The sequence below is a fragment of the Megascapheus bottae genome, chromosome 7, assembly GCF_031878675.1.
Source record: "Megascapheus bottae isolate mThoBot1 chromosome 7, mThoBot2.hap1, whole genome shotgun sequence".
NCBI lineage: Eukaryota > Metazoa > Chordata > Mammalia > Rodentia > Geomyidae > Megascapheus > Megascapheus bottae.
The window spans coordinates 71,567,551-71,711,729 of NC_143515.1; the positions used below are offsets into that span (position 1 = coordinate 71,567,551).

Below are 144,179 nucleotides of genomic sequence, written 5' to 3' on the forward strand. Positions count from 1 at the left end.
TGTTGAAAGGGCAACAGCTAAAGGCATTAACCAGGCCCAGGACCCCAGAATCTGGTTCCTGTGAACACAGAAAGATCAAAGGAAGGAAATCTAAAAGAACTAGATGATAGCCACAAAACCGCCCTTAGAAATGGAGCAAGTATTGCATTCAAAGGCAAATTTGAATACACACAGAACACCACCTTTCCCCATCCTGAATGTCTGGTGTCCTGCAGGACTCACTCACCCCCAAATCACAGCCACTGCCTTAGAGGAGAGGATCTCTCTAGGTGAAAGTACCAGCAGGTAACTGATATTGACAAAGAGGTACAGGCTGGTGACTGAGGGAATGGCAATTGTCAGTGCCCACAACAGGTTTCGCTGCAGGGTTAGAGAGAGGAACATGTGTTAGCCAGTAAGGTCATTCTAGGCCCCAGAAAAATATTGGCATTGTTCTGGGAATGAGGGCTGCCAAGAGCCCTTCAGGTCCCTCCTACGTGAGTTTGTGATTCCCACAGCATGGACATGCATTCAGGGAAATGAGATGGGAAACTTCAGAGCAGCACAGGTATAGAGGATCGAGCCTGGTGAGGAGGAAAGAAGAGTGGCCAACTTCCAGGAGAGGGGGCCAGGAGCGTGGCCTAGTAGTAGAGTGCCTGCTTAGCATGCATGAAGACCCAGATTGAATTCCTTAGTACAATAGACACAGAAAAATCAGAAGTGGTGCTGTGGCTCAAGTGGTAGAGTGCTAGCCTTAAGAAAGCCTAAGGACAGTGCCCAGGACCTGAGTTCAAGCCCCAGGACTGGCAAAAAAAAAACTTCTAGAAGAAGAAGGTGGAACTTCAACTAAGTTCTCCTTGAAGAGTGGGAGGACAGGAATTCCTTGCAAAGGCAACCAAGAGATCAGAGCAGAAGAAGAAACAGAAAAGTTAAGATTTCTTTTGTTTGCTATTCACTAGCTGACTGGCTCTGCCTAGGCCCAGGTTAGATGGGCTGTAAGCCAAGTAGCAAATGTGGTCGCCATCACAGGCCTCCCTGTAGGATGCCCTTAGCAAGTTAAGCACTCAGCATATATATGACCCAGTGCACAGTCATTCAAGGGCAAAGAGTCTGCTATACTTTTGAACCTGACCTCTCTGGGCAGCCCTCCTATCATTAACCATCTATTAAAAAAAACAAAACAAAAAAGGCAGGGAGTTTGGCCTAGTGGTAGAGTGCTTGCCTACCATGCACGAAGACCAGGGTTCAATTCCTTGATACCACATACATAGAAAAAATGCTTGAAGTGGTGCTGTGGCCTTGAGGGGAAAAAAGGGCCAAGGACAGTGTTCAAACCCTGAGTTCAAGCCCCAGGATGAGCAAAAAAAAAAAAAAAAAAAAAAAAGTGGCCAGGAGTTTGGCCTAGCGGTAGAGTGCTTGCTTAGCATGCAAGAAGACCCAGGTTCAATTCCTCAATACCACACACATAGAAAAAAAGCTAGAAATGGTACTGTGGCTCAAATGGTAGAGCTCTAGCCTTGAGAAATCCCAAGGACAGTGCTCTGGCCCTGAGTTCAAGCTCTAGGACTGGCCAAAAAACAAATTAAAGAAAGAAAGAAGTGGCCAGGAGTTTAGCCTAGTGGTAGAATGCTTGCCTAGCATGCACCAAGACCTGGGTTCAATTCCTCTGTACCACATACATAGAAAAAAGCCAGAAGTGGTACTGTGGACCAAGTGGTAGAGCTCTAGCCTTGAGAAAAAAATCTAAGGACAGTGCTCAGGCCCTGAGATCAAGCCCAGGGCTGGCAAAAAAAAAAAAATTAAGAAAGTAAGTAAGTAAGAAAACAAACAAACAAACAAAAGCAAAGCCCAGCAGAGCCCCAAGCTGTACCATGGACTGGAATCTAGCAGAGACACCACAAGAATAGTGAGATTTTCTGATGTCACTCCTAGGGGTATTGGTTCTCCACTTAAAGCCCAGCAAATCTTCCCTAAGCCTGGCCCTGGTTAGTCAGAGATTTAACAGTTTCTTGGAAGGGGAAGTATGAAATGAACAAAAATCCTCCTCATGCGTGCCTCTGAGGACCAAGTTAGTGCAGAATTTCAAATGCTGATTCAGAGAATTATCTTAGGCTATGCTTTTTTTTTTTTTTTTGTGGATCTTGGGGCTTGGACTCTGGGCCTGGGCGTTGTCCCTGAGCTCTTCAGCTCAAGGCTACTGCCCTACCCCTGGAGCCACAGCCCTATTTCCCATTTTCTAGAGGTTAACTGGAGATAAGAATCTCAGGGTCTTTAGTGCCTGCGCTGGCTTTGAATCACAATCTTCAGATCTCAGCCTCTTGAGCAGCTAGGATTACAGGTGTGAGCCACCGTGCCCAGCACAGTCCTGTTTCTCTGAGAATCTGCAAGGGGAAAATCATCATCATCATCATCATCATCCTCAGCAGCAGCAAAGAATAACATCCTAAGCAAATATACTCCTAGCAAATATCCACAGTAAGAAAAAATGCCCAATGGAGTCCCAAGCTGTCCTGGGCATCCCAAAGCTTACAGGTGGGGTAGCTAGGAAGGACTGGCTTATTCCTTTGTTTCAAAGTAGGTTGTGTCCACAAGAAGCTCTCAGGCTTCAGCAACTGGCTTAGATATCTACAGCAATGCTCTGTAGAGAAAATTCCAGAAATCTACAGGGCAAGGAGAAAAGAGTGGAGAATGCTGCTATAAAGTTCATCTGTTTCCTGAAAACAGAGGCTTTATAACACTCACCTCAAAGGTAGTTAGTGGCCGGGCATTCAAGTCCCATGACTATAAGCAGGGAACCTGTGTCTGCAGCCAGCTTGCTCATGATCTTCATCACCCCAAATCTGGATCACGGGTACTCCAGGAACTGGAGATGCTACTGCTCAGAGATCTAGCCCTGGAGCAGTATGCCGGCCTTACCTTCGGGTTCTTCAGTTCCTCTGTCACATAGTTGATGCTACCCCAACCTTCAAAGGACCACAGTCCCTGGTAGAAGGCCATGCTGATGCTCCCTGCCTGTAACGTTGTGTTTTGGAAGGCAGACAGGAAAACTTCGGTTCGGCCATGACCTTGGCCCAGCACCACAGCTCCACCTACCACAATGACTAGCAGCGAGAACGCCTTGGCAGCCGTGCACACATTCATGAGTATGGTGGCCAGCCAAGAGCTCCACAAGTTGACCACCAGCAGCAGCAGGATGCAGGAAGCAGCCACACTCTTGACTGCAACCTGAGGTAGCGAGGGGCAGCCTGGGTAGAAGGGAGCTAGGGCATACTCCCCAAAACTCAGGGAGAGAGCAGCAATGGTAGCTGGTCTGCCCACTAGCACGTAAACATAGACCACCAAGAAGCCCGGCAAAGAGCCGAAGGTTCGTAAGATGTACATATATTCTCCTCCGGATTCAGGAATCAGGGCACCCAGCTCAGCAAAGCACAGGGCACCTAGCATGGCCAAGAGACCGCAGACTGCCCAGACCACCAGACTGCCTCCAGGGCTGCCCATGAGAACTAAGACCCCCTGTGGTGACATAAAGATGCCAGAGCCTATCATGCAGCCAGCACTGAAAGACACGGCACTCCACAGACCCATCTCCCTCCTCATCATCAGTCCTGGTGTCCCATTGTCTGGTTCTTGTGCTGGCACCCCTTTATTGCCACCCCTCTCCTTACTTGTCCTCATCTTGGTACCTCAATGCACACTGTATCTTGTTGGAGGTGAGAAGCAGCAGATCTTACAGCTAGTTATTATCTGTGAGCTATCTGAGGGAGTTAATCATTACAGCTCTAGAGGAATCAGAGTCAGTGGTCAAGGACCTAGGGTGTGGTCTAAAAGGAGCTGATCTAGCTCTTACCTGTCCAGCTCTGACCCTGGCACGGTCTGCAGGAGCTCAGAGAACAGCCAGGAGAGAAAGGTATATAGTACTGTGATTGGATGCAGGCCTAGCATGTGCAAAGCCCTAGGTTTAATCCTGTAGCATCAGGGAAGAAAGAAGGAAATGAAAAATAAAAATCTGGAAATGAAAAATAAAAATCAGCCAATCAGTTCTGCAGCAAGTCTAAGGGGAGGATGGCTAGATGAATGCTAAATAGCTGCACAAATGAGAAGCCTATGAAATCTTTATGGCAGTTTTCCTACCAGAAAACAAAGGTTCAATGCAGGCAGCCTATCATAAAAACTGCATGAACCTTGCCTCAAGGAAGAACCAGGATGATCAAAAGAAGAGGACCCAGCCCAGGCTTAAACCCATAATCCTACCTACTTGAAAGGAAGAGAGCTGAGAATGCTGTGGAAGGAGGGCCAAGAAAAGTTTTCAAGACACCATCTCAACCAAAAAGGGAGCACAATAGTGCATGCCTGACACCCCCAGCAACTTGGGGAAGCACAAATAAGAGCATCTTAGTCCAGCCTAGTCCATAAACCAAGATCTAATACTACATTAAAAACAACCAATGTAAAAGAGGCTTGGAGACATAGCTGAAGTGAAGTGAGCCAGCCTGACAAGTATGAGGATCTGAGTTCATTTGCCAGAACAGAAAGAAGAGGAAGAGGAAGAGGAAGAGGGAGAGGGAGAGGGAGAGGGAGAGGGAGAGGGAGAGGGAGAGGGAGAAGGAGAAGGAGAAGGAGAAGAAGAAGAAGAAGAAGAAGAAGAAGAAGAAGAAGAAGAAGAAGAAGAAGAAGAGGAAGAAGAGGAAGAAGAGGAAGAAGAGGAAGAAGAGGAAGAAGAAGAGGAAGAAGAAGAAGAAGAAGAAGAAGAAGAAGAAGAAGAAGAAGAAGAAGAAGAAGAGGAGGAGGAGGAGGAGGAGGGGGAGGAGGAGGAGGGGGAGGAGGAGGAGGAGGAGGAGGGAGGAGGGGGGGGAAAGAGTTTGTTCTTCAACAAGATAGAAACAGGTGGCTAGGCATACTGACAGGTTATGGCTGGGCATGGTGGTTCAAGTCTGTGATCCCAATGCTTTGAGGCTAAGATAAGAGACTAACCAAAAATAAATACTGAAATAAAACAAACAGGCTGGGAATGTGGCTAGCATGAATAAAGCCCTCAGTACCACAGACACAGAAAAGGCTGGAAGTGATGCTGCTGTAGAGTGGTAGCCTTGAGCAAAAGAAGTTCAGGGACAGTGCCTAAGCCCTAAGTTCAAACTCCAGGACAAGAGAGAGAGAGAGAGAGAGAACAAAAAACCATAGTACAGGTTCTGGGTCCAAATCCAATCTCTAGGTTTTCATAATTGTTATGACCTTGAACAAAGTTGCTGTACTTCCTCTTATTCATCCATCAATTAATAATACTTGCCACAGAAGTATTACATTGTTTGAAGAATTAACTTACTATTCAGAGTAGCTAGAATACTTTAAAATGTGTAGTAAGCCAGGAGCATTGGCTCACGCCTGTAATCCTTACTACTCAGAAGGCTGAGATCTGAGGATCGTGGTTCAAAGCCAATCTGGGCACTAAAATGTCCATGACACTCATCTCCAATTAACCAGCAGAAAACAGGAAGTGGCACTGTGGCTCAAGGGGCAGGGCAATAGCCTTGAGCTGAAGAGTTCAGATAGTGCCCAGGCCCAGAGTTCAAGTCCCGCAACCAACAAAAAAAAATTGTGTAGTAAGCTCATGGGAAACTTACTCTCTGGCTGAGTTTCACTGGTTGAATCTCAGGAAGTGGGGTTGATATATAACACACATACATTATAAAATATATTATGTGATTAATAACAAGTGATACATTTAATTCAACATTGTTTCATTGATTTACAAATAATATTTATTTCAGCATTTAGCATATAAATTATTTTGATCATTCCATTTTTTAAAAAATATTAGGTCACAGAACCTAATATTTTAGGCATTTGAGGTAAAGATTCTGAATCCAGAAGTGGGTATTTCAGTCTCTCAAACAGGCTCACCTAGCTCATGCCAGCCATCTGGGCTACTTGGGCTACGCGGATCTCAAGTACAGCTCTGGACAGGTGGCAGAGGCTTCACTGTTCAAGTTCCTGGTGTGTCCACACTACCTCTTACTCCTGGGCATTGTAGCCTCCTGGGCATAGATCTCTAGGAAACATGAAGACACCTTCTTCCCCAAATCCCTAGCAAGAGAGCTCTCTAAGATTTCTACCCAGCTAGAAGGAAAAGAAGAATGCAGAGAGGCAGAGAGGGGGAAAAATAGAATGGAAGGGAAAGAATTGGGTAAGAAAGGAGAAAACTGTAGAGATTCAGGAAAGATCCCGGCAGTAGTTCCTTGGTCAGATTTCACTTATTATCATATAACAAAAGCCCTGAACTTGCAACCTTCTTCTTGATTTGGACTGTTGCTAAGAGTCCAAAATAAGAGTTTGAAAACAGTCCAACGGCCTACCTCCATCACAAATATCAATTTCAATTTTAGGGGAGCCCATAAGCTGCTAGAAGAACTCACAGAACTTACTGAAAGCTTTTAAACACATGGTTGTGATTTCTCACACCTAAAGGTTATGGATTACAATCAGCCAAAGTTGGAAGTACAGAGCAGTCCAGGGGACCCTAAAGGTATAAGCACAGGTCTTCCGGGGGTCGTCGCCTATGCATCTCATTGATACGTGACATTACACATCTCCTATCATAACAGGCAAGCACACAGGAGCCTTAATATACAGAGTGCTTATTAAGGTTCCATCACACAGATATGCTTTGTTACCCTGTGGCTAATCACAATTTCTAGCCCCTCCAGAGGTCAAGTTGATACTTTATGACCCAAAGCACTCACCAAAACACAGCCCTATTATCGGACTGACCTAAGATTTCCCAGCCAAAGAGAGGCCACCTCCATGAAGCATAGCATTCCAAAGACAGTAGAGATTACCTCCTAGAAGCTGAAAACAAAGGCCAGATGAGATCAAATCTCTTCTGCACAACACGGTGATGTGAAATGAACATTACAAAGTACATAATACATTTTGTTTGACATTGGGGACAGAGACCAGGAGGGCCTTGCTTAAGCTGAGAAAGTGTTCTATCACAGAGCTCTACCTCTCTCCACTCCCTAATATTTTTCTTTTATTATAAATCCTCACTTTATTGTTTTTTACTAATTGTTTACTATTGTTTTTTACTTTATTGTCTTTCTACTAATCTTTAATTAGTAGATAGTAGTAGTATAGACGTGTTTCGTTGTGATGATTCCATAAATGCATGGTGTACTTTGAGCAAGATCATATTCTTATACCTGTTCCCTCTTTTACAGCGTTTGAGGGGTTTTCAGTGCCACTTTTATCTGTTTATGTATCTGTTTGTCTCATACTTGATCCTCTTCAGCATCAGTATTCTTTCTTTACCAATCCTCCCTCTTACTGGCCCTTCAGACCACCCCCTTTATATTCATGCCCAAGTATTATCATTGTCATGATCATGCTCTGTTTTTTTTTTTGGCTTGGGTTATAATGATAATCTTCAATCCCATCATATTCTTGCAAAGATTATGTCTGAGTGATACTGCACGGTATGTGAGTAGTTACACTCATTACACCTTGTATGCATAAAATGCCATGTATCTATATAATATACACTGCATATATATAAATATATATATTTTCAGCTGACATACCCAACAACCAATGAGTGAATAAAACATATAACATTTTGCTTATCTGTTCATTGTCACTGGGCATCTTAGAGTCCTGGAGCTCGAGGAAAAGCATCGTGCTGCGAGTTTGGTCTAGTGGTAAAGTGCTTGCTTCAGACACAATCCTCCTCGGCCTGGTCACCAGCGGCCTTTCCCCTGGGCCGCATGTATCCTGGCAAGCCGCCTAGGGTGAGGGTCCTGGATGAGGCGGGGTGGAGTCCCTGGAGGGCTGGTGCTGGCCTTTAGACATCTGGGACAAAATATGTGGACAAAACATTTCGGAATAACCTGGGCTCAAATGTCCGGGTCCCTGCTTCTTAAAGCTCTGTGGCCCTTGGGCCCTGTGACAGCAGGGAAGGTGCCTGGCTTCTCTGGGACCTTGTGTTCCCAAGTGTCAGGGAGGAAACAACTGGCACATGTGTAGCTCCGTAGTCCTGAACACATTTCCTACCACATGAGACCCTATAAGGACAGGGTGGAAGAGCCCCAGAACTAAAGGTCATCTTCGCCAGACTCCCCAACCACAGAGTAGGCCCAGGCACAGGCGGAGGCCCCGGGGATGCCGCTGGGACGGGAACTGCCGGCTACTGCCCTCTAGTGGGAGCAGAGGGGCAGAAGAAGAGGGGCGGAGAGGAGAAAGGAAAGGGGGAAAGGGGAAGGGAAAGGAGGAAGGGGGCAGAGAGGAGAAGGAAGAGGAGTAGAGGGGAAGGAAAGGAAAAGGGAGGGAGAGAAGAGAGGGGAAGGGAAGGTAGAGGATGAGAGGGTAGGAGAAGATGGAGGTGAAAATGGGGTGGGGAGAAGTCAATTCCAGGTGGAGGGGCTCTCCACCAGCCCTGACCAAGCTCCAGCCAGGCTGGAATTTCCTGATCCCCTTAAGCGTTTGCTCAACTTATCCAGATGCTCCTCTGAGAGGCCCCTTTGGGACCACGTGCCAGATGAGCAGCTCAGATGTCACCTTCTTCTGACTCCAATTGTCCCGATGGATTTCCAGCCTGTATGCCAGTGCTCCACTGGGCAGCCACCTGCATGCTCCTTACACACCCCAACTCAACATGTTCAAAACATAGCTCATCACCTCTCCCAGCAGCATTAAAAACCACTGCACTTTGAGGTAATTTGTTATGCAGCAGAAGCTAATTAATATAGCCTTATTCTATATCTCAGTGGAAATAGAGTCTAGAATTTCTAATATTCTCCATTCCCCTCAGGAAGTTTAAAGTAAGCTTCATCAACCCCATACAACAAGCCATAGAGTAAATGAACAAGAAATCCACTATCTCCAAAACACCCCAAAAAAATAATGCAGGAGAGAAAAATAGAAAATAGAAAAGAGGGAGAAAGGGCTTAGTATATAGATAATGGTATTGCTTGAGGCTGCTCAGTATTTGAGCTCCGTGTCTGTGTGTGTGTGTGTGTGTGTGTGTGTGTGTGTGTGTGTTCTGATATTGGAGCTGATATAAGGATCTGAGCTCTGTCTCTTACCTGGTTCAAAGCCAGCGCAGACACTAAAGAACAAGAGACTCTTATCTTCAATTAACCACTAAAAAACCACAAGTGGCACCGTGTCTCAAGGAGTAGGGCAGTAGCTTTGAGCTGAAAAGCTCACGGATAGCACCCAGGCCCAAAGTTCAAGTCCCACAATCAACAAAAAAAAGGAGAAAACAAATGTAGTACTATATCTGAATACATTTTCTAAAACATCCTGGTCCACCATTGTCCTAGAGTAATAGTTACCATTGACACTATTTCTTGGCACAGCAGACAGTGGGTCTCAGCCACAGAGCTCGACAGGAACATCCTCAGGCCTAAATGTTAGCCAAATACCTCATCTACATATCCTTAAAGTAATAGTTCCATGCATGCATCTTCCCTCCAACTCCATCTTGATTCTCAGGATATTTTAGGTTAATTTCTTGTTTGGTTTTTAGACAAGGCCTCTCACTTCTCAGGAATATCTACAAATGTGAACATACCCTTAGCATAGTCATTAAACCCATATTAAAGTACACTAGAACTTGGCATACCCAGCCATTTGGTTGGGTTGCCTACTTTCATTCTATTTGTAGGCAATACTTTTGCTTTTGTGGTACTAAATTGATTGGTCAAGCTGCCTATGGGGGGAGGGGTACTACTTTAACTTCTGCTTTAATAAATCTTTCTCTGTTAAAACTTCTCTGCTGCCAGCACTGGTGGCTCATACCAGTAATCCTAGCTAGCCAGAAGACTGAGATATGAGGACTGTGGTTCCAAGCAAGCCTACGAGGGTGGGGGGACGGGGGGGCAGGGGGAAACAATCTCAGAGACTCTTATCTCCAATTAACCACCAGAAAGTCTGAAGTAGTACTATGACTTCAAGTAGAGTGCTACCTTTGAGTGAAAAAGCTCAGGGATAGCACCAAAGCCCTGAGTTCAAGCCCCATGACCAACTAAAACAAAACAAAGTCAAAAAATGCTTCTGCTATCAGTACCTGAATTTTCCTTAACAAAATCAATAACTTGCCACTCATATGCATTAATGGAATGACTCAGAGAAAAAGAGACCAATGCAAAATATGGGTGCCAAGCTCTTCTGTTTATAGCTACTAATCCACCAGGCCAAGAGTCAGTGGAGAGTCAGTGGGTTTAGCAAGCACAGCTTTATTCTAGGATGATTAGAAACCCTCACCACTCAAAAGGGTCTCAATACTCTCAGGAAGAAGTTAATTTAAAATGGTGGGAATCATTGGCTGGGAGTTTGGCCTAGTGGTTAAAGTGCTTGCCTAGCATGCATGAAGACCCGGGTTCGATTCCTCGGTACCACATACATAGAAAAAAGCCGGAAGTGGTGCTGAGGCTCAAGTGGTAGAGCTCTACACCCTTGAGAAAGTCCAAGGACAGTGCTCAGGCCCTGAGCTCAAGCCCAGAACTGGCAAAAAAAAAAAAAAAAAAAAAAAAAAATGGTGGGAATCAGAACCTGAAACAATGGCTCCAGCCAGTGTCTAATACAGCATAGGTTTGTTCTCATCAATAAGCACCCCATCTTCTCCTAAAGCGTCAGGATGGACAAAAGGAAAGGCTTTTTTAAAAAAATTAAATCCTTAGGGTTTATAACCTTAGGCAAGGTTAAGGGATTGTATAGATGTAAGTTGTAGGTATTGTTGAACTAGGTCTTGCTATGCAATGTAAGTTGGGATAGAATTCATTAGATAACCCACACTGGCCTCAAACTCTCAATCTTCCTGCCTCAGCCTCCCAGGTATTCACGTTAAAGGTATAGTCGCACCACACCTAGCTATTTCTTTGGGGTGTTTGTTTGTTTGTTTGTTTGTTGTTGGCAGTACTGGGTATTGAAGCTAGGGCCTCTTGCACGCTAGGAAAGTAGAATGTTATTTTTGGCAGTACAGGATGTTGAATTTAGGGCCTGCAATCAGTCTACCTCTTGAACCTCTCCATCAACCCTTTATGCATTGTGTGTGTGTGTGTGTGTGTGTGTGTGTGTGTGTGTGTGTGTGAAAGTGCACGCACATATGCGCACATGCTCAAATGATAGAGTCACAGCTCCAATATCAGCTACAGCTCCACTTCCTTTTTTTTTTTTTTGCCCAGGCTAGCTTCAAACTTCATCCTCCAATCTCAATCACCTGGGGAGCTAGGGTTATAGGCATAAGCCACTGGCACTGAGTTTTTCTATAATCTTTTGTTTCCGTTGAAATCCTGGCTGAAACTTAAAAGACTTTTCTGAAAAGTTTCTGTTGTTACAGGCTTCCTTTCCAATGTGAGAGAGAATTCACAGAGAACATGAAATTATTTACTTTCATTGTATGGGAATGCATTTGATGTTGTTAGTGGTACTTTTAATACATTTTCTGTCTAAGTTCGGGTATGTGCTGTAATAGGGCTATACAAAGCCCTCAGGGAGGACAATCTGCGGAAAGTTTATTTTAAGCTTTTACCTGTTTTTCTGGTTTTCCTTCCTTGTCCTCTCCATTTCTGTATCTCAAAATGAAAAGGCTGAGCCTGCTCTAAGTTGCTGTGGGATGGATGGAATAGCAGCTTTTAGGCTATGCTTAGCTTAGACCCACTTCATTTTGCAAAATAATAAATAAATAAAACCAGTTGATGATCAGTAGAGGATGGGAGGGAAGGGAGAGGTTATGTGTGCAGGAGGGGATTAGGAGGAAGGGAGTGTGTCCAGGGAGAGGATAAAGAAGATTAAATACTGCAACAATGAAAACAAAATAGGAAACATGTTGGGGCTACTACATCTTAGAGGGAAGAGTATAGTGTATGATAGAGAGGCTGAGATTGACTAGAAATGCCGTGTAAACATGAGGAGATATGGCAATGAAATCCTCTCCCCATAACTGATTTAACACAATACAAAATATTGAATTAAAACAAAAAAAAGCTTGTGATACATTGCCTCAGCCCCAGGCCACCCAGTGATCTCAGTAGCAGTTGGCAAATCGCTTGTGAATTTGCTGTTATTCAATGAGTTCGGGCCTTGTAGAAAGATAAACGAGTGTAGAAGTTCAGGCGTTGTAAAATACAAGTGTGTCATCTATGTGTCTGACACTATGTTTATGACATAGCGTGCTAATAAAATCTGAGTTCATATGTCAGAAATAAAATTATACAAAACCAACTATGGTTTTAAAGAATACTATGCCTTAAAGAAAGGCACAGGCTCTGAGGAGCAATTCTTACAACTCCTTTGAGAGCTGATCCAGCTGGGGCTGTGTGTTGGGTCAAGCATGCTGCTTGTGTAACCGGCACTTGTAAGCACGCAGGTTATCACCTTCAGTCCAAGAATTTGTTTTTAAAACAGAAACCATATGCATATGTCAGAGCTCAATCCAGTAACAGGAACCACCATATCAACTTTATTAACAACAGGAGAGAGTTGATAAAGAATTTTCAACTACATAAAACTACAGAAAGGACAAATAATATCAAGGAGGAAAAGAACTAACAACATTTTCAGCCAAACCAGGAGAATCCAAAAGTGCATAAAGGCAGGGGCTGAAAATGTGGCTTAGTGATAGAGTGCTGGCCTAGCATGCATGAAGCCCTGGATTCTATTCCTCAGTATCACATAAATAGAAAAGGCTGGAAGTGGCTCTGTGGCTCAAGTACTAGAGTGCTAGCCTTAAGCAAAAGAAGCTCAGGAACATTGCCCAGGCCCTGAGTTTAAGCCCCAGATTTGGGGGGGGGGTGAGGAGCATAAAAACCTCCAAAAGTTAATTTCATAATTTTTTTGCCAGTCCCAGGGCTTGAACTTAGGGTCTGAGCATTGTCTTTGGGCTTTCTCAAGGCTAGAGCTCTATCACTTGAGCCATAGCACCACTTTGGGCTTTTTAAATATATGCGATACTGAGGACTCAAACTTGTGTCTTTGTGCATACTAGGCAAGCACTCTATTACTAGGTGCCGCACTCCTGGCCCCTAATTTCTAGGCCCTGTCCCTGAGTTCTTCAGCTTAAGACTATCACCTACCCCTGGGCCTGGGTGTTGTCCCTGAGCTCTTCAGCTCCTGGCTACCTACCTATCCAAGAGACAAGCCCCACTTCCCATTTTTTAGAGGTTAATTGGAGATAAGAGTCTCAAGTCCTTTTGTGCCCAGGCTGGCTTTGAACCTTGATCTCCGATCTCAGCCTCCTGAGCAGCTACGATGACAGGCATGATCCACTGTGCCCCGCTGTCCCTGAGTTCTTCAGCTCAAGTGTACCAACCTACCCCTGAGCTACCCCCTCAATATAAGAGTTTCATGACTTTAGTGTCCTGCTGGCTTTGATCCTCAGATCTCAGCCTCCTGAGTAGCTAGGATTATAGGTGTGAGCCACTGTGCCCAGCCTAAGCAAATTTTTAAAAGAAAATAATATATAGATGATGATGATATAAATACACCAATGGAGTCCCCAAAGAACAAAACCAGTACATGAAATTAGACAAACAGTATATGAAATTTTCCTGAAATGGAAGACAATTTGACATACTTTGTGCAAGAGATAACTGATACAGGTGATCACTATCAATATTTATATTGTCAGATTTTTAGGTGTTAAAAATAAGGATATGATCCCTCTTTGTTCGAACTCACTTTTTTCTTTCCCTTCGATTTAGTTCAGTCCAAAAGCCATTCATGCATACAAAGTGGATAGCTTCAGCAGCCCTGAACGTAGCAGTATTGGAGCTTGGGCAGAAGTATGGCCTGTTGTGGGGCATCAGATAGAGTTAGGGGAGTGTCCTTGATAGAGGGCAGTGTGGCATGAAGAGTGGGAGACAGAGTGGGAGAGGAGGATTTCTGCATGTTGGCACAGCTCAGCACAGGGTACTGGAGTCCAATCAGTGTGAGAATGATCCCCACAGTGTGGGAGGTAATCTAGCATCAAATCTTGGAACCTGACCACACAGCCAGGGGCAGCAGGAAACAGCTAGGATACACAGGCGCTTGTGCATATTCCTCAAAGCACTAAGAGATAGCAGCGGAGGCTGGCTGCTTAGGAGGATCAGTGCAAAGGCAAAAGCAAGGAGCCATCCTTACGTAATATAAAAACCAAGGCCACTGCCTCATCCCTAGAGGTGAATCCCTTTGTCTAGCTCAGCATAACAGTGTCCTGCACAGCTGAGAACCACAGGCTTCCCAAATCGCAAAGCTGACCCTTCTGCTATCCATTTGAACCAACACAACTTTGGTATCCAATGTGGCACATGATATGGATGTTGCAAAGCCAATCAGAGACATGATGGATGTTCTGCTGGTCTATTTCCTTCCTCCATAGTCCTGATCACCCAGCTCTTTCTCTGATCCACAAACCATCTCATTCTCCCCACCCCCTCCCCCCAGGTCCTAGGGCTTCAACTCCCAGCCTGGGTACTATTCCTGAGCTCTTCAGCTCAAGGCTAATGCTCTACCACTTGAGCCACAGTGCCACTTCCAGTTTTCTGGTAGATAACTGGAGATAAGATTCTCATGGACTTTTGTGCCTGGGCTGGCTTTGAATTGTGATCCTCAGATCTCAGCCTCCTAACTAGCTAGGATTAAGACACCAGCACCTGGCCATTTCATTCTTTACTTCTGTACTCTGCTCCATCTCAGGACTCCAATAAGAGCTGGCTCTGGTTGAACAGAAGTAAATGTTCTGAGCTCCCTATAAGAGTTCTCAATTACTGCACCCCAAGAAAGTCTGAACTAGACAAGTAGGCCATTCTAAAGACACTAGGAACCATTGACTCATCTAGCACCTTCCTGACTCAGACTGTTGGACCTGTGAGACCTGGTATTCACAGCATAACTCAGCCAACTTCCATTTAATGGAGTTCAGTATAAATTCCTAATACTCACTAAGCTCATTAGTGCAGAGATAATTAAAGAGGATGTCATGCTTAAAAATCTAAATTACGGGGGAGCGTGGTGACTCATGCCCATAATCCTAGATACTCAGGAGGCTGAGATCTGAGGATCTCAGTTCAAAGCCAGCCTGGGCACAAAAGGATCTGAGACTCTTATCTCCAATTAACCACTAGAAAATGGGAAATGGTACTGTGGCTCCAGGGGTAGGGCAGTAGCCTTGAGCTGAAGAGCTCAAGGACAGCGCACAGGCCCAGAGTTTAAGCCCACAACCAACCAAAAAAAAAAATCTAAATTCCAAGCAACTGTACCAATATTCAGTGAAAAACCTACAGGACAGTGCTCAGGCCTTAAGTTCAAGCCAAAGTACTAGCATGTGTGTGTGTGTGTGTGTGTGTGTGTGTGTTTGTGTTTCTGTGCACGCGTGCGCACACGCACACACACACACACACATACACACACATAGTTTTGTTTATTAGCATAAGCTACATGTGACTATTAAGTACTTAAATGAAGTTAGCACAATTGAGGAATCATATTTTTTGTTACTTTTTGTAGAAAATTTTGTTATGACAAAGGTGATATACAGAGTGGTTATAGTTATATAAGTCAGATAAAGAGTACATTTCTTGGGCTGAGAGTTTGACCTCGTGGTAAGAGTGCTTGCCTACCATGCACAAAGACCCTGGTTCGATTCCTAGGTACCACATACATTTTTAAAAAAAAAAAGCCAGAAGATGTGCTGAGAAAGTCCAAGGACAGTGCTCAAGCCCTGAGCACTGTCCTTGGACTATTTCAAGGCTAGAGCTCTACCACTTGAGCCTCAGCACCATTTCTGGCTTTTTTCTATGTATGTGGTACCGAGGAATCGAGCCCGGGTCTTTGTGCAGGCTAGGCAAGCAATCTACCACTAGGCCAAACTCCCGGCCCCAAAGCCAATGATTTCTAAGACTGCTTGGTGATTTCCCTCACACCAAGAGGGAAATCATGGATTTGGATGTCTTCTTCTATGACTTCTATAGGTGTATGAAGATAGACATATGTGCTTGGGAAACACAGGAAGAGAGTAAAGTTGGAAAACTGAGAACCACCACAAAAATAGGTCAGGCTGAGGCTTGCTGGCTATGCCTGTCCTGTGTCAGAACTCTTCCTGATTTTCCCCCAATGTGTCAAACCCAAGTGGGAGATATACCCATGCCCAGAGATTGGATTTCCTGGTTTTCTTCCCACTTCCCTATTCCAGGCTTCAGTGCCCTGTAAGTTACCCTCCTGTGTTGTGGGTATCTCTCCAGAGTAGCTCCTGAGTGCTCACAATCAGTACCCTGTAAGTTATCCTCCCATGGTGTGGGTGGCTCTCCAGGGTATCTCCCAAATGCTCATAATCAGGGTTGTGGAAAAGGCCCCTCATCCCTGCAGCCAGTGGTAATGCCCCTCATGAAAATATCTCTATTTTCCCAGTAGTGTTGTCTCCTGGGTTTCCAAAACTGCTGACCAAAGGCACCAGAGGAGCTGGCCTCCTGGCAGAAATTTTCCTGATTTTGTGAATTATTTTCCTACCTCAGTGCCGGAGCAATCCAGCTTGTGTCAACCAAATGTCCATTCCTCAGCAACCTGTGACTGCCAAATAGGGTCCAGACCCTCCTTCAGACCTAAAGCCTTGATATTTAATAACAGTGACATCTTCTTCCACCTCCTACCTGGCTCTTTTGGAGGTGCAGACCAAGTCAACAGCTCCTCCTTCAGGGATTTTAAAGCCTATGGTTGAGTCATGGCAATCACTGGCTTTCTTGTCAGAACTGGTGCTTAGTCATATCCCTGGCAGCCAGACTGCCAGCTGCTCTGGCTCTTCTCCAAAGTTCCCTGTAGGAACAAGTTCTGAAAAGGGAAGACCCTACCCCCTTACTCAGAGATGCCCAAGTTCTCGTATAGAAATGATTTATTTATTTGAGGGCTGGGAAGTGTGGTCTAGTGCTAGAGTGCTTGCCTTGCATGCACGAAGCCCTGGCTTCTATCCCTTGGGAACACATACACAGAAAAGGCCAGAAGTGATGCTGTGGCTCAAGTGGTAAAGAGCTAGCCCTGAGAAAGCTCAAGGACAGTGCCTAGGCCCTCCGTTCAAGCCCCAGGACTGGAAAAGAAAAGATTTCTTTGAAAGTCCATAGATAGATCAGAGGCAGAAGCACCCTGGAAATGACCTGAAAAAATTGCATCAGCACCTCGTTCAGCCCCATTGGGCTGTCCTAACCAGAACTCAGACTCCATTTGATGAGCAAAGCAGGGAGTGGCCACATTCCATATAGGAGATCACATCAACCTTTGAGTGCTCTTAGCTTTATGTACACTCAAGTGTTTACAAATGACTTCACCCCCTGCAGCCCCCAAGGAGAAGCCAGTCATCACACAAGTCTAGCCATTTCCCAACGTCTATGGGAAGCTTGACCCAGCCCTGTGGCCAGCCTGGTCTACGGTTGATTAGCCCATAAGACTTTAGGGTTTTCTTGCCCTCCTAAAGGCTTGGGTATCTCCACTGCCTTCAGGCCAAGCACCTTTGCGATGCCTGGATTCCAGTTTCATGACGAATTCACATCATGACTGACCCTCCTTCATCTCTACTGGAGACTCACCTGAGCACAGCCCTGGCTGGTAGGCCCAAAATACTTGATTCTACAGAAGTATATCTTGTACTGTTTTCTCCATTTCCATTTAACAGGGTTCTATTGGACATAGCAAGTCCCAAGTCAATCTAGGGGCAGGCTTCAGGGTGTCAGCAGGTGGGGCACAGGGTTCTGGTCACATAGAAACAGCTAGTAGATCATGGCTTGGCCTATCAGGGAGTTAGCAGCAATTGAAGGAGGGGGGCCACAGGCAAGGCTCATGATGACCAGTAGGGATGAGAACCCCCAGAGGCGGTCCAAACCTCCTTGACACATCAGTAACACAGGCAGGAGGAATCAGCAAAGGTGGTGAGGAAGCTCTATTTTGTGCCAGCAGTTGCCTCCTAGGAAGCAAAAGGGAAGACTGGAAACTTGAGGTGGCCAGGCAGCTCTCTTGAGCTGCTCTGCCTCTTTCTGGGGCCTCTTTAAATTGTATCCCAGGAAACCTATCTTCAGGAGCCTTCTGTGGTGCTTGGCACTTAACTACACATTACTCAGTAAACGTTGGGTGAATGAATGAATGGCTTCATGGCAAAACAGGAAGTAGTTTCTATATTCTCTGTGCATGATCAGGAAGGCACCTTGTTCCTGTCACTGCCTAGAGCCCGGGGTGCAAACTTCCTTACTAGGTGGATATAATAAGGGTTTGGAAGCCCTTATGTCTCTACTCTGACCAGAATTCTGGCCTCACTCCAGTCAGACTGGTTTGGATGACTTCATTTCATGGCGCCTGCACACCTGAAACAGGATCCTGAACACCTCACAGCATCATCTCACCCCACAGTTCAGCCTGTTTCCCAGGACAGCTTATAGCTGTAATGATGAAGAGACAGAGGCTGACAACAGGGCATGAGGGGCAAGTCTCCACAGAAGGCCCAAGGAAATGACACTAAAGATTTTCCCCAGGATAAGTGGATACCTTCCTATTACTCCTTTTTTTCCTTCCTTCCCTTTATTGTCTACATAGTGCTATCCAGGTGCTGGGGCCTAGCAAGTCTCTGCTTTCTTGTGGAGCTTATATTTTAGTACAGGAAGAAGCAAACAAATAACCTTTCAGGTGGTAATAGGTGCTAAGAAGAATCAATCAGAGTAAGAGGTCCAGAATGGATGGAAAGGATCTGAACAGGGCTGTGGTATCAGAAGAGTATTTGGAAAAGGTAGTCCTACACAATGAATCTGGGCTATTCCCTGAAGAAGCAGGAAGTGAGTTGCTCATGGATCTGGTGGAAGATGGTTCAAGCAGAGGAAGTAGAACCTCAACAACCCTGAAGCAAGAGCGTCTGGTGTGTTGGAGACACAGTTTATGTCCAGTGTGACTTGAATGAGGATGAGAGGTAAGAGGTAAGGAAGCCAGATGATGAAGATCAGGGTGGAGATTATGAATTTCTTCCAAGTGACATAAAGAGCCATTAGAAGGTTCTGAGCAAGCCAGGCCCTGTGGCTCTCACCCGTAATCCTAGCTAATCAGGAGACTGAGATCTGAGGATTTCGGTTCAAAGCACTAAAGTACATGAGACTCTTATTGCCAATCAACCACTAGAAAACAGGAAATGGCACTGTGGCTCAAGGGGTAGGGCAGTTAGCTTTGAGCTGAAGAGCTCAGGGACAACGCCCAGGCCCAGAGTTCAAGCCCCAGGATTGACACAAGATCAACAAAATAAATAAATAAACAAGGGCTCTGAGCAGAGAAGTGACATGACCCCTGTAAATGTTATAAAAGGAACACACCAGAAACAAGCCAGACACCAAAACAAACACCGCAGTTTCTCAAGTAGAAACTAAAAAGTTGACCCATAGAATTAGAGTAGAATAGTGGTTACTAAAGGCCAGGAAGGGAAGGAGGGTATGTAAACAGTTTGGTCAATAGTTACAACATTGTAGTTAGAAGAGAAAACTAATGTTCTATGGCACAGTGAATGACTATGGTTACAATAATAGATATTTCAAAAGGAATTTGTTCTCATTACAAAGAAATGGCATCGGAGGTGACAGATATAGTAATTACCCTGATTTGATCCTTACATGTTGTATACATGAGTCAAAATATCACACTGTACTCTGCAAATACATATAATTATTGTATGAATTAAAAATAAAATACTACAGACCTATAATCCTAGCCCACAGGAAGCAGAGGCAGGAAAATCAAAGATTCAGTGCCAGCCTATAATACATACTGAGAATATGTCTATAGATAGATAAACAGTCACAAGAAAAAAATCTACACAAAGTTACCATTTTAAGAGGTGTTTGAAAAAAAATGAAAAGTAGTATAGGGGCTGTGAATGTGGCTTAGTGGTAGAGTGCTTGCCTAGAATACATGATTCCCTGAATTCAATTCCTCAGTACCACAGAAACAAAAAATAATAAATTAATTAAATTAAAATAGAATTTTTAAAAGGTAGTAGTAGCTGGTGGCTCACCTCTATAAACATAGTTACTCAAGAGGCTGAGATCTGAGAATTGGGGTTCTAAGACAGCCTGGGAAGAAATGTCTGGGAGACTATTTCGAATTAACCAGCTAATGTCAGACTAAAGATGTGATTTAAGTTTCTATGAACAAGAAAGCTGAGCAAGAGACCAAATCCCTGATTTAAAGCCTAGAATAGGCACACACACACACACACACACACACACACACACACAATGAAAAGCAAATATGTCAATTTACTAATTAAGATGGGAGGGGACGGAACATAGTAGTGAAGCATCAGTGCTTCACACCTGTAACTCTAGCTAGTCAGGAGGCTCAGATCCGAGGATCATGGTTTGAAGCCAGCCAGAGCAGGAAAGTCCGCAAGACTTTAGTCTCCAATAAACTACCAAAAAAAAACCCAGAAGTGGAGCTGTAGCTCAAGTGGTAAAGCACTAGCCTTGAGCAAAATAAAGCTCAGGGACAGTGCCCCAAGACCAGTACATATACACACAAAAGGAACACATAGGCTGGGCACAAACAACTGGACTTGAGCAAGGGTGAGATCAGAGAGACCAAAGGCTTTACAGTCACTCAGCTCAGGGATGGTGGTGGTTCTCAGGTGGTCAAGGTGGAGGTGGTAAGAAACAGATGGAATCTGGATTCATTTCCAAGTCATTTCAAATCATAGCATTTCAAATATAGCAGTCCTTTGGAAGACTCCAGGGATGATACCCATTGAAGCAAATAAGAAGAACAAAGTTACCACAAGGACATGCATTTAACTCTGGGGTCTTGTCCTCCTCTGAGAAGATGATGAAAACTAGGAAAGGACACAATAAGGACCTTGGCCCAGTGATCATAATTCATTGAAGCTGGTTACCTTACAAATGTATTCATAGGTCAGCACAATGCAGACCATAATGCTGATGGTGACACGGACAGTACAATGTGTGTTCTATACAGCCACCCAGAAGAGCCTTGTTAAAACAGCTATCTGAAGAGCAGTTACTAATCCTGCTTTGGACTGATCTATGCACTAGAATTTGGACATGTTTTATTCATTAGGATGACAGTTTGATCTTGGACGCATAACTCCTCACTCAGCCTCTCTCACAAAATGGTTTTTATTTCTGTGGATTTAATGAAGACTTCACCAGTTGAAAAGAACAAAAAAAAAGGAAGAAAGAAAGAAACCGGTGATCATCTAGTATGGCCAAGAGTATAATGATTTCCTCTAAGAATTCAGCCAACTCTATATTGAGATTGTCCCAACACAGTAGAGTTTGTTCTGGAATACAACTTCTTCTTTTTTTTTTTTTGCCAGTCCTGGGCTTGAGCTCAGGGCCTGAGCACTGTCCTTGGACTTTCTCAAGGCTAGAGCTCTACCACTTGAGCCTCAGCACCACTTATGGCTTTTTTTCTATGTATGTGGTACTGAGGAATCAAACCCGGATCTTCATGCGTGTTAGGCAAGCATTCTACCACTAGGCCAAACTCCCAGCCTGGAATACTAGTTCTCGCTTTAAACTATCTGCCTCTATTCATGGTTAATGATTTTTACATCTATGTTTCAAAGAGGATTCTCTCCAAAATGTCCTAAAAATTGCTGAAGATCAGCTCTACTTTCACCCCAAGAAGGCCATGTGATGGGATACATTACTCCCTGTCATGGTGTTTCTTTTGAAAAAGCCTTCTGTGAGCTTCACAAGTGGGAGGGATATCTTCTGCTATGGGTTTGTCTGTCTATCTCTGTCTGCATCTGTGTGCTGGTCCTGAGGCTTGAACTCAGAGCCTGGGTATTGTCTCTGAGTGTTTCATGAACTACAGCTCTATTTCTGGCTTTTTGGTAGGTACTTGGAAATTAGAGTCTCACGGTTTTCCTGCCTAGCTAGCCTGGCTTTCAACCCTGATCCTCACATCTCAGCCTCTGTTGTAGCTAGGATTAAAGGCGTGAATCACCAGTGCCCAGTTCTCTGATGTGGTTTTGATAGCAAAGATTCGTGTGTTGAGATCTTGGTCCCCAAGGGGACCCCTTGGGAAGGGATGGGACTTTTAAGAAGTGAAGCTTAGTTTGAGGTTACTGGAGGTACTGCCCTGGGGCAGTAGGTCTCATGGAGTGAATTTGTACTCATAAGAGTAGATTAAAAAGAATGTCATCCCAAAAGCAATGCTTATGTTCCTCTGATCATGTAGAATAGTATTTATAAAAATGAAAAAAAAAGAACCTCGTTTTATTCTCCGGCTTATTCTCTTGTCATGTGATCTCTCACTCTCAATATACCCAACTATGACACTATCTACTGTGATGTGACACAGGCAAGGAAGCGCTCACCAGCTGTGAGTATTTCATTATAACAATAGAAAGCGGATTATTATGCTTTAAGAAGAGTTATTTTTATACAATGTACACAGGAGACCCTGAATACTGAAGCCAACCCTGTTGAACAACCAGGAATATTGTATGTGTGTGCGTGTGTGTGCCTATCCTAAAGCTTCAACTCGGAGCCTGGCTACTGTCCTTGAGCTTTTTCCCTCAAGGTTAACAGTCTATCCCTTGAACCACAATTCCACTTTCAGCTTCTGGTGATATATTGGAGATAAGAGTCTCACAAACTTTCCTGCCTGGGCTGGCTTTGAATTTCAGTCCTCAGATCTCAGCCTCCTGAGTAGCTAGGATGACAGACAGGCATCAACTATCTGCTCCTTATAGGCAGGAATTTTTAATATTTTGTACTTTCAAAAATGCCTATATTTGACAGTCTATAAACTAGAAGATATCAGTAGATTTTATTTGATACTAGGGACTTAATGGTGAGTTATTTCTTAATTTACAAGCATAATTTGACTCCCTGATTCATCTTCTCCCAAGCTGAGAATCAGAGCAATGGGATGAAGGTCATACTTTGGGAATTAAGAACTGTGTGTGAACTAGTGTAAGATCTCTAAGTTAAGTTTTGGTCTATTTTCTTTCATCAGAGGCATTGAGTAATAAATATCATAGGTTTCCCTGGATACAATACTCATCATTTCTTTTTAAGTCAAGGAAAGCCATGCTCAAGATTTTGCTCCGGAAACAGTATAACAAGTTGAGAAAACCCCACCCTAGCTATTTAAGAAAATGCCTGTCCTGTTCAACCTCTCCATCAGAGATCAACAGAACATGAAAAATAACACTGGCCTCATATCCAGATCCCACTATAGCTTATTTAAGCTAGAGTTGTTCCTAGAGTCAGGAAGCCGAGTCAAGAGGTCAGAAGAATAGTGACTACATAGGAAAAACTGTCTGGAAGAAAGAAAGATGAAAGAAGAAACTAAGGAAAGAAAAGGAGGAGGGAGGAAGGGAGAGAAAGAAAGAAACAAAGAAAGAAAGAAAGAAAGAAAGAAAGAAAGAAAGAAAGAAAGAAAGAAAGAAAGAAAGAGAAAGAAAGAAAGAAAAAGAAAGAAAAAGAGAGGAAGGAAAGAAGGAAGGAAGGAAGGGAGGGAGGGAGGGAGGGAGGAAGGAAGGAAGGGAGGGAGGGAGGGAGGGAGGGAGGGAGGGAAAAGAAACAGCAGGCAGGTGAGGTGGCTGACTCCTATAATCCTCGATACTCAGGAGGCTGAGATCTGAGGATCACAGTCAAAGCCAGGCCTGGCACTAAAGACTGAAAGACTACGATCTCCAAGAAGTTACTAAAAAAGAAAATGGGAAGTGGAGCTGTGGCTCCTGGGGTAGGGTGGTAGTCTTGAGCTGAGGAGCTCAAGGACAACTCCCAGGCCCAGGGGTAAGGTGGTAGCCTTGAGCTGAAGAGCTCAAGGACAACTCCCAGGCTCAGAGTTCAAGCCCCATGACCCACAGGAAGGAAGGAAGGAAAGAAGGAAGGAAGGAAGGAAGGAAGGAAGGAAGGAAGGAAGGAAGGAAGGAAGGAAGGAAAGAAAGAAGGAAAGAAAGAGAGAGGGGGGAGGGAGGGAGAGAAGGAGGGAGGAAGGAAGGAAGGAAAGAAAAAAAGAAAGATAGATCCAGAGCTGCCTAGAACTAAAGGATTAAGGGATAAAGGAGAAACAATAAACTAAATGGTTTCTTTTTGAAGTAGTAAAAATATTCTAAAGATTGTGATAAATCACATATATTTGTAGATACACTAAAAGCCACTAAATTGTATACGATATGTGTAAATTAGATAACAATTATTATTGTTGTTGTTTTTTCCAGTCCTGGGGCCTGAACTCAGGGACTGGGCACTGTCCTTGGACATTTTTTGCTCAAGGCTAGCACTCTGCCACTTGAGCCACAGCGCCACTTCTGGCTTTTTCTATGTATGTGGTTCCAGGGAATCAAACCCAGGGCTTCATGCATGCTAGACGAGCACATTACCACTAGGTCACACTCCAGGACCCATAACAATTATCTTAATAAATATGTTACAAAATAAGAGCTAGCAATGCTGTCTACAATAGACTCATTTAAACAAAACAAAAAATAACTAAAATGTTGAAAATATGCTAATAAAAGCATAGGAAAATATTGTGCCCCCAAACTCGTATTTTCTATGGATGCTTACACTAAAATTAAATAACATGACTTTAAGTTCTAGAAGACAATGTACCAGGTAAGGTCTAACCAGGAAAACAAAAATTACTCCTATTATTATTTTTGTATTGTTTATTGTGGTACTGGAGATGGAACCGATGGCCCTTTCACTAAGCCACATCCCTATACCTTTTGCTTTTATATTTGAGACAGGGCCTCAAATTATGTAGCTTCATCTGGCCTTGAACTTTTGATTTACCTGTCTCAGCCTTCCAACTATCTGGGATTCTAGGAATGTACCGCCACTCCCAGTTTTTACATTAATTATTTTAACAAAGAGAATTTACACAGTAGACAAGAACTTACAGAAGAAAAGGGGTTGATAAAGTAATGGAGTTTGTAATTTTAACCAACAAGTGCTCCTGACGAAATAAAGAAATCAAAGGGAAACAAAGGTAAGAGTGTGTGTTATCTACTCTAAGATACCATCTTACCCCAATTAGAATGGCCAATATTCTGAACTCCGACAATGACAAATGCTGGTGGGGTTGTGGAGAAAGAGGGATCCTACTGCACTGCTGGTGGGAATGTAAACAAGTTCAGCCACTCTGGAAAGCAGTGTGGAGGTTTCTTAAAGAACTGAAAATAGACCTTCCCTACGATCCCGCCATACCACTCCTGGGCATCTGTCCTGAACATAATAATCCAGAATAAGGACACCTCAGCTATGTTCATCTCTGCACTATTTACAATAGCCAAGTGATGGAAACAATCCAGATGCCCGACTGCAGATAAATGGATACAAAAAATGTGATTGATATATATATATATATATATACAATGGAATTCTACATAGCCAACAGACAAGATAAAATAATGGCATTCCTGGGGAAGTAGATGAAGCTAGAGTGAATCATGCTGAGTGAGATAAGTCAAGACCAAAGGAACAAAATGCATATGGTATCCTTAATATGTGGATATTAGATCCAAACAGTACAAGAGGGATGAATCAATATTTGGGTACCCAAGGTTATGGACATGGTCTTGGAGATATAAACATAACTACATAGAAATAAAAATCTATGATGGGCTATATACTCTACAGACATAATGTTTTATTACATAGATTAATATGTATCTATGACATACAAACCTTCAGCATAATTTTAATTATGTGCTAAAACCTAAGTGTCAGTGATTGTATATAGAGATTCTCTTCCTGAATACTTGTTTGTTAAACACGTCATTTGAAATATGATGTAAAAATCAATGTTAATAAATTCTTTAATTAAAAAAAGAGTGTTATCTGACTTTAGAAATTTGGAGGAAGAAGCCAAGCACTTGGCACATGGACCTCTGAGGAAGCACAGGAGTGGAGGATCAGCCCTTAGATCTGGTACTTAGGCTCAGAGGAGCAAAACTGGCCGGTTGTTACTTTGGCTCTGAAGGAGCAGCATGATCTGTGTTCCAGGAGTGTGCAAAGAAGTTAAAAACAGGAACCAGCTGCTGCATTGGGCTGACACGCTGTTTGGGCTGATGCAAAAAGTAAACGGAACAAAAGCTTCTCCTTTCTCCTGCCTTCCAATTTATCTGCAGCTGCCCACTACTGGCAGAGCCTAGAAGCAAGTGAGAGGTCAAGAAGTGTAGTTTGAAGTTGGATACCAGTGGCTCATACCTTTAATCTTCACTACTCAGGAGGCTGAGCTCTAAGGATTGCAATTCAAAGCCAACCCAGGTAGAAAAGTCTGTGAGACTCAGCTCCAATTAGTCACAGAAAAAACTGAAAGTGGCACTGTGGCTCAAGTGGTAAAGTGCTAGCCTTAAGCAAAAAACTCAGGAACAGTGCTCAAGTCCCAGGACTAGCAAAAACAAAAAACAACAACAAAAAATGTAGTTTGCAGAATCCCAACTTCAATATTACAAAGTGTAGAGTTGAGAAATAGTAGATTTTTAATCAACACAAATGACTTGATAAAAATCCTCAAAATGATACCAAAAAGGTGATTGATTGCAGAGCTAAGGAAACACTGACACCAAAACATTGCCATTACATGGCACCACTGCACAATTTGGCTGTGAATTCTTAGTAACTCACAAATTGAATGAATAACCTGAAGGCAAATCTTAATTTAATCATGAAAAATTCAGAAGAAAGAGGTAAAGATACTAAGGCAATTAGCAAGAAGAGAACCCATTTGGAGGAAAAGGTAGTTCAAGCAAGAATAATTGTAGTCTCTGAATAATATTCTGAAATGGTTTTATAAAACCTTACTTTTCAAATGTCATATACCAGGAAAATCTGTTAGAGAATCATTGGCTTTAAGACATGTTGTAGTTAAGATATGAAACTTCAAAAGAAAAGGGGAAAAAGTAGATTAAAAATCAAACTAAATTGGATAGGGAACGGGGGAAAACAACATGAGGTGTGGGGGAAGGGGGAAGGGAAATGGGGACCATGACATGTGAAAGGGTATCAATGTGTGGGAATTAAGGCACCATTTATCTGGCAAATACCATGTAACCCTTCTATTAATTACAATAAAAAATACATTAAAAAAATAAAAAAGTATTCAATACCACGAAAAAAAAAATCAAACTAGACCAAGTGGGTATGAATCATTTGAATGCAGAGTTAGGAGTTCTCTAGGACTCAAAGTACTTTAGAAAAAGCATTATTACCAGATCACGTGCAATGTTATATGTTAAAGCAACTTTTAATTGCATTTAATTGTAGTACAGTAGACATTCAATAATAATTTTATTTTTTTATTTTTATTTTTTTTGCCAGTCCTGGTCTTGAGCTCAGGGCCTGAGCACTGTCCTTGGACTTTCTCAAGGCTAGAGCTCTACCACTTGAGCCTCAGCACCACTTCTGGCTTTTTTCTAGATGTGGTACCCAGGAATCGAACCTGGGTCTTCATGCATGCTAGGCAAGCACTTTAACCACTAGGCCAAACTCCCGGCCTCAGTAATATTTTAGACACATTATGTATCCAGTAATTATTGTACCTGTTAGCAATACCAATATTTGTTCACCAGTGTTGCACCAAATCCTCTGACAAATTTAATTCTACCGAAGAAGACAGTGCAGTGGGAGGAAAATAGATCTCAATTACTCTTTCAACAGAAGATAATTCATGTTCACAAAAATTTTGTAATTTTAGTACGAACCTAGGACTCTCCTAGCAGAGGAATACAATAGTTTAAAACCTAGATACCTAAGGCCATATTATGTTATTTCTCTTCTCTTTTGTTGCCCTTCAGTTAATCTCATATTGTTACAATATCTGACTTTGTTACCTGGTTCATTGTAGATACATTTATTTGTTTATTTGAAATAGGAAAGAGAAGGGGGGAAAACAAGATGATTGGGAGGGGTTGGGGGAGGGCAAGGGGGACAAAAACACGAGAAGGGTATCAATGTGTGAGAAGTAATGTACCTACTATTTGATGAATATAACTGTAACCCCTCTATATATTGCAATAAAAATTAAATTTAAAATAAAATAAAAATCAAACTAGCTTGTGGGCAGGGATGGGAGGAGGAAACTGAAGGAAAGGAAAGCAAGGGGTGACATTGTCAAAAAAAAAAGTATTGTACTCATTACCTGGCTTACAAAATGATAACCACTCTGTACAGTACCCTAATAATAAAAATATATTTTAAATAGCAAAACTAGCCTTATATTTTTTCATAAGAACAATGAAAATCTGAGGTGAAAAAAAGAATTTTGTGTGTGTGGGGTGGGTCATGGGGATTGAGTTTGGCCTGGGCGTTGTCCCTGAGCTCTTCAGCTCAAAGCCACTGCTCCTACTCCTGGGCCTGGGCACTGACCCAGAGCTCTTCAGCTCAAGGCTACCACTCTACCCTTGAGCCAAGTGCCACTTCTCGTTTTCTGAGGTTGGATGGAGCTAAGAGTCTCAGGTCCTTTTGTGCCTGGGCTGGCTTTGAACCTTGATCCTCAGATCTCAGCCTCCTGAGTAGGCAGCAAACATTTTTTTCTTGCCAGTCCTGGGCCTTGAGCTCAGGGCCTGAGCACTGCCATTGAGCTTTCTCAAGACTAGAGCTCTACCACTTGAGCCACAGCACCACTTCCAGCTTTTTTTCTACATGAGTGGTACCAAGGAATCGAACCGCGCTCTTCATGCATGCTAGCCAAGCACTCTACCACTAGGCCAAACTCTCAGTTCATGGCAAAGAATTTTTTTAGAAAAACAAGACAGGACAGCTAATTAAGAGGGTGAATGAGGATGAATATGGCTGAGTAATTTATTTGTATTTATGGAAATAGAAGAATGAAACCAGTTAAAGGGGGAGTGAGATGGGAGAGCAAAACAGACTGAAGTTGATCAAGATACATTGTATACATGTGGACCTGTCCCAAGGAACCTCCTTGTCCCAAGGAACCTCCTTTGCACAAGGAATGAGAGCCAATAAAAAACGAAGAAAGAAAAGAGGAAGGAAGGGAGGGAGGGAGGAAGGGAGGAAAGGAGGAAGGGAGGAAGGGAAGAAAGAAGGAGAGACTACTGTTTTAAAGTAGGAGAGCACCGGCCTAGCAAAAGCCCATGAGTACAAACACAATTACCATTAAACTAAAACAAAAGTACCCCCAAACAACTAAAAACCAAGACCCAAGACTAGCTTTGTTTAATTTTAAAATAGAAAAGCAATCTCAGGCATAAAATAAGTCAAGGAAAATGAGTCTACTGTGAAAGATTACAAATGGACACAAAGTTTTTATAGCTCCTATCAAAAGACACTTGTTTCATTCATTCACTCACTCAATCATAGGTAGGGTCCATATGTAGCCCAGGCTCACAATCCTCCTGCTGCAGTCTTCCAACTGGGATTACAGGTATGGGCCACTGCTTCCAGGTTTGTTTTCTTTATTCTTTGACTGTAATTCTGACAATTAACTGTGGCAGAAGGTACATTTTATGAGTTCCAAACCTAGATGTCAAGAGGTCTTGCACCTTCCATTCTCATTCTGCTCCCTTACAAACAAGTATGAACTAGCCTGCTAAAGGGGCTTAACTCACTTCCAGATGTCAACCATTCAGCCCAGCCAAGCTACTAGCCAAATACTATTGCATAAGTGGACCAGGAAAGATACACACATTCTTCCAGTTAAACCCCAACCAATTTACCAACCCACAGAATTATGACTGCCTAGGTAGAAGGTTACCATAAGCAAAAGCTAATTCATACACAATGAAATCAATACAACCTGATCAGAAGTAAAGGGCAGTGAGCAAGGACTAGAGAGACATGGCTCGATGTACGAGCATCTGCTAACAAGCATACGGACCCAAGTGCAAACCCCAGGTGCTGGTGGCTCACACCTGTAACTCTAGCCACTCAGGAAGCTGAGATCTGAAGATTGTGGTTTGAAGACAGGCTGCATAAGAAAGTCTGTGAGATCCTTATCTATAAATAAGCATTTGAAAACCAGAAGTGGAGCTGTTCCTCCAAGTGGTGGAGTGTCAGCCTTGAACAAAGAAGAGTTTAGGGATGGCATCCAGTCCCGATTTCAAGTTCCATGACTGACAAAAAAGAAATCATGGATAAATGTTATAAAGCATGACAAACTAAAAATATATATAATAAAATAATATGGCCCCCAAATTAGCTACTATCTATAAGAAATGACAGAAAGTGTTGACTTATTTTCCTTAAAAATAAAACAATGTTGCAATACACAGTTTGAAAAGTTACTGTCCTACAAATGGTTTTTATAATTTTGTTTAATCTTGGAGACATCTTTTATGACTCAATCTCTCCCGTGGTGAGGTAACATATTCGAACTGTTGTTTCAATTTTGTTTTTCTTTTGTGTAGTTCAATTAAGTCTGGGAATGTGGCTTAGTGGTAGAGTGTCAGCCTATGAATGAAGCCCTGTGTTCGATTCCTTACTATTATATACACAGAAAAAGCTAGAAGTGGTGCTGTGGCTCAAGTGTTAGAGTGAAAGAAGCTCAGTGACAGTGCTCATGCCCTGAGTTCAAGCCCCAGGACTGATACACAAAAAAAAAAAAACCCTAATAATAAATTCAATATTGTATATGAAACATTATAGTTTTTAGTAGCATACATTAGTTATACTAGCAGAGGGGTTTCATTGTGACATTTTCATGCATGTGTAAAATGTATTCCAAGCCAGGCCCGGTGGCTCATGCCTGTAATCCTAGTTACTCAGGAGGCTGAGATCTGAGGATCAAGGTTCAAAGCCAGCTTGAGCACAAAAGAACTTGAAACTCTTTTTTTTTTTGCCAGTTCTGGGCTTGAGCTCAGGGCCTGAGCACTGTCCTTGGATTTTCTCAAAGCTAGAGCTCTACCACTTGAGCCTCAGCACCACTTCCAGCTTTTTTTCTATGTATGTGGTACCGAGGAATCGAACCCGGGTCTCCATGCATGGTAGGCAAGCACTTTAACCACTAGGCCAAACTCCCGGCCAAGATCTGAAACTCTTATCTCCGGTTAACCTCTAGAAAATGAGAAGTGGGGCTTGGCTCAAGGGCAGAGCAGTAGCCTTGAGCAGAAGAGCTCTGGGACAACACCAAGGCCCAAGGTAGGGTGGCAGCCTTGAGCTGAAGAGCTCAAAAACAGCTTCCAGGCTGAGTTCAAGCTCCATGACCCACCAAAAATTAGAATAAATATATAGATAAAAATGTATTCAAATCAGTTTTACCCCCTTTGTGACTTTCTTTCATCCTTATTTCCTGAAACAATTTCAACAGGCTTCATTGTTCTATTTTCATATAAGCAAACAAACTACTGGGCCATATTCATCTTCATTCATCTTCTTTGATAGCCTAATCCCTCCCCCCCCAACAGAAATGATTTCTTTCTCTGCTCCCGCCCAACCACACTCTAATTAAAATCTACAGATTTCAGATTTCACTCCATTCTGTCCTCTTTCAGCCCAAAGTTACTAGGGAAAAAGACATTATGAGGTAGGCTACAGTAGCCTGGAACGTTGAGTTCCTGTTAACACCCAGAAAAGAGACAGCTTTCTTTCCCCCAAAGTGCTGTGGGCTGGCACTTTTCTGTGCCTCACTGGTTAATGGATTAAATACACACCCATTTCAGAAACACATTTTAGTGAGCCAGCCGGAACTAGTGTGATGGTTTACTGATGCTCCTCAAACTTTGCAGTGTACAGATACTACATAGGAATCTTGTTAAAATGTAGACTCTGATTCAGTGGGTCTGGTAAGAGGCCAAGTTCTGCCATTTCTAACAAGCTCCCAGGTGCTTAATATGTCTGTTAAGGTGTCAATTACAATGTCCATATTAACTGCCAAGCACACAGGATATTTACATTAGCCTAGGAGTACATTCTTTCCTTGTAGGTAAGTCTAAAGAGAAGCCAATTATAATCAGAAGTGCTTAATGAGCACAGCAGATTGCAAAGCATATGGGAAGGCACAGAAGCAAGAAACTGTTTGCTGCACATTGGGAATCACAAGCTAGAGATTGATAGAATCAGATCATTAAGGGTTGAGATTTAATCTGTGTCAATCCATGTCTTGAAGAATACAAAACTGGAAGTCTTTGTGGAAAAGCTTTCTAGAGCCAAATGTGGTTGAGAAACCTTTTATACTAGGATATTTTCAGTGCATATTTTGTTTTATTTGTTTTTATGCTCCTATGGGGCTTGAACTCAGGGCCAGGGTGTGTCCCCTTAGCTTTTGTGCTCAAGGCTGGCACACTACCACTTAAGTCACATTTCCATTTCCCATAATTTGATTTTAAAGATGCTATGAAGTCTACTTGTAGTAAAGAAATCTTTTCTCAAATAGAGATAATGCCTCACAGGCAAGATAGGCTAGAGAATTTGTGGAGCTCAGTACAAAATGAAACTGAGAGATTGTTCTTCCAAAAATCATGATAGGCTTTCTAGATGGTGATAAGAGTATTAAACAAATTGAAGACCCTTCCAAGTGAGGTCATATACAACTGCCCACAAAGCTGGCCTTGCTCATGATACTGGGAGCATTAGATGAGCAATGTATGGAATATGCTTGTATATTGCAAACACTAAATAATAACTATGGCATACATATGGATTTTAGTCAGAACTCTTGATTGTACCAAAAACCCATTTCATTTAGCCTTAAGGAAGAAAAGCAGAATTCATCATGAAGATTTCTCAGGCATGTTTCTCACATTCCAAGGATACACAGAGATAGTCAAATTCATGAATATATGCAAGAAAATCAGCAAGTCTCTTTGTCTCTCAGCTCTACTCCTTTCCATAGGTTCCTTATTGGTAAATCAATCCAAAGGACCGAATTTTCAAGAGATCTCCCAGGAGGAGATAGAGGTCTATGAGTACCAAAACCATATTCTGAGGAACAATCTCTCTCTCTCTGATGGGTTTATGTATTTTCATCCAGACTAAGTAACTGTATACTGCTCTGTGGAGTGGGAGACCAGTGCTCTGACTGCCCATGCCCCAGTTTTTTTTTTTACCTCAGGAGTCCCAATGCTTAGCAAATTCTTGCTTCTGTGTCTTCACACAGGTAAAAATTTATATATTCCAGTCTTTACATATTCAATTAACTGTGGGATATTTTTGGGGGGTCATGGTCTTGCTGTGTTAGTCCAGGCTGGCCTCAAACGTATGATCCTCCTGCCTCAGCCTTCTGAGTACTGAGTTTACAGGACTGTGCCATCACAGGCCTGTGCCACCATACCTTGAAGCTCATTTGTTAAAGGAATATCTGTCTATTGACACCGAAAAGATTACATTTGGGAAATGCTGTTGCAAGAGACAGGCAGTTGGGACGATTGAAATAGATGCCTGATTGCTATGAGTTGGATTTGTGTTTCAAGATGCCTTTGAGCAGAACTGGTTGGCAGGTGTGATAGGAGACTGGAGGGCCAATACTGAGGTGGCTACAGAAATCCAGACCTGGGAAATAAGGCTTGTTAGTAGGATGCTAAGAGACTGTAGAAATATTTGGAAGGTAAAATGCTGAGTCTTTGTAAGTTATCTCTATGGACAGCAGGAGAAGAAAAAACAAACAAACAAGAGGCCAGGGGCATAGTGGCTCATATCCGTAATCCTGAGCTGAAGAGCTCAGGGACAATGCCCCAGGCCCAGAAGTAAGGTGGTAGCTTTGAGCTGAAGAGCTCAGGGTTCAAGCCCCATTACCCACAAAAACGAACAACCCCCCCCAAAAAACAGAAACATGAATGGTTTATAGGAGTAATTTGGGAAAGGAATAGATGGTGATTGTCACCTATGGAGACAAGGGCAAGAGGTGGGGGTAGGGGAGATAGGTATGACTTCAATCCCCCACCCCCACGCCCCAGGCCTCAGTACTAGGGCTTGAACTTTAAGGCATGAACATTGTCTCTCAGCTTGAGCCTCATCTCCACTTCTGGATTTTTTTTTTTTTTTTGGTGGGGGGAGGTGGTCATGGGGCTTGAACTCGGCCTGGGCACTGTCCCTGAGCTCTTCAGCTCAATGCTATCACCCTACCCTGGAGCCAAGCCCCACTTCCCATTTTCTAAGTGGAGATAAGAGTCTCAGGTCCTTTTGTGCCCAGGCTGGCTTTGAACCTTAATCCTCAGATCTCAGCCTCCTGAGTAGCTAGGATTACAGGCGTGAGCCACAGCGCCTGGCTCCACTTCTGGCTTTTTGTGGTGCTTAATAGAAGATAAGAGTTCCGCAGACTTTCAGGCGTGGGCTACCTTGGATCAGAGATCCTCAGAGTGTAGCTTCCCGACTAGTTAGGACTACAGGTGTGTGGTGTGTGTCACCTGCATCAGATTATGACTTCAATTTTTGTTTAGTGACAGGAATAATAGTCAAGTGGAAATATCTAGAAACCTGAAACTTGGGTTGGAAGGCTTGAGATGGTGTTATTTTTTTTTATAATTTTTTATTTCAATGTATAGAGGGGTTACAGTTATATTCGCCAAATGGAGGGTGCATTATTTCTCACGCTATCCCTTCTTATATTTTTGTCCTCATTTCCCTCCCCCCACCCCCTCTGGTGTTATGTTTTGAATGTGCACCGAAGTTCATGGTTCCGAAATTTAACTCCTAATGCAATGATATTGGAATGTGTCAGCACCTTTCCTCTAGGGAGAGGTGACTAAGGTCATAAGGGCCCTGCCCTCAAGAACTGATTAATGTCATTATCAAGGGAGTGGATTGTTATAAAAAAACAAAAAACAAGCTCATCTACTCATTATATTATGGGATTGTGTAGCTCCAGATGCTAGCCCCTCAGAATTTTACTCCCTGGCCTTTAGAATTGTAGGAAGTGAATTTATTTTCTTTAGAAATTATCCAATCTGGTATTAGGTTAAAGCAGCAAAAAAAAAAAAAAAAAAAAAAAAACACCTAAGATGGAGTGAGTGCTCGTGACTCACACCTGTAATTCTAGCTACTCAGGAGGCTGAGATCTGAGGATCATAGTTCAAAGCCAGTCTGGGCAGGAAAATCTGTGAGATTCATCTCCAATTAACCACCAGGAAGCAGAAGCCAAGCTCAAAGCGGTACGAGAGCTAGCCTTCAGCAAGGGAGCTCAGAGACAATGCCCAGGCCTCAACCTAAAGCCCCATAACCAGAAAAAAAGGAAAAGAATACTAAGATGGTTGGGCATCATTTTTCATTTTTGGTAACAATAAAAACACGAAGGGCTCAAGCATTTAACCGACAGCGGAAGATTTTACATACAGCATGCTGCATGGTCCCTTCCTGGTGGAGGTAGTTTGCAGTCGCCTAGGGAGGACATATATTAACAATAATTACAAACCTTGCATACTTATGAAGAACAGAGTTTCAGAAACAGGAGCTGAACAAGTCCCACTCTCCCCGGCTTACAGCTGGGACAAAGCGTGAATGGCCACAGGTTGGGTCCAATCCTGGCATTATCACTTCTCTGAAAACTCCAAGCCAGCAGTGCAGGTGTGGAGTTTTTGCCCAGCCTGTAAACAGGGGGGGGGGGGGGGGTGGAGGATTGCATTTCAGCCTGTGATTCACAGCACAAAGGGCAATCAGCGGCCTAGCTGGCTTCCTTTGTGCTTCTTTGCACTGGGGGCCCCACAACTGCTGAGCTGGCTCGGAGAGCCCAGGGAGCAGCCACCGAGAGTGACAGTCCATCCACGAGGTGCAATGTGCTCCACCTCTGCATCTGTAAAACCCGGGTGGGGAGAGAGGCAAAGGGCGAAAGTGATGAAGACCTGTTTCTACAGGTGCCAGCATCCCGGAAGCAAAGCCTGAGTACTCCCAGGGTGGGATTCCAGGGGCCTGCCCAGGCAGTAGGGAGAGAACAATGAACCATCAAGCAGGAAGCCCAGACCCCCGCCGGAAGACGCGGAAGCGTGACGCAAGGAAACTGCACGCCCGCGGGAAGCTGCCCCGCAGTGGGAGCAGGGTGGGAGCGCGCGCGCGCGCACGCACGCACACAATCAATCGCCTGAACCTAGCCAGAGGTCCGCAAGGCGAGGGCGGGGGAGCGCACGTCGGAGCACGGCCGAGCGCGAGCGCGCGCGTCGGAGGAGGCGGGTGGTGCGCCGAGAGCGTGCGCACGCGCAGAGCCGCCGCTGGCCCTCGCCGCGAGCGCGGGAGAAGGGACGCAGGCCACTGAGAAGAGCCGCACCTCGGTGAGCGCTTCCCCCCCCCTCCCCTTTCTCCCGGAGTGCTTTGCGCGCGGCCGGTGGGCGGGGGGGAGGGGAGGGGAGGCGGCGGTGGCAGCCATGTTGTTGTGAGTCTCTGTGTCTCACCCACGGTACTTCGGTGGTTCGGAGGAGGAGGAGGAGGAGGAGGAGGGGGAGGAGAAGGAGGAGGTGGGGTGGGGGGGAGGGAGGTAGGAGGAGAAAGAAGACACTGCCGCCACCGACGGCGGAGGAGGGGGAGAACGGCCACGAGCGACGCCGCCGGTGCCCAACGGTCGGTGTCCCCCGGCTGAGGCAGCACGGCCGCAGCAGCCCAGTAAGTCTGCGACCGCGCTCACTCCCCGTCCCGTCCCGGGGCGCCGCGGGGATCGGCTCCGGGCTTTTGTGTGGCCGCCGGCGGGAGGGCGGACGGGCCTGCGGGCGCCGGGCGGGCTGCGGCCTGGGCCGGCGCGCACAATGCCGGGGAGGGGTGCCGGAAGGGGGTGTGCGCCGCGCGGGGGCCGGGGCCGCGGCGCTCGCGGCTTTCCCGCGCCGTCCCCCCGCCGCCCCCCCGCGCCCCCGCCGGCCCTCCCCGCGCGGGCCCGGGCCCGATCCGGTTTTCCCTCGGCTCCGGCGCGCTCGGGGTCGGAGCCCGAGCGATCCGCCTGCCCCCCCCCCCCGGCCCTCGGGGGTCGGAGAGTGGGGGGCTGGGAGGGGAGAGGCCCGGGGAGACCCGGAGAAGCGTGTGAGTCGGAAGTGGGTGAGACGGAGGGAACGAGCTTGGGGGGGGGGGGGGGCGGATGCCCGAGGGTGTCCCGGACAGGCCGGCTGCGGTGGACAAACGCGGGGAGAGGGAATGGGGAGTCTTGTTAGGTACCCAGGAACTCACACCCAAAGGTTTAAAAAAAAAGGATGAGAGGCTTCAAAGGTTAAGCAGTCGTTTGTGATCTGAATGGGGCAAGAAAATTCTGCGGTTTCATATGCCCACACACGTGCGTGGAAGTTAGTGCTACTTCCGAGAAAATGCACATTTAACCTTGGGAAGGGAATGGCTTGCCACAGACAGGTGAAGCGCGAACCGTGTCAGGACAGTACCTAAAAAAAAAAATCCCCCCGCTTAAAACCGGTGGTCCAAGTGTTTGGTAAAAGGCTTTCAGGGAAAATGGTTTTAAGAGTTTAAGAAGAACATGTATACTTGAGAAGATACTGAATATGAAAAAAACAACAAGGGGAGCTGCCTTAGCGTGTTAAAAGCTGGTTCACTGTGTAGGTTCGTGTGTGATAAGTGACTCTTTGCCATGTGAGTATTGGAGGATGATTTAAGAAATTCTGGCTCAGAATCCTGTTTTCAAAAAAACGTATATAATGATGAATATTTTCACCTGGTTGATGTTTCTGTTACTCATTCAATATCTTTTAAAGGATCTTTTAACATCATGTGCACAAATCATAATGGGTAGCATTTCTTTTGTTCCAAGAATGTCTTTAAAATTCTAGCTTTTGGTGAAATTGAATTGTATAAAGCTGTGCTTTGCTATTTTTGAGTCTGATCATTACACAGAAAAAGTTACACTGCACAAAGCAACATTACTTCAAAACCCTATCTGTTATGGTAAATGCAGGGATTTGTTTGGTTTGAGTTTTTTTAATATATTTTTTATTGTAATTAATAGAAGGGTTACATGATATTTGCCAGATAATGGTTTGAGTTTTATAGTGGCATTGTGGTTTGAATTCAGGGCCTTGAACTTGGTAGGATGGTGCTTTACCACTTGTCACTTGAGCCTGGCTTCTAGCCCTGCTTTTAAAAAAAAAAAAAAAACAACTGTCTGGGAGCTTGAATTCTGAACATAGACGCTCTTCTTGAGCTTCTTTTGCTCAAGGCAAGCCCTTTACCACTTGATTCACTGGGCCACTTCCAGCTTTTTTGAGTAGTTGATCAGAGATAAGTTCGGCATCACTGCGTGATTACAGAATTGAGCCACTGGTGCCCGACTTTCAGCCCTGCTTATTTAAAAAAAAAAAATTTAAGCTGGTTATTTGGGGTCGGGAGTTTGGCCTAGTGGTAGAGTGCTTCCCTAACATGCACGAAGACCGAGGTTCGATTCCTCGGTACCACATACGTAGGAAAAAGCCGGAAGTGGTGATGAGGTTCAGATGGTAGAGCCTTGAGAAAGTCCAAGGATAGTGCTCAAACCCTGAGCTCAAGTCCGACTGGCAAAAAAAAAAAAAAAAAAAGCTGGTTATTTTGAGATGGAATCTATCATCTGAGCCATGCCTCTGGCTCAGGAAGATGAAATCTGGAGAACTTTTCTCCCTATTCTGGCCTTGAGCTGTAATCTACCAGATTTCAGTCTTCGAGTAGCTAGTATTACAGTCATAAGCCACTCTTTGGAGAGCCTTTTTACCCAGTACAAGTCTAGCTTTTCCCTTGCTTCTTTTGCCAAATAATTTAAACTGTCTTAGCTCACTTTCCTTAGGTGACTTAATATGTAGAAAGACTTTTAACTTGGTCTGGGCACTGTGCTCAAGACTAATACTCTACAGGTACAGCTCCACTTCTGGCTTTTTGGTGGTTAATTGGAGATTAGAGTCTCAAGCACTTTTCTATCTGGATTGGCTTTGAACCCTGATCTGCAGCTCTAAAATTCCTGAGTAGCTGGGATTACAGGAATGAGCCATCAGCACCCAGCTTTAAAATAACTTTTTAAAGAAATATAAGTTAACTAAATTTAACCTTTTAAAGTTTGTAACATTGTTAGGTCAATTTTTCATGTTTTGCAAGTGCATAAAAATCAGGCTTAATGCAAATAGTAATATTTGGATTTAACTTCTTGTGAAGTAAAAACACAGTTGTTTGTAAGTCTCTGACATTGCAATATAATTTGTCTAGTATGTACTTATCCAGGTTAGCAGTAATTATGATTTTGTGATTGCTATGATTTATGCCACTGTCTCATTTGTTAATACTATTACTATTGTTATCCCAGTGCTAGGGGTGGAATCCAGAATCTAGAGCTCTACCACTGAGCATCCCTAATTTTGCCTCCTTTTTGTCAATATAAGATCTTTATAGAGCTGGGAATATGGCTCATTGGTAAAGTGCTTGCCTAGCATGCGTGAAACCTTGGGTTTGATTCCTTAGTATCATATACACAGAAAATGCCAGAAGTGGTGCTGTGGCTTAAGTGGTGGAGTGCTAGCCTTGAGCAAAAGAAACTAAAGGGCAGTTCCCGGGCCCTGAGTACAAGCCAAAATCTTGGGGTCGGGTGGTAGAGTGCTTGCCTAGCCTGCACAGAGACCCAAGTTCAATTCCTCAGTACCACACACATAGGGGGAAAAAAAAGCCGGAAATGGTGCTTGGGCTCAAGTGGTAGAGCTCTAGCCTTGAGAAAGCCCAAGGACAACGCTCAGGTCCTGAATTCAAGCTCTAGGACTAGGGGGGGAAATCTTTATAATTTGAACTGGAGAATAGTTCCTGTCTGCTGGAATCAAGTTCTGCATATTTCATAATTTTAAGACTGAATTTTGTTTCTGAGACATGAAAGTAAATTTCCTTTCTTTTTTGGGGGGGGGTTTGGGTCATAGGGCTTGAACATAGGGCCTGAGCTCAAGGGTACCGCCCAACCCTTGAGCCAAGCCCCACTTCCCATTTTCTAGAGGTTAATTGGAAATAAAAGTCTTAGGTCCTTTTGTGCTCGGGCTGGCTTTGAACCTTGATCCTCAGATTTCAGCCTCCTGAGTAGCTAGGATTACAGACATGAGCTACCACACCTGGCTAAGTAATCTCATTTCTTATTGCTCTTAAAATTATGCATATTTAAGATACAGTATCTGATCTCAAATGGCTTTGACTTCTGTTGATGTTGAGTCCATTTTATAACTTGGAATTAAGATAGAATTTGCACTTAACAGTTTTACTGCTTGTGATGTTAAGTAGATTTCTTGCTTTTTACTCCCTCCTCTATTGAAGATTACACCCTAGTCCTGCTCTGCTGTTTGAGCCATGCTCCAAGCCTGATTTCTTACTGTTTTAAGAAATCATAAAAGCAGCCTGATTTGTACCTGTTGTCCTTTATTCTTCCATGTGGTGAATTTCTCTGGGAGTCTGCTCTCTAGAAAGGTGCTGTGTGTGTGCGTGCGTGCGTGCGTGCGTGCGTGCGTGCGTGCGTGCGTGCGTGCGTGCGTGCGCGCGCGCCAATCCTGGGGCTTGAATTCTAGGCTTGGGCACTGCTCTGAGCTTCTTTGCTTTGCTGAAGGCTGGTGCTCTAACACTTAATTTTTAATAGATAATTATGAGGTCGGGTATTAAGGAGTCTTCTTGGCCTCAGCCTAAATTATGCCTTCCAGTGTAGCTTTATCAGTAGTAAAGGAGATTTCTGCATTACCATCAATTTTACTCATCTTACTAGCTTCTGAATTCTGGTGTGATAGACGTTTCCTCAAACATTGTTATTTAGAAGCTACTTTTGTGTGTGTGTGTGTGTGTATGTGTATGTGTGTGTATGTGTGTGTATGTGTGTATGCCAATGCCAGTCTTGGGCATTTGAACTCAAGGCCTGGGTGCTGTCTCTGAGCCTCTTTGTGCTCAGGCTAGTTAGTGTTCTACCACTAGAGCCGTAGCACCACTTCTGGCTTTCTCATAAGAGATGCACAGTCTTTCCTTCCTTGTCTGGCTTTGAACCACTATCCTCAGATCATAGCCTCCTTAATAGCTAGGATTGATTACGGGTATAAGCCACTGGTATCCAGCAGAAGCTTATATATATACTTATTAATTTGTGGGTCACGGGGCTTGAACTCAGCCTGGGGTGCTGTCCCTGAGCTCTTCTGCTCCAGGCTACCACCCTACCCTGGGCCTTGGTGTTGTCCCAGAGCTCTTCTGCTCAAGGCTACCGCCCTACCCTTGAGCCAAGCCCTACTTCCCATTTTCTAGAAGTTAATTGGAGATGAGTCTCACATTCTTTAGTGCCATGCCTGGCTTTGTACCTTGATCCTCAGATCTCAACCACCTGAGATCTAGGATTATAGGCATGAGCCACCACACCAGGCTCGGAAGCTAATTTTATGTATTTATTTATTTTGCCAGTCCTGGGCTTGAGCTCAGGGCCTGAGCACTCTCCTTGAACTTTCTCAAGGCTAGAGCTCTACCACTTGAGCCTCAGCACCACGTCCACCTTTTTTCTATGTATGTGATACCGAGGAATCAAACCTGGATCTTTGTGCATGTTAGGCAATACCTCTAATACTAGGTCAAACTCCCGGCCAGAAGCTAGTGTTTTTTTTGTTTGTTTTTTTTTTTTTGCCAGTCTTGGACTTAAGCTCAGGGCCTGAGCACTGTCCTTGGGCTTTCTCAAGGCTAGAGCTCTACCACTTGAGCCTCAGCACCACTTCCGGCTTTTTTCTATGTATGTGGTACCATGGAATCGAACCCGGGTCTTTGTGCATGCTAGGCAAGCATTCTAACCACTAGGCCAAACTCCCGGCCCCGAAGCTAGTGTTTTTATAGTGAATTTTATATTTGATATAGACAAGCCCAGTTGTCATTTAAAATTTACCTCTTTTGTAGTTGAAAACAGAACTTGAGAGACCTTTCAAACTTTTCCAGTGAACACTGCAATTATGTAAGTAGATGCCTGATGATTTTTTTTTTGGTAGCACTATGCTTATAGATACAGTTACTGCTCTAGTAACTAAAGATTGAATTTCTTTACAAATGAAGATTGTTTCCCATTTGACAAGCTTTACCTTCCAGAGTTTTAATTTTTTTTGTTGTTGGGGGTGGGTGTCATGAGGCTTGAACTCTGGGCCTGTACTCTGTCCCTGAGCACTTCAGCTCAAGGCTACCACTCTACCTCTGGAGCCACAGCCCCAATTCCCCTTTTTTAGCTGGCTTTGAACCAAGATTTTTCAGATCTCAGCCTCCTGAGTAGCTGGGATTACAGGCTACTTGTCCATGCCCAGCTAAGAGTTTTCATTCTTTTTTTTTTTTATTACCAGTTGTGGGGCTTGAACTCAGGGCCTGAGCACTGTCCTTGGACTCTTCTCAAGGCTAGAGCTCTACCCTTTAGCCACAACACCACTTCCAGCTTTTTCCTATGTTTGTGGTGCCGAGGACTCGAACCCAGGTCTTCATGCATGCTAGGCAAGCACTCTACCACTAGGCCAAACTCCTGGCCCCTACTATGAACTCTTACAGGTAGACTTTCGATAAGTTAATTTCATGAGGAGAGGAATGGATTGCTATTTTGCCAGAAGAATTAATAATGTATCATGAACCTGATAGGGAATAATTGCCTGAAGATAGGACTAAAGTGTCAGTAGTCCACCAGTATAAAGGGTTTCATCTAATATGGATAGTTCTGAAGACTTTGGAAATCTTAATATTATTACCAAGATTTAGGCAGTCTTGTCCATGAAGTACTAATATACTATCAAACTGCTTACCCTGCATATGTTGGAGTTGGGAATATAACATTTACAAGTAATTGAAAATAAAAATTGAAACATTGCATCCATTTGGGATTTCTTTTCTTTACAATAACAATAATTGTGTATACTCTACTGTATTTTCTCCTTATATCTTAGATCATCAAAGGTAGCAAAAAGTATTCATTATCTGCTTTTAATTTTATTTTGTGTATTCCTATAAAGCAGTCTTAAAATTTTCTGTTGAAATTAATTTTAACCTTGTTCCGCCACTGCTGCCTTTTTGAAAATTAAATCTGACTTTCTTAGAATATCAGTTTGGTCATACAAACTGATGAATTCGGGTACTTTTTTTTTTTTTCTCCCTTTTTGCCAGTCATGGGGCTTGAACTCTGGGCCTGGCAGTGTCCCTGAGTGCTCTACCGGTTGAGCCACAGCACCACTTCTGTTTTTGTTTTTTTTTTTTTCTGATGGTTAATTGGAGATAAGAGTCTCAAGGACTTCCATGCCTAGGCTGGCCTCAATCCTCACTCAGATCTTAGCCTCCTGAGTGGCTGAGATTACAGGCAGGACCCACTGCTGCCCAGCTTTTTTTTCTTTCTTTCTTTCTTTCTTTCTTTTTTTTTTTTTAAAATGTGATGACTTATAAACATCACAATTTAGCCTGGTACCCAGTGGCTCAGCAAGGGAGGCTGAGATTTGAAGATTGGAGTTCAAAGCCAGCCTGAGCATGAAAGTATGTACTCCAGCTAACCACAAAAAATGTCCTGGAATACTGTGGCTTTAAGTGCTAGATCACAGCCTCCTGAGTAGCTAGGATTACAGGCATGAGCCACCAGCTCCTTGCTATTTCCTCCCCCCCGCTTTTTTTTTTTTTTTTTTTGCCAGTCATAGGCTTAAGATCAGGACCTGAGCACTGTCCTTGGACTTTCTCAAGGTTAGAGCTGTAGGACTTGAGCCTCAGCACCACTTCTGACTTTTTTCTATGTATGTAGTACTGAGGAATCAGGCTTGGGTCTTGGTGCATGTTAAGCAAGCACTCTACCACTAGGCCAAACTCCCGGCCTATTTCCTCCCTTTTTTTTTCCCCTCCTTTTTTTTTTTTTTTTTTTTGACAAAAGTAGAATCATATGTACATTAGTCAAATTGATATTTTTACTTGATACTGTGCGTGATTATTATACTTGTACATACAACTAATTTTTACAATAGTTTTTTAAGTACATGGCATTTTGCTCAACATTTCTTTAGTAGTTTACATTATACAGAGGAGACTTTCATTGTTAACTTTTCTATATATATTTACAATATATTTCAGTTTAACTCCCTTTATCTTTGAGATTAGATATTTAGAAAGTTTTTTTATTTTTGTTTGTTTGGGTTTTTTGGTTGATTGTGAGGCTTGAATTCTGGGCCTGTGTGTTGTCCCAGAGTGCTTCATCTCAAGGCTACCACCCTATCCCTTGAGCCACAGTGCCATTTCCATAGAAAGCATTTATTTTCAGTGCTTAAATGTAGTCTCATATTAAGTATAACATGAGACTATTGCATTTCAACCTAATATGACTATCGAACTATGGTTAATTTTTTTTAATATAAGTAGTGTATGGGAGGTATTCTAGAAGTAAAAGATTTTTTGAATGACATTTATTTATTTAGACATGTGTTGAGATCTAGGATTTCATGATTGAAAAATTAAAATTATATTTCAATTTTAAATGTTTTGTAAGAATTACTATGTAAAAAGCCAGATGTGATGGCTCATGTCTGTACTCCTGGCTACTCAGGAGGCTGAGATCTGAGGATAGCAATTCAAAGCCAGCCTGGGCACTAAAGCTCGTGAGACTCTCTTCTCCAGTTAACCACTAGAAAACAGGAAATGGCACAGTGGCTCAAGTGGTAGGGCGGTAGACTTGAGCTGAAGAGCTCAGAGACAATGCCCAGGCTCAGAGTTCAAGCCCAGGGACAATTAAAAAAGAATTTTTATGTAAATGACCAGTGCAGAAGCTACTTGTTTAATCAAAGGTGCCACATTCACTTCACAAAAGTCTAGCGAACACAAAATGTGGGATATGCACCATATAGCTAGGAATGGGAAAATAGTTCCAAACATATGGGCTGGTTTAGCTCACAAGATGGTATTGTGAATGTTTAATGTCCAGTTAGGTTGCCATGTCCAGAAAAGTTATACAGTGAAATTAGCCAATACTGGAAAAAGTAGTCCAAGTTATCTTCATAGTGGAACTCTCCTTATCAGATATGCCTTTTCTGTTGTGTTGTCATACTAAGACATCAAAGAGTGGTTCTATGGTTCTGCCACTACATACATCCCTTTATTACAAATTCTAACACACACACACACACACACAGAAACCCTATGCTTTTTTACTATCTGTAAGTATACAAAGGAGTTTCCATTCAGTTAAGCAATTTATGAATTCAGTGCTACTTGATAAACACCATGCTTTTCAACATTCTCACCCATCCCTCATATCTACAAGTGTGCGCGCGCGCGCGTGCGTGCGCGCGCTCACGCGCTGACCCTCAGGGTGCTGTCCCAGAGTTTTTGTGCTCAAGTAGAAGTAAAAGAAAATTTAAAGTAAAATTTGTGTCACTCATTACTTTTTATTAAGTAGATTGATTTTTGTTGTTTTTTGTCGGTTGTGGGGCTTGAACTCAGGGCCTGGGAACTGTTTTGCTCAAGACAAATTTGAGGCAAGCTCTGTGACTGAGCCGCTATGCCACTTCTGGCTTTCTGGATGTTAATTGGAGGTAGAGTTATAGGTAGTTATAGGAATAAGCGTGTGTTTTTTGGAGTCTTTATAGTATTGAATCTTCCTTCAGTTGGTAGCTTTGTCTATTAAGGTAGAGAAATGACCACAATTCTTTTAATTATCAAGTAGGAATATAATACTTCCCTGGGTTGTAGTGAGATTAGATAATAATGTGCTTATTGAAATCTGTGGTATGAGTATACAGTAGGTTGTTCTCTTCAATGAAAATTTGATTTAAAATGAGCTAAAAGAAAGTTCACTTTTTTTTTTTTTTGGCCAGGCCTGGGGCTTGAACTCAGGGCTTGGTCACTGTTCCTGATTTGCTTTTGCTCAAGGTTAGTGCTCTACCTCTTGAGCTACAGTGCCACTTCTGGCGTTTTCTGTTTTTGTGATACTTAGGAATCAAACCCAGGACTTCATGCATGCTAGGCAAGCACTATACCACTAACCCACATTCCCAACCCAGTTTACTTATTTTGAAGTCCATTTTTAGGGGGAAAAAATTCATGTGGTAATCAAAAGTATAATTGAGAAAGTAGTCAGTAAAATTGTTACTACTTCATGTTTTTCTTTCCTTTTTTTTTTTTTTTTTTTTGGCCAGGCCTGGGCCTTGAACTCAGGGCCTAAGCACTGTCCTTGGGTTTTCTCAAGGCTAGAGCTCTACCACTTGAGCCACAGCACCATTTCTGGCTTTTTTTCTATGTATGTGGTACCAAGGAATCAAACCCAGGTCTTCATGGGTGCTGGTAGGCAAGCGCTCTACCACTAGCATAAACTCCAGGCCCTACTTCATGTTTTTCTGTTACATTGTTAATTGTAGTTTTGGTAGGTACATTTTTTGTGTGTTGTTACTTTTCTTTTTTGGTGTCAATCCTGGAACTTGAACTCAAGGCCTGGGCTATGTCCTTAACTTTTATTTCCTCAAAGCTAACACTTATCATTTGAATTTTGGTGTTAAAGTGGAGATAAGAATCTCCTAGACTTTACCTGCCAGGCAGACAGCTGTGATCCTCAAACCTCAGCCTCCTGGGTAGCTACGACTATGGATGTGAATCACTGGCACCTAGCTAAAATGTAGTTTTATTGAACTTTCACTATAGAAAATTTCAAACAGAAGTAGAGGCAATAATAACTTAGAGATCTCATCTATATTCCACATTATGTAAAATTTTGTTTATTTTGTGTATGTATAAAATATGTGCAAATGTGTATCAATACGAGGGCTTAAACTTAGCTTAGGTCCTTGTGTTCTTGCTGGATTTTCTTCCTTACAGCTGGCGTTGTAACACTTGAGCCACACCTCCAGTTTGGAATTTTGTTAGTTACGGAAATTGAGTCTTTTTTTTTTTTTGCCAGTCCTGGGCTTGAGCTCAGGGCCTGAGCACTGTCCTTGGATTTTCTCAAGGCTAGAGCTCTACCACTTGAGCCTCAGCACCACTTCCGGCTTTTTTCTATATGTTGTACCGAGGATTTGAACCCGGGTCTTCATACATGCTAGGCAAGCACTTTAACCACTAGGCCAAACTCCCGGCCCGGAAATTGAGTCTTAGAAGACTTTTCTCCACCTGGATGGCTTTGAGCCACTGGCATTCAGCTAAAGAAATATCTAAAAGCATAGATTCTCATTCAGGTGCTGGTGGCTCACATCTATAAACCTAGCTAGCTATTGAGAGGAAGCTGAAGTCTGATGATCAGTGTCTGAAGCCAGTGGAGCAAGAGTACTTTAGACTCTTATGGCTAATTGAACAACAAACAGCTAGAAGTGGCTCTGTGGCTCAAGTGGTAGAATATTAGCCTTGAGCACAGAGAGGCTTAGGGACAATACTTAGGCCCTGGGTTCAAGCCCCAGGAATGGCAAAAAGTAAAGAAAAAAGTTGAGGAACAGCATAAACCCCAAGACTGGTGCACATTGGCACCCACCATTTATCTTACACATAGATTATCTTACTAGTGAGGACTTGTGTGAATGTATCTTGCTACAATCACAGCTAACAAAATTGATGTCACCTAATTCTATCCCACTTGGCTTGCCCTAATTTTTCTCAAATATTTTTATATTTGATTAGCAAAAATCTAAGGTTTAAGCGAAGTTTATATAATTCACTTGAAATGTAAAGTTTTTTTTTTAATGTTTTTGTTTTTTTTTTGCCAGTCCTGGGGCTTGAACTCAGGGCCTGAGCACTGTCCCTGGGCTTTCCTCAAGGCTGTACTCTACCACTTGAGCCATAGCACCACTTACACAGCTTTTTTCTGTGTATGTGATACCAAGGAATCAAACCCAGGGCTTCTTGCATGCTAGTCAAGCAATCTACCAATAGGCCACGCTCCTGGCCTGAAATGTATATATTTAAGTGTGTATGGAATCAAGTGATCACATAATTTCTCTGACTTCCTCCTTCCAATATTCCAGTTTGTTAATGTATCAGCTTCTGTTGGGTTCCTGTTAGACTGAGTTGGGATTTGTGGCTTTGGAGCGGGGGTGGCATGGTTTTTCATGGGTAGTGGTACTTTCATTGACATTGATTATGTCATGAAGTATCTGGGTTTTTTGTTTGTTTTTATGGGGCCTGGGGTTTGAATTGTTCCTGGACTATTCAAATAGCTCAAGGCTACCACCCCTTGAGCCACAGTGCCACTTCTGGTTTTTTAGTGGTTTAATTGGAGATAAGAGTCTCAGGGTCTTTAGTGTCCAGGCTAGCTTTGAACTGCAATCCTCAGATCTCAACCACATGAGTAGCTAGGATTATAGGCAGGAGCTACCAGGGCTGGCTCTGCTTTTATTTAACTCTGCTTAAATTTTCTATTTTATAAAATGCGCTTTTTTATTTCTCCTTCAACACAGCTGTAATAATTGCTTAATATAATTGTAGGTGTTAATTTATTTTTATTTACTTATCTTGCCATTCCTAGGGCCTAAATTCAGGGTCTGGGCATTGTCCCTGACCAGCTTTTGCTCAAGGCTAATACTCTACCACTTGAGCCACTTCTGGCTTTTTCATTTTTTTTTCCCCCCAGTAGTGGGCTTAGGGCTCAGGGCCTGAGCACAACCTTTGGGTTTTCTCAAGGCTAGAGCTCTACCACTTGAGCCACAGTACCACTTCTGGCCTTTTTCTATGTATGGCTTTTTTCTATGTATATGGTACTGAGGAATTGAACTCAGGTCTTCGTGCATCAAATTCCCCGCCACTTCTTGCATTTTCTATTATGTGGTACAAAAGAATAAAACTCAGGGTCTCATGCATGCTGTAGACAAGCACTCTGCCATTGAATAACATTCCTCGTCTGTTAATTGTTTTGATGAAACTCAGTGTTCTGTTAACTCCAAATTCCTGGCTTTTGTGATGCCTAGCCATAGACATTTCTGTTTAAGTATGCTAACTGTAAATCAGGCTACTTGGGTTCCATATTTCAAGGGTCATGTACAAGTCACTTGATAAAATTGTGATTATGGCCAGGCATTGCTGATCCTAGCATTCTCAAAAAAAAACTGGACTGAGGATATGGCCTTAGTGATAGAGCTTCTGTCCAGCAAACATGAGGCCCTGAGTTCAAACTCCATACTGCCAAAACCAAAAAGCTTTGTGTCACTAGACCTTTAAGTGTAGATTACAAATACCCTCCATCTTTTCTTTTTAGTTGTTCTTTTTTTTTTGCTTGTCCTGGGGCTTGAACTCAGGGCCTGGGCACTGTCCTTGGGCTTTCTCAAAGCTAGAGCTCTACAACTTGAGCCAGATCACTACTTAGAGAGTAATTGCTGCATTTGATCACTACTGTGTCTCCATTTCTGTGCCCTCTCTTTTGTCCTCCCAAAGACAGCCAGACAAGACAAAAAAGAGAAAAACAAAGCTCTTGTTGCCATTTCCTGGAGTTCATTTCAATATGTACTTTATATGACCCAAAACATATAGGCATTGTGCCTTTATGTACCTCCCGTAAGAGTATCTTCCTTTGGCTTCACTGTGTGTGAATAAATTTTGTCCGGATTTTATATTATGATATGAGAACTACTTTTCAACTAGAATTATTATTTTATTGTTCTTTTTGGTCAGTTGTGGAGCTTGAACTCTGGGTCTGGGTGCTGCCCCTGAGCTCTTCAGCTCAAGGCTATTACCCTACCCCTTGAGACACAGCACCACTTTCAGTTTTCTGGTGGTTAATTGGAGAAAAGAGTCTCAGGACTTATGTGCCCCGGACTGGCTTATAAATCCTCAGTTCTCAGCCTCCTGAGTATCTGGTATTATAGGCATGAGCCACTGCACCCTGGTTTTGATGTGAACAACTCATAAAACAAAGTCATTCCATTTTTCTCCTGTCATTTTTATAGAAGTTGAAATTGTTTAGGTTTTATATATTTAGGTACAGTTCCATTTTAAAGTGAATTTTTTTGTATATGTGATATACATTTTGATTTTATTTGGGACAAGTTCTCATTAGGTAGCCCAGGATGCCCTGGAGCTGTCCATTTCTTGTTCTTTCTTCAGCCTCTCATGGTGTTGGATTACAGGCAAGCACCAATTCGGCCCAGCCTATGAGTTCATTTTTTAACAACATTATCATCATCACTATTATTATTTGTTAAAGTACTTGACTTGAACTCAAGGGCTTACTCTTGGCTTTTTGGTGGTTAATTGAGTAGAAAAGTCTAAACAAGACTTTGCTGATGGCTGGCTTGGAAAAAGGATCCTCTGATCTCAGCCTCCCCAGTAGTTAGGATTACAAGCATCAGCCAGCCATAGGTGGTGTGTTGAGGTCCTTACTTGTACTCCTTATGGGGCTTGAAATTATGGCCTGGACAATGACCCTTAGCTCCCCCTCCTCGCCCCCACAAGTTGGCACTCTACTACTTGAGTCACATCTCCATATCTGGCTTTTGGGTGTGAAATAAGGCTGGCTTTGAACCGTGATCCTCAGATCTCAGCCTCCTGAGTAGCTAGTATTATAGCTATGAGCCATCCCACCAGGCTACGAGTTACTTTTCAAGAGTTTATCTTTAAGGAAACATTAAAGTAGGAGTTACATGATCTGAGTACAATTCAGCAAAAAGGTGAATACATTTGAAGATGAGATTGGATGATGGGGAGGTGGGAAGAAAATTGCTGTGTTTTAGTTAAGAAGTAAGGTGTACTAGACAGCTGGAAAATGGATAAATAAGTGGTACATGATAATTTAGTGGTACATTGTAAATGAACTTATGTGTGTAAGGAAGGAAAGAATAAAAGAAAAGTTGACGTTTCTTGTGATATGTTTCTTGTGCTATGTTCAGAAGATGGAAGGAAGAGAGATAATTAGAAACTTGAAGCGCTGAAGTAGGAATCTAAAGAAGCCTAAGAGAAAGTAACTAGAGATCTCTTAAAGTCAAAAGAAACTAGAAAAACAGAGAAGAGCTATAGGATGGGAGCACTACTTTATTTGAAAAATGTAGAGAGAGAATTGACTGCGGAAATTAATTCTTCCCAATTTGAAAGTACTGAACTCAGAGACTCCTGAGCTTCTGCCCTCTCGAGCATGAGCTCATGCATGTTCCCCGTCCCCCCTTCCTGAGGCTTGAACACAGGACCTGGCCACTGTGTCTGAGCCTCTTTATGTCCAAGGCTAGTGTTCTACCACTTGAGCCACAGCCTCATTTCTGGCTTTTTCTGAGGAATTTATTGGAGGACTTTCCTGCCCAGACTGACTTTAACCTGTGATCCTCAGATCTCAGCTTCCTGAGTAGCTACGATTATAGCCATTGAGCCACAGCTGCCCAGACAGACTGTTCATGAGTCGAGCCTGTCCCTGTCCCTTCTCCTCCTTCTCCTTCCTATTCCCTCCCCTCCTTAACTCCCCCCCTCAACCCCTCTTCCTCCATCCTCCCCCCTGCTCTCTATTTCTTTCCTTTTTTTGCCAGTCATGGGGCTTGAACTCTGGGCCTGGGCACTGTCCTTGGACACTTTTTGCTCACGGCTAGCGCTCTGCCACTTGAGCCACAGCACTACTTCCAGCTTCTGCGTGCACTACTTCCAGCTTCTGCGTACACTTCTGTGTATGTAGTCCCCGGGAACCAAACTCAGGGATTTGTGTATGCTAGGCAAGCACTCTACCACTAGGCCACATTCCTGGCCCTCATGAGGATTTTTGCTCAAAGCTAGTACTCTGCCTTTTGCTTCAACCTCACCTCCAGCTTTTTCATTCTTAATTGGAGATAAATGTGTTATAGATTTTCTTGCTTGGGCTGGTTTCAAACCATGATCCTCAGATCTCACCTTCCTGAATAGCTAGGGTTACAGGTGAGAGACAATGATACCTGACTTTTTCTAGCATTCTCATTGCAGAAAGTAAAGGTTTACTGACTGAACCCATTGTCACATAAATGATAGTGACTCAAATTGTTAGGAATCAAAAGATCAAGAAAACTATGCTTTTGTCTTGGGGGAAAAACTAAGAATTACCTCAATACTGTAACTGCTTTCGCTGTAATGTTACATTTATTTTCAAGTGGATCGTTGTTTTATTGCTTTAGGTATTGATACTTAAATCTGTATAAGAGTTACAAGTCAATGAAATGGTGAAATTTTGAAGAATCAAAGGAATAAGTTATTATTTTTTATTGTAATAGAAGGGTTACATTATATTCACCAGATAGAAGGTGCATTACTTAACAATCATTCTCATGTTCTTGTCCCCATTTTCAAAGGAATAAGTTATATGAAACAGTTTTTTTTTTGTTGTTTTGTTTTGTTTGCTTTTTGCCAGTCCTGGGGCTTGAACTCAGGGCCTGGGCACTATCCTTGGGCTTTCTCAAGGTTAGCGCTCTACTACTTGAACCACAGTGCCACTTCTGGCTTTTTCTGTTGATGTAGTACTGAGGAATCAAACCCAGGGCTTTGTGCATGCTAGGCAAGAACTCTACCACTAGGCCATGCTCCCAGTCCTGAAACAGTTTTTTAATAGGAAATATTTTAATGTTTGGACTGGGTGTTTTGTTTACAAACTTTGAAGTTTTACGCCACATGGTTATTCTACAAGTCTTAATGCATATTATTCTTTTGTACCTTTAATTTGTGTACTTTATTCTCTGTTTTCATAGAGAAGTCTGTTCCTGCCTATCTTAGATCTTGCTAATAGTAATAGCAGCAATATGATAGAGCATTCTTGATTTAAAATTTTCTAATTTTTGTTTTTGTTATTCAACAGGTTTGATCTGTGGATGAAATGAATCATGATTTTCAAGCTCTTGCATTAGAATCTCGGGGAATGGGAGAGGTAAATATTTGCCAGTACTAAAAACTTAATACCTCACTTAACTTGACCCTCTCAAACTTATTTTTTTTAAGAATTTATTAATGTTGATTTTTACATCATATTTTAAATAACAAGTTTAACAAACAAGTGTTCAAGGAGGGAATCTCTATCTCAAACTTATTTTTAACTCATAAATCTTTTTGAAAATAGTGGTATGTCTTTCAGTCATATCTATTATTTGTCTCAAATTATATAAGTATAGTTGTGGTTTTGGCTGTTCTTTTTTAGCCCTGTAAGTTTTAGTGTGTTGTTTTTATCTAGGTGATTTGACTTGACTTGATATAATGTCTTCTAATCTGACATGGAGCCATACATAATTAGCTTTTCCAGAAGATAATCCTTAGTTTTGTTCTTCCATTTGATGTATATATGCTACACTTGGTTGTTCGCTATTCTCACAAATCTCTGTTTACCCAACATTATTTGCTTCATTAACTTCTTGTCCTCTACAAAGCTTTATTGAAGACTATGTATTGTCCCATTGCTATCTGCAGTAGAATTACTTTTCATCTGACTTGTCCTTTTGTTTCTTTATGCATACTTTTATACAACTTGCTATAGTTTGTTTTATATTTGTCTCATCCGTAAGTCACTAGCTTTGAATGCCTCACCTAATAGGCACTGCACATTTTTTTAGTAAATTTTGTCATTCCTGTTAATCTATGGTTTTCCTTGGGACATAGAATTTAATCTTACCATTATACATTTTAAGACATCTGAAATACTTAGCCTGTCATATCACTAATGAATTTTTTAGAGAACTTGAATTATGAAAACTCTTGTGATCATGCCTTTATTTCCATCATGTTCCATACCTACACATATGTGAAAGGTGGACTTTGATAATAGAAAATAACAGTAAACAGACCTAAGATGGATAATTAATTGCTTGCTCCTGGAGATTATTTTACTTTGGTAGACTAGAGACCTTCGTGAGACTCACTCCATCCAATGCTGTGCTCTTCAGATGCAGAAAAAGAGTCCAGTCACTCCTTTGAGCCACAAGAGGGCACCTTGCAGCTAGCTAACCCTCCCCTTCTTCAGAACAGCGTTGTCCAAAGAGTTTGTCATTTTCAGAGGACTGATTTAAGGGTGAGTTAAGGTGCTTAAGATTAAAAGTATTGCCAAAATTAACTTCTTAGTCCAGTGTACAAGGTATAATTCTGGGCCCTAAGAGAAATTTGAGAGCGGGAATATTATTTTTTATTTTAAAAAACTGCCCTCACTGCAGGGAAGTAGCTGCTTAAATATTGTTTACACTATGGAAACTAATCCCATAATGGCATTTGAAAAGAGTTTTATTCTTTTCCAGCCACTTATTTTCTTTGGTCTTTAGATAGCAGAATAAGATACCTTAAATTCAGATTTAGAAGCCACATTTGGTGATTTCTATCTTTAATTCCAGCACTCAAGAGGGTGAGGCAGAAGGATGAGTTTCAGGCCAGTCTTGGCTACATAGGGAGTTGCAGTCACGTCACAGGAGGTGGGGAGGAGGAAGATCAAGTTGAACTGTTTCTAGCATTCTAGTCTATGACAAATCTTGAGTTCGTTTTGATATCCCCTCCTATCCCCCCACCAGTGGTAATAGGGATATGAGCTATAAGGCTGAACCAGACCTCGTGTTCTGAACTTGATTCTCTTAATAGTGAGGAGAATCACAGTCATACTAGACTTGTTCACTTACCAGATGTGCATTATGTGTTTAATTACACATATTCCCTATTCTCTTTCTAAATAATATATAATCTTAAAATAGCTTTGTAGCTTAAAAAAAAATGTCCCGGTCAGAAGCCAGGTTGAGGTGGCTTACACCTATAATCCTAGCTACTCAAGAGGCCGAGATCTGAGATTATAGTTCAAAGCCAGCCAGGGATGTAAGGCCATGAGATTCTTATTTCCAGTTAACCACCAGAAAACTGAAAGTGGCACTGTGATTCAAGTGGTAGAGCCCTAGCTTTGAACTGAAGAGCTCAGGGACAGGGCTCAGGCCCAGATTCAAGCTCCACGACTGAGACCTTCCCCCCCCCCCCCTGCAAGGACCAGGGGAGCAGTGGGTCAGGCCTGTAATCCTAGCTATTCAGGAAGCTGAGTTTTGAGGATCTCGGTTCAAAGCCAGCCAGAGCACTAAAGACCAAGCGACTGTTATCTTCAATTAATCACCAGAAAACTGGAAATGGTGCTGTGGTTCAAGGGGGAGAGTGCTAGCTTTGAGCTGAAGAGCTCAGGGACAGTGCCCAGGCCCAGAATTCAAGTCACACAACAACCAAAATACAAACGAAAAACAGTGGTCCAGTTAGTTATTTGGGGATGGAAGAAGATTTTAGGAAGAGGAGCTTGGTTGATAAGTATATTAAAAGAAATAAGATTAAATCTAGATATTAACAGATGTTTCAGATGACCTCATCTAGTTGAAATGTATTTTTGCCTAAGCTGTTATCACTAATTTTATGTATTATTAATATTGTTGCCTCTTAAGAGATAGCTAAGAAACCTACTCAGTTCTGTCTCTGGGTTCTCCCACAAGCCTTTCTATCTTTCCTCATCTCACAGGCAGCAGGGAACCTTCTGGGATTTCCTTCTTTGCCTCTCTCTCTCTTACCAGTCTTCTCCTCCTTTCCTGACAGGTGAGGTGCGTTGTTGTTGTTTTTTAATCCCAGAATTCATTCACTGGAATAGGTTAAAAGCAGCCTTGAGTTTCTGGCTTGTTATTTTTTTTTCTTTTTTTTTTTAATGCTTGATTTTTTTTCTTTATTGTTTTCTTTTTCTAGTTCATATTTTGGGTTTTTCTTTCTTGAAAGTGCATGGTCCTTTTGAAATGGATTGCCTGTTTTTGACTTACTAAAGACAAAAGACAAAGTTTTGCTTATCATGTATTGAGTGTTATAAATCTAATATAGGAATAAACATTTCATTTACATATACGAATCACTTAAATATATTTTTTTTAATTGTGATGGCTTAATGAGCCATTATCCGAAGGATAGTCTCTTGGTTGTTCATTCCCAAACAGGAACAGATTTGTATTTATCTATTTTTAAGTTTGTCCTTTCTATTTTTTCCCTAGTATTGTTTTTTTGTTGTTGTTGTTAAAAAAATTCTACTGATTTTTATTATGCCATATGGCTTACAAAGAGTAAAGCTAATTCATAACATATTTAGCTTTCTTAATATATATATAGTATTTTGACTCAAGTATACTGTTTTCCAGGTTTTAGCTGAGTTCTAGTTTATCTGCAAAATAATGGAAAGCCTGGTCCTGGAATTCTTTTTGGGGGGGATGCGGGGGTGGGATTAGAGCGATAGAGAATCAGTTGTAGGGTGGTCTGGGCTCTGTCCCTGAGCTCTTTCCCTCAAGGCTAACACTACCATTTTGAGCAACAGCACCACTTCTCGTTGCTGGTTGCTAATTGGAGATGAGTCTCATGGAACCCAGGGTGGCTTTGAACCCCTATCCTCAGATCTCTACCTGAGTAGCTAGGATTATGCATATGAGCCAGGTCTGCTTGAATTTCTTTGGGTAACACCCAAATTAATTTTAAATAATCAAGTTAATGTTTTTGGAACAGTTTTATAGTTTAGTGTGTGATAAGTAATTTCTTTCTAGGACAAAAACATATTTAAAGAAAACTAACAATTTATGTCCCACAAATCCCAGATATTGTGGTGAAGTGAAAATACGGAGGTTTTTTCCTGCTTGGTGTTAGGGCTTTAAATAAGAAGTTGTTTTTTTGTTTTTGTTTTTGTTTTTGTTCGTCCTTGGGCTTGAACTCTGCTGGGCCTGCCTACTATCCATGAGCTTTCTCAAGGCTAATGCTCTACTGTTTGAGCCACACAGCCACTTAGGGCTTTTTCTGAGTATGTGGTACAGAGGGAAGAATCAGACCTAGGGCTTCATACATGCTAGGTGAACACTCTACCATTAGGCTACACTCTGGCCCAAGCCTAGTTTCTTTAACAATAGAAATAAAACTGACATGTTCTGTGGTTTATATATAATCTTATAAATGCTCTTTAATCTTAGCCATTGGGGAGAGATAGAATGGAAAAGAGCTATTTCAGATTGTTTCACTATCTACATAATTTCTTTGGGGGTGGGTGGGTAAGGGGCTTACACTCTGCTGGGCGCAGTCCTGAGCTCTTCAGCTCAAGGCTGCCGCCCTACCCTTGAGCCAAGCCCCACTTCCCATTTTCTAGGGGTTTGGAAATAAGAGTCTCAGGTCCTTTTATTCCCTGGGCTGGCTTTGAACCTTGAACCTCAGATCTTAGCTTCCTGAGTAGCAGGATTACAGGCATGAACCACCACCACCACTGCCGCCGCCGCCTTACTCTACATAATTTCTGTCTTGACAAAATTCTAAGGTTTACTGTAATGAGATCATAGGTTCCACTATAATTTTTCATTTTACCAACTAATGATCTGATACTGGCAATTTTTTAGAAATATTGGTGAGTTACACTGACTGAAAAAACTTACTTTCTGTGGTATTCAAAGTTTTTTACAAAGCCCTTCAGATAGAGGTTCAGATCTCAGCAATGTCTGGTGTATTTGTGACTTTGGGCAGTTTAACCTCTGCCTCTGTTTCTTTATGTAGCGTGTGAATATATTAAGACAACTATGCTTCCTAAGTAGCAATGTTTCTTCATCTCCTAATAATACTCAAATTGATATATAAGACAAAGAAGGCAAACATGACAAAATCTTAGTAATGAATGATACGATTCTTTTAGCCAGTTTAAAAGGTTGCTGAAAGTTTTAATTTATATTTTATATTATTAAACCATTCTTGGAGGTATTAAAAGCTCCCAATACTTACATGAGTGCTAGATGATGTATTGAGCAGAATACTTAATGTCTTTTCATTCTAGTCTTAACTTACCTTTACACATGAGAAAGTGAAGTAACTTGAAGTTTGAACTCCTGAATGTCTTGGCTATTTATGATACTACATTTAATGTTTACTGTCTAGTATGAAGGGATATAACAAATTTATAAATATTCCTTTCATTTACAGAAAAGTATCTAGAAACCTATCTTTCTTGGTTTCTGGGAAATGACCTTGTGGGTTTTTTGTTTGTTTGTTTGTTTTGTGGGTCATGATGTCTCTGAGCTCTTCAGCTCAAGGCTACCGCCCTACCCTGGAGCCAAGCCCCACTTCCTATTTTCTAGGGGTTTGGAGTCTCGGGTCCTTTTGTTCCCTGGGCTGGCTTTGAACCTTGAACCTTGATCCTCAGATCTTAGCCTCCTGAGTAGCTAGGATTACTGGCATGAACCACCACTCCATGACTTTGTGTTTTTGTGTTCTGCACACCGCTTGAACTCAGAGCCTCTTGATTTTATTGCTCACAGCTTGCATCCTTTCTACTTGAGCCACATCTCTTGAGGACTTTTCTGCCCAGGTTGGCTTTGTTTATTTTTTGCTTTTTTTCCAATCTGATTATTTTTTGTTTATAAGCAACCCTACATCCTCATTTGCTCAGGATAGTCTCAGTTAATAAATCTGTCATGACATAATTAGAAATACAGTCTCTTAAAAGTTTCTCAATTTGGATAATGAACTACATAAGCACCTTAATTTAAAACATTATAATGTGGAACTTAGCTTTTAAATGCTTTTTTTTTTTAACCAGTCCTGGGCTTGAACTAAGGGACTGAGCACTGTCCTTGGACTTTGTCAAGACTAGAGTTCTACCACTTAAGCCTCAGCACCACTTCCAGCTTTTTTTCTATGTATATAGTACCGAGGAATCAGACTTGGGTCTTCATGCATGCTAGGCAAACACTCTGCCACTAGGCCCCTAGCTTTTAAATACTTTTATATTATGCTAACTTCACTGTTTGGGAAATTTATGTAACAGTTTGTAATTAGGAAAGTCTGAGGTATAAGTGTACTTCTTATAAATTGAGCAGAAGATTCCTCTGGAAATGAAGAGAGCAGGCCATGCTTATTCCCTGAAGGAATGAACATTGTCCACTGAAGCATATCTTGAGGATAAAGGAACTGTTATCAAGAAATACTGATTATCCAGACATAGATTTGGACCTTTTGTAAATGAGGGAACTAATAAGGATTTTGTGAACTAGGGAGCTAATAGGAACTGATTGGTTCATACATAAGGGATTGGAACTAATAGGAATTCATACTAGATAATACCTATTGGATGATACATCCAGATACTTAAGATTTCTTAGTTTTGTTTTCTATAGTGTTGCCTTATTTCTGCTATGTTAAAATAAGTCCCCAGGGGCAAATCTCTTTTTTTCTTCTGTTGCTGAAATCAGTTCATTATATGTTATAAATATGTTCTGCAAGAAACATTGGAGTTATAATAGATGCGAAAATAAATAATTGTCACACCAAGGCATGATTTACAGAAGAGTATACCACAAGCCAAAAATTTGGCAAGCAAGCACTCAGACCAGGCAGGCTGCTGCTCCTTTGTTTATCTCTAATGCAGCAGACCTTGCACCTTTGTTCTGAGTGGTTGAACTCAGGTTGAGCCTGCCCAACTAGTTTAAATAGGGTAAAATGTCCTTACAGTAAGTGACTTTGAATTTTCCTCTTTCACTTTCAGGCCAAAGCAGGAACTTTTAAGCAACACACTTTGATAGAAAAGATAGTTTTTCTCACCTATGTAAGCCTTTAAAAATGTTAACACTTTGTTTTCTGAATTGTCCTATATTTAGTCCATTCTAATTCTTAGTCACAGATCAGTACAAGTTTTTAAATCACTAAATGGTTACAGAAAGTAATTTCTAGAATATTGCTAAAGGCCTTCATAGGTTATTAATTTTGACTACTAAAATTTCTCCTATGTATGGTAGCTTATGCCTGTAATCCTAGCTACTCAGGAGGCTGAAATCTGAGAATCACAATTCTAAGCCAGCCTGGGCACTAAAGTCCTTGAAACTCTTATCTCCAATTAACCACTAGAAAACCAGAAGTGGCACTGTGCCTCCAGGGATAGGGTGGTAGCCTTGAGCTGAAGAGCTCAGGGACAGCACCCAGGCCCAGAGTTCAAGCCCCATGACCAATCCCTGCACCCCCCCTCCCCCCAAAAAAAGTTGGAGAGATGGGGCTTGACAGTTTTCCCATTCTGGAGGCATAGCTTAAGTGGCGGAGTACTTGCTCAGCAAATGTGAAGGTGTCCTTTCAAATCCTAGTTATGGGGATAGAGGGGAGTTAAAATGCTTCAGGTCCTCTCTCTCAAAACAGTATTTGTGATTTAAAGCAGTGACGAATGAAGTCACTCACTGAGCTCCTCCTCCAAAGATGCTGAAGTAGTCTCCTTATAGGAGTCCTATTATTTCTCCTAACTCATTAGATAGCTACCCTTAGCCATTTCTTTGCCTTTGATGCTATTATTTATTGTAACTTTGCTTTACATTTCTTATTTGTTACTCCATTTAATCGAATACATTTTTCTTCATGAAGTATGGATCAAAGCATTTTTAAAGGAATGATTTTTATCTGAAATCCCTTATTTATACAGTATGCTGCGGCATTCATTAACTTGAGATATTTTACTGTGAGTAAATGTTCAGTTTATCAAGTGTCTTAATGTTAGTATTGTTAGCTTTATAATTAGTTCAGTGTTTACATGAATCTTTTATAGTGAAGGTTTAAAACTTGAAAGAATGGAAGTTGTTGAATTTTTGCTAGTTATTGTTTAAAATATCTGTGCTTTATGAATACAGGTCATTGTAACCCAGTAAGAACCTAATATTTAAAACTTTTCTTGGAGAAAAAAAGCACATCTCTGTAAAATTACAGATGCTTAAAAAATAAATGATAGATATTTATTTAGTAAAAGATCTTTAAATTAGAAATCTGTGCCGCAATTAAAATTGTCGCCCTCTGTTCTTCTCTTCAAAAATACTTGTTCTTATTTATTCTCTAACATTGCCACATACCTCATCCCCAACCCCATTTTGGTCAATAATACTGTCAGTAGATCCTTATAGTTATATTGAGGTCCCATTATCTCTAAAAATGCAACTCAGATCCATTGTGGGGTTTTTTTGGGCGGGGCGGGGGGAGGTCTATGGGGCTTGAACGCTAGGCCTGGATGCTGTCCATGAGCTCTTCAGCTCAAGGCTACCACCCTACCCTTGAGCCACAGCCCCACTTCAGTTTTCTAGAGATTTGAACCATGATCCTCTGATCCCAGCCTCCTGGGTAGGTAGGATTACAGATGTAAGCCACTGCACCCAGCTTCCATTGTGTTTTCTCTGTTCTACTAGTACCCTCTTTGAGTTCATACTGTCTTGATTTTAATTTTGTGGTTTTCTAAATTGATCTCTTTACCTCTTCTGTTTTATTATTGTAGTTCATTTTCTGAAACATGTCACCTTTGTATTTTTTTTTTCTGTTGTGTTGTATTTTGCTTTTTGGTACTAGGGTTTGAATTTAGGTCCTCAAAAATTAGCTTGCTTGCTGGGCGTGGTGGCTCACATTTATAATACTAGCTACTTCCCTGACTGGCTTTGACCAGGATCCTCTTGTCTTAGCCTCGTGACTACGTGGGGTCATAAGCATGAGTCACAGGTATCCAGCTTGTATCTGTCTGAATTCCCTGTTGAACTCAGTAAAATATCCAGTTCTAAAGACATAATAGTTGGTCCTGATTAGTTTTACCACCATTACAGTTTCACCTTCTCAATCTATTTCATTTTGAATATACCCTGTTGTATACACTATATTTTCTTAAGTTTGGTCTGTATTCATGCTTTATGTCTTTCCTATCTTGCATTCTCACTTTCAGTCTCTAGCATCTCCTCTTCCTAAAACTGCATTTCTCAGAACCTAATTCAAGTGTTATAAAAGATTATTTTATTATAGACTGCATGTTTGTGGACTTTCCTAAAATGAGGTCACTATGAATTTAAAGAGGCATACACAAGTAGTTTTATGTGATTAATGTAGCAATCAAAGTATACACATGTTTAATTGTGAACACTGGCTGGGCACCCAATCATGGGTGAGAGTGGTAAGTGTCTTATGAACGCCTAAAGTACCAAATGTGTGCCTCAGAAGCCAATATCTATAAATATATTTTGTGGGGGGGGGCGGGGGCAGTCTTGGGCCTTGAACTTAGTGTCCTTGGACTTTCTCAAGGCTAGAGCCCTACCACTTGAGCCACAGCACCACTTGGCTTTTTTCTATACATGTGGTACTGAGGAATCGAACCCAGGTCTTCATGAATGCTAGGCAAGCACTTTACCACTAGGTCAAACTCTCAGCACAGAAACCAGTCTTGTCAAATAAACATATCCCAAGTAGGCTTTCTGTGAGTGTCAGGAATATTAGAAAAGAGGCCTTGATGAGTATTTAAAAAAATAATTTCCCAAGTGTATGTTGTATCAATAGTCTCTATATGCTGTACATATCTCCACATAGGCTAGAGCACAGAGCCATAAGATTATTCTTTAAAACAGATTTGCAGTTTGGTTTTTTTTGCTTCCCCCCCCCCATATATAGCTTTCTGATATGGTATTAACTGGTTGATAAAATTGAGAATCACTTAAGACTTGTAATGTTTGCTTGAATAACAAGCAAAAATGAAAAAAAGAATTCTGTTTTTGAAGGTATATAAAAAATGATTATTAAATCAGTTCTTGGAAGTGAAAGGAAAACTAATTATTTTTAGTCTATTTAAAAATTTAATAAGCCTTTTGAAGATTATATAAAGCACATAAGAAACTAAATGTTGGGGGCTGGGAGTTTGGCCTAGTGTGCCTAGCATGCACAAAGACCCGGGTTCGATTCCTTGGTACCACATACATACAAAAAAGCCAGAAGTGGTGCTGAGGCTCAAGTGGTAGAGCTCTAGCCTTGAGAAAGTCCAAGGACAGTGCTCAGGCCTGAGCTCAAGCCCAGGACTGGCAAAAAGAAAAAAAGAAACTAAATGTTGGAAATTCGGAGGTGGACATTGATTTGTATGTAGGTCTGTATTAGAACCTGTACATCAACATATATAGGGAATTACTTTACTATTAATGAGACAACTTAGAAAATAGATTTATGAGTTTTGATTAGCATCAAAAACTGACATGTTTGTTGTTCCTTCAATATTTTTGTATTTAGAATAAAACTTGAAATGTAAATTTTTTCCTTCCTCAATAGCTTTTGCCTACCAAAAAATTTTGGGAACCTGATGATTCAACAAAAGATGGACAAAAAAGCATATTTCTTGGGGATGATGAATGGAGAGAGACTGCATGGGGAACTTCTCGTAAGTCATTGATATTTGTGAGAATTACAAATGGATTCAATCTTTTTTAAAAGCACAGTCTCTCCCTAGACATCTTGGACAGAAAATTTATAATGTCTTTACTGAGATTTTTGTAGTAAATCACATTTGCGTAGTGTTTCAGTGTTTCGTGGAACGTGTATGTATTGGAGGGGCAGGGAGGGCTGGGGCTTTAACTTGGGGCCTCAAGCTTTTTTACTTCATGTTTTCTTAGAGCAATTAACCCTTATCTGACAGCACAGTTATTTGATTAGTGCATTTAATTTACTAAATGTCTATCTCATTAAGACCCCTTCCTCCCGCCCCATTTTGTTATCTTCAAGTAGCTGTAGAAAGATGTAGCTGTACAAAGAGGGTTCAGTTTAAAATGTGCACGTATGTATATATAGTGCTTTAGCATCACTCCTTCCACTATCTCTCTCCCTTAGCATCCCCACCTTTCTCGTTTCCTAGTTCTATTTTTTATATATTTACATTGAGTAGTGCCTAAATTCACTACCCTTTCTTTGACTGTGGGGCTTGAACTCTGGACCTGGGCATTGTCACAAACTTACTCACTGAAGGCTAGTGCTTCACTATTTAAAACACAGTTTCAACTTACGGCTTTTTTGGTATGAATTAGAGATAGGAGTCTCACAGATTTTTCAGTTTAGGCTGGATTTGAACTAGGATCCTAAGACCTCAGCTTCTTCTGTAAGTAGGATTTTGGCATGATCCACTGGTACTGCCCAGCTATTCCTATTTAAAAACAGAAAACAAAACAAACCAAAAACCCAATTGTGGCCGTCCCAGTAGGTATGAAGTAGTATCTCACTGGTTTTATGTTTTCTTTTGGGTTGGTCATGGGGTTTGAACTCTGGGCCTGGGCACTATCCCTGAGCTCTTCAGCTCAAGGCTATACCCCTTGAGCCACAGTCCCACTTCTGGATTTCTAGTGGTTACTTGGAAATAAGAGTCTCAAGGTCATTTTGTGCCAGGGCTGGCTTTGAACCTTGATCCTCAAATCTTAGCCTTCTGCGTAGCAAGGATTACAGGCATGAGCCAGTATGGTGTTCTCATTTAATTCTTTTATTTCACTTTTATTTTCTTTGTGTAGCTTGCTTTTAGATGACCTGTTTTATCTTATTGGACATACTTAAAAATCCTTTGAGCTGAGCACTGGTGCTGAAATATGAGGATCCCAGTTCAAAGTCATCCTTAGACAAAAAGTTCTGAGACTCTTATTTCCAGTAACCTGGAAGTTGATGGATGGCCTAAGTGTCAGCCTTGTGCAGAAAAAGCCAAATGAGAGCTAAAGGCCCTAAGTTTAAGGCCCTGAGTTCAAGGCCTAATATAGCTACTTTAAAAAAGAAAAGTTTGTATGATATATATATATATATATATTTTTTTTTTTTTTTCCCCTTTACTGTCATTCTGTCTGTGAGATCCTTTTGTTCAGGGCTAGAACTCCCAGGGACAGTGCGCAGGCCCAGAGTTCAAGTCCCACAACTGGCACCCCCCCAAAAAAAATAAAAAAATGAAAAAGAAGTTGAACAGTAAGCAGAGTCTCACAAGATTTAAGTTTTAGGAAGGATTTATTTTAATTTAACAGAATAAAGTAGGAAATAGAAACATTTCCTGCTCTTCCCCATAAAGATAATGGAATTAAAGACCCTAGCCTTTTTTTCTTCTTGTTTGGTCTTGAAGCCAGTCTGGGTAGGAAGTCTGTGAGACTATCTCCAATTGTCTTCCAAAAAGCTAGATGTAAAGCTGTGGCTCAAATGGTAAGATTAAAAACCTTATGGTCAGCACGTGGGCCCTGAGTTTAGGCCCCAGGGCCAATCTCCCCCTCCCCACTAAAAAAAAAAAAAGATGCTAAAAACATCTTTTTAGGGGAGTTACAGTCTAACTTTGAATTGTGGGACATCATTTTAGTATGTGGGATGACCTTAATTTCTTAAGAGTCCTAGATACTGACTAAACACACACACACACACACACACACGCACGCACGCACGCACGCACACGCACACATATCTCTCAATAGAAGGTAAACTTCCTAGATTACATTGTAGCTAAGAACTAACTCCATGGGCCAAATAAAGGCCTTCTTAAAATTAGTACTTCCTGGGCCATTGGGCCAGGTGTTCGGCCTAGTGGTAGAGTGCTTGCCTAGCATGCACATAGACCTGGGTTCAATTCCTCGGTACCACATATATAGAAAAGAGCCAGAAGTGGTGCTGAGGCTCAAGTGGTAGAGCTCTAGCCTTGAGAAAGTCCAAGGCCCTGAGTTCAAGCCTAGGACTGGCAACAACAATAAAAAAATTAGTACTCCCTCTAAAACATCTAAAAATGACTGTTCTGTAGGATTTGGATATCTAGTCTTAACATAATATAACTTTAAAGCCTAGTGCTGCAATCCTACCTACTCAGGAGCCTAAGATCTGGAGGATCACCGCTCAGAGCCAGCCCACAAAGCCCTTGAGAGTCTTACCTACAATTAGCTGCCAGAAAACTGAAAGTAAACTGAAAACTGTGGCTCAGAGTAGTAGAGTGCTATTCCCATGACCGACCAAATTTTAAAAAAAATTTTTCCACAGAAATTAGTTCACAGCTTCAAATGTGTTTGTATTTCATTAGCTCAGACTTCAATATTGCCTTTTTTAAAGTCATAAGTACATAACAAAGATAATTATGTTGAAAGAATTTTGTTTTAAAACTACTAGGAACTAATAACTTAAAAGGATCTAAAATACACTGTATATTTTTCTACCAAGTATTACTGCCTTTTCAAAACAGGTTCCTTTGTGTTTATAGTACTATAACAGTTTGTTCTTAAATTGTCCATAATATAACCTCAGCACTCCCACTTGGGGATTTGTGTATTGTTTTGTTTTTTTGTGTGTGCTGATCCTGGGGCTTGAATTCAGGATCTGGGCTCTGTCCCAAGGCTTCTATGCTCAAGTCTAGTGCTCCCACTTGGGCCACAACTCCACTTCTGGCTTCTTGGTGGTTATTTGGAGATGAGAGTCTCATAGATTTTCCTGCCCAGGCTGTCTTTGATCTCAATCTTCAGACCTCAGCCTCCGAGCGGCTAAGATTGTAGTCTTGAGACACGAGTCTCTGTCTTAGTTTTCAAGTTAATGTTATCTACCTTCTTTTTGGTGTGACCATTTGCATAGCCTTTTACTTACCACCAATGTATTTTTCATCTTGTATTTTCAAAAGAGTTGACAAGTAAAAAATAGATTATAAGATTGGAATAATGTTTTAAGTAAAATGAACTGCTTTTTCTTGAGCATGTTAATTTGTAAAACTTCATATTAGTTCACTTGAAAAGTACAAATAAATAATTATATTCTACTTTTCAAATAGATCATTCAATGTCCCAGCCTATTATGGTACAGAGAAGATCCGGACAGGGTTTTCATGGAAACAGTGAAGTAAATGCAATTTTGTCTCCGCGATCAGAAAGTGGAGGCCTCGGTGTGAGCATGGTAGAATATGTATTAAGTTCTTCTCCTGCTGACAAATTGGATTCTCGATATAGGAAGGGAACTTTTGTAAGTATTTTAAGGAAAGTTTTGATATTTTGATATTTTCATTTTTAAGTTCAATTTACCTCCTTTCTAGACCTCAAGAAATTTTGTAGCTATTTACATTTGCTTTCTTGCTAAATATGTGAAAGACACAAAATAACGAAACTATTGAAAGTAATTTTTGTCCTTAATCATTTTACTAACATAAACCCAGATTAATTTTGAAATATTTCTTACAAAATTAAAATTGAATACTCTTGATATTACTGATCTGGAAGTAATTCTGGATTGAATCTTCTAACCAAGTTTGTGTTATTACTACTTTTCCAGCACTACTTTTCCAGCACCGCTATAGTTAAGGTTGCTTTAGCTCTTCTGTTATAAATCACTAGTTATACTGTTATGTTTATTTGGACTTTACTAAAATTGTGCTCAATTTTTTGCATTGACTAAAAAAATACAAAATTCAGTATATTGATGGTTTACATGCATTACAGTGTAGTTTTAGGTCACCTGATAGTACTTTTTGTGTGTTCTATTATGTATTCAGAATCAAACAGATTCTTTTTCCTCAGGGTACTAGAGATGCTGAAACAGATGGACCTGAGAAAGGAGATCAGAAGGGCAAGGCTTCTCCATTTGAGGAGGACCAAAACAGAGATCTTAAACAAGATGATGATGATTCTAAAATAAATGGCAGAGGTTTGCCAAATGGAATGGATGCCGATTGCAAAGATTTTAAGTAAGATTTTAACTTTCTTAAGAAGAAAAGCATTATTACAACAGTTGATGTGATTGCTTTAGACATTTTTTTCAATATAGGTTTACTTTATTTTCATTCATTGTGCTAATCTGGACAAGTATTTTTATAATGACAATGAGTGATTATGAGCCATGAAACTAAAAATAGTACATTTTGTTAAAGGAATATTGCTGCAAGCTGCTATTTTCAGCTTATGAGGTAGTCTAAATTTGAACTTTTTTCCGCTGCTAAAGTTCAGTTAAAGGTTTAATCTTCGGTTGGGGTTTTTCCCCTCCACTCAGGATTGTGTTTGTGTACGTTTCAGTGGAATTTTTCTCTTCTAACCCTATACTTTCTCTTTTCTTTGCTACCCCCACTTAATTTTTAATCTTAGAATGAGAAGCTAAAACTAGAATCAGTGATTTTCCTGCAATAAATGTATATGCTAATATGTCATATAGTTCTTTAAATACCAAGTATTCCAATCTTTTAGTCTTAAGATTTAGCAGTGACTTTATGTTAGGGAGTTTGACTTCATACTGATTCCTACACTTTGCACTTTTAATAGTTAGCTGCTTTGGAGACTTTATCTGAAAATGAGCAGTTTCTGTGAGATGTTGTGGACTGGGAATCTTAGCTAACAGATTGAGTGCACAGTGGGTGATGTATTATTAAACTTATTGCCTTAATTACCAAAATAATAACAATGCCTTGAAAAAAAAAAAACAGTGCCATTTCATCTGTTCTGAGTGCAAAAAGGCATCCAAAACCAGTAAACCTCTTTTGACAGGAAGCAAATTTAATATTATTTGGTTTATTTTAGACTTTTCCTGATTTTTTTTTGTGCTTATTAATCTAAATTTGAGGAAAGACCATGTATTTAAAACTCAGTTGATTATAAACCTTTCATGTTGCATATTTATAATTGAAGTGTTAATACACCATTAACTATAGCAAGGAAATAGCACCACTGATAATACCGTTTTCTTCCTCTCCCCCTTGCCCTTGTACCTCCCCCCTTGCTGCGCCCGCAACCTCCTCTCTCCCCTCCCCCGCCCCCATTCCTGGAGCTTGAACTCAGGGTTTAGGCACCATCCTTGGACTCTTTTTCCTCGAGGCTAGCGCTCTGCCACTAGAGCCACAGCACTGCTTTTGGCTCTTTCTGAGTATGTGGTGCAGGAAAAATTGAACCCAGGGTTTCATGGATGCTAGTCCAGCACTCTACCACTAGGCTATCCTCCTGGTCCTAATACTGTTTTCTTAAGTGTCCTGTTCTCTTTGATAGGTTGAACTTCATTCTAATTATATTCCTTTCAGTATTATATATATATTTAGAAATTGTTAAACATAACTATTACTTAAATACTTGTCTATAAAATTATTTTCAGAGTAATAACTGACCACATTGTCACTGTCATATCCACAATATGTATGTTAACTGATACACTCAATATAGATTACTGGAGTAGAGCTGAAATAAAGAACTATAATCAAGGCCTTCTTTAAATGTTGGCAGTGGTCAGTAATTGACTATGAAGTAAAATTATGCTCATTTGGTATTGGACAAAAAATTCTTACAATTACAAATTGCTTTTCAAACTGTTCTTTGTTCATATTTATACTCACATGTTGCACCAGAAGTTAAGGCTAGTTAAATGGATGTAACAACTGTATAACATACTGATTGCATTACTTTATGTAATATAATTATGCTTGAATGTACTTTGAATGAGTGGTTCCTCAGAGTAATAAACTATGTTTTTTGTAAGGGAAAGAACCCAAGAGGCTGAGGTCTAAGGACCCTGGTTCAAAGCCAGCCTGGTCAGGAAAATCTGTGAGATCTTTACCTCCAGTTAGCTACCAGAATACTGGAAGTGGCACTGAGGCTCAATGTGGTAGAGTAATAGTCTTGAGCAAAAGAGCTCCGACAACACCTGAATACAATCCACATAACTGACCAGGAAAAGAAAAGGAAAGAAAGTTTAAACCATGAAGATTTTTAGTGGGGAGAAACCAATGTTTAAAATTTAGTTCACTGTTACTACATTTTGGTGGAGGAAACTAAGGAAGCTGTGGTATGATTTTAAGATTTTATTTATTTACTTTTGCCTGGGGCTTGAAGTCAGGATGGGCACTGTCTTTGAGTCTTCTCATCATAGAGCTGACTTTTAAGAAGTAGTTATAGCCTGGTGTTGATATAATTATGCCTTCAATCCTAGCTCCTCAGGTGGCTGAGATTTGAGGATTGGGGTTCAAAGCCAGCCTTTATAGAAAAAGTCCATGAGACTCTTATCTCCAGTTAAACAACAGAAAACCGGAAGCAGAGCTGCCCAAAGTAGCAGAGCTGCCCAAAGTAGCAGAGTGCCAGCCTTGAACAAAAATGCTCAGGGACAGCACCCAGGCCCGAGTTCAATCCCTAATAGTGGACCACCCTCAAAAAAAAAACCTGGCAAAGTAAAATTGTTAGTGACCCAAAAATACTTTATTTTTTCTCAGTATGTTGAATAACTTGTTTTTCATGATTTTTTGTAATTACTCATTTTCTCTTTTGAGTTGCTAATCTTACTAATGATGCTTTTCTATATTCCTTAGTCGTACTCCCGGAAGTCGTCAAGCCTCTCCAACTGAAGTAGTTGAGCGCCTTGGCTCCAATACTAATCCCCCAGAAGGATTGGGTCCCCTTCCTAATCCTGCAGCTAATAAGCCACTTGTTGAAGAATTTTCAAATCCTGAAACTCAGAATCTTGATGCCATGGAACAAGTTGGTCTGGATCCCTTACAGTTTGACTATCCTGGTAACCAGGTACCCATGGATTCTTCAGGATCTACTGTAGGCCTTTTTGACTACAATTCCCAACAGCAGGTAAAGAAGACTGCATTTGAAACAAACTCTGAAATGTAACTGTTACAGTCTGAAGTGCAGTGAGGCAGTGACATAAATGATAGAAGTTCCTGACCAATTAATGATTTATTGACTAAAATGTCCTTATATGTGAGAAAGTTCTTCAATTACATATTTAAAATATTCTGTTCACAACTTTAATTAAAAATGAAATGCTCTAACACTAATCTTTGCCATAAACATTCCTTCTGATAGCTCTTCCAGAGGACTAATGCACTAACAGTTCAGCAGTTAACTGCAGCTCAACAGCAGCAATATGCATTAGCAGCAGCCCAGCAGCCACATATAGGTGAGTCTGTAAATTACCATTTTGACTAAATTGTTAGAAAAATCTTACATTAAAGTGTTTGAAATTATTTTCAGTGACTGATTTGGTGACATTCTCCTTTTGCTACTTTTTGAAGGATCAGATTGAGATCAACAGTAATAAAATTGTAATGTCAAGTTTAAGGAAACTATCTCATAATTTTTATCATTTGTTAAGTAAAAATGTTACTTGGTGAAAGTTGTCTATATCAAAGTTATAATGAGAAGAGTCAAATGGCCTGGAAATTCAGATGGGTTTACTTCCATCCATTAACTAATAAAGAGTGATTATTTTATTTATTTATTTATTTATTGCCAGTCCTGGGGCTTGTACTCAAGGCTTGAGCACTGTCCTTGGGCTTTTTTCTCAAAGCTAGCACTCTTCCACTTGAGCCACAGCACCACTTCTGGCTTTTTGTATTTTTGTACGTGCTAGGCAAAGTACTCTACCACTAGACCAAATTCCCAGCCCCAGGAGTATTTTTTTTTTTTTAAACATTAACAATTATGAATCCCAAAGAAATTTCTTGTATTTTGTTTCTGTTTTGCCAGTCCTGGGACTTCAACTCAGGGCTTGGGCACTGTCTTTGAGCCACAGCACCACTTAAAACCTTTTCTGTGTATGTGCTACCAAGGAATCAAATCCAAGGCTTCATGTATGCTAGGCAAGCACTCTACCACTAGGCCACATTCCTGGCCCCCAAATAAATTGCTTTAAAATGCTTTCTTCCATTAAATTGCTTGATCGTAAGCTGGGCGCCAGTGGCTCATGCCTGTAATCTTAGCTTCTCAGGAGGCTCAAATATTGAGAATTGTGGCTTGAAGTCAGCCAGACTCTTACCACCAATAAGCTACTCAGAAAAAACCTGAAGTGGAGCAGTGTTTCAAGTGATAGAGTTCTATCCTTGAGCAAAGAGAAGCTAAGGAACAGAGCCCACCTGTGTTTACGCCCCAGTATTGGGGTTTGGGAAGGGGGAATGTCTCACAGACTTTGCTGACCTGGATATCTTCAAACCATTATCCTTAGATCTCAACCTCTTGAATAGCTAGGATTACAGGTATGAGCCATCATGCTTGGTGAAAATCAGTATCTTTATGGCATTAATTAGTCTTATCCAGGACATAGTATTTTTTTTCCTGGTCCTTTAACTCTGGGCTTAAGCACTGTCCCTGAGCTTTTTTGCTCAAGGTAGCACTACCACTTGAGCCACAGCTCCATTTCAAGTTTTTCGGTGGTTGATTTGAGATGTGTACCTGATCAGGTTTCAGGTCATGATCCTCAGCTCTCAGCCTCCTGAGTAGGATTACCAATGGCACTCAGCTTATCTTTAGTTTTTACTTTCCACATGTCAGACTTTCCTGAGAAAATAGTTCTGACAACACATTTTCAGAAAATAGTGTAAATTATATATCCTCACCCAGGAATGTCCTAAAAGAGAACACTACTATATATATTTTAAAAATTTAATAAAGATTGGATAAGAACTACTGAAAAGTAGCTCTGAATACTTCTTTTGTGCCTCATATACTAATATAGCCATTTCATATGTAGTATCACATCTAATTCTTCTAGACAGCTGGATAGTTGTTATTACTGTTATGTATAGAAGGATTACATAAGTCTAGAAATGAGTATATTCTTTTTTCTTTATTTTTCCAGTCCTGAGTTTTCTGAAGGCTAGCTTTACCACTTGAGCCACAGCACCACTGTGGCTTTTTCTGTGTATGTGGTACCGAGGAATCAAACCTAGGGCTTCAGCTCTGGGCCTGGGCACTGTCCCTGAGCTCTTCAGCTTAAGGCTTACCCCTTGAGCCACAGCCCCACTTCGGGTTTTCTAGTGGTTAATTGGAGATGAGTTTCAAGGGCTTTAGTGCCCGGGCTGGCCTTCAACTGAGATCATCAGATCTCAGCCCCCAAGTAGCTAAGATTACAAGCATGAGCCACTGTGTCAGCTTGTTTCTTTTTTGGCAGTGAATATATTGTTTCTTAAGAGAGGTGTGGCTTAGTTGGTAGGGCTATAGCCAGTGAGTAAAAGCAGCAGAAGCCAAATTAAGTTCTGGTCTCAGGCTTAAAAAAAGAAAAGTTCAAGTCAGGTAGCATTATATATTCAGGGTTATGAAGTAAAAGTGGGCATATTCTGCTTCCATTGGCATATTCTGCTTCCCAACCTCAGAATAAGAAGAAAAATGTCACTTAATGAAGAAAATAATGCTTTACATTTTTATTCATCATTTCTCCCCTTTTAAATATAGCTGGTGTATTCTCAGCAGGCCTTGCTCCCGCTGCATTTGTGCCAAATCCATACATTATCAGTGCTGCTCCTCCAGGGACTGATCCATATACTGCAGCAGGATTGGCTGCAGCAGCCACATTAGCAGGTAATTTATTTCTCATTCTTAATTTTTATTTGAGCAATTTAGAATTCTTAGGGGGAAAATGGAATATTCCGAATTTTCAGGTAGTTAATTTTCAACAAGATAAGGGCCTAGCAATAATGGGATTTGAACTGAAAGCCTTATTCATAGGTAGGTTCTCCTGTCCCAAAGTATTCCTTTCTGTAATTGCTCTGTGTTTCCATTTTGTGGTTATAGAAATGTTATGCTGTTGGTTGTACATCTCCATTGTAATAACCAGTCCCAATTCAGAGTCAATGCTAAATAAAATTACTTTCCATAGAATAAGCTGGAGGTAGGTATGTTGAATTCCAAGATCAAAGACACTTGTAAAGATATGCAAAATTTTTTAGATAATACCTATCCATATGCTTTTTCACCAGTGTTAAAATACAAACAGTAGGCTAGAATTGGGAGGGGGGAGTGTTACTTAATTTGTCAGAGGTGAGGACAACTACTCAATCTGAAATAAAACCCCAAACTTCCCTTTATTGTTTATGTAACAAAGGGAAAGTTGTGTGCTAACATAGTTTTACTGAGTAAATCCAATTTGCTGATCTTACATAAAGTTGTTGGGAACTTTTTTTTTTTTTGGTTGAATTGACTATGGAGACAAATGTGTCTTAAGTGAGGCTTATGTTGGTTATAGAGGATAAAATGAGTCCCTTTCGGTCTTTGAAGTGTGTTTATTGAAGTGAGTGGTGGGCTTGAAATCTCAAGGTTATTGCTGATTTTTGATTTCTGAGGTATTGCTCTCAGTTACTTGATTATCATTAGTCTATTAGAATTAAGCTCACTTCTGGTTTCTGTTTTTCTAGGAGTTTAGGGACTTCAAACTCAAGATCTTGTTTTAAGGCTGTGTTTGGAGAAGATATCAGTAGGAAGGGGAGGAATAAAAGTAAATAGCATAAATATGGCCAATGTAGTTTTATTTGCATGTATGAGTAGAACAGTGAGGTCTGTTGATTTTATATTTTTTATTTATGTATTCATTTATTCATTCATTCATTTATTTATTTTTGCCAATCCTGGGCTTGAGCTCAGAGCCTGAGCACTGTCTTTGGACTTTCTCAAGGCTAGAGCCTCAGCACCACTTGAGCCTCAGCACCACTTCTGACCTTTTCCAGGCCTTCTTTGCACACCAAGCAAACATTCTACCACTAGGCCAAACTCCAGGCCCTGTCAAAAGTTTTAAAGAAGTAGGTAGGGGGCCAGAGAGTAGAATGAATGTGATCAGAGTAAACCAATGTATGTATTATGTGTGTAACTTAAAGCAAAACAATTCCTCTAGACAATGAATGTATGCCAATACATAATTAAAACAGGTTTTCTTTTTCTTTTGGTCAGTCGTGGTACTTGAACTCTGGGCTAGGCGCTGTCCCTGAACACCATACCCCTTGAACCACAGGGCCACTTCTGGATTTCTGGTGGTTAATTGGAGATGAGTCTCACAGACTTTAGTAGTGCCTAGACTGGCTTTAAACCCTGATCCTCAGATCTCAGCCTCCTGAGTAGTTAGGATTACAGGTGTGAGCCACCACTCCCAGCCCCCCAAATATTTTTTTTCAAGTAAGGAAAGTTAATTTCAAATTCCTATTTGATAGCTGGTAGCTAAAAGCATGATGCGAAAAGCATCTCTAACATAATATATATTCTGGAGTATCATTTAAAAATTCAGTGCATAAAACATTGATAGGTTATACATACAGAGAACCATTTACAATCTATGAGACTGAAACAAGTAATTTGAAGAGATCAGTAATTTCACTTGGAGCATACTATACATTGTGAATTTAGGCTTTTTAGCAGCCTTGCTGTTCTGTAGAAATACAGAAGAATAATCAACAACATGGAGTCTCCCTCCCTCCCTCCTTTCCCTTCCTTCCCTTCCCTCCCTTCTTCCCTTCCTTCCTTCCTTCCTTCCTTCCTTCCTTCCTTCCTTCCTTCCTTCCTTCCTTCCTTCCTTCATGGGGCTTGAACTTAGCCTGGGCGCTGTCCCTGAACTCTTCATCTCAAGGCTACTACCCTTGAGCCAAGCCACACTTCCCATTTTCTAGAGGTTAACTGGAGATAAGAGTCTCAGGTCCTTTTGTGCCGGGATGGCTTTGAACCTTGATCCTCAGAGCTCAGCCTCCTGAGTAATAGGATTACAGGCATGAGCTACCACGCCCAACTTGGAATCTGCATTTTTCTTAAAGCACAATTTGAAAGTAAAGATAAAATTAAAATTGGGTTCTTCTGGCACGCATCTGTAATCCTAGATCTGAGGATTGTCATTCAAAGCCAGACCAGGCAGAATGTCCTTAAGACAGTTAACCACCCAGAAGAAACCAGAGGGGAGTTGTGGCTCAAGTGGTGGAGTGCTACCCTTGAACACAAAAGCTCAGGGACAGCATCTGGGTCCTGATTTCCATCCTCAGGACTTGGCACCAAGGGAGAAAAAGTTTCAGTAATGAATTGTTCTTTTTATGCAGATATCTAAAGACTAGGATTTGAGCCACATTTCCACTTCTGGCTTTTTGTTCATTTATTGGAGATAGAAATCTCACAAGCTTTCCTATCTGGGCTGGCTTCAAGTTGCAATCCTCAGATCTCAGTCTAGTAGCTAGTATTTCAGGCATCGGCTACCTGTACCAGCAATCTTGCAGCAATCCTCATTAGAAGTTGTACTTTTTTATTTAAACAATAGACAAAATTGCAGGGTACTAGCCGGTAGCTCATACTTGTAAAATCCTCTTATTCCGGCTGATATTGGAAGATTGCAGTATAAAGCCAAGCCTGGGCAGGAAACAAAGTCCATGAGAAAACAGGACTTGGAGCTGTAGATTCAAAGAGAGAATTAGCCATGTATGAAAAAGCTCAGAGACAGCACTCAGGCCCGGAGCTCAAGCCCTATGAACATTTCCCCCCACCCCCAAAAAAAGACAAAATTAGCTATTTTAAATTGTCAGTTAAGAGTTTGATATAGTTTTAGGATATTGTATCAGCCAAGGATCTTTGTTCTTCTCTTAAGTGTTTAGTCAGTCCTCTTTTATAGTTAATGGTAATTTGCCTCATGTATAAAACCCTAGTGACTTTTGTTTGTTTTTGTGGGGGTTATGGGGTTTAGGTCCAGCAGTGGTTCCACCTCAGTATTATGGTGTTCCATGGGGGGTGTATCCAGCCAATTTATTTCAGCAGCAAGCTGCAGCTGCGGCAAATAATACAGCCAGTCAGCAAGCAGCCTCTCAAGCCCAGCCTGGTCAGCAACAGGTAGGTCTTTTTCTACTAATAGATAAGGATTCCCCTCAAATTCCATGAGACTTTTTCTTCCTAGTTTATAATAGTATGTGACATATAGTATGACACAACTGTTTTATTGCATATGATTTTTTTTTCTGTTCAGTATCATATGAATTTAAAGATTTTCTTGTATACTACTTTTGCTTTCATTGGCTTGCTTTTTGTACTCGTTTTCTTATTATTTTGTCACTTAAAAGTGATTATGCTATTAATGGTAGCTTGTGTTCAGAATCTAAGATGGAAGCATCAAAAGCTCAAGGCCAGCTGAGGCTACATAGTGAGACCCAGTCTGGGTTAGGTGGGGAGGAGAACAAGAAAAACACTAATGTTTCAGTCTAAATGGTTGCTGTGGCTCAAGTGGTAGAACACTAGCCTAAAAGCAGTTTTTATTCATTTTGTTAAATTTTCTGAATTCTGAAAAATTGACCTGACCTGACTTTTTGCTTTGCATCATGATCTCGTGAGTCTCATTTTGCTTAATCTTCCTCTCAGTTTTCAGCCTTAGAAAATAAATTTTAATCTAAAATTTTTGTAAGACGCATTATGCTTATTCTCACGTCTTTTTGTGCTGTTGCAAAGCTTTTTTGCTAATGGCTAGCACTCTAATACTTGAGCCAACAACCCCATTTCTGGCTTTTTGGTAGTCTAGTGGAGTTAGGAGTCTCTGGATTTTACTACCCAGGCTGGCTTTGAACCATAATTGTCAGATTTTGGCTTCCTGAGTACCTAGGATTATAGACATGAGCCACCAGCACTTAGCCCACTCTTAGATATCTTTAAGAAAAAAAGAAAATACTGCCTTTGTTAACAATTCAAAAATTAAATACAACTTGTAACTCAAGCTTTGTAGGACTTCCCTGTTGCTTTAATTGTTTTTGATGTTAAAGTTACTTTGTGATTTATTTATTTGTTTATTTATTTATGGTTAATGGGACTTGAACTGGGGCTGGGCACTGTCTCTGAGCTCTTGAGCCCAAGGCTACTGCCTTACCCTGAAGCCAAGCCCCATTCCCCGTTTTCTAGAGGTTAATTGGAAATAAGAGTTTCAGGTTTGTGCCCAGGCTCACTTTGAACCTTGATCCTCAGATTTCAGCTTCCTGAGTAGCTAGGATTACAGGTGTGAGCCCCTGCGCCCTGCTCATTTTGTAATTTGTTAAGGTAAATTTGATTACATGTAAGCTTATACAAAGTCTACTTGTAATATATGCCCCACTATCTCAGGTACATTTGTTATTGTACAATACTGTTTTTAAGAGAGTCATCTGTCCTTTGTAGGTTCTTCGTGCTGGAGCAGGTCAGCGCCCTCTTACTCCCAATCAGGGTCAGCAAGGGCAGCAAGCAGAATCACTTGCAGCAGCTGCAGCTGCAAATCCAACTTTGGCTTTTGGTCAGGGTCTTGCTACAGGCATGCCAGGTACAAAATTGGTTAACTAGTTGGAAGGGGTAATGTTGGATGGGGTTGAGGGCTTAAATGCATATATTAGAAAATAAGAACTGGAATCTAAATAAGCAAAAGTATCTGAGAACGGGGTTGGGGGGGCAGGTGGAGAGTAAACCAAAGAATATATAAGGGAGCATATAAAGGATGAAAAGGAAAAGAAAAGGCAGGAGTAAAATGTAGTTCAGTGGAACCCTTGCCTAGCATATATACAGCCCTAGATTTTAATTCTTAAGTGTTAAGTAAGAGAAAGACAATATACGTAACCAGTATGAAGATAATTATCTAATCATCAGACACTACTAAGACTGTTATAGTAAGAAGTTGAAAAATGTATTTTGGATAAATGTGATATCCCTATTTACTTTGCTATCATGAGCTCCTTTTTTTTCCTTTGCCAGTGTTGGGCTTGAGCTCAGGGCCTGAGCACTGCCCTTGAATTTTCTCAAGACTAGAGCTCTCTACCACTTGAGCCTCAGCACCACTTCTGGCTTTTTTCTATGTATGTGGTACAGAGGAATAGAACCCGGGTCTTTGTGCATGCTAGGCAAGCACTCTACCAACTAGGCCAAACTCCCAGCCCCCTCATGAGCTCTTTTACCCCCTTTTCCCAAATGTAGTTTCAACAAAGACTGCTGGCTCTCCGTTTGGTTTTTTTTGTAGTACTAAGGATTGAATCCAGGGCCTGGTGTATGTTGGGCAAGTACAATTTGAGCTATGCCCCCAGCAGAGTTCATCCTCAACTGTCTTCACTGATAAAGTCACAACTCATCTAGATTGGCCTTCCATCCAAGTTCCCATGTTTTAACTTATTCCTCCTTTCTTGAATTAGAAACTTTCCCCTTGAAATCTGTTCTCTACACTATAGCTTGAAGGAGAGAAAATTCAGAGTAAGTTATTCTTCTCTTCAAAACCCTCTGATTTGTGGCTGGGCACAGGTGGCTCAGGCCTGTACTTCAAGCTTCTCAGGAAGGTGAGATCTGAGGATAGTGGTTGTTAGCTAGCCTGGGCAGAAAATTGCATGAGATTCTTAAACCTTCAGTTAACTGCCCAAAAGCCAGAAGAGGAGCACTAGCCTTGAGCAGAAAAAGCTCAGGGACAGTGAGCAAGACAAGTACAGAAAAATAAGAACAAACAAAAAGTGATAGATCTTTTCAGAGTAAAAGCCCGAGTCGAAGTCTGACTGACTCCTTTACCATTTTGATTACTGTCCCTTTACCCCTCTGTTTCAGCTTCTCTCCGTTAGTAGAGCTCTTTCTATGGGAATCTGCTTGACCTTTTTCCCTTGGGGGTAGGAATAAGATCCTGGGGGCTATTTTTAGAGTTTTGCTTTTCATTTTAAGCCCTTAGGAAAGTTTAAAGGGGTATGATGTATGATGTTAGATTGTTATCAGAAGATGACTGGGGAATCTTTGTGTTTACTGTTTATAAGTTAGCTGGTATTTGATTTATTTTTCAGGAGGACATTTGTGTTGTATGTAAAAATTTTAATTCATCCTGAAATTTTAAATAGACAGTAATGCTTTTGAAATGAGTGTGTTCTGTGTCTTAAATATGCACTAGTTAACCATTATTTGATTTCTACAGTTTTACTGGCGGATTTTTTTTTTTTTTTTTTTTTTTTTGGTATGTCATGGGGCTTGAGCGATGTCCCTGGGCTCTTCAGCTCAAGGCTATCACCCTACCCTTGAGCCAAGCCTCACTTTCCATTTTCTAGAGGTTAATTGGAGATAAGAGTCTCAGGACCTTTTGTGCCTGGGCCAGCTTTGAACCTTGATCCTCAGATCTCAGCCTCCGGAGTAGCTAGGCTTACAGGTGTGAGCCTTTGGTGCCCCGCATACTGATAGATGTTTTATTACCAGGGCCTGCAGTAAAACCAAATGTCTGCATCATTTTAATCAAACTCTAGTTTGAAAACCTTTACAAGTAGACTATTAAGATTGTAAGTTACTCAGGTTATGGTTTGAGATTTTGAAGTGATGCTTACAAATGGAAATATAAGGAAATGTTAGAAATGAAACCTTTAGTTTAAAAAATACTGAAGTTACGTAGTAGGCATATTCTATTATTAGCTCTTGGTGGCCTATAGTTTCTATACTAAGGAAAATAATTCCTTTTATAGTCCATAAGTGAAAGGTGTTCCTGTTAAAGGCATCTGTTAAAACAACAGAAGAAAGTTTACCTACATTCTGTTTTTCATATGCTTAGTAATCCCTTATTTAATGTGTTGTTTTTCATATAGTAGGTATTTAAGGCTTTGGTAGTTAATAGTATAAAACCATTATTTTGGGCTGACAACACAAGATTGCCAGAGAATATAAACATGCATATTTTTATAAGTGTTTTGTTAGTAAAAATTTATTTTAATGTCTAGGCTACCAAGTACTAGCTCCAACTGCCTATTATGATCAGACTGGTGCCTTAGTGGTTGGCCCTGGAGCAAGAACTGGCCTTGGAGCTCCAGTTCGATTAATGGCTCCAACACCTGTTTTAATTAGTTCAGCTGCAGCACAAGCTGGTAAGTGTAACTGACATCTTTAGAGATGTTTTTCTAGTATTGTTTCAAATATAATTTTTAAAGCAGAAAAGTTTTCTGGGTAGTTTTTAAGTGTGTGAAATTTGTTTTACAGCAGCAGCAGCAGCAGCTGGAGGAACTGCAAACAGTCTTACAGGCAGCACAAATGGTCTGTTTCGGCCAATTGGCACTCAGCCACCCCAGCAGCAGCAACAACAGCAGCCAAGCACTAACCTGCAGTCTAACTCATTTTATGGGAGCAGTTCTTTAACTAATAGTTCCCAGAGTAGTTCTCTATTTTCTCATGGACCAGGTCAGCCTGGAAGTACATCTCTTGGCTTTGGAGGTGGTAGCTCTTTGGGTGCTACTATAGGCTCTGCCCTTGGTGGATTTGGCTCATCAGGTAAGTTTATTTTTTAGATTAGTATGCTGTGCTAAGTGGATATATGAAGTATTTGTGTTTTTAATATTAAGGGAAGTATATTCATTTAGGAAGTTCAGTAATGAAGTGTCATGTGCTATATTTAACTTAAATTTCTAAAAGAAAAATATACCTCTTAAAAAATGATGTAAACGTTCGTGAACATTTAGCAGTCCATGCTTCTCAGATGTAAAACATTTTTGTTTTCTATTTTGAAAGTGAATTGCTCAGATTTTTCTTTTGGTAAGATTTTTGAAACAATATATTCCAATTGCTAGTTCTTTATTACTTTCTCTACAATATTAATGCTTACCATCTTACCATTCTGATACTTTAATAATTGTCTTTCTGTGCCAATGATGTGGTTTGGTTTTAGGAAATTCTGGTGGTTGATTCATTGGGGTTTTCTTTATTTGTCATACTCTAAAATGTAACTTTATAAGCAAGCCCCTAAGCTACTACCAAAATCGTTACCTTCATTTTAAATCAAATAATTTTATCATTTTAGATGGGCACCGGTGGCTCATACCTATATCCAAGCTATTCAGGAGGCTGAGATCTAATGATCACGGTTCAAAGCCAGCCCGGGCACACAAGTCCATGAGACTCTTATTCCAATTAACTACCAAAAAGCCAGAAGTGTTGCTATGGCTCAAATGGTAGAGCACTAGTCTTGAGTTGAATTGCTCAGGTACAATGCCCAGGACAAGAGTTCAAGGCCCATAACCAGACCCCCCCCCAAAAAAAAAAAATAATCATTTTAAATGGTGTTACATTAGGAAAAGTACACTAATTGTACTGATAAAATGGGCAGCTTTTTGAAGGGTAGGAATATTAATTTGACCTTAAGAAACATTCATCCTAGAATCTTCAATATCCATTTCTCATCTGGCTTCCTCCCACATCAAATGACATTGTTTTCAGGTGTGGGAAATGACAAAATTAACATAACACCTATCATCAGATGCTTACTAGTTTTCTCTAAAAAATATCAGCCGAACTTGCTGAACTTTTACCATTCATATTTGTAGGGCAAATACTCTAGAACAGCAACAAACTTAGGTATAAAATGTTTTTGTTAAAATGAAATAAAAATGTCATAGTTGCCTGACACTAAATGTTCTGATGAGGGAAGAATCTAGTGTGCATGGAAATCTAGTGTTCTAGTTTTTCTAGTTAAGGTTTTCATTCCTTTCAAACTGCAGTATATTTTTATGTTGAGCACATGGACACCCATAAGATTCATTCTTTGATTCTAACGAAGTTGAAATAATATACCCAAAGAATCTTTTTTTTAACCCAAAGAATCTTAAACATTTTGAAGAAAACAAAGAGCATAAAATCTCAAAAATACATATTATGGAATGCTAGTTTTTAAACTATAGATTTTGATCATAAACAATCTAGGAAAAAGCACAGTTTTGATAAACCCCCATGTTCCAATTTCTGATATATGCCACTGATTTGATAGGGATTTGTAGGTCTTCTGCTCAGTTCTTTTCAATTTGTCTTTTAGTTAAGGAGACCACCCATAGATAGACTGACCTTTAATAGCTAATTCGCATTGTCCACTATAGATGCTTCTTTCTTCAAACCGACGTTTTTACTTGTAAGCATCAGGTACTCAAATTTGTTTTCAATTCTGGTAAATGTCCTTTTTGCCTTGCTTTAGAGAATTTTAGCGGTTGCCATCACTGACTGCCACTATTTGTAGTTGTCATCTTGACCCTCTTTTTGAATATTTCCTGGGTTTATTCAAGTGCCTTTACTCATTATCCTCTTAGAATAAATCTGTCAGTTGCCATTTCACATGGTGGCAGCTACATGCATACATGAAAACTAAAATGTATATATGCATGCATGCACACACGGATATTCTCTTATTAGTATGATAAAGTGTTATTGTGGAATGCTGTTAGATACCATAATTTATAATACAGTTGGCCAGAGACTTAGCCACTGTAATATAGTAATTAAATCATCCTTTATGTGACCTCATATTTAAAATACGCTATTCCAGTAGAAAGTTTACAATTTCTAGCATTTTACATATGTGTGATGATTAGGGATTCCATTATTTTGACTAGCCTAATTTTAGTCAGTGTTGTAGATTGTGATGCAGTAAAACTTAACGTAATTATGGAATTATTTTTAAACATTTTACTTTTTTGGTGGGGAAATAACATTGCATGTCAAAATGGTTTCTTTGGATATTTGTTACTAAACTGGTAACATTGCTCTTCTCATTAGAGAGCTCCTACCTTTTTTCTTGTGTTTTTTTTTTTTCAAACAGGAATTTAAAATATATGTAATATAAATGTTTTTGAAAATATGCTTTGACAGTGTCCTTTTAAATTATAGTTAATGTAGCAGATGTTGACAGTTTTGTCAGACCAACTATAGAAAAGCTATTCGACATTTGTTCGTGCTAGTAAAATAAAGAGCTACTGAGCAGTTTCCTGTTATATGTCTTAAAATGTCTGCAATAAAACATCATTTTAAAGAAACTGCATTAGGTGTTATTAAAAGTTACATAGCATTATATAGCCTTTTGCTTAAGATCCTACTGGGTTCCCCCCCACACTTTTTTTTAATGGAACCCTGAATTTGGCAAAGCCAGTATAATTACAGTTCCTGTCTTTGTTGCAAGCTTAGCTTTGTCAACCCATTATGTTCTCTGCTTGTTTTCCTTAATTTATATCTTATGTGATCTGCTTTTGTGACTTGACAGAAATTTTGCAATTCCTTTAAAAGAATTGCCATATTGGTCCGAATATAGAGCTTGTCCTTACAAATAGTATTTAGCAGTTACAGAAGTATAAAATTTTCTGAGCTACAAAAGGCACTTTTGGTTGTTAGTACTTAGAAATAGAAAGTATATCTGAAAATATTGAGTTCTAAATGGATACTTGACATCGGGAGTTTGACCCTCAACTGATAAGGAATGGTAAAAGTTTTGATTATGCAAATATATTGATTGGCAGCAAGGTCTTAGCTTGCTCTTCTGAGCATGCATGCATAACTCACTAGACCAACATAGTAGTTTGATATTTTATGATTTTTGTGGAGTACCAAAATATGAAAATATTCATAGAAGTAAAGAAATTCAATATTTAATATGATGAGGCATGTGAGGTTAGGTAAATTGTATGTTACCTGTGAGCGGGGAAGATTAGTCTTCAGAAAGTGTTCTAGATTCAATACTAGAATCTTAGGAATGAAGCTTTCTGAGGGATAGGAAGTAAAAGCATGTTTTTGGTATGGTAAAATCATGAGAGCTATTAGTTTTCTAAATGTGTAATATTTTGTATATATTTTATGATTTAGTTGTTGAAGATGCAAAGATGCAAATACATGTGTGTATATATCTGTATACACATATAGGTATATATGTGTATAATACTGAGGAGTTTGTCCCCATCTGTATTTCACCACTGACTGATATTCGGGCCAATATGGGCTTAGGTTTTAAACACAGAAATCTAATGTGAATGGTGAAAGAAATGTGTTTATATTCCATTTATTAGTGTAATCTTTTCTTGGCATTGAGTTGAAGTCTAAAAATAAGCTGCAGAGATTAGAATAATGTCAAAATTAACCTTATTGGGATTTAATTTAGCATTTCCTGAAGCAGACAGCTTGCAATTTCAGGGTTTATAAATCATACCAGGGTATTAAAGCACAGTAGTCATACGCAACAATGGTAAATATATGCAACATAATGAAAAGTATGATGGCTCTGTTAAGTAATGATTTTAATGGGGGTGCATTTATACCCTTTTATGATTAATAAGTTAGTATATATAGTTATCACAGTAATTATATCCATAATGCTTCTAAAAATAATTATTGTGATCACTTCTGTGTTGCCCAGCAAGAGTTGGGGATAGGTTTTATCCAGTTAACACTGTATGTAATTAGGGTTTTTTTTATTTCTTCTTCAGTTGGCAGTTCTGCAAGTAGTAGTGCCACAAGGAGAGAGTCTCTATCTACTAGTTCTGACTTGTACAAAAGATCTAGTAGCAGCCTAGCACCCATAGGGCAACCATTTTACAATAGTCTGGGATTTTCCTCCTCTCCAAGTCCAATAGGCATGCCTCTGCCAAGCCAAACTCCAGGACATTCACTTACGCCACCGCCATCACTCTCATCACATGGATCCTCATCCAGTTTGCATTTAGGTAAAAAACAAACCAAAACCCTTTTTATTTGTATGTATACATGTATGTGTGTTTGTGTGTGTTTATAATATATGTAAAATATTTGATGTTGGATAAAACATGCCAGATTGCTTTTGCTTTTAGATATTAGTCTTTTGAAAAAGTTCTACTTTCCTGAAAATTCAAACTGAGGGTCTAATGTACAGTAAGGTAAAGACCCTTTATTGTATCTTATGTTGCTTTTATGAAATGCAATGGTGTGTTTTTTCTTGTCTGTGCTTTTTGATTTGTGTGTGTGTTAGAACATCTGAAAAGTCAACTATGTATACATGATAGTGAAAGAAAAAAATTTCACTATCAATTTTTTTGTACACTGTGAAAAAAACATTTAACTGCACAGGAGAACTGTTTTAGGTTTGTTATACCCCTGAATTTGGAGCCTTTTGAACTTTTGTTTATACCTGTGTTTTAAAGTGGTCCCACATCGTGTTGTTAAATAGGTTCCTCTCTGGGAAATACTTGTCCATGAAGAAAACCGTATGTTTCAAAATGTTTGTTGACATCAGAGGCTATATATGAATTCTTGTCTCCATCAAAGAGATTATTTCATTAAACTTGATTTTGAAGTTCTGTTACAATTGAAACTGATGGACTCACTTTTATGAGCTTGAAAAAACTAAAATAGGATGTAATAATGCTGTTGTAAATAGGCAAGTTAGTAATTCTTTTCAACTCCCAATCTCCCCCTCCCCCCAGGTATGTGGTTAGAGCTGTTTGGTCTCAAAACACTTTGGTACAGTAAGTGTCCATATAACAAAGATATCTTTTGCACTGATTATCATTTAGATTTATGTTACTGCTTGGTAGACCAGTTTCTTTTTAAGACTAGTCTTTCGTCCAAATTCTTCTGGACCTTTGCCCTTTGAGAAATGTCTGCTTTTGTGGGTATGTTGAACATATGCAACTAATTAATTTATTCAGATAGGATCTTGAAGTCTGCTTTCAATACTACTCATAGATTTAGCAAACATACCTAACTTTTTAGCCCTACATGTTCAATTATGTCAGTCATAACAGTTACTCCATTGCCTCCTGTTACTAATGAGACACCCCCAACACACTTGCTAACATCTCTTTGAAATGGATATAAAATACTGAAACAAGACCTAATACATCACAATAGTTTGTGTTTTATTGTTAAGATTATATTTGTTGTGTCCTGTTATCTTTTCATAGGTAAGTGGCAGAAGAGATTCCTGTTGAACTGCTAACAGCTTGTTTTATGTCTTAGAGTCTTTATAAATGGCATTGTCCTATACAGCATGTTCAAAAATTGGATGTAAATGACTTTGAAAGAAAACTATAAGCCATAAGCTAGATATATTCTTGTCTACTTTCCCTTAGACTTTAAAGAATCTGGCCTAATACTTGCCTGGAGAAGGAACTCTAGTCAGTTATTAGAAATAATAACCAGTTGAGCCAACAGTTCATTCTACATTTATATAGCCAAATACTTATGTATACATATTTGTTATGTTTTATGCAAGTACCAGGGTTTGAAATTATAGCTTCTCTGTCTTTCTCTTTCGCTCATCTTCTTGCTTGCAGCTGGTGCTCTGCCACTTGAAACACTCCTCCAGCTCAGCTTTTTGTCTGGACTGGCATTGAACCACCATCCTACAGGTCTCAGCTTTCTAAGGTAGTGAGATTACAGGCATGAGCCACTGGTGTTCAGCTATTAGCCTAATACTTTTGTACCCATAGCTAAGTTCCTCAGTTTAGCTTTAGTTTGAAATCTGATATTTCAACACAGCTCTGATTGGAATTAATAAGTACCTATGTTTTCCTTTGTGATTAACCCAATTTCTTTTACCTCTAGCTCTAATGTGACTGACACTGTTGACACATAGTTAATGCCTGTCAGGATGAAAATAATTCAGATCACATGGATTTGTTCTTTGCAAACTGTTAATGAAAATAATCTATTCTATCCTATGATTAAATCATAATATGAGGCTTCCATGCTTTCTAATCTTGAAAAATATACTTTATATTCTATATCCTTGAAGTAGATTCCTTCTTCCTGTGTACTTCAAGACTTTCTGATAGATAAACTATCTATGGCAATGAAATTTATAGACTGCATCTAAAAAATAATTTTATTCTGTGCAAATATTAAGTTTGTAAAACCAAAATACAGTTAACTTCTGAACCAGGGTCAGTGGCATTGATTACTTATACTTTGGATGAAGGGGGCGATCACAAGTTTTAGGCAATCTGAGACACTTAGAAAAACCTTGTCTCAAGTGAGTGGGGGAACTATGTACCCATGGCCCACGCCTGTATCCTAGCTACTCAGGAAACTGGGACATAATTTCTAAGATAATCCTTTTCTTTAAAAGTTATGACCAGCTGGGCATGGTGGCTCACACCTGTAATCTTAGCTACTCAGGAGGTTGAGATCTGAGGATCTCAGTACAGAGCCAGCCATGGCACTAACGAACATGAGACTCTTATCTCCAATTAACCTCTAGAAAAGGGGGAGTGGGGCTGTGGCTGAAGGGGTAGGGCGGTAGCCTTGAGTTAAAGAGCTCAGGAACAGTGGCTAGACCAGGAGTCTCACAACCAACAAAAAGGGCAAAAAAATTATAACCATAATATCATCATACTTTCAAAATTCATTATTTAAACCAAATTTCTCTAAGTGATTCAAATATCAAATATCTTCATATTTTTGTTTAAATCCATTCCAAGTAAGTTCTATATGTCGCATTTGTTTGAAAGGTCTTTTAATCTTGGTTTCTCCTTCATCTTTATTTCTTTTTAATTTGTTGAAGAAACTTTCTTCTACATCTTGCCAGCTGCTTCCCAGTGGTACCATTCAATGTGTGCTTTATTTTTTTTGTAAATGCAATCCCTATCCCCTACTTACTAGAGTTTGAACTTACGGCTGGCCTTTTACTGGTTTTTTTTCTTCCCAGACTGATCTCAAGCCACAGTCCTCTGGATCTCAGCCTCCTGCTTAACTAGTTTTCAGTCACAGTGTCTGGCTATAAATAAAATTCTGTTTACTTGTTTGAATGGTGGGACTTGGCCAACTTATTTTTGTACTTTCTACTAAACCGTACCAGAAAAAACATTGAGTAGTCTTCATTAGAAGGTTGCTCGCCAAGTCCCTTGACTTCTTTCCTTTTCCTCATCACTTGTGAGGTTACTATAAAAGATGGTTTATATAAAAGTTACAGTAATACTTTATGCATTTCCCTTATTTTCTGACTTTCAGAAAAATGAATGTCCTCTCAGCCTTAGAAGATGATTCATGGGTTTTAATTTTCATCATTATTTAAAAATGAATAGATTTGAAGGATATATGTATTGTATACATTTTAAACCTTAAAGTGTGGGAGACATAATTGTATGCCCCTGTTTTATTTATTTATTTCTTTTTTAGTAGGTCATGGGGCTTGAGCTCAAGGGTAGGGCACTGTCTCTGAGCTTTTGTGCTCTGAGCTCTTCATTTTGAGCCACAGCTCCACTTCTAGGTTTTAGGGTGATTCATTGGAGATTTTCCTGCCTGGGCTAACTTTAAACTGGTCCTCAGATTTCAGCCTCCTGAGTAGCTAGGATTACAGGCATGAGCCCCCTACTGCCTACCCCTGGTTTTGATCCTAAAATTATACCCAGTTTGCCTGTTACTGCAGCTTTTATATTTATTTTTGTGTGCCATGGGGCTTGAACTCTGGACCTAGGCACTGTCCCTGAGCTCTTCAGCTCAAGGCTACAGCCCTACCCCATGGCCACAGCCCCACTTCCCCTTTTCTAGTGTACTCTTATTGGAGATAAGAGTCTTTAGTGCCCTTGTTGGCTCTCAACTGTGATCCTCAAATCTCAGACTCCTGAATAGCTAGGATTCCAGGTGTGAGCCAATGTACCCGGCTCACCTTTTTTTTGTTGTTGTTTGGTTTTTTTTTTAAGCGGCACTTTACTGGAGGTTATAGAAAGGAATTAAGAGAAGAATTTAATATTTTTTTAATCCTGAAATGTAAAAGAATGGGGTTGAAGTTCTTGGTTTCAGTTTCAGCACTATTGAAATGATTTTCTCGTGTTATTTTGGTCACAAGTGATAGAGGAAAAAGGCCATTTGCCTGTAGTTGCTTGGTCATTTTCTCTAATGTGGCATTTTATTTTTAGATACAGATGGTCCCCATCTTAGGATGGTGTGTGTGGGCGGGGGGGTGTAGATAAAACTTTCATGGACTTTGCTGTCTAGGCTGGCTTCAAAACTCACTTCTTAGAGTTCAGTCTCTTGAGTGGCCAGGATTACAGGCATTGGGCCATAGACATTGACTTAACCAAACTTTTTTGTTTGGGGTACCATATTCAGTGAATTACAATATATATTCAGTACTAAAGTAGACTTTATGTGAATATACTGTTTGACCTGATATGTGTTAAGTCACATTAAGCTAACCTTATGAAACTCAGTAGATAGGTGTATTAAATTTATTGTGGAGCCTGGTACTGGTTGCTCAAGTCCTAGCTGCTAAGGAGGCTGAGATCTGACTGTCACAGTTCACCACCAAAAACTTAAAAGTAGAGCTACGGCTCATAGTGGTAGAGTACTAGCCACAAGCACAGAAACTCAGGGACTGCGGCTAGGCTCTGATTTCAATCTCCAGGATCAGCATCAAAATAATGTTCTGTGGACTTCATATTTTTCAGTTCATTGCTTTCATCAAAATATCCCTAGCCTTAAGAAAGCCCAACGACTGTGCCCAGGCCCTGAGTTCAAGCCCCAGGACTGGGTGGGGTGGTGTTATTATTAAGGTTTTTCTTATAAAATGTTTAAGGGCCTTGTGCATGTTAGACTAGCACACTTCTACAGTGGTTAAAACTTGCTGTTTTGTTTGTTTTGATATAGTTGTTTAACTCAGGGCTTGGGCCCTGTCCATTAGCTATTTTACACAAAGTTGATATTCTACCATTGAGCCACAGGATAACTCCTGGCTTTTGGTAGTTAATTGGGGATTGAGAATCTCACCAGCTTTCCTTCCCAGGCAGGCTTCAAACTATGATCTTCATATCTCAGCCTCCTATGTAGGCTGAGTATGGCCATGAGCCACCAGTACCTAGCTAAAATCCATTCTTCTCAGAGTTAAAATTGTATTACGGCCATTTTGGTTGTAAGGACTTGAATTCATGAAAGCATAACGAAAGTTACTTTTAGTCTTTAACTGAGCCACCATGTTTTTTTAACATAAAGTTTCTTCTAGTTGAATAGCATTTGATAGATATAAAGTACCATTATATTGTTTCATGGTAATTGTGGGAATGGACTGGCTTGAATGCAAGGACTTGAGTTCAGATCCTAGTGTCACCTAAAAAAGAAAGACGCCCAGGTGCTGGTGGCTCACACCTGTCATCCAACAGGGAGAGGGATTGTTTTTCTGCATTAAAATTACTGCTTGTCTTGAGGGGGGTGGTCCATGGGGCTTGAACTCTGGCCCTGAGCATTGTCCCTGAGCTCTTTAGCTCAAGGCTACTGACCTACTTCTGGGCTTGGGCATTGCCCCTAAGCTCTTTGGCTCAAGGCTACCCCCTTTTTTTTTTTTTTTTTTTTTTTTTCCAATGCTAGTTTTAGGGTTTGAACTCTATTCCTCTATGCTGTTCTGAGTTTTTTGCCTAAGGTTGGTGTTCTGCTACAACTCCAGTTCCAATTTTTTGATGGCTAATTGGGAATAAGAGTCTCACAGACTTTTCTGCCTAGGCTTGCTTTTTGATCTGTGACCCTCACCTCTCAGCCTCTTGAGTAGCCAGGATTATAGTTGTGAACCACTGGCACCCAGCCTTTTGTACTAATTTTGAATTAGAGCAATTAGCTGACCTTTTGGTTTTCTCCTCATTAGCCTTTCATTATATTATCTATGACATTATGGTTCTAACGTTTGTTAATCTTTTCACCAATTAGTCAAGACTGTCGTAAGTTTAAAACCAGAAAATACTTGGTTTGATTTTATTGTGCAGCATGAGAATTACTTGAATCACATGTTTAAAATACATTGTGCAGATCAAACATAACAATCAAAAGCCTGAAATTTTTGCACAGATATGACACTCTAGAAATTTCTTTTCTTTTTTTGGGGGGGGGGGTGGACATGGGGCTTGAACTTTGACCGAGGTGCTGTTCCTGATCTCTTTAGCTCAAGGCTATCACCCTACCCGGGGCCTGAGAGCAGCCCCATTTCATGTTTTCTAGTGATTAATTGGGGATAAGAGTCTCATGGCTTTGTATTGTCCAGCCTGGCTTTGAACCATGATCCTCAGATCTCAGCTTCCTGAGTAGCTAGGATTACAGCCGTGAGTCACTGTGCCCAGCTCACTCTAGAAATTTCTACTCTTGTTTTTTAGTTCAAATTTCTTATTAGGTATACTCAACCAGTAAATTCTCCACAAATATTCCAAACTTGGAAAACTCAAAAATCTGAACACTTCTGACATCTTTTACTTGTCAGAATGTTGGCGAAGGTTCTGTTGGCAGTAATATCCCTACCAGTCACATGGTAAAATTTTCATTCCATACCAAAGAGATTGTCTTGCTGGTAGCTTGCTACAACCTCTAATCCTAGCTTCTTAGGAAACTAAGATTGTAGAGGATCTTGTGTGGCCCCCCCCCCCCCCCCAAATCGAGCTTGAACTCTGGGCCTGGGCACTGTCCCTGAGCTCTTTAGCTCAATGCTGCTGCCCTAACCTACTCCTTGAGCCACAGCAATACTTCCTGCTTTCTCTAGTGTTTTAGTTGTAGACAATGGACTTTAGTGCCTGGGCTGGCTTTGAACCATGATCCTCAGATCTCAGCACCCTGAGTGGCTAGGATAACAGATGTGAGCCACCACTCCCAGGTAGAGGATCTTGTTTTTTAAAACTAGCAGTAATGTATATAAGACTATTACCCAAAAAGTGTAGTAGAGTGTGCTAGTCAAGAAAGCAAGTTGAGCAACCTCACAAACCCTGGTGCTAGGAAAAAAATTAAAAGTCATGTCACTGAATTTCCAGTAGCTCCCACATGAAAAGAGATACCATATGGAAAAAAATAATTTGTGATTTAGATATTTTACTCTGGAGTCTTACTTGGATTTTTAACTTACAGTTACAGAATTCTTTTGTGTTTATATGAGCCTTTGAATTTGTTTCCGATCATTTTTCCTGGTGCACATTTTTCTTTCTTCCATTAATTTAAACTCTGTTGCTATTGCGTATATTCTTAATTTTTCTCCCCTTCCCCTGCTGCTGGAATTTTAAGACTTGAGGCTTTTTATTTACTCATCTTTTACATTTCTGTTTCAATCTCAGATTTTTATTTTACAATTTATGTCTTTTATATAGGATTTTACTTTTCATAGCATATCTGAGATAATCATTTTTTAAACTTTAAATGTTTGAAAATAAAAATATCATTATATGAAGTTTCTACGGTTTTATTGAAATAATTTGTATTATTAACTGATAAACTTGGGGCTTGAACTCTGGGCCTGAGCACTATCCTCGGGCTTTCTCAAGACTAGGGCTCTACCACTTGAGCCTCAGCACTGTTTCCAGCTTTTTATATGTATGTGGTGCTGAGGAATTGAACCAGTGTCTTTGTGCATGCTAGGCAAGCACCAGGCCAAACTCCCAGCTCTGAAAACTTTTTAATTAAAAAAAAATTATTATAAAGGTAATGTACACAGTGGGGATTACAGTTCATAAACCACTTGAAAAGTACTTTTTTGTTGTTTTTTTTTCTGGTAGAGCTCAGAGCATTAGGCTCACTTGACTTGCTAGTCTGACACTATGACTTGAGCCATAGTGCCACTTTCAGCTTTTCTGTACTGGTACTAGTACAAATCGAACCCAGGGCTTCATGCATGATAGGCAAGCACTCTACCACTAGGCCACATTCACAGCCCAAAAAGTATATTTTAAAATTGGTTTTATCTTTGAAGAGTTTTCTGGGTGCCATTGTACATACCTATAATACTAGCTATTCAGGAGGCTGAGATCTGAGGACTGATTCAAGGTTAGACTAGGCAGGTAATGACCGTGAAGCATCATAAAATAATAGTTCAGGGCCAGGAGTGAATTAGACTTTACTCATCTACCATGCCCAAAGCCCTAGGTTCCATTCCTTGATACCACTTACACAAAAAAGCTAGAAGTGGTACTATGGCCCAAATGGTAGAGCACTAGCCTTGAGAAAATTCAAGGATACTGCCCAGGCCCTAAATTTAAGTGTCAGGACTGGCAAAAAATAAAGAAAAAGAAAATTTATACTTGTCTTTAAAAAATATAAATAAGGGACTAGTGGTAAGAGTGTTTGTCTAGCATGCACGAAGACCTGGGTTCGAGTTCTCGGTACCACATATATAGAAAAAGACTGGAAATGGTGCTGTGGTTCCAGTGGTAGAAAGCCCAAGTACAGTGGCCCAAGCTCAAGGCCCAAGACTGCCCCCCCCCCAAAAAAAAAAGCTGGATGCTCACAGCTGTAGTCCTAAGCTACTCAGGAGGCTGAGATCTGAGGACTGAAGTTCAAAGCCAGCCAGGGCATTAAAGAGCATGAGATTCTTATCTCCAATTATTCACTAAAATATGGGAAGTGGAGCTTTTGCTCAAGGGGGTGGTGCAGTAGCCTTGAGCTAAAGGGCTCAGGGACAGTGCCCAGGCCCAGAGTTCAAGCCCCCATGACCCATCAAAAATAGTAATAATGATAATAATAAGGGGCCAGGAGTTTGGCCTAGTGGTAGAGTGCTTGCCTCCATGCACGAAGATCTGGTTTCAATTCCTCAATACCACCCACATACATAGAAAAAGCTGGAAGTGGTGCTATGGCTAAAGTGGTAGACTCTAGCTTTAAGAAAGCCCCAGGACTGGCAAGGAAAAAAAGAAACCCATAAATTTATACTTTGTATATGGTGTATACAGTCAAAAAGTTATGTGAGGAAAAATGAATGAAAGAGCATTTGAGTCATTTATTATTAGTCTGGAAATATCACTTTATTACAGTTTTAATTATAGTGGCATTGCTGTTTCATTCTCATCTTTCACCATTTGTGTACTTGTCCTGTGTATTTATAACCATATGTAACAAAGTATTCTAGCTAATATATGGTTGGTTTTCTTTAAGGGGGGCAAAAACAGGCATTTATTAATTTACTAGGACCACTATAAAAATTAAACAGGGGAAAGTAAAAGCTCTGAAGCTCTAGAGGACAGTTTTTTCTAGCTTCTGGTAGACTGTTTTATCTTCTGTGGCTTGTAGATGCAAAACTTTTATTCCACTATGGGCAATCTTAAGTGGTCTGTCTAAATTTTCCTCTTATATTGACACCAGTCCCTGGATTAGAACCCCTATAATGGCTTTGGTTTTGTTGTTGTGCTGATCCTGGGGCTTGAACTCAGGGCCTGGGAACTCACTGTCCTTGAGGGGTTGCTTCTGTTTTTGGTTTTCACTCAAGGCTAGTACTCTCCCACTTGAGCCACAGCTCCACTTTGAAGTTTTGGTTGGTTATTTGGAGACAAGTATCTCACAGACTTTCCTGCCCAAAAGTACTTTGTCGTAAGAGAGTTGGATAATGGATAGTTAGAAGCAAATTAGTTCTAGGGCTTGAACTCTGGACCTGGGCATTGTCCTTGGACTTTTTTTTTTTTTTTTCTCAAGGCTATCTCTCTGACACTTGAGCTACAACGCAACTTCCAGCTTTTTCTGTGTATGTGGTACCAAAGAATCAAACACGGGTTCGTGCATGCTAGGGAAGCACTCTACCACTAGGCTACACTCCCGATCCTGGACTAAATCTTAAAACTATAGAATATCTTACTAATACCATTTAATAACTGTTGTGGGGTTTTTTTGTTTGTTTGTTTGGGGGTTTTTTTGGGGGGGGGTTCTGGGTTTTTTTTGTTTTTTGCCAGTCTTGGCTTGAACTCGGGCCTGACACAATCATTGGGCTTTCTCAAGGCTAGAGCGTTATCACTTGAGCCACAGCATCACTTCTTGCTTTTTCTCTGTATGTGGCACCGAGGAATCGAACCTGGGTCTTCACGAATACTAGGCAAGCACTCTCCCATTAACTAGGCCATACTCTCAGCCCAGTTTAATAATTTTTTGGAGGGTACAACATAGTAAGGGCATTTTATTCAGTTTATCATAACAATGATACTGGATATTCAAGTCATACTTTGCCTTTTTAAAAGTTATGAACATAGGGATAACAAGGCATATTAATAGAAAATTAAAGCAGATGCTCAAACCTGTAATCCTGGCTAGTCAGGAGACTCAAAGCCAGCCCTGACTTGTGCTCTCACAACCTATCACATACTGTCAACTGAGTATTTAGTAACGTGCCATTCAAGGTGATTCATGTGCATATTAAAAAGTACTGTTCTGAAAGTCTTTGCTCACTTCTCTTTGGTTTGCCCATTGATGCCAAGAAACATTCAAATAGATATGTACTGGTCTGTTAATTACTCATGACTGCTAGTCTACTATGAGTGTTCCAAAATTTTCCACTTTTTAAAAGAGCTATGAAGCTGGCAATATAGGTTTAAATGATCTTGCCTCTAGCAGTGTGGTGAGTTTGAGCCCTATTAGGGGTGGGTCATACAGAAAGTACTATATGCCTTGGGCTTTATGAACCCTTGGTTTATATGAATTAGATGTAACAAGTTAATACCACAAAAGGGAGCGCTCTCAGATTATACTTTGCCTGCTTCTGCCATATACCCTTTTTTTTTTGGGTGGGGGGGCAGCAAAGATTTGAGCCTTCTATCACAAGACTATCTCTCATACCTTTAATATAGTAGCATGCTCTATCCAAGATCCTCAGACCTACTGGCCTTTTTTTTTTTTTTTTTTTTCAATAAAAATTATCCAGATGGACACAGTGGTCTATCCTAGTTACATAGTGATAATCCTAGCTACTTGAGAGGCTGAGGTGAAAAGATTGTATTTCAAGGCCAGCTCAGGCATAAAAGTCTGTAGAAGCCATGTCATTCAGTGGCTGGGCGATGTGGCATGTCTGTCATCCCCAATTACACAGGAAAGCACAAGTAGGAATTACATCCTAGGCTGGCCCAGGCATCAAAATGTGACCCGAAGAAAGGGACTACAAGGCTGAGTCTTGCCCCCTGTGCTGCCAAAGAAAAATTATTCAGAGAAGGTGATTCAGTGTGTCTCAAGACTTAGTTTGTATTTGTAAAAGAATGTGCATGTCTGTCAAGGTAGAAGAAGAGTTGCTATCCCAAGTCTTGAGAGTTGGAGGTAGTTGATTGGTTTGTGCTGTTTACTTCCTAATTTTTTCTCCCATTTCCCCCCAGTATTTTTCAATAATTTTTTAAATTTTTTAATGCTTTACTGTAAATGAAAATTAAGAAGCTACAAAACTATGATTATGGAACAGAAGGCACACGTTGTAGGTTAAAACTCCCTTACTCTAGGGGGCACAAAGACCACTACCACAAAGTCATCCATAGTGAGATTACTGACAGCATGCCATCTACCATCTGAAATTACACTGTAAAAGCAAATTTAAGGGCCGGGAGTTTGGCCTAGTGGTAGAGTGCTTGCCTAGCATGCACAAAGACCCGGGTTTGATTCCTCGGTACCACATATAGAAAATAGCCGGAAGTGGTGCTGAGGCTCAAGTGGTAGAGCTCTAGCCTTGAGAAAGTCCAAGGACAGTGCTCAGGCCCTGAGCTCAAGCCCAGGACTGGCAAAAAAAAAAAAAAAAAAAAAAGAAAGGAGCTAAATGGGAATGGATATTTGTATAAAAATAGAATAGTAGTGGGGCTGGGAGTTTGGCCTAGTGGTAGAGTGCTTGCCTAGCATGCACAAAGACCCGGGTTTGATTCCTTGGTACCACATATAGAAAATAGCCGGAAGTGGTGCTGAGGCTCAAGTGGTAGAGCTCTAGCCTTGAGAAAGTCCAAGGACAGTGCTCACGCCCTGAGCTCAAGCCCAGGACTGGCAAAAAAAAAAAAAAAAAAAAGCAAATTTAAGGGGACATTGGCTGCTGATGAACTTAGAGCCAGGGAATGCAGGAGATAAACCATTTACAGGTGCCTCAAATCTCTACAAACACATAGTTTTACAGAAATGAGCCTAAAAGCAGGAATGTCAGGCTATGTTGACAGTCTGCATTTTAGGATGTTTGAGCACATTCTTTCTCCTGCTAAATAGTTTTCTTTGAAGGAAGAGTTTGTTTTTTCCCTCAGTGTTAGTATTCAGTTTTGATCTATCAGACTTCTCCAGTTGAGAGATGTCTGGCATATCACTCATCTTGATGGGGGCCTGATGTCTCCTGCAAGGACCTTGATGGAACGAGAGCATTCTCTGGCTCCAGGGTGGTTGGGTTCAGTAACATTTTTAACTTCTGATAATTAATGGAGAAGAATTCTAAAACAAACCTGTCAGATAAGATATTGAAAACTTTAAAAGTTATTTGTACTAGCAAAATTGTAAGGTGTTTACCTTCATTAAGTTATTATGAATAAATCTGAAGTAGGCCTATCTAAGCCAAATGCTAGTGATCAAACCTGTAATTCGAGATAATGCTGAGGCAGCTCCAGCAGAAACATCCTCAAGACTCTTTATCTCCAATTCAAGCAGTTTTTAAATTACTAAAAAAAAAAAAAAAAAGGCTGGGCCAAGCACCAGTGCTCATGCCTGTAATCTTAGGTATTCAGAAGGCTGAGACCTGAGGATTGTGGTTTGAAGCCCAGGCAGAAAAGTCTCCATGAGACTCTTACCTCCAATTAACCACACAAGAAATGGCAGTGGCACTGTGGCCTGAATGGTAGAGCTAGCCTTGAGCACAAAGAGGCTCAGCCAATGCCCAGGCTCTGAGTTCAAGCCCCACAGTGTGGTCTGGAAGTGTGCCACAAATGGTGCATCACTGTTTTTTATTTTGTTTTTGTGGGGATAGGGGGGTCGTGGGGCTTGAACTCGGGGCCTGGGCATTGTCCCGTAACTGTTCAGTTCAAGCCTACCAGTTCTACCCCTGAGCCACAGCCCCACTTCCTGTTTTCTAGTGATTAATTGGAGATAAGAGTCTCAGGTCCTTTTGTTCCTTGAACCTTGATCCTCAGATCTCAGCCTCCTGAGTAGTTAGAATTTACAGAGCCACCATGCCTGGCTTCTCACTTCTCATATTCTTTAGTGTCCGGGATGGCTTTGAACTGGGCATAAGCCACCTCATCCAGGGGTACATCACTTTTTGAAAGCAAAAAGAAAAGCCAAGCAAGAGCAAGAGGGCCCTGGTATTGGCATTAAGAACAAACAAACAAAAAATAAAAACAGCTTATGTAAATAGCATATAGATGCAGCAGCACTCTTCAGTATTAAAGCCATTACTTTGTAAGCCTATTTCTTGGATGACTTCCTTTAAGTATTTAAACTGCCAAGTTGAAAGTATGTGGTTTATTTTATAAATTAGAATTACTAAATTTGTTGGAAAAGGAGGGAATCCTGCCCTGGGTAAAACTTTATTTTTTATAGTTGGGACTAAGAATCACTATTTTAGAACTGAAAGTCCAGGGACAATGTTGGATTATTAGATAACTGCTAAACAGATGTAGGGTGTTGGAAACTGACAGAATAGAATGAAGAACTACCTAGCTGTAGTAGACATTGTAATAGGAGTGAAATATTAGAGTATTTCTAAACTTTTGAAACTAAGTTTTTTAAAATTGAATATACTGTAGCATTACACCATCAGTTTTTTAGCATAAAATAATATCAAAATTGCCTTTGAAAGAAGAAATACAATCGATGTGTAAAAACACTCCTACCCTGGACAAAGTGGCTAGAGAACCCCCCGGTAAGTCATGCTTTTTACATTATTAGAACCAAATGATGATTAGTTGTTATAAGTTCTTCATGGAATTGTATAAACAGAAATAATAGGATCTGGAAGAATCTGAGCTTAGATTTTAAACATCTCATCCATGGCACTGAAATGATTACATAAAACTGGAACACACATGAGGATTTGTTAGTGATTGGTGTGTAAGATAAATTGTTAAATTACACATTTTTTAACAAGTCATTCTAGCCTTTGGCAGTTGATATTGCCTAAAATGTTTATGGTCTCAGTAGATACTTATTGTGTACCCCTACATACAAACTGGTGGGCTTCTTTCTAGGCGCCAGGTATCTATCTAGCATGTGATCTGATGGCTCAGATCACATAGCCAGTGACACCGATGTATAATATAAAATGTGAGGAAGAAAAATGTAGGATAATAGAAACAAAGAGTGAAAGAAGAAAATTAACTCACTTGATACTTCAGGATTAAAACTTGTACTACTCCTTGTCCTTAATTCCTTTTGACTTTTAACGTCTTAATGTCAGTGCAGCTTTGCACTGTCAGTGTGTCCTTTGGATCATCTCTACGCAGTGGCTTGAACTAACTATGTTGTATTTATGTTAAGATGGTGTATAATAGCAAAAAGCTGATGACAGATCTATTTTCCTTACTAAAGCTGCATTTTATAATTGTCTTTACATTTTTCTTTCTTAAAAGGACACTGTCAAGTACTTTTAAAGTGTATTTACAATGAAAATAATTCCTACTTGATTTTTTATTTCTATTGACTGCCTTTTTTTTTTTTCAGTAGAGTAATACATAAGTTAGAGGCTTTTTATCCTTTTGTCCTAAATAGCTAAGGCTCTTGGAATAACTTCTGTATAGTTTCTATCTGCAAAATAATAGAACATTTTTACTTAAAATTTTAAAGCTTTGTTTAAAAAATCGATAACAGACTTTGTGTGGGTTGTGTTAATATTTAGAACATTGAATCTTAGAAATAATTTTTGTGGTGTATTTTTCTTTTAACAACCAAGGGGGGAAAAAGTACCTCTTTCCGTTTCCTGAAGTTCATTTGAAAAATTTGAGAAAATTTTAAGACTATTGGGGGGAGAAAAAAAACACAGATTGAACTGTTAATGTGTAAACACTGCAAATAAAGTTTCCTCCATGTTGATGAGGACCAGACAAATCCAGGGTCTATCCATCCAAGTAAAGTGCTCTACCACTGAGTTATATCCTCTGCCTGCAAATAAATTTTATTCAAACTGTTTCAGTGGCTTCAAAATCTCAACTTACTAGCTACTTATAATAATATTCTTGCTTGTCAGAATAACAGTTTTGTTGATTGTTTTAGGATTCCCTATAGTGACTAAGACATTAGATCCTTTAGTTACTTTTTTATCAAATTTCTAGGAACAAATACAAAGTTATTTTTCTAGTGCTTTTTTAGTTACAGCTACATATATTAAGTATGTGCATGAGATGTTTCCTTCTAAGTTTAATTTCCTGTCATCAAAAATTGGAATTAAGGGCCAGGAGTTTGGCCTAGTGGTAGAGTGCCTGCCTAGCATGCTCGGTGACCTGGGTTCGATTCCTCCCATAGAAAAAAGCCAGAAATGGTGCTGTAAGGCAAGTGGTAGAGCTCTAGCCTTGAGAAAGCCCAAGGACAGTGCCCAGGCCCTGAATTCAAGGCCCAGGACTGGCAAAAATAAAAAAAATGGAATTAATGGGGAAAATACTTTGTTCCTGACTGCATTTATAACTTGAGTAATTTCATGAAGAATGCTTACTAAGCATAGCTGCTTTGTTCTAGGAGGACTGACAAATGGTAGTGGTCGATATATCTCTGCAGCACCAGGAGCAGAAGCAAAATATCGAAGTGCTTCAAACACTTCCAGTTTATTTAGCTCCAGCAGCCAGCTCTTTCCTCCTTCTCGGCTTCGGTATAATAGGTCTGATATTATGCCTTCTGGCCGAAGTAGATTATTAGAAGACTTCAGAAACAACCGCTTCCCAAACCTTCAACTTAGAGACTTGATTGGACATATTGTTGAGTTTTCTCAAGACCAGCATGGTTCAAGGTAAGTAGTAATGATTGGTAATATGTTTTGCCTGTTTTTCATTTTTGCTTTATGAGAAGTGAGGTGAATGGTGGTAATTGAACTCTGGATCTCATTTGGACTTGCTAGGCAGATGCTGTTTCTCAGAGCCATACATCCTGCCCCCTTTTGCCTCCCTATTTTGAGGTAGGAACTCTTTTATTCTGAGGCTGGCAGACATTCTCCGCTGTACTCACTCCGCCATTGCTTGAGATGGATTCTCTTAAGCTTTTGGACCAGACTGGCCTTGAACCATGATCTTCTTGTTTCTAAGAGGCCACAGTGACTGGCCTCTTTTTTACCTTTGAAAATTGCTACCATATATTTTTCTTATATAGGCTTAGCTAAACTACATTAGTATTGGAACCATTGTATGACACAATGATGGTTTATTTTTTATATCACAACAGATTACCAAAACTATAGGTATTAGCTGGAGCCAATGGCTCACAGCTGTAATTTTAGGAGGCTGAGATCTGAGGATTGTAGTACAAAGCCAGCCTGGACAGGAAAATCCATGAGATTCTTTATCTTCAGTTAACCCCCAAAAAGCTGGAAGTGGAATTGTGGCTCAAGAAGTATAGTACTAACTACTAAACTACTAAGCCTTAAGTATTTGGGTTTCTATTATGATTCCCTGGGTTTTCTACAATAATAATGCTCTTATGATGAAAGTGTAGCAATATCTCTTTTTTTTTTTTTTTTTTGGTAAGGGGGGCAGTCTTGAGGCTTGAGCTCAGGGCCTAAGCACTGTCCTTTGGGCTTTCTCAAGGCTAGAGCTCTAGCACTTCAGCTACAGTGGTACTAAGAGTCTTCGTGCATGCTAGGCAAGCACTCCTACCACTAGGCCAAACTCCTGGCTCCAATGTCTTTTTATTAGATATTTTTATTATACCAGCTCTAAATTTTATTTGTAAACTTATTAGTGTTTCTGATTGGTACTTTGTGTTCAGTTGTTTTAAAAAGCAAGGCCAGGTACCGGTAGATTCGATTCTTCAGTAGCACATACACAGAAAAAGCTAGAAGTGGCACTTTGCCTCAAGTGGCAGAGCACTAGTCTTGAGCAAAAAGTATCCATCGAAAGGGCCCAGACTCTTGACTTCAAGCCCAGCTGGCAGGGAAAAAAAAAAAAATTGCTCAGGTGTGCAGGCCTGGAGTTGAAGCCCCACAATTGACAACTTTAAAAAAGAAAAAACTTCTTTTTTATTTAAATTGAAATTAATCACATTTTTATTGGAAGGTTTGGTACATTTTTACATTAAATATATTTGGGTAGGGATAATGCTTGAAACAAGGTAGAGAAACGAGAATACACATCTTGGTTTTGTTCCTGACTTCAGTGGAGATGGTTTCAGATTTTCTCTATTTAGCATGGGGTTGGTTATAGGTTTGCCATACACACTCTTTTATATATTCAGGTATATTTTTTTTCTATTCCTTGCTTTTTCAGAGCTCAACGCATGAAAGGATATTAAATTTTGCCAAAGACTTTCTCTACATCTGTGAAGTTGATGAGGTTTTGTCCTTGATTGTGTTTGTGTGTTGGACTTTTTTTTTGTTTTTTTTGTTTGTTTGTTTTTGTGTTTTTGGGTTTTTTGCCAGTCCTGGGCTTGAGCTCAGGGTCTGAATACTGTCCTTGGACTTTCTCAAGGCTAGAGCTCTACCACTTGAGCCTCAGCACCACTTCCAGCTTTTTTTATGTATGTGGTACCGAGGAATCGAACCTGGGTCTTCGTGCATGCAAGGCAAGCACTCTACCACTAGGCCAAACTCCCAGCGCCTGGACATGTTTCTTGAAGTGAATATATTATCTCAAATGGCTGTGTGCCGGTGTCTCGTGAAAGTGTAATGATACTCAAGAAAAACAGATTTTTGTCTGGTATAATGTATGCCTGCAATTTACCACTAAGGCAAGCTAGAAGAAGACCAACAGTTTAAGGATAGTTAAGGTTCTGTTACATTTCCCTGTTTCTAAGCAAAAAGAAATAGATTTCTGAGTTCTTTGTAACTTTTTTGGTAGCCTATGTCAATTGTATGTTAGGAAATTTTAACATTTACATACATACATACATACATACATACATACATACATACATACATACATACAGTATATCCCTGATGGAATTTTTCAACCCCCTCCTTTCTCTCTTTATTACTTACCCCTTTCTAAAAACAATTTCAAAAAGTTTCTTCCCCCCCCCCACATTTATTTCTTTCCGTATAGATTCATACAGCAAAAGCTAGAGAGAGCTACTCCAGCTGAGCGACAAATGGTATTTAATGAAATTCTGCAGGCAGCCTATCAATTAATGACAGATGTTTTTGGAAACTATGTTATACAGAAGTTTTTTGAGGTAAGCATATGTGGATGTTTGTATACTAATCTAGTTGTGCTAAGAAATACCTCTAGGTGTTTGTGTGTGTGTGTGTGTGTGTGTGTGTGTGTGTGTGTGTTTCCAGATATTTTTTTATTAAAGAATTAACACTAATTTTTACATCATATTTCAAATGACATGTTTAACCAAGTGTTCAAGAAGGGAGTCTATCTACAATCACTGGCACTTAGTTTTTAGAACAATCAAAATTAGGCTAAGGGTTTGTATATCATAGATACATGTTAATTTATGAAATAAAACATGTCTATAGACCTCTAGGTTTTAATAGTTGTTTTTACATGAAAGTGCATATAACTAAGGAAATAACTTATAAATTATTATCTGATTAAGAATTTATATCTTGGAGCCGGGAGCGTAGCCTAGTAGTAGAATGCTCGCCTAGTATGTATAAAGCCTTGTGTTTGATTCCCTGTTACTACATAAATAGAAAAAGCCAGAAGTGGTGCTGTGGCTCAAATGGTAGAACAGTAACCTTGAGAAGGCCCAAGGACAGTGTTCAGGCCCTGAGTTCAAGCTATATACACACACACGTATATGGAATATACAAAGAAATTCCAGAATTCCATAACAAAAAGACACAATAGATGAAAAACTTGAGTAGACATTTTCCCACAGTGTGTGATACAAAGAACTAGTAAGCAATGGAGTTTTTAGGGTTTTGTTTTGTTTAATCTCTGAGTCAGGACAGTGCCCCTGCGCCTCATTTGTTCAAGGCTAGTACTCTTCCACTTATGCCACAGCTCTTCTTGCCTTTTTTTTTTTAGAATTGGAGATAAAAGTCTGCCCAATTTGATACTGAACATTTTTAATAGAGAAGTACAAATCAAAATCACAGTGAGCCAGGCAAGGTGGCTGACACCTGTAATCCTACCTACTCAGAAGCCTGAGATCTGAGGAGAGCAGTTCAAAGCCACCCTTGGCACTATAGTCCCTGTGACTCTTTTTTTTTTTTTTTTTTTTTTGCCAGTCCTGGGCTTGAACTCAGGGCCTGAGCACTGTCCTTGGACTTTCTCAAGGCTAGAGCTCTACCACTTGAGCCTCAGCTCCACTTCCGGCTTTTTTCTATGTATGTGGTACCGAGGAATTGAACCCGGGTCTTCATGCATGCTAGGCAAGCACTTTAACCACTAGGCCAAACTCCCGGCCCCTCCCTGTGACTCTTATCTCCAATTAACCACTAGAAAACCAGAAGTGGGGCTGTGGCTCCAGGGGAAGGGCGGGTAGCCTTGAGCTAAGGAGCTCAGGGATAGTGTCCAGGCCCAGAGTTCAAGCCCCACGACCAACCCAAAAGAAAGCATAAAACACAGTGAGATACTACTTCATACCTACTAGGATGGGCACAATTTGGGGTTTTGTTTTGTTTGGGGGTTTTGTTGGTGGTGTTGTTTGTTTGTTTTTAAATGGGAATAAGAATAGCTGGGCTGCACCACTGGCTGGTGCCAAAATCCTACTTACTGAAGAAGCTAAGGTCTTAGGATCCTAGTTCAAATCCAGCCTAGACTGGAAAATCTGTGAGACTCCTATGTCCAATTTGTACCAAAAAAGCCAGAAATTGAAACTGTATTTTAAATAGTAAAGCACTAGCCCTCAGTGAATAAGTATGAAATGCCCAGACCCAGAGTTCAAGCCCCAGTACCGGCACAGGAATTAATAAGTACGGGGCCAGGAGTGTAGCCTAATGGTAGAGTGCTCACCTTATATGCACAAAGCCCCGGGTTCAATTCTTTGGTACCACATACATAGAAAAAGCTGGAAATGGTGCTGTGGCTCAAGTGGCAGAGCTCTAGCTTTGAGCAAAGTGTCCAAGGACAATGCCCAGGCCTGAGTTCAAGCTCCATGATCCCCCAACCCCCCCGCCCCCCCAAAAAAAGTGAATGAATGGCTGAGGATGAAAGTATGATTGAGAACATAAAGAAATTAGAAGTTTCATCCTTTATTAAACATAGTTACCTAACTCAACCCATCTACTCCAAAGTAACTTGTACAAAAGAATTAGAAACAAGAATTTGAACATTAGTGCTTGTGCCATTTCAAAAGCTAGGAACAGTTAACATCTGTCCATATACATAGATGAATTAATAAATAGATGGGCTATTCATGGAATAGGGATTCAGCTATAAAACATGAAATTCTTAACACATAAATGACATAGATGAATTTTTTAAATGAAATAAACCAGACACAAAAAAGCAAAGCTTGTAAGTTTCTGCCTATTTATAAAAGGTCTACAACAGCACATTCATAAATATACACAAAATTTACCAGATACTGGGAGACAGTTCTATCCAGTAGATATGACAATCGATTGTGATGTTGGTTTCACAAACCAACACTTAAAGGTGATTAAAATGATTGGGGTCAGGCATGGTGGCTCATGCCTCTGTAATCCTAGCTACTCAGGAGGCTGAGACCTGTGGATCACAGTTCAAAGTCAGCCCGGGCACTAAATCTGTGAGACTCTTTTTATCTCCAATTAACCACCAGAAAACCAGAAGTGTTGCTGTGGCTCCAGAGGTAGAGTAGTAGCCTTGAACTGAAGAGCTCAGGGACTGTGCCCCAGGCCCAGAGTTTAAGCCCTACAACAGGATCCTCCCCCACCCCCCAAAAAAATCAGGAAGTAGCAATATGGCTCAAATGATGGAGCTCTAGCCTTGAGCAAAAAAAAGTTCAAGGGCAGTGCCCAGGCGCCCCAAAGAAACTTAAGGTTGGAGTAAATCTTGGGTGAATGGTGTTACACTCATTTGAATTGGAGTGTGTGTATGTCTAAACACATATGCAGTGGTGGTTCACTCCTATAATCCTAGCTACTCAGAAGACTGAGACAGTGCCGTGTGCGTGCGTGCGTGCATGAAAACATATCCACTGATGGCTCATTCTGTAATTTTAGCTACTCAGTTCGGGCCTGAAAACCAACAATGAAAAAAGATACATATTGAAGATGGAGGTTGTGCCTTATTAAATAGAAATGAAGATCTTAAAGAGACTATTTAAAAGTTATCTAAGCAACTATAATCCTAGTTGCTGGAAGGGCAGTCAATTTGCAGTAAGTGTTCAAAAATTGAATTTCGTGGTACAGTACCTGATTAAATGTACCAGACTGGATTCAATCTCCAGACCACAAAAATAAAGTAAAAATGTCTTAAGTTGTTTATTAGGAAGGCAAGGAGAAGGAATCTAGGTCTGTGTTAATTAACTTTAACAGTTCCCTTAACATCTGCCTGGTCTATAATTACCGGTTGTGACATTTTAAAACCCAGATTGAATAAGCTGCACACAATATCTGCATCAGGTTTAACAAATGAATATTGTAGTCACTTCATATCAATTCTTTTCTTTCAGTTTGGGAATTTGGATCAAAAATTAGCCCTGGCTACTCGTATTCGTGGTCATGTTCTACCTTTAGCTTTGCAGATGTATGGCTGCCGTGTTATTCAGAAAGCTTTGGAGTCCATTTCTTCTGACCAGCAGGTAATTGTAAGTTAAGAAGACAATTTTAAATTTTCCAATTTTAAACTATTATCTTTTTAACTTTTAATAGAGATTTCCACAAAGAGACTTAAATCCTTTTATCAAAAATCTGCACATGAGCCAGGCACCAATGGCTCACAGCTGTAATCCTAGCTATTCAAGAGACTGAGATCTTAGAATCACAGTTCGAAGCCAACATAGGTTGAAATGTCTAAGACTTTACCTCCACTTACCATCTCCACCAAAGACAGGAAATAGAGCTGTGACCTAAGAGTAGAGTGCTAGTCTTGAGCAGAGTTGCTCAGGGACATGGCTCTAGTGATAGGTTTCCTGTCAAGCACACATGACGTCCTGAGTTTAATCCCTAGTAATAACTAACAGTAATAATGATGGTTGTAGATTGTAGTGGGTGTGTGTGTGTGTGTGTGTACACATTCTGTATACATACATTGATCACATGAAAAAATACAATTACTCCTCTAGAAGAAAGCCTGAGTTTTGGAGTAACTGAAGGCATATCAACAACAAAGAAAAATCAGATTTGGTCTTGGTCACATGAAAGCTTAGAATCTCTCCTCCACAGCTACAAAGTAGTACAGATAAAAGATAGTTAAAATGTCTCTGACAGGGGCCAGGAGTTTGGCCTAGTGGTTAAAGTGCTTGCCTAGCATGCACGAAGACCCGGGTTCGATTCCTTGGTACCACATAACATAGAAAAAAGCCGGAAGTGGTGCTGAGGCTCAAGTGGTAGAGCTCTAGCCTTGAGAAAATCCAAGGACAGTGCTCAGGCCCTGAGCTCAAGCCCAGGACTGGCACCAAAAAAAAAAAAGAAATGTCTCTGACATTTGAAAATATAAACCATTGGAGTAATTTAGATTTATAATTCAGTCCATTTTAGCATAGGTATAAATATGTTGTAAATTGATTTAATAGGGAACTTTCTTGATTTTTATGAAGTTATGATTTCTTTGAGAAATATTTTAAAGATATTTAAAACATGAATACATTTTCAATGAGTATGCATGTACCGTTCTTTTACATAATTTATTACTCTTATAAGTCGTACAGATTATTGTTAAAATGATGAACTGTGTGAAGTATACAGGCATGTAAGAGGAAGAATTTAAATGTTGTTGAGGGGTCCAGGTGTTTGACATATCTGAGCAAGTTCAAGACTCTAAATTCAAACCCCCAGTACCACCAAAATGTTAAAAGTTCAACAGGAATCAGGCTATAACTATCGCCCGTCAAACTTTCCCTTCTTAAAACAATCTAGCAGGATACATTTTCAAGGATAATTTTGTTCCTGTCTCAGTATTTTTATTTTATTGAATTGTTTGGTAGGATGCGTACTTAAATGACATCTTCTCCTTTGCAGAGTGAAATGGTAAAGGAATTAGATGGACATGTACTCAAATGTGTGAAAGATCAGAATGGAAATCATGTTGTTCAAAAATGCATTGAATGTGTTCAGCCACAGTCACTACAATTCATCATTGATGCTTTCAAAGGACAAGTAAGATTGATTTTTAGCTTCCAATTTGGTAAAGCATTATTACATAATTTGAATCTTTTTTTTTTTTTAAGATATAAGGTATTACCTAACACTCTCATATGAAAATAGAAGCCATGATAGCAAATGTGAGCCATTGGAAGGCTGAAGCAGGAAGATGGAGAATCAAAGGCCATCTGGGGCTACATAGTGAGGTTAAGATCTGGTCTTTTTTTTTTTTTTTTTTTTTTAATTGATTTATAGGGCCGGGAGTGTAGCCTAGTGGGAGAGTGTTCACACAAAGCCATGAGTTTGATTTCCTCTGTACCACATACATAGAAAAAGGTGCAAGTAGTGCTGTGGCTCAAGTGACAGAGCACTATCCTTGAGCAAAAAGGTTCCAAGAACCTGACTTCAAGCCCCAGTACTGGCCCAAAAAAAAAAAAAAAAAAAAGATTTATACAATCATACAATAACTTCAAAAACTTCATTGAAGCTGAAAAATGTAGAAATAGTTGTTTGCATGGCATTCACATTAAGAAATAAAGGCAGTGGCTTATACCTATAATCCTAGCTATTCAAGAGCCGGAGATATGAGGATCTCGGTTCAAAGCCAGCTCAGGCACTAAAGTCCGATTCACCACCAGAAAACTGGAAGTGGCACAGTGGCTCAAAGGGTAGGACAGCTAAAGAGCTTGGGAACAGTGCCCAGGCCCAGAGTTCAACTCCCAAGGGGCTCAACCTCAACGGGTAGGGCCGTAGCCTTGAGCTGAAAAGCTTAGGGACAATGCCCCCCCCCCAAAAAAAGGGGGGGCAGCTGCCAGTGACCTATGCCCTACAATCCTAAATTCTAGAGGCTTAGGAAGTCTAAGAGATTTTTTTTTTCCCCTTTGTCAGTCCAAGAGCTTGAACTCAAGACCTGCTGAGCACTGTCCTAAGTAAGCTGGTTGTGGTGGCTCACACCTATAATCCTAGCTATTCAGGAGGCTGAGATCTGAGGGTCATGGTTCAAACCCAACCCAGGCAGAAAAGTTTGGGGTTTTTTGTTCTTTGTTTTTGTTTTTGCCAATCCTGGGCTTGAACTTAGTTCCCAGAGAAGTGTCCTTGAGCTTTCTCAAGGGTAGAGCTCTACCACTTGCGCCACAACACAACTTTTCAGGTGTGTAGGTGGTAGCAAGGAATCAGTCAAACCCAGGGCTTCGTGCATGCTAGGCCATACTCTACCCCTTGTGAGTCTCTATCTCCAATTAACCATTCTCAAAAACTAGAAGTGGAGCATGACTCAAAGTGGTAGAGGGCTAATCTTGAGCAAAGTAAGCTCAGGGACAGGGTGTAGGCCCTAGTAATAATAATAAGGTAATTACTATTAGAATTTTACTATGATATTTTCCTAATTGCCTGGGAGAAACACTCAAAATTTTCAGTGAACAGACAGAATGCAAGTTTTAATTCTTCTTTTTAAGGTATTTGTGCTTTCAACTCATCCTTATGGCTGCAGAGTAATTCAGCGTATTCTAGAGCATTGTACCGCAGAGCAGACATTGCCTATCTTAGAAGAACTTCACCAACATACAGAGCAGTTGGTCCAGGTATGAAATGTTTGTATACTTAAAGAATTGCTTTTTTGTTTGTTTGTTTGTTTTTTTGCCAGTCCTGGGCTTCATTCAGCTCAGGGCCTGAGCACTGTCCTTGGACTTTCTCAAGGCTAGAGCTCTACCACTTGAGCCTTAGCACCACTTCCAGCTTTTTTGTATGTATGTGGTACCAAGGAATCGAACCCCGGTCTTCGTGCATGGTAGGCAAGCACTTGAACCACTAGGCCAAACTCTGCTTTGTTTTTGTTTTTTTTAATTAATTTACTGATAATCTATAGAAATGGAAAAAGTCTTACTAATTTCTGTGGATACTTAAACTACTTGATATGTAAACAAATGATTAACATTTTAAATAATCATTATTCATAAGCAAGTAACTTTCAAATCTTTCCATAGGATCAATATGGCAATTATGTTATTCAGCATGTATTGGAACATGGTCGACCTGAAGACAAGAGCAAAATTGTTGGGGAAATCAGAGGAAAAGTTTTAGCCTTGAGTCAGCACAAGTTTGCCAGGTATTTCTTACACAGAGGGTCAGTTCTTTCTACTCCTCTTAGATATGCCTAAAATTATATGCATTGAAAAGCATCATGATTCACACAGTCCAGCTACTCTGAAAAATGAGACAGAAGAATCACTTGAGCCAATCACCCTGAGAAAACTTAGCAGGCCCCTATATCAAAGCACATCACATACACAGAGTTCAACTTGTTGCCTGATATCAGTGACTCACACCTGTAATCCTAGCTATTGAGAAGGCAAAGATTGAGCATCATGATTCAAAACCAGAGCAGGCAGGAAGAGTGGATGAGGCTCTTATCTCCAATTAACCACCAAAAAGCTGGTAGTATAAGACATTGGTTCTACCCATCTGTATGTCATTTTTGAATTTGTATTCAGGAGATAATCATGCTTAGGACTAGTTAGCACATTTTGTGGGGGGGGGATCGGTCCTGGGACTTAAACTCTGGGGCCTGGGTGTTGTCCCTGAGCTCTTCACCTCAAGGCAGCCGCTCTACCCCTTGAGCCGCAGCACCACTTTCAGTTTCCTGGAGGTTAATTAGAGATAAAAGTCTCACGGACTTTAGTGCCCAGGCTGGGTTTGAACCGAGATCTTCAGATCTTAGACCTCCTGAGTATCTAGGATTATGGGCATGAGCCACCACTCCCGGTTTTTTTTTTTTTCCCCCTCCCCCAGTTCTGGGGCTTGAACTTGGGGTCTGGGTACTGTCTTTTAAGATATTTTTATATTTATTTTTTGCTCAAGGATGGTGCTCTACCACTTGAGCCACAGTACCACTTCCAGCTTTTTCTGTGTGTGTGTTACTGAGGAATTGAACCCAGGGCTTCGTGCATGCTAGACTGGCAATCTACAACTAGGCCACGCTCCCAGCCCCTAAGTTTTTTATGTATACTTTTAATTTTTAGCAATGTTGTAGAAAAATGTGTTACTCATGCCTCCCGTGCTGAGAGAGCTTTACTGATTGATGAAGTTTGCTGCCAGAATGACGGTCCTCACAGTGCCTTATACACCATGATGAAGGATCAATATGCCAACTATGTGGTTCAGAAGATGATTGATATGGCTGAACCTGCTCACAGAAAGATAATCATGCACAAGGTAAGAACTGCTTTCAATCATTCTTCTGAATTGTCCAGATTTGAACATGCTTTATAAAAGATTAAGATTTCTTAAGCAGATGGTTTGTTTTACAGATTCGACCTCACATTACTACTTTGCGCAAATACACATATGGGAAGCATATACTGGCCAAGTTGGAAAAATATTATTTGAAAAATAGTCCAGACCTAGGGCCTATTGGAGGACCACCAAACGGAATGCTATAAAGGAAGCAGAAAGAAGATGGTTTAACCATGTGAGAGAGAGAAAAAGGATGGCTTGTTTTTGATGTTTTTTTTGTTTGTTTGTTTTTTGGGTTTTTTTTGTGAATTATCAAAACACAACTCAACTATGGATCTTCAATTTTTTTTAAAAGCAAAACTATTTATTGACTTTATTCATCCATTTGTAAATTTTTTAAGGTTCTTGTGTATATTTGGGGGGTGGGGTGGTGAATTATAAATGATACTCAGCCCTGAATGGAGACCTATCAGATTAGATTGCTGCTGGCAAAGCACAGAAGCCTGTATATGATGTAACTGTATCAAAAAAAAAAAAAAAAAGCTGTTCCATATTTTGTAAATTTTTACCTTGTAAAGTCACAAAAATAGTTTTTAAAGGAAAAAGTACAGTATTCTTTTAATAAACTGGCTTGCAGTCTGGTAGGTCTATGACCCCATAGCACAACAGGTTTATAGAAATGTATATAGAATTATAGTCCTTATTTTTTTTCCTTTACGTGAAGCCTTTTATAACAGATTAACAATCAACTGCATAAATATTATTAATATTTTAAAAAGAAAGTTAAGTTGTATTTTGGTAATTCACAAACTATCATGCAAATAAAAACTCAGCAAGTAATGATTTGAGATTTAAAAAAAAAAAAACAAAACATTATTTACAATGGATGTGGTTTTAATACAAATACTGCCCTATAATGTCGCTGGTGATGTACAGAAGTATTGTATATACTTGAATATGTAATTGTGAGAGTTAGAAAAAACAAAATCATGGTGACACTTCCATTCAATAAAGTGGGCTAAATGAAAAGTTAGTTTGTATTAACTTTTCAATTTGGTTTATAATGTGAAAGCGTGGAAATTTGTATTTTGTTTTTCCTTACAGAATTACAAATACATGTTGAGGAAGTGTTGAGCTTTATTTTGCTTTTTCATAGTAAATACAGAAAATTAGGAACCAGATAGAGATGAAAGGGGCCACTGAAGTGAGATTGATAGCTCAGCATTTAAGCATGACTACATATTCAGATAGCTTTTTTTGCTTCCTATAAATATATGCATTGTGTGTGTAGTATTAGATGTAAGTTTACACTTTGAAAGCAAATCTTGATTCATTGTTCATTATAAAAGACTTGCTAATTTAGTAGTGATGCTTTCCTCAGTTGTACAGGTGTACATTTTGTAAACCTTTATGCTGTAAATGGAATTTGTTTTATCTCTTTGGGAAACATTTGCATTTTAGTGTACATTTATGTCCCTGCCCTCTTGGACCTGGCAATATAGTGTTGTATAATGTAAATTTATTTCTCCAAAAGTGATTTTTTAAAAATTTTTTATCTTTATATGGTTTCAGAAGTACGAACCAGCTTTCTTTTTATTATTGTGAGAAACATTTTGTTTTATAACATAGTCACTGACTCTGTTAATAATGGACATGCTAGGATTGGGTCACTTTCGATTGAAGTCAGGGTATTGTGCATAATTGAAAGTATTGGACTGAGATGTTTGGTAGCCATGGATGCCAATGCTTTTTCCATCTTGTCAAATGTGATGTGACTTTTTTTTCTTTGTACAGAAGAGTACTGTATTTTTGGATAGCCTACACCCAAGTAAGAGCAAATCTGTATGATAACTTTTTTTTCCTCTGGACATAAGACGTTATAACAGTAACATGATGTACATTTACAAGCGGCCTTATGTACATTTCCCAACAATCTTTTTAAGGCAAAATTGTGACCATATGTGTATAATTAAAATCGTTTTTAATCCTTTGCCTATGAAAATATTTTGGAAAAAAAACTTGCTTTGTATATTCAGTTTCTGGAAGATAAAGAAAGTGCTTTGTATTTTTGTTGAAGTCAGTATTTTGTATAAACATTATGTTGGCCCACTTATGTTTAGTGCTAAAAAACTAAAATGAACATGCCCTCTCTGTCAGATCAACTTGGAAGGGATTTTTTTAACTAGATGTCTGCAGAAGAAAAGGTATCTTCTGAGCACAATATTGAATATAGTGGTTTTTATTAATTGTTCATATCATGAACCTTAAAATAATGGCATGAAGTTTGAGGTGCCAGGAATACTTTTCGTGTTTTATGTTGAGTTATTCTAGTTTTCTTAACCCAACATTCCCTGGTGAGGCCATTAAATGCAGTTGGTCACCTGTCACTGAGCTTTCTGTCACACTGGTTGGTTCACATGTCCTTGTCACAGTAGCAGTACCCCTCACCCACCAGTCCTTCCCCCTTAGAATTGCTCTTCCACTGCTTCCGGCTTCCCTAGTTTGCCTTCATCTTTTACCTCCAGTTGGCACTGGCAGTTACCACTGCAACTTTAGAAAATCCTAAGTCCTAGAGAATGAATGTTCCATACGGAAACTGATCCCTCTCCTAGAGATCTTTCTAGTGCTAGCAACCCCGCCCTCCTATTACCTTACTGGCATATTCTAGAGAAATACTTGTTCTTGTAGACATCTTCTGGTCTGCCACTTTTTGTGCCCACCCCCAATCCCACCTTTTAGTATGTTGGCATGGAACTTAGGTCAAATCTGACATTTCAGACAAAAGAAATGTGGGCAGTCCCACTTAAGCTTTACTCTTGAGCGTCTCCTTTTGATATGGATTGTTTCTGGACCAGCTTGTCTTAAGTCCTGCCTCTTATTGGTTCAAATGAAATGTTATCTTCACTTCTTTGTATATTATGTATAAATTAGAAAATGAAAAATGTGTGAATAACATTGTATGAAATAAACCTGGTCTTGTGTTTTTCTCTAGATAAAGTATCCCTCTACACCTGAATTATTGATTTCCACTCAAGTTTATCACATACCTTTTCATATTGCCAAGTGCTTCCCTTCCATGTGAACTTGAGGCAGTGTTGTGTAAAGGCAAATAGAAGTAGACCTCGACACTGGTAGTTCACTTCGGTAATCCTAGCTACTCAGTAGGCCCGAGGACTGAGACTCAAATCCAATCCAGACAGAAAACTGTAGTACTGTCCAGTTAACCAGAAAATTCTGGTCTGGAAGCATATTATAAGGGATAGAGCAGCAGCTCTAGATCTGTGAACATGTGTGTAACTTACGTAGCGCCTTCATCTGTACATTGGGTTCACACTGATTCAAAAGATGCCTAAAACCTACTTCACAACCTAGGTATAGTCCATTTACCCATTCCTTGCATTACTTTACTTTGGGATTGGGGGTGGGCGGTACTGTGCTGTCAGATACTTCAGGACCTGTGCTTGCTCATAGACAAGACTTGAGCCATGGTCCCAGTGATTTGGGGATGAGGTCTCACATTTTTCCCCCAGCCTGTCTGAACAGAGATCCTCCTGCTTAGTCTTCTTCAGTTGGGATAACATGTATGCCACCACACCTGGTTTTTATTGGTTGAGGTGGTATGTCATTTTATCTAGGATTCTCCCAATTTGGACTATCTCTGATTTCATTTGTTAAAGAATTAGAAAATCTCAAAAAACAATACCACCTCTACCCCCTCCCCTGGCTGACCACACTACTTTGCTTGGTCATTTTTTTTCTCCCAGTCCTGGGGCTTGAACTTTGGGCCAGAGACTGTCCTTGGCTTTCTCAAGGTTAGGGCTCTACCATTTGAGCCACAGCACCATTTCTTATTTTTTCTGTGTATGTGGTACCAAGGAATCAAACCCTGGTTCTCGTGCATGCTAGGCAAGCACTCTATACCAAACTCCCAGCTCCCGGGCACACTTTTTTTTTTTAAGTCTTGGCTTGTTTTTGTTTTGAAGGGGGAGCATTATTAGCTGCCTTCTCTACCCAACCTACCAGCACCACAGTTAGGGCCAGTGCTATGGTCTACCCGTTCAGACATTCAGAAAGTGATCTGTGAACAGGGAGGGGCCAGGCTTTGTCTTGCTGGGGAGAGCTTTGTGGTCCGCAGAACCTGGGGACTGGAATCCTGACTCACTAGAGGATGGATCCTCCAGGGTGCTTAATCCCAATGTATGCTTTGACAGCTTTACCTTTTTTATTTTTGCCAGTCCTGGGGCTTGAACTCAGCCAGGGTACTGTCCTAAGACACTGTTTGCTTAAGGCCAGTGTTCTGCCACTTAAGCCACAACACCACTACACTCAGGCCCACTTTACCTATTTTCTTTCTTTTTTCTTTTCTTTTCTTTTTTTTTTTTTTTTTGCCAGTCCTGGGCTTAAGCTCAGGTCCTTGGATTTTTCTCAAGGCTAGAGCTCTACCACTTGAGCCTCAGCACCACTTCCGATTTTTTTCTAAGTATGTGGTACCAAGGAGTTGAACCCAGGTCTTCGTGCATGCTAGGCAAGCACTCTACGACTAGGCCAAACTCCCAGCCCTTTTTCTTTTCTTTTTTAAGCTACTCAGGAGGCTGAACTGAAGATCCTGTCTCAAACCCACCCCAAGCAGTAAAATCTGACTCTAGCTCCAATTAACACCAGAAGTGCACTGTGCCTCTTAAGTGGTAAAGCATAAACCTTGGGCAAAAAGAACTCAAGGACAGTGCCCAGGCCCAGGCCCAGGCCCCACAAAGATAACCCCCTGCCCCCTCAACAAAAACAAGTTGAGAGTGGCTCTTTAATTGAACACTGATTTACTCAAGACATACTCTTACTAAGGCATACTCACAGAATGAAGGAATAATGAGTAAACAAAAAAAATGAAACAGGACATGATTCAAACTATGGAACTATAAGGGGGATAAAAATAGGGGAAGAGGAAAAGAATAATGATATACACTTGGGTGAAAAATGTCACTCAAACTTCTCCCTTGAGGGGTGGGGGAGGGAAATGGGTCTAAAAACATGAGAAGGGGTAGCAAGGATTGTTAAGTAATGTACCTTCTATCTGGTGAGTATAATGTAACCCTTCTATTAATTACAAAAAGAAAAAACTTCACCCTTTGACTCCCACTGCCCCTCTCCTCCCCCCCCCCAAATCTTCCTAGGAAAGAGCTCTTTGGGGGGGCCAGACTTCCTCCAAAGCAGGTTCTGGTCTGAGTTCTGGAGTGAGGATTGCATCTTCTATGCAACTTCCAGATGACAGCCCTTCCACCTCTGCCTCCTGCTTCAGTCTGCTCATCTACGTGCAGGGCAGACTGCAGAGCACCCCCTTGCTGGCAGCAAGCTGCATCACACTCAGTGCAACTGCTCACAGCTGGGAATCCATCTTTTAATTCTTGCTAGTTGACCCCGTGACCAAGTAGCTGTCTATTTCAGTCCAGGGCTGTCGTAAAGATGCTCTCAAAGGCTGCGCCCTCCAGGCCCGCAGGTTCTCTAATAAAATTTTTTTTTTCCCTCTCGCCACTGGTGGGATTGAGCTCAGGGCCTGAGCACTGGCCTTGGACTTTCTCAAGGCTAGAGCCTCTACCACTTGAGCCTCAGCACCACTTCCAGGTTTTTTTTCTATGTATGTGGTACCAAGGAATCGAACCCGCGTCTTCATTCATGCTAGGCAAGCACTCTACCACTAGGCCAAACTCCTGACCCCTAAAACTCTTTTTTTCTTTAAATTGTTTCTTTTAATTGTTTTTTTGTCAGGTCCCTGAGTTCTTTTGTTCAAGGGTAGCACTCAACCACTTGAGCTACAACAACCTTCCAATTTTCTGGAGACTTTTCTACCCAGACTGGCTTTGAACTGTGATCATCAGATCAGATCTCAACCTCTTGAAACTATAGCACTAGCTCCCAGCTCTAAGTCACTCTTGAAAGACTGCATTGAGCTGAGGGTGAGCTCGGGACAGAGTGCTGACCAGGCATCAACCTGGACCCTGGTTTCCATCCCCAGCACCACAAAAAAATAACACTTCTCAGTCAAAACATCACTGTTTTGCTGTTGTCCCTTAGCTTTTTTGCTCATGGCTGGCACTCTACTACCTGAGCCCCAGCTTCACTTCTGGCTTTTTTAGTGGTTAAGAGTCTCCTAGGGGCTGGGAGCATAGCACACAGAAGTAAAGTTAAAAGCATTAAAAGTAAAAACAAACTCTCCTCACTCCCTATACCTTCCAATTCTCCCCCCTTAAGCATTAATCACTGCTACAGCTGGATTCAGAACATCCAAGGGTTTTTGTGGTGTGTGTTTATTAGGCCATTATGAAAAGCCTAGTAAATTCCACAAGGCTGAGATCATACAGGACAAATTCTCCTAGTAGAATGCAGTAGAATTAGACCAAAGATACATCTTAGAAACAGAACTATGTCCACTAACAAAAGTCTATGTTTAGAGGCCAGGAGTTTCACCTAGTGGTAGAGTGCTTGCCTAGCATACACAAAGACCCGGGTTCAATTCCTCCGTACCACATTACATAGAAAAAAGCCAGAAGTGGTGCTGAGGCTCAAGTGTTGGAGCTCTAGCCTTGAGAAAGTCCAAGGACAGTGCTCAGGCCCTGAGCTCAAGCCAAGGACTGGCAAAAAAAAAAAAAAAAAAAGTCGTCTGTATGTTTAAAACAAATGCATTTCCTACTGGAAGTATAGCTTTGAATTTGTTCTTGTTTTTCTGTTTTAAAATTTTTAATGAGGGGCCAAGTTTGGCCTAGTGGTAGAGTGCTTGCCTGGCATTCATGAAGACCCAGGTTCAATTCCTCTGTACCACATACATAGAAAAAAAGCCAGAAGTGGTGCTGTGGCTCAAGTGGTAGAGCTCTAGCCTTGAGAAAGCCCAAGGACAGTGATCAAGCCCTGAGTTCAAGGCCCTGGACTGGCAAAAAAAAAATTAAGGGTAGATGGGGTATCAAGGTGTGAGAAGTAATGCACCTACTACCTGACCAATGTAACTCATCCCTCCATACATTATCCCAACAATATAAAAAATAAATTAATGAGGGTGCGAGAGTTTGGCCTAGTAGTAGAGTGCTTGCCTAAAATGCAGAAAGCCTCAGCTCAACTCCTCAGTACTACATACATAGAAAAAAGTCAGAAATGGTACTGTGGCTCAAGTGGTAGAGCTCTAGCCTTGAGAAAGCCCAAAGATAGGGCTCAGCCCCTGAGTTCAAGCCCTGGGACTGGCAAAATAATAATGAGAGAGGAAGAGAAAGGGTGAATTTGATTAAAGCATATCTTGAAGAATCACCTTTTTGTAAGCTTTGAGCTTCACACACCCAGGCCCAAGGCTTGAACTAAGGGCCTGGGCACTGTCCTTGAACTTTCTCAAGGCTAGTGCTCTACTGCTTGAGCCACAGCACCACTTCCGGGCTTTTTCTGTGTATGTGGTCCCCAGGAATCAAACTCAAGGCTTCATGTATGCTAGGCAAGCACTCTACCACTAGGCCACACTCCTCATTCCCGGCCAAACTTTGAAATTTTTAAGTCCTCTTCTTAAAGAACTGTTGGGGAGGGGTGGGGGAGAGAAAATGGGAGAAAAACATGGGAGGAGGTAACAAGGTTTGAGAAGAAATGTACGCACTTCTTTACATATGCAATTATAACCCCTCTTACATCATCCTGACAATGAAATTTTACAAAGGACTACTCTTATCTAGAACTATGGATTGATTTTAAAATTAATAAGCTGAGTGCCAGTGGCTCACTACTGGTGACTGGCCCTGAGTTCAAGCCCCACAATAGACACACACACACACACACACACACACACACACACAGAGCAATGAAAACTTGAAGGGATTAGCCCAAAAATTCTTCAGAGAAAAATGTAACAATAAAAATCCTAAAGGATAAATGAGTTCCCTCTATACAATACCTTGATAAATAACAATAAAGTTATTCTTTAATTGTATTTTATTTTGGGGATAATAGAGGGGTTACAGTTCCATTCATCAGGTAATGGCTACATTACTTCTCTAACCTTGATACCTCTTCTCATGTTTTTGTCCCTCTTCCCGTCTCCCATCCCCTCCCTAAAGTTTTATTTTATAAATGAGGGGCCAGGAGTTTGGCCTAGTGGTAGAGTGCTTGCCTAGCATGTACGAATACCGGGGTTTGATTCCTCGGCACCATACACACAGAAAAGGCCACAAGTGGTGCTATGGCTCAAGTGGCAGAGCTCTATCCTTGAGAAAGCCCAAGGACAGTGCTCAGGCCCTGAGTTCAAGGCCCAGGACTGGCAAAAAAAAAAAAAAAAAAAAAGATAAATGAGGGCTGCGTGCTAGTGGCCCACGCCTAGTGTCCTCGATACTCCAGAAGTTGAGATCTGAGAATGGCGGTTCAAAACAAGCCTGAACAGGAGAGTCTGTGAGATTCTTCTCTTCAGTAAACTACTACTCAGAAGCTAGAAGTAGCATTGTGGCTCAAGTGGCAGAATTCTAGCCTTGAGCAAAAGAAGCTCAGGGTTTGTGCCCAGGCCCAAGTTCAAGCTCACAACTGACAAAATAAACTCAAACAATAATACCCAAACACACACACACACACACACACACACACACACACACACACAGTTCATAGGATTTCCACTTTAAAAGTAATTTGATTTGCTAAAAATCCTGATAAAGTGTGCTTTTTGCTAATCTTGATTATTTTAGACAACAGAAAATGAATATTAATAAAGGGGATATGTAAAAGAGGATAATATAAAAATGCTAGTGCCAGTGGCTTGTGCCTATAATCCTAGCTATTTGGAAGCTAAGACAAGAATATAGAAGGCTGAGGCCCAATGCTGGGCAAACGTTCACAATACTCCTTTTCAACACATAGCAAAATGCAGTGACAAGAACTTATCAATATTAAGTTCCTATTGGGAGGCTCTCTTAGTCCTAGACCTCCCTGGGCAGAAAAATTTGGAAGATTCCATCAAATAGGGGAGCTGAACATGGTGACACACACCTGTTATCCTAGCAACCACACATAGGTAGATGACAGTCAGCAGTCCAGACAGATACCCGAAAGAAAATGAGACCCTGATCCCAAGATAACTAGAAAAGCAGGGCTGGATGTGACACAGATTCAGCACCCACTAATGAACAGGAGACTGAGTTCAAACCCTAGTACACACATACACACACACACACACACACACACACACACACGGCATAGTTTGGTGGTAGTATTAGAGGTCATAGGTTCATTGATTAGCAGCACAAAAAAAGATAGTATATTAAGTCTACCTGCAAACTAAAACTGAAATTAATAATTTTCTAGACAAATTTAGTTTCAGACTAGGTTTAAGAATCATTTTTTTTTAATTTGTACCAGTTCTGCAGCTTGAACTCAGGACCAGGGTGCTGTCCCCATAGCTTGTTTACACCTGAGCCATACTCTTCTTCTGGCTTTTCAGTGATTAAAATTGGAGACTTTTCTGCCCAGGCTGGATTTGAACTGTCATCCTCAGATCCCCACCTCCTGCCTGAGTAGTTAGGATTAAAGGCTTAAGCCATCAGAACACAGCTCTTGGAAGAATGTGTGATGCCTGATCCCCTTCCTGTGTTTCTCTGTGTGCTCCCTAGCTGCCACTGAATCAATGACTCTCCTCTGTCACACCCTTTCACTGTAATGTTCGTATCACTAAGGCCCTAGAAACAATGTCGCTGACCTTGTTCAGTTATGGACTGAAACCAAAATCTTTTCTCCATCAAACTGTTCTCTCAGGCATTTGCCACCACATCAATCAAAGTCTGATCAACACACAACCCAACTGTACATTGACAAATGAACAGGTAAAACAAGTGTGTGGGTATTTATGTGTGTGCATATATGTGTATATATATAATATGTGTACGTGTGCATAGATATTCATGTATATATGTTTACACACATATATAATGTGATCATCATTTTTTTGCGGGGGGGCGGGGGATCATGGGGCTTAAACTCTGGCCTGGGTGCTGTCCATGAGCTCTTCAGCTCAAGGCTACTGCCCTACCCTGGAGCCACAGTCCTATTTCCCATTTTCTTTTTTTTCTTTTTTTTTTTTTCTTTTCTTTTTTTTGCCAGTCCTGGGCTTGAGCTCAGGGCCTGAGCACTGTCCTTGGACTTTCTCAAGGCTAGAGCTCTACCACTTGAGCCTCAGCACCACTTCCAGCTTTTTTCTAAGTATGTGGTGCCGAGGAATCGAACCTGGGTCTTCGTGCATGCTAGGCAAGCACTCTACCACTAGGCCAAACTCCCGGCCCCTATTTCCCATTTTCTAGTAATTAATTAAGAGTCTCTCTGCTTTGTATTGCCCGGTCTGGCTTTGAACCTCAATCCTCAGATCTCAGCCTGAGTAGCTAGGATTATAGATGTGAGCCACCTTGCCCAGCTGTGATAATAAACTTTTAAGTGTGTTTTTTGTCTTTCCCTTTTTATATCTTGAGATGGAACCCAGCACATTACACTTGCTAGGTAAGTGCTTTGCACTGAGCTACATCCCAGCCCAGAATATTAATGAAGGAAATGTGGACATGTGCTACAACATGAATGTACCATGGGAATGTTATACTAAATGAAACGAGCTAAACATGAAAAGTCAGATACTTGCTCGTTCCATTTATCTGAGGAATCTAAAGTGGGCAAATTCATAAAGCAAACAGAGTGGTGTGTGCCAGGGTCTGGGGAAGGAGAAAGTAAAGAATTTCTATTTAATGGCATAAAGTTTTAGCTTTGCAAGTTTAGAAAATACTGGGATTGGTTGCACACAGTGCACTTGTACACAATACTGTACACTTCTGGATCCCTTGGGGCACACTGTAGTCCTAGCTACTCAGGAAGCTGAGATGGGAAGATCAAGGTTCAGAGGCAGTCCAGGCCGACGAATCTGAGAGACTCTTTATCACCAATGAACCACCAAAAAGCTGGAAGATGTGGCCCAAGTGGTAGAACCACAACTTAAGTGTTTCAGATGAGACACAATGCTGGTGGTTCATGCCTGTAATCCTTGTTACTCAAGAGGCTGAGCTCAGAGTATTAAAGTCCGAAGCCAGCTTGGGCAGAGAAGATGAAGAGATCCTATTCCTAAACTATGAGCAAAAGCCAAGAGTATAGATGTCAATAAAAAGGTAAGTGGGGGCAGGGAAGGCTGAATCTGTGGAGCACCAGGCAGTGAAACTTCTGTATGATACATCTATCAAAACTCACAGGGCATTCAACACCAAGAGTGATCTCAGAGTCACCCAAGGACTGATACCAGTGTGTCAACATGGGCTCACCCATCCCAGCACCAGTTGGCATTGGCTGTATCACCATGATACAGCCATGATCATGGAGTCATGATGGGAGAAATGGGTGTGGTGTCTCCAGCCTGTAGTCGCAGCCACTTGGAGGTTAAGGAAGGAGGAGGACTGATTCACTGAGATCAGGGATTCACAGATGACCTAGGTAACAAGATCCCCCCCCCCAAAAAAAAGAAGGGAAGAAGAAGGAAGGAGAAGGGTCACCCCGGGTGATGCAGACCCAAGATCTTGGTGGGAAATTTTCAAGTGGGAGTTCCTGACCCCTGACCCCCAGGATCCTGGCTCAGACTTCATCGGGTCAAAGTAATCATAATCTCTGCTGCCAGCTCTTGTACATCCCTCTGGTGTGATAACCAGATTCTCTATTCTCTCTCTCTCTCTCTCTCTCTCTCTCTCTCTCTCTCTCTCTCTCTCTCTCTCTCTCTCTCTCTCTCTCTGTCTCTCTCTCTGTCTCTCTCTCTGTCTCTCTCTGTCTCTCTGTCTCTCTCTCTCTCTCTCTCTCTCTCTCTCTCTCTCTCTCTCTCTCTCTCTCTCTCTCTCTCTCTCTCCCTTTCTCTCCCTCCCTCTCCCTCTCCCTCTCCCCTCTCTCTCCTTCTCTCTCATTTTTTTCCAGTTGGAACTCAGGACCTAGGTGCTGTCCCTAGGCGCTTTTGCTCAAGGCTCTACCACTTTGAGCCACAGCACCACTTCTGGTTTTCTAGTGGTTCACTGGAGATGAGAGTCTGAGGGACTTTCCTGCCTGAGTTGGCTGTGAACACTGTGGTCCTCACATCTGAGCTCCTAATCCTAATCAGCCAGGATGACAGGTGTGAGCCAGCAGTACCTGGCCCTTTAACATCCTACATCATCCAGGCCCAAAGTCCCATCAGCCCTACCTGCGGCCACCCCATCCCCAACCCCCCAGATACCACCCCCCACACCCCTGGTGAACAGGATTCCTCAAGAGCACAGGTGGAGCTTGGCCCGCCCACAGCCTAGGCAGACCAAGCCCTGCCCCACACCCATCCTTTCACTTGCTTATCTGACAAAGTGCTGCCTAGCCTCTGACTTCTTCCTGAACACCAGCTCCTCCAGGAGGCCTTTCCTGAGCTTCCTGTGCCCCTGAGGGCAGGGCCTGGTATTCTGAATCACCCCAATTTAGGACTCAGACCGAGTCATCTTGGGGCCCCTTTCATCAACTGACTGCTACTCCCTAGCCTTGCACTGCTGTGGCTTCCCACACCCAGACCTGGCTCAAAGAAAGCTCAATGCAATTCAAAGAGCCTGCCTACAAGATAAATCAGAGAATAAAGAGAATAAAATACATTATTACATGTGCGAAAATGTCTCAATGAAATCCATTTTTGAACAATTCATATACACTTAAAAATAAAAAAAAAAAAAACAAAAGCTGGGCACGGTGGCTCATGCCTGTAATCCTAGCTACTCAGGAAACTGAGATCTGAGGATCCTGGTTCAAAGCCAACCCGGACACTAAAGAACATGAGACTCTTATCTCCAATTAGAAAAAAACAGGAAGTGGTGGTGCGGCTCAAGGGGAAAGGTGGTAGCCTTGAGCTGAAGAGCTCAGGGACAGCACCCAGGCCTAGAGTCCAAGCCCCATGACAGAAAAAAAAAAAATTAAGAATAATAAAATAAATAAATAAACAACTACCTGGGTGCCAGTAGTCTATATTTGTAATCCTGGCTTTTTCTACTTAAGACTAGCACTCTACCACTTGAGTTTGATCCTTATATTAAGTCCATATGGAATCTCTGTGTCTGTCTCTCTGAGTATTAGAAGGTTCTACAGGTCCAGTGTAGTCTGGAGAGCTGTCACATCCAGCTGTACCTGAAATTATTTCATCTTGAGTGGAAGAACTCCTTTGCCTTCGGCTCTGGGGTTGGAAGAGAGACGCACCTGTGTGTGTGTACCTGCACTGCAGGAATGGGGAGGATGTGCACCCCCAAAGCACTGTGACTTAACGCTGGAGGGTGTGGAGTCCCTTAAAAGCCCACCCCACATTCTCTCCAAAGCAGGCCTCGAATGCCTTTATTACTTCTAAGAGCAGCCTGGTGCTCAGTAAACCACGCGTATGCATTGTTAGAATGCCTTCTCTGTGCTGAAGGAATGTGCCCGAGGTCACAGAGCAGGGAGAGCTGGCCTGTCTCTAGTCCAGCCAACCCCTGCTGTGCACTACTTGCTCACAGATTTCAGGTAGGGAGCACAGGGGCTGGCCTTCCTCCCCAACCTGTTAAATGTAGGCCTTTGTATGTTTTCAATTCCGAGGGGCAAATTAAAGTACAAAAAAAGTTACCTTGCTGGCCCAAAATCACCCAGATAAAATGACCATTAAAAATGTGTAGAAGAAGCCAGGTGCAGTGGCTCACACCTGTAATCCTAGCTACTCAGGAGGCTAAGATCTGAGGATCCAGGGTCAAAGAGAGCCCAGGCACCAGTCTCAGGACCTTATTTACAATTAACTTCTAGAAAACAGGAAGTGAAGTGAGACCTGGGAATTTGGCCTAGTGTTTGCCTAGCATGCATGAAGACCTGGGTTCCATTCCTCGGTACCACATACATAGAAAAAGCCAGAAGTGGTGCTGAGGCTCAAGTGGTAGAGCTCTAGCCTTGAGAAAGTCCAAGGACAGTGCTCAGGCCCTGAGCTCAAGCCCAGGACTGGCAAAAACAAAAACACAACAACAACAAAAAAACATCAAGCAAAAGTGTGAGATGCTGAGTGGAAGCCCCAGCCACTGACATGCACACTACGTGTGGAGAAGGAATATGCATGGGGTTGGGAGGGGGCAGTGGTGAGGGGAGCGGCTTCTTTAAGTCTGACCTGCTGCTCCGCTCCTATTCTTTCACTAGAAGCATCTGCCCAAGGGCTGGGGCTGACTCAGGGAGCCCGGGTAAGTCAGACAAGAGATCATTGATGAGAGACCTGTGGGGGAGGACTGATGGGGGCCAGGAAGTGGCTCAGGATGACTGGCCCGTCCCTGAGAAGATGAGGCTGGCACACCTGCCTTCAGCAGAACTTCCCAGCCTTGGGACAGCCTGCAGTGACTCAGACGCAGGCGCCCTGTGGGCCTCACCTGACAGCACCTGCTGCCAGCGCAGCCGCTGCCCACGCTGCTGTCTCTGGGCTTCCGTGCCTTCGGGCTGCTTCTCCCTCTCTGCACTCGGTACTCCACACAGGAGCAGAGGATCTGCCCCCCAAACATCAGCCCCATCCCGTCTGTCTTTCCACTGCTCTGAAAGGTCAAGGCTCAGGTCCCTTGGTGGCGGAGGCCACACGGGTTTTCACCAGACATCCCGTGCCTTGGCAGCTGCCACACCTTCTGAAGCTGCCTTGCTTCCTTGCGTTTGTTAGGTCCCCTGCAGAAATGGCCTGAGCCTGTGCCACCTGGGTGTTGTAGGTTGTCTGACAGATTCTAAAAGGTGAAAACATGAGTCGGGTATGACCACACCTACTTGTAGTCACAGCACTCAGCAAGCTAGGTATCCACAGGTATAAGGAGACCCCCCCCCCAAAAAAAAAAAAGATTTCTCAGAATTCTGGGCGCCTGTGTGTGTGTTAGTATTGGACAAAGTGGGAGGGTGGAGAGTTGCAGATGTGATTACGTTAAACATTCTGAGGTGGGAATAATTATCCTGAATTATTTGGGTTGATCTTAAATGCGATCACCTGTATTTTATTTATGTATTTACTGTTTTTCTGTGCTGGGGATACAACCCAGGGCCTTTTGCAAGTGCTTTACCACTGAGCTACTCTGAAAGTCTGTTCATGAATTACTCTTGAACCACAGCTTCACTGCTGGCTTTTTTTTTTTTTTTTTTTTTTTGGTGGCTAATTGGAGATAAGAGTCTCACAGACTCATGCCCTCCCTGGCTTCAAACCGTGATCCTCACATCGCAACCTCTTGAGTACCTAGGATTACAGATGTGAGCCCTGGGTACAGGAGGGAGGCAAATGGACATCATTGTATACCCAGAGGAGATGGTAGTCTGAGGACAGCTGAAGAGGCTCCTTGTGACAATGGGCAGTGCTGCCAAAGCAGGGACTGGCAGCTGCTGCCAGAGCTGGAAGAGGCCAGCCCTATACTCCACAGAGCCTGCAGCAGGAGCACAGGCCTGCTGACTGTGTGATTGCAACCGGGCCAAACTGACTTTGGACTTCTGGTTCCCAGAACTAGAGGAGAATAAATGTATGTTATTTTAAGCCACCAAATTTGTACTAATTTGTTACAGCAGCCACAGGAAATTAATATAGTGTCCAAACCCTCCTTCTTCAAGGTCAGGTTCTAATGGCTTCCACTCACCCCCTCAACTCTGCCCTTGTCCATGAAACCTTGTGGAAACTTATTCTTGCATTTGGAATCCATCCTTGCTCCCAGCTGCTGGTAAACAGACCAGTAATGTACACACTTCTTTGTTTTATAAGGATTGTTTATATCGCCCCCCCATCCCAAAGACTGTGAACTCCCAGAAAATGAAAACCTTATGTGTTCCCTCTTGTGTCTGCAGCATCCATCCCTAAGCCTGCATTGCAGCAGCTCTCTGCAACTTGGTTATGTGCTCCAACGCCAAGGACTCTACTCATGCCAGATGCTGGAGCAGGAGAATGGCACTGCATCTGTGTGGAACACACCGTAAGTGCTGGGAAATGGGGCAGTTTGGGATCACCTATTAATTGCTTGAGCTTCATGCCACCCTCCTCTGTAAAGACTGGGTTCCATCCAGGGTGTCCGGTCTCTATAGGACAAGGCAGCATCAACAGGCTACTTTTGGGAAAGTAGACACTGAATCCAAAGGTATTTGCAAAAAAAAAGGATTCATTTTCATCCTTCCCTCCCCAAATCTGTAAGAATTATAGTCAATTTAGGAGGAGCTACATATTATAAATAAACAGGTCAAGCTGGGTACTGGTAGCGCCTGTCTGTAATCCCAGCTACTCAGGAGTCTGAGATCAAGTTTGAAGCCAGGCCAGGCAAGGAGTCCATGTGGGACTCTTTTCTCCAGTTCACTCCTAAAACAGCCAGAAATGGAGCTAGAGTTCAAATGGTAGTGTTAGCCTTGGGTAGAAAAGCTAAGGGGCAGTGCGCAGGACCTGAGTTCAAGCCCTAGGACTGGCACACAAAAATAAGACAAATGAAAAATAACCCACAGAAACATGATTGGTTCCACAGCTCTCAGGCTTGGAGAGCAAGCCTATGCATTTCTCAGGAGAAACCGAGCTCCCTGGTGCCTTCATGTGCCCACGTGTCTCCCAGTGGGCTCGAGGACAGTCCCAGAGCGGTCAGGAATTAAGGTAGGGGCTTCCTCTAGAGCCCTCCCCCATCCCCCATCCCCCCCCCCCCCCCCCCCCCGCCGTGGGACGCAAGTCCTGTGCAGAGTTTACGGAGGCCCTTGGAAAGGCCTCTCTCAAACAGAGCCATTTTCTCTCTACAGCTCTTTTGGGCACAGTTGTTAGGTGACTTGAAAGAAAGCCGAAGTCAAACATGGAGGACCAGGCCTGGGAAAGAGGTGAGCAGCCTCCAGGAGGCTTCTAGGGGCTTTTTCAAAGCCATTGTCTCTGCCTCCTCTCCCTCCTTCCCTCAGTCACTCACCCTCCCCACGGCTCGAGATTGCCCACTTCCTCATGGAAGGGGTTAGCTGTGGTGGATTTTTTGTTTTAATTTGATTTGCTCGAAAGTGACAGAAAATGAAGAATAACAGAGTCTTGAACTTTTTTTTTCTTTTTAAGGTAAGTGTTTTTCCCATCATGAACAATCTGAGTGAGCAGTTTAGGAATAGTGTGTTGACTTCCTACACTGAAGATGCATAATGATTCTCTTTTCTCTTTTCTTTTCTTTTCTTTCTTTTTTTTTTTTTTTTTTTTTGGTGTTCAAGCACTAAAATCCATGAGACACTTATTTCCAGTTAACCACTAGAAAACTGGAAGTGGGGCTGTGGCTCAAGTGGTAGGGTGGTAGCCTTGAGCTCAGGACAACGCCCAGGCCCAGAAGCCCCACAACCAACAAAAAAGAAAGACAGACAGACAGGCAGACTTTCCTTCCCAGGCATACACCAGAGCCCAACACATTTCTTTTTTGTATTTTCGTGTGTGTGTGTGTGTGTGTGTGTGTGTGTGTGTGTGTGTGTGTGTGTGTGTGCTGTGCGAGCGTGCGAGTGTGCACTAATTCTGGGACTTGAACTCAGGATCTGGGCATTGTCCCCAAGCCTTTTCACTAAACACTCCACCTTTTGAGCCACAACCGCACTTCCCAATTTTTGGTGGTTAATTGGACACAAGAGTCTGATGGAGCTGGGTGCAGATGGCTCACAATCCTAACCCTAGCAACTCAAGCAGCTGAGATCCTAGGATCACAGGTTCAAAACGAGCCCAGAAAAGTCTGGGAGACTCTTATCTCCAATAATCTAGTTAGAAAAGGTTAGAAGTGGTACTGTGACTCAAGTGGTAGAATGCTAGCCTTGACCACAAAGTAGCTCAGGGACAGTGATCAGGCTCTGAGTTCAAGCCCCAGGACTGGCAAAAAGAGTCTCATAGACTCTAAAGAAAAATGGAAACTGTTGTAGTACACATTGAGTATCTATCAGAGTATACATTGTTTAAAGAAAACAGGTGAGAAGAAAGAGTATATTGTTAGAAGTGTTTTTTGTTGTTGTTGTTTGTTTCCTTGTTTATTTTATTTTATTTTTGCCAGTTCTGGGGCTTGAACTCAGGTTCGAGGCACTGTCCATAAGCTTCTTGTGCTCAAGGCTAGCACTCCACACTTGAACCACAGTGCCACTTCTGGCATTTTCTGTTTATGTTGTACTGAGGAATTGAATCCGGGGCTTCACATATGCTAGGCAAGCATTCCACCACTAAGCCACATTCCTAGCCCTGTTAGAAGCTTTTTGAAGAACATTTTCCTTAAAGAAATTCTTACAGCCTGGCACTTGAAGCTCACACTGGTAACCCTCGCATCTCAGGAGACTGAGATCTGGGATTCGTAGTTTGATGCCAACCCAGGGCAAGAGTCTGTGAGACTTTTATGTCTAATAAAATACTCAAAAAAAAGCTGGAAGTGGTTTGGGGCTCAAGCAGTAGAGTACTAGCCTTAATCAAAAAGAAGCCAGGTGAATGGCTCATCCCTGTAATCCTAGCTACTTAGGAGGCTGAGATCTGAAGATCACGGTTCAAAGCCAGCCTCAGCACTAAAGTCCATGAGACTCTTATCTGCAATTAACCACCAAAAAACTGGAAGTGGCACTATGGCTGAAGTGGCAGAGCACTAGCCTTGAGCCAAAGACCTCATGGACAGCGTCCAGGCCCAGAGTTCAAGCCCCATGCTGACCAAACAAAAGCCCAATGACAGCACCTGAGCACCTAGGACTTGGATTTAAGCCCTGGGACTGGCACACACACACACACACTCAAAAAGCAACAATAACTGGAAACATCTAAATGTTTGTAGATAAATTGTGGCTTTTTATAATGCAGTAAGGCAATGGGTTGCTGTATAGCAATTAAAATTAATGAGCCAGCACTACATGTATCAACATGGACAAATTTCAAAATGTAACACAAATTGGACAAGCCCAATTATATTTGTGTATTAGTCAGGGTTCTTCAGAGAAGCAGAACTAATGGGATCTAAACATAAATGAATAAATTATTACAGGAATTGGTTCATAAGATTATGGAGGCAGAGAAGTCCTACAATCTTCTACCTATATGCTGGAGACTGAAAAAGCTGATGGTGTGCGTTCAAAGTTCAAAGATCTAAGAAACGAGATTGTAATGTCCAAGGGTAGGAGAAGATGGTCTCAATTCAAGGAGAGGAAAAAAAGAAGAGAGAAGGAGAGGAGAAAGAGGGTGTGAGTCTTTCCTTTAGGTAACACTATTTGGCCATCAATAGATAAGATGATACCCACCCATTGCTGACCATGAATCTTCCTGTCTCTCTGTCTCTGTCTCTATCTCTGTCTCTGTCTCTGTCTCTCTCTGTCTCTCTCTCTCTCTCTGTCTCTCTGTCTCTCTCTCTGTCTCTCTCTCTGTCTCTCTCTGTCTCTCTCTGTCTCTCTCTGTCTCTCTCTCTCTCTCTCTCTCTCTCTCTCTCTCTCTCTCTCTCTCTCTCTCTCTCTCTCTTATTTCAAGTGTAATTTTCTTCTGGAAGCATCCTTATAGACATACTCAGAAATAATATTTCATCAGTTATCTGGGTATCTCAGCCCAGTCAAGTTAGTGCATAGAAATCACTATCATATTCTACAGTCATTCATTTCATAAAAAGGAAAAGGAAAGGATACCTTAATTAAGATTTGGTAAACTGGATGATTGGTGGATAGCTGTTTATACTATTCTTTTTCCCCACCTGGTCCAGTACTGGGACTTGAAATCACAGCCTTGTATTCTTGCTTGCTTGGCTTTTAAAAGTTTTTGACTGCAGGACTTAAATTCAGGACCTGGGCGCTGTCCCTGAACTCTTCCCACACAAAGCTAGTGTTCTACCACTTTTTTTTTTTTTCAACCAGTCCTGGGCTTAAGCTCAGGGCCAGAGCACTGTCCTTGGATTTTTCTCAAGGCTAGAACTCTACCACTTGAGCCTCAGCACCACTTCTGGTATGTAGTACCAAGGAATCGAACCCAGGTCTTCAGGCATGCTAGGCAAGCACTCTACCACTAGGCCAAACTCCCGGCCCGTGTTCTACCACTTTGAGCCACAGCACCACTTTCTGATTTCTGGGGGTTAATTGGAGATAGGAGTATCCTGGACTTTCCTGCCTGGGCTGGTTTCGAACTGCAATCTTGAGATCTCAGCCTCCTGAGTAGCTATAATTACAGAAATGAAGTTGGCTTTTTTCCTCCATTTGAGTCACACACCTCCACCTTCAGTATTTTGGAGATATGAGTGTCATGGGCTGGCTTTGAACCTTCGATTTCAGACCTCAGAGCCTAAATCCACACCCCCCCCCCACATCCCCTCTTAATCTCAGGGTGCTAGGCAGGCACTTTTACCACTCAAGCCACGCCTTCAGCTATGTTAACAATAAAACAACTAGCTGTCCTTTAAACAGCTTCACAATGATTGGAAGTTGATATAGGGAAATTTATTTTTTTATTAGCTGGAGTGAGAATGTTTTGTATGCATCTTATTTATGTGTGTTTGACTTTTTTTTTTAAGAATTCAAAATTGCTGGGTACTGGTGGCTCATGCTTGTAATTCTGGCTACTCAGGAGGTTGAGATCCGAGGATTTGAAGCCAGCCTGGCAAAGGAGGCTCCATGAGACTCTTATCTCCAATTAATCACCAAAAAGTGGGAAATAGGTCTGTGACTCAAATAGTAGAGTGCCTGCCAGCACAATGTCCAGGTCCTGAGTCCAAGTCACAGTATTGGCACATATATGTTACATATATATGTGTGTGTGTGTGTGTGTGCTTTAAAAAATTAATCTTTGTCTTAATCTACTTTATTTACAAAATACCAAATGGTATTCTATTGTGGGGGACCACTTGTGAATATTTTCTTTCCAGAATTCAGGGCCATAGCCTAGACTCCAACTGAGCCAACAGCCCAGGCTTGGTCACTTATCCCAATAAGCACTGAAAGAGAGGCATTGGTGAATCAAATCCAATGTTGCCAAGTCAGGAAGAACAGACAAAGAGGTTCAGTGACCTCAGGTTTATCTTCAGGGTGCTGACATGAGCTTACAGAGAATACAGGGGAGAGGCCAGACGCATGCGTGGTTAATAAGTCCTGGGCTAACTGTGGCCGGGTTGATCATTATCTCAGGAATGGGAGGAGGGGGACAAGGGACTGGTCAGGATTGGAAAGTCTTTGCTGCCTGGGTGGGGGTTGATTTTGTGTTCCTCCTAAAGACATTTGCAATCCATGGAAACTGCAGCAGGGAGAAGTTAAGGTGGCAGAATCAGAGCCAGAGAAGAGGAAATGGATTCGGCATGTGATAGCCATTCTTTTTCAGTTTCCCTTCCCCTTTTGTGGCAGGCATGAAACGCACCTCTTTTGGGTGCTCGAAATTCTTGAGAATAAAAACATTAACCGAGCCAGGTGGCTCACACCTGTGATCCTAGATACTTAGGAGGCTGAGATCTGAGGATTGTGGTTCAAAGCCAGCCTGGGCACAAAAGTCTGTGAGACTCTTATTTACAATTAACCACCAATTAAACTGGAAGTGGCACTGTGGCTCAAGTGGCAGAACGCTAATCTTGAGCTGAAGAGCTCAGGGACAGTATCCAGGCCCAGACTACCACAGCACCACTGACAAACATCACCAACAGAGAATCCCTGGGTGGAGTCAGTGTGTTTTCAGCGTCACAGATGATGCCAGTCTGAGCAGACGATGCCTGTGCCGGTTCGGTGCCCTGTACACTCTGGATAGCCCTGTAGTCCAGTGTCAGATTTCTTCTTCCTACCCAGGCTCTTCCTCTACCACCTGCCAGCCCTGTCAAGAGCAGCATTTCTATCTTGTCTCTCCCGGGCCTGGTGCTGTCCCTGAGATTTTATGCTCAAGGCTAGTGCTCTACCATTTTTTTTTTGCCAGTCCTGGGGTTTGAACTCAGGGCCTGGGCACTGTCCTTGGACACTTTTTGCTCAAGGCTAGTGCTCTGCCACTCAAATCACAGCTCAAATTCCTGCTTTTTTCTGAGTATGTGGTACTAAGCAATGGAACCCAGAGCTTCATGAATGCTTAGCACTCTACCATTTGAGCATAGCTCCAGTTCCAGTTTTTGGGTGGTTAATTTTAGATAAGGTTTCATAGACTTTCTTCCTCCCGCTGGCTGTAAACTGCAGTCCTCAGGTCTCAGCCTCCTGAGTAGCTAGGATTACAGGCATGAGCCATTGTGCTGGGCTACAAGTTTTCTTGATTTCCACTGCGCCAGGCTACAAGTTTTCTTAATTTGAGAAGAAAAAGATAAACTATCAAACTTATTCATTTCCTTCCATATTGGGGTGAAAAGCTGTAAAAAGCTGAGAGACACGGGGCCTGTCTTGAATTCAACTGTTTCCCTTGAGTTCCTGGAGAGGTCTCCAGTCATACTGTCCCATTATCTGTCACTACTGAGACATACAGTAGCCTGGAAGGACCTTACAGAGGGCTAGTGACCTTTCTATACACCCCCAGAGACAGAGACCTGAGGGGAACTGAGACCTCTCTCCTCTAAAGTGAAAGCTGATTGAGGGGTCCAGGAGCAAAGGCAGGAACAGAGCATGATGAGCAGTGACTGTTACCCCTGAGTTCTCTGGCAAGGTGTGGCATGAGGTGGCAAGAGGTGTGGCATGATGCAGAAGATGCTGGCTAGTGCCAGGAAATAATTCCCAAAGGGGGACAGAATCTAGTCAATTTCCCTTCTTGACTGACTTAGAGCTCAGGGGCTTACAACACTGAAGACTTTTAAGAGTCTGAGGAACTTCAGGAGACTGAGGTGAAGAGTTTGGGCCTGCTCCAGGTAACTACATTCAGCTTTCAGTCTGTCTTGCTTCACTCTTCTACTGAGTAACAGTTTTGAGCTCTGCTACTCTATTTTGAGAATAAGTGAACATAGAATGATTCTATATCTTGTTCATACATATGAACCACTACCATCTATCAGCACACCTTGAGGCACAAACTGATCATTTATTCATGCCAATGAACAATTGCATCTGCAAATATTTTATATGGTATGGTATCAGAAAACCCAGGCTCATGAACTTATCAATCACCCCTCCAACCAGGGACTAAAAAAGGAAGAGTACCCCAGGACTGAGCTGTGGCAGGCACCCTGAACCCTGTCATCAGGTTACTCCTCACAAGTCTTGATCAGAAAAGTTGTCAAGAGTCCCCCAGACTCCATCTCTATTGGTTTCCAATTTGCTCATGACAAATTGACACTAAAAATGGCCTGTCACCTGCACCTGCATTTGACAATGTGCGGGTGGGCTCATGTTGTCACACGTGTGTGTGTGTGTGTGTGTGTGTGTGTGTGTGTGTGTGTGTGTGTGTGTGTGTGTGTGTGTTTATACTGGGGCTTGAGCTCAGGGCCTGAATGCTCTCCTTTGGCTTTTTCTGTTGGTGCTCTACAATTTGGGCCATACTTTATAAAGTCTCAAGAACTGGGGCCTGGAGTTTGGCCTAGTGATAGAGTGCTTGCCTAGCATGCATGAAGACCCAGGTTTGATTCCTCAGTACCACACACATAGAAAAGCTGGAAGTGGTGCTGTAGCTCAAGTGGTAGAGCTCTAGCCTTGAGAAAGCCCAAGGACAGTGTGCAGGTCCTGAGCTAAAAAAAAAAAAAAAGAAAGCCCAGGACTGGCAAAAAAAAAAAAGAAAAGAAAAGAAAGTCTCAAGAACTTTTTTTTCCCTTGGTTGGCTTTGAACTGTGGTCCTCAGATCTCAGCCTCATGAGTAGCTAGGATTACAGGTATGAGCTACTGGTGTCTGGCTAACTCTGTATCTTGAACATCTCTGTGCCCATAGTATGTACAATTTCTTACATGGTTCCATACAGAGACTTTTTTCCCTGCGTCTCTACCAGCTATCTGTCTGGGCCTCCAGCCCAGCTTCTTAACTCTGCAGTCTCTTTTACCCTTTCTTGGCATTACCTATATATTGTTATAGTATGAAGTATAATGAGTGATCTGGGAGTAATTGAGATTGGAATAAAAATACCTATCAATGGTTCATGGTTGTCAAATGATATAAGTAATACTGGGAAAATGAATGGATTTGGCTTGTGAAATGGTTATTATTATTCAATAACTTCTGGTATCAGGGAAATACCCAAAGATGTCCCTCTGTATTTCTGACATAACTGGCTGGCAACAAAGATTGGTTGATATGTCTTGGTTTCCAGTTCAGGCAGACCCGGTCTAGCTGAGCATGCTTTCTGCCCAGAGAAAATGGTGGTAAAGAAAACACCGTCTTTTTTTGGTGCCTTAGCTCTAGGTGCAAAGTTCATTTGGCCTGGGCTCTCCTTGCAGGGCCCATCAGCCTGGTCTTGTGCTAGATGGAAGATGGATCTCTTGAGGTCCAGGGGCTTACAAGGAATCACCAAGAGGGGCACACAACTGGTGCTCCTTAGTTGGGCATGCCCGAGGTCCTTCAGGAACAAAGCAGCTGTTTGTTTTGCCTTTTGGATCCAAGTATGAAGAGAGAAGGCACTGTCTTCTATAGAATGCCTCCGAACACGTCCTTTCCTCAGTACCACATATCTAGGGAAAAAAAAGCTGGAAGTGGTGCTGAGGCTCCAGTGGTAGAGCTCTAGCCTTGAGAAAGCCCAAGGACAGTGCTCAAGGCCCCGAGCTCAAGCCCAGGACTGGCAAAAAAAAAAAAAAAAAACAACAGTTCTTGAGTGTCCAGAGTTCCCAGTCCTGGGTGAATGCGGAGAGCGCGTGAACTGTGCGGCCGGAGGGTGAATGCGGAGAGCGCGTGAACTGTGCGGCCGGAGGACAGGTCGGAGTGGGCTTGGGTCCAGACAGTGTGCACCAGGCCACGGCCTCCTCGCTCCAGGGCTTCCCGGGGACCCAGGCAGCGCACCTGGAAGGCGTTGGACATCCCCGCATCCCCGCCCAGAGGGCGCTGCAGACTAGCGTCCAACCGAGGACCAGCTACGGCCCCGCGCCCGGGCAACGCCCTCAAGGTCCTGGCCTAGGATGTGGAACCCGGCTTTCTCGGGGCTGGAGCAGCGCCCCGAGACGCGGAGAACCCCAGACCCGGGGGAGACAGGGGACTCACCGCCTGGGAGGAAGGCGAGGCTCGGCCCGCGCTGGCCTACAGCGAGGTAGACCCGGCCGGAGGAGCGGGGCGGGGCCGTGGGCGGGGCCCTCCGAGGGGCGGGGCCCGGTCAGGGTGGGCGGTCCCGGGGCGGGGCCTGGCTGGGGGCGTGGTCCTTGGGGCGTGGCCCGGGGTGGGGCCTGGGGCAGGCCCGGAGACCTGGCGGAGCAGGGGGTGGGGGGCTAGTTCTTTTGCAACAGCGAAAGGGCCTGCGAGTTTATTATAAGGCGGAGCTCGGCGGGAGAGGTGCAGGCTCGCGCGCGGATCTGGGCGCCGAGGAACCGGGCAGTCGGGTGCAATCTCCAGCTGGCGGACCGCACAGCGCTCGCCCAGGACAGCAGTCAGCGCGCCGGGCAGGAGCCCGCGAGAGCAGCGCGCGGCGCCACCAGCAGAGCCGGCCGGGAACCCCGCGCAGCTCGCAGCCCCGACCCGCGCAGCCCGCCGAGCTCCCGCCGCCGGTCTGGGCAGCATGAGGCGCGCGGCGCTGTGGCTCTGGCTGTGTGCGCTGGCGCTGTGCCTGCAGCCGGCCTGGCCGGTGAGTGCGGCCCGGGGCAGGGCTGGGAGGCGGCGGGAAGCCGAGGTTCGCCCCTCGCCGGTGCGGGCCGCGGCACGTGGAGGGGGAGGGGGCCGGGGATGGCTTTCCGCGCTCGCCGGCCGGGCAGGCCCCGAGATGGAGGACCCTCCCACTACCAGGACCCCGCCGTCGGCGGGCGCTGGGGGCGTCCGCGGCGTGGCGCCCGCGCTCGGGTAGGCGCAGCGTCTCCTCACGTGTCGGCGCCGGGGGTCTCCCGCGCGGCCCCGAGGTCAGGAGCCGTGGCCATGGCGCCCCCTCCTCAGACCCGAGCCCGGGCACCCTGGCCCTTTGCGCCAAGGCAAGTTCGGGCGCAGCGGGACGCGGGCGGGCTGGCCGAGAGAGCCCAGAAGAGGGCGAGCGGGGGGCCCTCGGGCTTGCCTCCGGCTGGTGTAGGTGCGCCGAGCCGAGCTGGCAGTGGGAGGTTCCGGGAAGTTGGCTTGGGAGCGCTGGAGTTCCGGAGCGGCCCAACTTTTGTTGGGGGGGGGCGGCCGAAGTTGTGCTGCCCTCCGAGGGGCGCCTTCCACGCGAGCGTCCGGCGGCCGCCTCTCCCCCTCCCCCGACTCGGCTTTGTGCTGGAGCCGCGGAGGGAAGGCGCGTCCCTTGGCCCGCCCTGTGGAGCCGGGAGGGACCCAGGGGCCAACGCGGAGGCCGGGGGCGGATGCTACCAGCCACCTTTGGTGAGGTTCGAGCTCCTTTAGACATGGCGACCAAGAGCCTGCCGAGGGTCCCCAGAAAGTAGCTCTCCCGCCCCAGCCGCCGCCCGCTAGCCCGCCTTCCCCAATGGGGGCGCTTTGTTCTCGGCCCCGGTAACCCTTTGCCTGGGAACCGCCCCGGAGCGCCGGCCCTGGACGTGGGCCGGGCTCTGGGCGGCCGCCAGGTGTCAGCGCCGGCCGCGGGGTGCCCCCGCCTTCGCCCCCCCACCGCTGCGGAGCCCCGGGGGGTCTTCCCGGCGCGGCCGTCCGGGGGAGGCCCAGGGGAGGTGTGCGCCCGGGCGCTCCCCCTGCCGGAAGTGGCGGCCTCGCCACCACATCTGGACCGCTCGACTTCCCTACTTGTGGCGAAGGGAGGCGCGTGGGCAGGGAAGGCAGGCAGGGTGGGCACCCGGGTGCAGGACTCCTCGGGGACCGCCTGCCCCGGTGCCTGGGGCAGCGCCGACCCACGGCCGGGTGTTTTCTTCTGTAATCCTAGTCGTTGATGGAGAGAATTCCTGGGGATTGGCTTCCAAGATGAGCTTGGTCCTCAAGTTTTGGAGGCAGATGGGTTCCCGGGTGATCTGTACTTCCAGAAATTCAGAAGCCCAAGAGAGGACCCCGCTTCCTCTCGAGTGGCCTGTGAGTTGAGTCTGTGGTGGGGCTGAGTCTAGGGGAGTCGGGCCTCGAGAAGGGACTGGATTCTAGTCTCCGGTGCACTCCTGGCTTTCAGGTTCAAGCAGTTGCTCTTGAGGCTTGTGGTTTCTGTGGGGCTCAGAGAGTGGAGCCACTTGGCGTGCCTCCCTGACCTGCCTGGCATTGCCTCCTGCTTAACTCTCCAGGCCAAGATGAGGCCTCACCGAGACTCCCAGGAGGTGGGGTCCTGCATCCACCTCCAGCCGGAATCTGAAGAGGCAGGCGGCAGTTCCTTTCTGCTCGCCTGGAATGAGGCAGGCATTCCTGTGAACGCAATCCCAGAGTGCCCATTCATGCTCTGGAGGCAGCTGGACTTGGCCATTCTCAGCTTGGAGTTTCCTGTGCGCTGGGTGGGGGTAGATGGTGCAATGGGATGCATTGTTTCTGGCCCCGACACTGGACACAAGGTCCAGGAGGCAGGAGATCCCTAGTGAGGAAAGGAAGACCGGGCAGTTTTGGAAGGCCTGTGGAGCAGACTTCAGCATGGAGCTTAGACATTCTTTTTTTTTTTTTTTAGGATGGTTACTTTCCGGGCAATGCCCTTTCTTAGAGCAAATACCTTTGTTTGTTTGTTTTTGCCAGTCCTGGGCTTGGGCTCAGGGCCTGAGCACTGCCCTTGGGTTTTCTCAAGGCTAGAGCTCTACCACTTGAGCCTCAGCATCACTTCTGGCTTTTTTCTAAGTATGCAGTCCAAAGGAAACGAACCTAGGTATTAGTGCATGCTAAACAAGCACTCTACCACTAGGCCAAACTCCTAGCCCCCTTGGTTTGTTTAAAGGAGGCCGCCTTGCATTGTATAAAATACCTGCCCTGTGTTGCCCTCTTCTTCTTTCCTAAAAGAAAAACAACAGGCAGTTGGGATTTTAAAATGGGAGAAAGTATCCAAAACCTGCCAAGTTCTGGCCCCAAGGGCCCCCCCACCCCCCTTGAGAAAGAGGTCAGAGCCCCCCTGGGGACTCAGGGAGGTAGGGACTGACAGTTGGGTGTCTGAATGGGCTGGAGGTAGCTCAGAGTAAGCAATCCCCAGAGACTGAGACAGAGGAGTTTAAAAAGTGTGTGTGTCCTTTTCTCTTTTGCTTCTGCCACATGTTGGAGGGGGGAATTATTCTGGAATAGTTATTTGCAGTTTTTCTCTTGTTTCTTTCCCCTCCATCTTGAAAGGCATAAAATCCTTTTTGCTTTAATTATGGGGACTAGTAGAGACATTTCCCTAAGGCCCGGCAAGGGGGGGGGGGAGACTGGCTGCCTCTGCCCAGGCTCAGACCTAGGGGGTGATGTCACTGCTGGCTTCAGCTCCCAGGGGAGGGTGGAACCAGTTTAATTCTCTACCTGTGGCTCTTAATGGGTTCCAGTGAAACCTTAAAAGTCAAGGAAGGAGAACAGCCCCCCCCCCAAAAAAAAAAGAATGATTGAAAAGCTTGTTTTTTTTTTTCTTTTGTAGTTTCTAGTAGAAGACCATAGTTTTTTGTTTTGTTTTTTTTTTTCTTTCTCTGCTGTAGCAGAAGTTTGGATTCCTGAAATCCCTTGAGAATGAAGTGTCTTTGGCATTCAGACTTTTGCATTGAGTTTAGAATCAGTGTTTTCCCCAAAGTATTCTTCGTTTGGACAGGACTCTTAAGTATTTCTCCAATGTGCTAGACATAGTTTATTCTCCTCAGGGTGCCATGGCCCCCTTCCTCCTCACTGGGCCAGGCTACAGCACCATTCCCTGGGTCTGTTGAATTGGATTGTGAACATTTATTTCCCTCTTCTACCCCTGTCCACATTGGTGTGCCTGACTGAGGCAGTTGTTCTACGTTTATTCTAGTTTGTTGAAAGGAATCATCAGATTGGTTAGAACAAGAGCTGAAGGTTCTAAGTCAGGTCTAACCTGTGAGTAACATTCCTGATTGGTGGATTTGATGTTCTAGGTGTATCTCAGCATGGACCTCTCATCCCATCTAGGACAGCTAGTCCCAGGTTCTCTGATCTCATCAGGGGATGTTCTTGTTTTTCCTGAGGATCAGGGCTTTTTGAACCACAATCCTCACATCTCAGCCTCCTAAAAGTAGTTAGGATTGCAGGTGTGAGCCACAGGCATCCAGACCTACCTAGAGCTCTTGTTCTTTAGCATTTACTGTGGCTCTTAGCTTATGTTTCTGTATCACCTACATCCATAGTTTGTTAGGCAGCAGTAGACATAGCCTGTGATCGAGATTGTGGTTCGAACCTCAACTCTGCCACTAATTGTACTACATAATCTAGGGCGAGTCTCTTTGCTTCTAAGTCTTGTCCTGGCCATCTGCAAAACATATCTTTCATGCCTGTTCTTCCAGACCTCATTCTGTCACTTGTGTGCTTCTTTTACAATGCAAGGGTGAAAGTGCTTTGTAATGAAAGTGCCAAAGAGAATTAGCTGCCAATACAATGGAAGTTACCTTTTATTGAGTGCCTGTTAAAGAGAGCTCAGTGTTTTTCCTAATTCTTAGTTAATCTTTACCCTCAACCTTTGTAACAAAATATCATTTCCCTCCTTTTGGATGAAGGGGACTGAGCCTGTACAGAGAGCACAAATGACAGACATGGGATGTTTGTAGGTGTAGTGTTTGCCTAACGAGTGTCTGTTTAACACAAATGGGTGCCTTACCTGGCTGTTGAGCCTTTGATGAGAAACCCTACATGGAGGGTGGGAATAATCCAGGCCCCCATCTTGCTGACCAACCCTGGAGTGTCCTGGGTGTGAGCATTTCAGTTAGGAAGGGGGCATTGGGCTGGGCTAAGCTGACCTGCCACAGTGCCTTTGGGCAAACCCTGAGCATTGGCTAATGCCTTGGGCCTTGGCTGTGTGCCCTTGAGGGTTGTGTGTGGGCAGGCAAGAACGCCTTACAGTAAAGCAGCGGCCAGGAGTCAGAAGTAGGGCTCAGCCTTGAGCTGCAGAGCTCAGGGACAGTGCCCAGGCTGAGATCAAACCACATGACCCACCAAAAGAAAAAAGAAAAGAAAAGAAAAGTAGGGCTCGGGAGAGTGGAATTGGACATAGGATGCTGGGCCTGGGTCCTGCACAGAAGCACACACCTTGTTTGGATGGCACCCTGGTACCTACCTAAGGTAGCACCCAGGGGTCCTGACTCCCTCCCTTTTTGTCTTTCATCTCCTGTTCCAGTGCCAAGTCTCATTGCTAGGTCATTAAATGATTTCTAGGCCCAGAAAAAAAAAAATGGAACTAACTGTTCTCTCTGGTGGCTTTTACCAACCAGGTTTGTAATGTTGGGTTGAGGTTCCCCCTGAGATCCTACCCCAGTTTGCCTGGGGTGAAAGAATGGGATTAAGGAGTCTGTGGAATGAAGAGCTTTTAGTGCCAAGATCCTGTTCCCTGGAAGAGACAGAGGTTTCCGGTTTCAGCAGAGGTTGGGTTTTGGGTGGGTGTGTGCATTCTGGAACCTTCCATGGAGTATGATTTGAGTGCTCTGACAGGTGCCAAGGAGAGTAGGTATCTTATGTCTCCTACCACAGGGAGGAATGTGTGGGGTGCATATCACAGGGATGGGGCCACTGAGGTGGCAGCGTGAGCCGTGTAACACAGATAAAGCTGCAGAGTGATGCTTTGGCTTCCTCCAGAAGCTCCTGTGCTGGTCATGAGATGGCATATGAGGTCCCGTGTAACACATCACTGTGCTCAGTGTGGGAGAGCCCAGAGGATGGATGGATGGGCGCTTGGGGAGGGGTGATGTCCTGATGCCTGGCATGCCAGGAGGCCTTGCCCAGCCTGCAAGTGAAGGCAAGCTGAAGAGAGCCTGCAGAAGGAATCTTGGGACCACTGGGGGAAGGGGGGGGCGGCAAATCTCTCCACTTAGTGGTTTGCCCAGGGTTTTCCTGCTGACTCAAGAACTTAGAGGCTTCTAGGGGTGCCTCCTCCTGCTCCTCACCCTCTCCACTCTGAGAGCCGTCAGGGTCTCCAGTCTCCTGGTGTTTATGGCTTTGTGGGCTGTCTAATTATATGTAGGGGATGCTTTTCTCTGGCCTTCAGCCCTGGGAAAAAACTTCTCTGCCCAGTGACTCACCTGAGGCTTGCAGCCCCATGAGAGTCTGTGTGCGCACACGCACGCATGCACGCACACACATTGGCACGCACATGCTCTGGTTCCGGCCATACTCACTGGCCTTGGCCTGGCCGGTTGTGGTGTTCTATCTGTCTCTCCCCCGCACCCTCCCTTCATTTTAGGTTAGTCCTAGCTTTTTGGAACCCCTTACTCCCTGTCTGCCACTTCCTCTGCAGAAACCAGAAAGTTTGCTCTTCCCTTCTTCCTTTCCCTTGCTGCCTTTCACCTTTCCACAGCGGCTTGGAAACTCTTCTTCTCTGGTTTAGATGACTGTGGAGGTTGTTGCTACAGAGGGGGGACAGCCAGGATGCTTGTCCTTCCTAGGCTCATCTTGGCCCTCACTCAGCATGGCATGGACAAGTCATTGTGCCTCTGGGTCTCTCTCCTGTCTGCCCAAGGGGCTTCGATCCCGAACCAGTGCTGTTATACAGAGAGCTTGTTGTGGGACGGGCAGCCATGTCACAGGCCTGGAACTCCTGTACACACGTCCCCCCGGGACCCGTCGAAACAGCTGGCTGCCCTAGAGATCTCTGTAGGCTGGGCCTTGCAGGCAGCAGAGGGGGTGCCCTTGGCAATTGGTGTGGGAACCAGGGTGGAGGGAGGCCTCCTGGGCAAGGTCAGGCTGGGGGTGAGGGCTGGGCCCTGTTCTCTGCGCCCACACCCAGGCATCCTGGCACCTGTCTGAGGTCCGCTCATCAGTAGGAATGAAGACTGTGCCGGGCAGGTTGGGGCAGCAGAAGGCGGGTGTGTTTATCACTCCCCTCATCAGCTGAGTCACGGTGGCAGGCCCACAGGTCCTCCCTGGAGACTCACCCAACCAGCCTTGACCCACGGGTGCCCACTGGTGTGCTGGGCACAAGGTGGAGTGATACCATGAAGCACAGATGAGGCCTTGGGGCCCGGCTTCCAGCCCTGCCGTGGCCCCTGTGGGCTTCTCTTGGGATCAGAGAGCCCACCCATGAAGTGGGAGGTTGTGACTTGATGAGGCTGTGTTTTATGGTGTGTGTGTGCACCTACACGCACGCGTGTGCAGGCTGTTGTCCTGAGTGCTGAGGAGTTTCCGAGGTTGTGGTCAGAGCCAGAGCACCTGCAGGACACACAGGTCTGTTAGGGCCTGTTTCACCTCTGGTCTGCACTGCAGAGGAGGTGTCACTGAAGCAGTCCGGGGAGAATTCTTCTGTTGACAGACAGAGAAGTAGGTATAAGGCCTCTCCTCGGTGGCTCACGTGGGCCTATTTGGGTGCCTCTGCCATGCCCGTGTAAAGGCAGCTGCTTGGGCTTGATGCCTGGGCTGCCCCCTTTGGCGGGGGGGGGGGGGGGGGGTTCCCAGTCTGGCAGGAGAGGGGAACCCGGTAACTGGCAGGCTCTTCTAGTACCATAGGCCCAGTGAGGGTCCCTGTGTTGGGATGTGGGGTGGGGGTCAGGAACTTCATCAGGCCTGGGGTACTTGGCCCCAGCAGGACCCAGAAAGGTCTGCAGGCCCAGGAAGCTCTCCAGGTCCCACCTCCCAGTGGGGTTGGGGCTGGATGTGGAGGTCAGGTTCAGGCTTGCAGGGCCAGAGGCTGTGGGGTGTCTCAGGATCCGGAGCAGAGGCTGACGTCACTCCAGCTTCTCCCAGAAATGGCCACCGGAGGCGGGGCTGCTGTGGTGATACCTGCCCCCCCCTCCTGGATGGCACATGGGGCAGCAGGGAGTCTCTGGGGCTGCCTAGCGGTGTCTACCTCCCTGGTGTGACTCTGAAGGCATTCAGGAGGGTTCCTGGGCCTGCAGGGTGAGCACAGGTGGCTTTCCCAGGGGCCAGGCCTTTGTGGAGAGTCCAGAAGTGGTACTTGAGGTCCATTTTTTTCTGATAGTTATGGCCTGGGCATTGTCCCTGAGCTCTTCAGCTCGAGGCTAGCACTCTACCCCTTCAGCCTCAGCGCCACTTCTGGTTTTCTAGAGGTTTATTGGAGATAAGAGTCTCTCAGCCCTTAGTGTCCCCACTGGCTTTGAACTGTGATCCTCAGATCTCAGCTTCCTGAGTAGTTAGGA

At 42.2% G+C, this 144,179-nt stretch overlaps 3 protein-coding genes and 1 pseudogene across 12 annotated transcripts in view; 2 read left to right on the top strand and 2 right to left on the bottom strand.

Moving 5' to 3' along the window:
* Positions 1–3,654, bottom strand: part of LOC150061052 (b(0,+)-type amino acid transporter 1-like) — a 7,618-nt gene extending 3,964 nt beyond the window's left edge. The window contains exons 1-3 of the mRNA XM_090336210.1: positions 2,896–3,654; positions 227–360; positions 1–58 (exon numbers count right to left, since the gene is read on the bottom strand). The exon at positions 1–58 is cut by the window's left edge and continues 72 nt beyond it. Coding sequence (XP_090192336.1) covers positions 1–58; positions 227–360; positions 2,896–3,654 — 951 coding nt within the window. The remainder of the gene's footprint in view (positions 59–226; positions 361–2,895) is intronic.
* Positions 3,655–36,299: 32,645 nt separating this feature from the next.
* Pum2 (pumilio RNA binding family member 2) lies at positions 36,300–113,112 on the top strand. 10 transcript variants are annotated; one of them, XM_090337390.1, is made up of 21 exons: positions 36,300–36,431; positions 52,471–52,539; positions 62,703–62,811; positions 66,184–66,371; positions 66,923–67,089; positions 69,682–69,952; positions 70,187–70,280; positions 72,551–72,676; positions 75,801–75,943; positions 77,249–77,387; positions 79,786–79,929; positions 80,042–80,329; positions 84,292–84,528; positions 100,166–100,433; positions 102,676–102,805; positions 106,187–106,321; positions 107,694–107,831; positions 109,271–109,396; positions 109,799–109,920; positions 110,834–111,026; positions 111,122–113,112. In XM_090337390.1, the coding sequence occupies exons 2-21, from the start codon at positions 52,489–52,491 to the stop codon at positions 111,251–111,253; spliced, it is 3,201 nt and encodes a 1,066-aa protein (XP_090193516.1). In that variant the 5' UTR covers positions 36,300–36,431; positions 52,471–52,488; the 3' UTR covers positions 111,254–113,112. The 10 variants fall into 10 exon arrangements, with proteins under 10 accessions (XP_090193516.1, XP_090193518.1, XP_090193519.1 ...); XM_090337392.1 differs by having other exon boundaries at positions 106,187–106,315; XM_090337393.1 differs by having other exon boundaries at positions 72,569–72,676.
* On the bottom strand, positions 96,684–96,820 carry LOC150061054 (thymosin beta-15A pseudogene; annotated as a pseudogene).
* A 23,189-nt stretch (positions 113,113–136,301) lies between the features above and the next one.
* The window catches only part of Sdc1 (syndecan 1), a 19,717-nt gene continuing 11,839 nt past the window's right edge, over positions 136,302–144,179 (top strand). The window contains exon 1 of the mRNA XM_090337401.1: positions 136,302–136,645. Within this exon, the coding sequence (XP_090193527.1) occupies positions 136,580–136,645 (66 nt within the window). The 5' untranslated portion in view covers positions 136,302–136,579. The remainder of the gene's footprint in view (positions 136,646–144,179) is intronic.

Coding starts and splice junctions, on each gene's coding strand:
- Pum2 (XM_090337390.1), top strand. CDS start 52,489: ATGAATCATGATTTTCAAGCTCTTGCATTAGAATCTCGGGGAATGGGA. Junction 72,677..75,800: donor TGCAGCAGCCACATTAGCAG/GTAATTTATTTC, acceptor TATGGGGTTTAG/GTCCAGCAGTGGTTCCACCT. Junction 77,388..79,785: donor TCTTGCTACAGGCATGCCAG/GTACAAAATTGG, acceptor TTTAATGTCTAG/GCTACCAAGTACTAGCTCCA.